This window comes from Carcharodon carcharias, chromosome 2 (genome assembly GCF_017639515.1).
Source record: "Carcharodon carcharias isolate sCarCar2 chromosome 2, sCarCar2.pri, whole genome shotgun sequence".
Lineage (NCBI taxonomy): Eukaryota > Metazoa > Chordata > Chondrichthyes > Lamniformes > Lamnidae > Carcharodon > Carcharodon carcharias.
Window position 1 is genome coordinate 135025461 of NC_054468.1, and position 141003 is coordinate 135166463.

Here is a 141003-nt window from a genome sequence, read left to right on the forward strand (position 1 = left end):
AGGGTGTTTGCTGCTGCTGCTGCTCCTGCACTCGAGGGTGTTTGCTGCTGCTGCTGCTCCTGCACTCGAGGGTGTTTGCTGCTGCTGCTGCTCCTGCACTCGAGGGTGTTTGCTGCTGCTGCTGCTCCTGCACTCGAGGGTGTTTGCTGCTGCTGCTGCTCCTGCACTCGAGGGTGTTTGCTGCTGCTGCTGCTCCTGCACTCGAGGGTGTTTGCTGCTGCTGCTGCTCCTGCACTCGAGGGTGTTTGCTGCTGCTGCTGCTCCTGCACTCGAGGGTGTTTGCTGCTGCTGCTGCTCCTGCACTCGAGGGTGTTTGCTGCTGCTGCTGCTCCTGCACTCGAGGGTGTTTGCTGCTGCTGCTGCTCCTGCACTCGAGGGTGTTTGCTGCTGCTCCTGCACTCGAGGGTGTTTGCTGCTGCTGCTGCTCCTGCACTCGAGGGTGTTTGCTGCTGCTGCTGCTCCTGCACTCGAGGGTGTTTGCTGCTGCTGCTGCTCCTGCACTCGAGGGTGTTTGCTGCTGCTGCTGCTCCTGCACTCGAGGGTGTTTGCTGCTGCTGCTGCTCCTGCACTCGAGGGTGTTTGCTGCTGCTGCTGCTCCTGCACTCGAGGGTGTTTGCTGCTGCTGCTGCTCCTGCACTCGAGGGTGTTTGCTGCTGCTGCTGCTCCTGCACTCGAGGGTGTTTGCTGCTGCTGCTGCTCCTGCACTCGAGGGTGTTTGCTGCTGCTGCTGCTCCTGCACTCGAGGGTGTTTGCTGCTGCTGCTGCTCCTGCACTCGAGGGTGTTTGCTGCTGCTGCTGCTCCTGCACTCGAGGGTGTTTGCTGCTGCTGCTGCTCCTGCACTCGAGGGTGTTTGCTGCTGCTGCTGCTCCTGCACTCGAGGGTGTTTGCTGCTGCTGCTGCTCCTGCACTCGAGGGTGTTTGCTGCTGCTGCTGCTCCTGCACTCGAGGGTGTTTGCTGCTGCTGCTGCTCCTGCACTCGAGGGTGTTTGCTGCTGCTGCTGCTCCTGCACTCGAGGGTGTTTGCTGCTGCTGCTGCTGGACCTGCCCCTGTGGAGCAAAAGGAGAGAGAGGGAGAGAAGAAGAACAGCTTCTGTTGCTGCTTCAGGACAGGAAGGCCAGGACTGTGTCTCAAAACAACATCCTAGGTGGGTGTCCAACGTTATTGCTTTTGTAAGGTGGGGGCAATAATGGACTGTGTTTTGTAGGGGGAGGAAAGAAGACTGCAGGAAGGTTTGGGGAAGGAAGAGAGGGGGGTGTGTGGTTAAAACCACCTTTCTGCTACCCCCACCCCCACCCAGCCCTTTCCCAGTAAGGCCAGCAGTGGCTGGTGAAGACATCGCCTCCCCCTGCAAGAAGATCATCAGGCCCCCACCCAACGTCCACCTTTCATTGGAGACACCCACCTGGACTCTTCCCTTTTCCCTCCTGTGCCTCCCTGTCCTTCACTCCTCTCCCTCCTCTCCTCTCCTGTACAAAAGGGGGAGGTTATTACTACCTCTCTCCCTAGGGAGGAACATTGTATATTTAAAAAAATATATATATATTAAAAAATATATATAATTTAAAAAAGAAAATGGCCAATCCTTCCCAGGGTGGGCGTGGCTCTGGCCCTAAGGCCAGTTCAACATCTCCTGTGGCCGGGCCCTCGAGGGCTAATGTGGAGGCGGCTTTGTCACCGGTGGCAGGGCCTACAAAAAAGACCTATGCGGGTTTGGTTGCTTCTGCAGCTCCTGCTGCTCCCGCTGCACTGTCGCCATTCCGTCTCCTCACCAGGGCCCTCGGGGTAAAATGCTACGCTCACCCTGAGATGACTATTGAGGCCTGCGTAAAGGCTATGGCTGGGGTTGTCGGCCCCTCGGCTATTGTCGCGGCCTCAAAGATGTATGGGAGGGCCATCTTTTTCTTGAGGTCCGAGCGGGCGGTGCAACTCGCCCTGCAGAAGGGGCTCACTGTGGGTGGGACTTTTCTGGCGGTGGATCCCCTTGAGGCCACCGCCCAGAAGATTGTTATTTCAAATGTCCCGCCCTTTATACCATGTGGGCTCCTCCTCCCCCACCTTAATAAGCTGGGGGAGGTCAGGTCAGGGGTTGCGCCAGTCCCGCTCGGCCTCAAAGACTCGGCCCTCCACCACGTGTACTCCTGGCGCCAAGTTTTCGTCCGCTTGGCCCGGGAGGAGTGCCTGGAGGGGGCCTTCTCAGTTAATTTTGAGGGGACCGCCTATCGGGTCTTCTGGACCACGGAGGGCGTGCGGTGCCATGCCTGTAAGGAGTTGGGGCACGTAAGAAAGAACTGCCCTGCCTCCAAGGCCACGAGCCCCACCCAAGCGGCCGCGGCTGGCACCGCCCCTCCTCCCCCCGCCACCACTCCATCTCCCTCCCCGCAAGGGGAAGCGATCCTGGCAGCAGCTGCCATCTCGGCTGCCGGTGAGGCGGGGGGAGAGCCCCGCGCCGTAAGAAGGCGCGGAGGAAGACCCGAAATTTGGAGGCGGCCCGTGAAACGCCCCAAACACCTGGAAAAACCGGCTCGGGGGAAAAAACATCATCCGGCCCTGGCATCGTGTCCGCGTGTGCTCCCGGGTCCGTGGGCGCTAAGGTGCCATGTGCTGGGCCCGGCGTCATCCCTGTGCGTGCTCCCTAGGGCCGGCGGGGAAAAGATGTGGAAACCCGAGCTGGGGAAACAAACATCCAAAACCCAGAGGGTGGAGTGTCCAGGAGGGCTGGACAAGGAGGAGGGGGCCTCGGAAATGGAGGTCTCCCTAGCCCCCAGCCTGACCCGGAAGAGACGTCACGCTTCGGAGGAGGAAGTGGGTGACGCCCAAACTGAAGAAGTTGGGCGTGTCCCTTCCCCTGATGAAGAGGTGGTGGCGTCTCCACCCAGTAAAACCTCGCCCTGCCCTCTGGGGGAACCTGAAGCCCCTACCACTGTTCCCCCTGACCAGTCTGCTGCAGTCTCCTGAACAGGGCCCCTCGGGGGTCACTGAGGGCACCTCCCTTGTGGTGGTGTCCGTCTCCAGGAACCTCGATAGCCCCCGAGGTACCTTCTGGCTTCGTTGGGGGACTGCAGCTTGGAAATTTTAAAAAATATAAATGGGTCATTGGGTGGCGGCGAAAAGGAGGCCTTCCCGCTCCCTCCCAAACCTTGACACCGGGCGTCCTATGTTTAGGTCAGGAGCTTGTCCTGAGCTCCCCGGACGACCCAGTGCCGGGAGGAGAGCGGGCATCAGAACTGCCGCTGCCCTCTGACCCAAAAAGTTCAGAGGAAACTAGAGAGGACCCCTCTGGCCTTGATCCTGGGGGTGGGATCGAGGCACAGATAGAGCCAGCTGGCAGCTCTGAATCAGCCCCCGTACTCAATGCGGGGGAGGGGTCGGAAGCTGGAGGCGATGACCCGGAGGAGGACGGGGTGTCGGTGCTGAGCGCTGGAGATTACGCTGAGTCGCTCTCAAGCGAGGTGGTGGATCCCCTGGTGCCCTCCACTGACTCCCCCCTCATCCCCCCAAGGGAACTCTGGGACTTTTTGTCGGGGCACCGTGCTCGCTGAGACAGGGTTCAGTTGGCCTTGGACCGGTGGCATTCGTTTCCGCTGGTGTTCTGGTCCACTCGCGAGGCTCTCATGTCTCCCGAGTTGGATAGGAACGCGCGGCGGAGGGTCCAAATGTTTCTCGCTGGGCTCCTGAAGGAGAGGAAGGACTAAAAAGTCCTCTTCTTCTTTTAAATTATTTAAGGTGAAGGTTTGATGTACCTTTGACAATGAAGACGACTATAGCCAGCCTCAACATCCGCGGCAGCAGGGGCGCACAACGCAGGTTCCAGAACTTCTCGGTCCTCAGGGACGGGAGGTATGCGTTGTGCTTCCTGCAAGAAATCCATACCGTTCCGGGAGACGAAGCCACGTGGCTCCTGGAGTGGCGAGGGGGGGTCTACATGAGTCACCTAGCCTCCAATTCTGGCGGGGTGGCTATCTTGTTGGTCCCGCATTTTCAGCCAGAGATCTTGGGGGTCAAGGAGCCGGTGCCAGGCCGGTTGCTGCACCTGACTGTGCGTCTGGGGGGGGCGGTGCTTCACTTTGTGAATGTGTACGCTCCCCTGGGCACACAGCAGCAAGCGAGCTTCTTTGAAGAAGTGTCCACTCATCTCGGCTCCATCGACACTGGCGAGTGCATCGTCCTCGGGGGGCATTTCAATTGCACCCTCGGGGTCCGGGACCGTCACGGTACCCCGCACTGCACGCGAGGTGTGAGTAAGTTGCGGGACCTGGTCAGGTCCTTCGACTTAGTGGACGTCTGGCGAAATCTCCATCCTGACTCCAGCATGTTCACCTTTGTGTCACCTGTAGTCGGAGCGTCCAGACTCGACCGCCTTTACGTTTCGAAGGCGTACGTGTCCTGCGTTCCGGCTGCTTCTATACACGGACCACCGTCTGGTGTGGGCGGAGCTCACTTCGTTCTGCGCTCGGACGGGGTCCGCGTACTGGCATTTTAATAACCTGTTGTTGGAAGACCAGAGGTTCCTGGACTCGTTCCGTCACTTCTGGGCCGGCTGGAGAAGGAAGCGGGGAGGCTTCCCCTCCTTGAGGCTATGGTGGGACGTGGGCAAGACTCACGTCCGAGTTTTCTGTCAAGAGTACGCGAAGGGGTAGACAAAGAGACGCAAATCCAGGGTCGAGGAGTTGGAGAAGGAGATGCTCGACCTGGAGGCACGTCTCCGTCAGCCCGACGCGGACCCGGCCCTGCGGTCGGTGTACGTTAAGAAGAAGGGCGCGCTGCGGGACCTGCAACTGGTCGGGTCTCGGGGCGCGTTCGTGAGGTCGCGGATCTGGTTCCTCAAGGAGATGGACCATGGCTCTCCCTTCTTCTACTCGCTGGAAAAAAGGCACGGGGTCCGTAAGCAGCTCTTTACGCTGCTGGCCGACGACGGATCCCTTGTCTCGGATCCGGAGGGCATCAGGGCCATTGCCCGAGATTACTACACTGCCCTGTTCTCTCCGGATCCGTCCAGTGAGGAAGCTTGCAGAGTTTTGTGGGAGGACCTGCCGCAGGTCGGCCCGGAGTGCGCCGGAAAGCTCGACTCCCCTATAAGTCTGGGGGAGCTGACCGGCGCACTCGACGGTCTTTCTAGGGGCAAAACCCCGGGACTAGACGGGCTGACCGTGGAGTTCTTCAGGGCGTTCTGGGACATCTTGGGGAACGACTTCGCGGGGGTCCTGGGGGAGAGCATTGCTACCGGGGAGATGCCCCTTTCGTGGCGCAGGGCCGTGATTGCCCTGCTGCCGAAGAAGGGGGATCTCCGCCTTCTTAAAAACTGGCGCCCGGTCTCTCTCCTCAGCACGGACTACAAAATCTTCGCCCGAGCCATGTCTTCTTGGCTCGGCACCGTGCTGGACCACACGATCCACCCTGACCAGTCTTGCACCGTCCCGGACCGAACCATTTATGATAACATCCATCTGGTCCGGGACATCATCCACCATTCCTAGAGGGCTGGTCTGTCGAGCGCCTTCCTGTCTCTCGATCAGGAGAAGGCGTTCGACAGGGTGGATCACGAATACTTACTCGGAACTCTGCGAGCTTTCGGTTTCGGGACGCATTTTGTCGCCCGGATCCGACGTCTGTACACCGCCGCAGATTGTCTAGTGAAGGTTAACAGGTCCCTGACGGCGCCCCTTCGCTTTGGGAGAGGGGTACGTCAGGGCTGCCCCCTGTCTGGCCAGTTGTATTCTATTTGCGTGGAGCGTTTCCTGCGCCTCTTGCGGAGGAGGTTGTCGGGATTGGTTCTGCGCAGGCCGGGCATCGGGGTGGTCCTTTCAGCTTACGCCGATGACGTGCTCCTTATGTTTAGTGACCCGGCTGACCAGCGGAGGATGCGCGAGTGCCAGGAGGTCTACTCTGCCGCTTCTTCTGCCAGGATCAACTGGGGTAAATGTTCTGGACTCCTGGTCGGTCAGTGGCAGATGGATCCCCTACCCGAGGAGCTCAGGCCTTTCACCTGGAGCAGGACCAGCCTCCTCTACCTGGGGGTCCATCTCTGCCCCACTGAGGAATCCTGGCCGGCAAACTGGCAGGAACTGGAGACGAAAGTCACCGCTCGCCTGCGGCGCTGGACAGGACTGCTCCGAGTGCTATCTTACCGAGGTCGAGTTCTGGTCATAAACCAGCTGATCGCCGCCATGTTGTGGTATCGGCTGGTCACTTTGACCCCACCCCCAGACTTTGGCATAAGAATCCAGAGATTGTTAGTCGACTTCTTCTGGGACAAAAGATTGCACTGGGTCACTGCCGAGGTTCTGAGTCTCCCGCTTAGGGAGGGTGGTCAGGCGCTAGTGTGCCTACGCACACAGGTGGTGACTTTCCGCCTTCAGACCCTGCAGCGATACCTCTACGAGCCTCCTCCTAAATGGTGTGCCCTGATGATGAATTTCTTCCGTCAGGTGCACGGCCTGAATTATGACGTGCAGCTCCTGTTTATAGAACAGCTGGGCCTCGGTGGCTCCTTGCAGGCGTTGCCCGTCTTTTACCAGGACCTGATCAAAGTCTGGAAAGTGGTCGCCTCGCGACGCAGCTCTCCCCCGTCAGGAGTAGCGGCAATCGTCAGAGAGCCGCTGCTCAGGAATCCGCCCCTCCGTCCTTTTCAGTGGTTGGCGGAGAGGAGGGCTGTGGCCGCAGGGGTGACCAGGATCGGGGACTTGCTGGGTGGTGGAGGACTGGGCTGGATGCTCCCACAGGAGTTGGCGCGACGCGCGTCTGTGAGTGTCCAGGTCGCAGCCGATGCCATCCAAGACCTGAGAACGGTCGTGCTCGGACCCAACGTTATTTTGGGTCTTGAGGTGGCCCAGGTGCGCGGTGGTCTTCCGTCTGAACGTTCCCCTGTTCGGACGGAATTCCACATTGGCCCCAAGCCCCGAACCCTCCCTCGGGTGCTGGTGCCCCGCAATATGAGCCGCCTCGGGGACATGCCCTCCGTGCCTTTTGGCACGGCAAAGAGGGGCTTTTTGTACGGACTGCTGCTGCACACCTTCCATTTTCTCGCCCTTGTCCGTCGCCCAGACACGCCCTGGCGTGCCTTGTTGCCGTCTGGCGGCGGAGGCCCCCGATGGGAGGCCCTCTACGGAGGTGTCCTCCCCCTTTCTTTCGGGGACCTGGGTTGGAGGATGTTGCATGCAGCAGTCCTCTATAATAAAAGAATGCATAGGTTCACGGACTCTCAGGACACGTGCCCTTTTTGCGGTCTTGTGGAGTCCGTGGACCATGTATACATAGGGTGTTGTAGGCTGCACTCCCTTTTTAGTTACTCGAAAAACCTTTTATTGATGTTTTGTTTGCACTTCAGCCCCACGCTTCTGATCTATGGGTACCCGGTGCGGAAGGGGGTCGGGAAGGAGGAGGACCTCCTCGTGAACCTGCTCCTGGGCCTGGCCAAGTTGGCCATTAACAGGTCCAGGCAGCGGGCGATCGACGGGGGAGTCCCGCCCGATTGTTTGTCCCTCTTACAAGGCTACGTTCGCGGCCGGATATCCCTGGAGAGGAGCACGCGGTGTCTGCTGGCACTCTCGAGGCCTTCCGTGCTCGGTGGGCACCGCGGGGACTGGGGTGTTTCGTTGACCCCTTTAATCACATTTTGATTTAAAGTTTGTAAGTTTCCTTTAAACTTTGCTCTTGGTTTTACAGCTGACCTGAATTAGGGGCTGTGCCTAATTTATCCCAATTTTGTTGATTTGGTTTTCATTTAAAAGATTATCAAGAGTTCAAATCTCACAATGGTAAACTATGAAACAATGTGACCTCCGGGTCATTGAATGTGGAAACTGCACCTGGAAACAGTCTGGGGACAGCTAGAGTTGCCTGATTGGCTTCTAATCCTACTGGAGTATTAATAACAGGTCTGAGGAGAGAAGGTGTGTAGTGTTGGTGTTGCTGCTCCTCAGTGTTTCAACTGTTTCTGCTGCTACCTTTGGGGTTGCTTCTGCTGTGTGCTGCTGCTGCCCCTGCACTCGAGGGTGTTTGCTGCTGCTGCTGCCCCTGCACTCGAGGGTGTTTGCTGTTGCTGCTGCTGCTGCCCCTGCACTCGAGGGTGTTTGCTGTTGCTGCTGCTGCTGCCCCTGCACTCGAGGGTGTTTGACGTTGCTGCTGCTGCTGCCCCTGCACTCGAGGGTGTTTGCTGCTGCTGCTGCCCCTGCACTCGAGGGTGTTTGCTGCTGCTGCTGCTCCTGCACTCGAGGGTGTTTGCTGCTGCTGCTGCTCCTGCACTCGAGGGTGTTTGCTGCTGCTGCTGCTCCTGCACTCGAGGGTGTTTGCTGCTGCTGCTGCTCCTGCACTCGAGGGTGTTTGCTGCTGCTGCTGCTCCTGCACTCGAGGGTGTTTGCTGCTGCTGCTGCTCCTGCACTCGAGGGTGTTTGCTGCTGCTGCTGCTCCTGCACTCGAGGGTGTTTGCTGCTGCTGCTGCTCCTGCACTCGAGGGTGTTTGCTGCTGCTGCTGCTCCTGCACTCGAGGGTGTTTGCTGCTGCTGCTGCTCCTGCACTCGAGGGTGTTTGCTGCTGCTGCTGCTCCTGCACTCGAGGGTGTTTGCTGCTGCTGCTGCTCCTGCACTCGAGGGTGTTTGCTGCTGCTGCTGCTCCTGCACTCGAGGGTGTTTGCTGCTGCTGCTGCTCCTGCACTCGAGGGTGTTTGCTGCTGCTGCTGCTCCTGCACTCGAGGGTGTTTGCTGCTGCTGCTGCTCCTGCACTCGAGGGTGTTTGCTGCTGCTGCTGCTCCTGCACTCGAGGGTGTTTGCTGCTGCTGCTGCTCCTGCACTCGAGGGTGTTTGCTGCTGCTGCTGCTCCTGCACTCGAGGGTGTTTGCTGCTGCTGCTGCTCCTGCACTCGAGGGTGTTTGCTGCTGCTGCTGCTCCTGCACTCGAGGGTGTTTGCTGCTGCTGCTGCTCCTGCACTCGAGGGTGTTTGCTGCTGCTGCTGCTCCTGCACTCGAGGGTGTTTGCTGCTGCTGCTGCTCCTGCACTCGAGGGTGTTTGCTGCTGCTGCTGCTCCTGCACTCGAGGGTGTTTGCTGCTGCTGCTGCTCCTGCACTCGAGGGTGTTTGCTGCTGCTGCTGCTGGACCTGCCCCTGTGGAGCAAAAGGAGAGAGAGGGAGAGAAGAAGAACAGCTTCTGTTGCTGCTTCAGGACAGGAAGGCCAGGACTGTGTCTCAAAACAACATCCTAGGTGGGTGTCCAACGTTATTGCTTTTGTAAGGTGGGGGCAATAATGGACTGTGTTTTGTAGGGGGAGGAAAGAAGACTGCAGGAAGGTTTGGGGAAGGAAGAGAGGGGGGTGTGTGGTTAAAACCACCTTTCTGCTACCCCCACCCCCACCCAGCCCTTTCCCAGTAAGGCCAGCAGTGGCTGGTGAAGACATCGCCTCCCCCTGCAAGAAGATCATCAGGCCCCCACCCAACGTCCACCTTTCATTGGAGACACCCACCTGGACTCTTCCCTTTTCCCTCCTGTGCCTCCCTGTCCTTCACTCCTCTCCCTCCTCTCCTCTCCTGTACAAAAGGGGGAGGTTATTACTACCTCTCTCCCTAGGGAGGAACATTGTATATTTAAAAAAATATATATATATTAAAAAATATATATAATTTAAAAAAGAAAATGGCCAATCCTTCCCAGGGTGGGCGTGGCTCTGGCCCTAAGGCCAGTTCAACATCTCCTGTGGCCGGGCCCTCGAGGGCTAATGTGGAGGCGGCTTTGTCACCGGTGGCAGGGCCTACAAAAAAGACCTATGCGGGTTTGGTTGCTTCTGCAGCTCCTGCTGCTCCCGCTGCACTGTCGCCATTCCGTCTCCTCACCAGGGCCCTCGGGGTAAAATGCTACGCTCACCCTGAGATGACTATTGAGGCCTGCGTAAAGGCTATGGCTGGGGTTGTCGGCCCCTCGGCTATTGTCGCGGCCTCAAAGATGTATGGGAGGGCCATCTTTTTCTTGAGGTCCGAGCGGGCGGTGCAACTCGCCCTGCAGAAGGGGCTCACTGTGGGTGGGACTTTTCTGGCGGTGGATCCCCTTGAGGCCACCGCCCAGAAGATTGTTATTTCAAATGTCCCACCCTTTATACCATGTGGGCTCCTCCTCCCCCACCTTAATAAGCTGGGGGAGGTCAGGTCAGGGGTTGCGCCAGTCCCGCTCGGCCTCAAAGACTCGGCCCTCCACCACGTGTACTCCTGGCGCCAAGTTTTCGTCCGCTTGGCCCGGGAGGAGTGCCTGGAGGGGGCCTTCTCAGTTAATTTTGAGGGGACCGCCTATCGGGTCTTCTGGACCACGGAGGGCGTGCGGTGCCATGCCTGTAAGGAGTTGGGGCACGTAAGAAAGAACTGCCCTGCCTCCAAGGCCACGAGCCCCACCCAAGCGGCCGCGGCTGGCACCGCCCCTCCTCACCCCGCCACCACTCCATCTCCCTCCCCGCAAGGGGAAGCGATCCTGGCAGCAGCTGCCATCTCGGCTGCCGGTGAGGCGGGGGGAGAGCCCCGCGCCGTAAGAAGGCGCGGAGGAAGACCCGAAATTTGGAGGCGGCCCGTGAAACGCCCCAAACACCTGGAAAAACCGGCTCGGGGGAAAAAACATCATCCGGCCCTGGCATCGTGTCCGCGTGTGCTCCCGGGTCCGTGGGCGCTAAGGTGCCATGTGCTGGGCCCGGCGTCATCCCTGTGCGTGCTCCCTAGGGCCGGCGGGGAAAAGATGTGGAAACCCGAGCTGGGGAAACAAACATCCAAAACCCAGAGGGTGGAGTGTCCAGGAGGGCTGGACAAGGAGGAGGGGGCCTCGGAAATGGAGGTCTCCCTAGCCCCCAGCCTGACCCGGAAGAGACGTCACGCTTCGGAGGAGGAAGTGGGTGACGCCCAAACTGAAGAAGTTGGGCGTGTCCCTTCCCCTGATGAAGAGGTGGTGGCGTCTCCACCCAGTAAAACCTCGCCCTGCCCTCTGGGGGAACCTGAAGCCCCTACCACTGTTCCCCCTACCAGTCTGCTGCAGTCTCCTGAACAGGGCCCCTCGGGGGTCACTGAGGGCACCTCCCTTGTGGTGGTGTCCGTCTCCAGGGCACTTAACACCCCCGAGGTACCTTCTGGCTCGTTGGGGGACTGCAGCTTGGAAATATTAAAAAATATAAATGGGTCATTGGGTGGCGGCGAAAAGGAGGGCCTTCCCGCTCCCTCCCAAACCTTGACACCGGGCGTCCTATGTTTAGGTCAGGAGCTTGTCCTGAGCTCCCCGGACGACCCAGTGCCGGGAGGAGAGCGGGCATCAGAACTGCCGCTGCCCTCTGGCCCAAAAAGTTTAGTGGAGACCAGAGAGGACTCCTCTGGCCTTGATCCTGGGGGTGGGATCGAGGCACAGATAGAGCCAGCTGGCGGCTCCAAATCAGCCCCCGTACTCAATGCGGGGGAGGGGTCGGAAGCTGGAGGCGATGACCCGGAGGAGGACGGGGTGTCGGTGGTGAGTGTTGGGGATTACGCTGAGTCGCTCTCAAGCGAGGCGGTGGATCCCCTGGTGCCCTCTCCTGACTCCCCCCACATCCCCCCAAGGGAACTCCGGGACTTTTTGTCGGGGCACCGCGGTCGCCGAGACAGCGTTCAGTTGGCCTTGGACCGGTGGCATTCGTTTCCGCTGGTGTTCTGGTCCACTCGCGAGGCTCTCAAGTCTCCCGAGTTGGATAGGAACGCGCGGCGGAGGGTCCAAACGTTTCTCGCTGGGCTCCTGAAGGAGAGGAAGGACTAAAAAGTCCTCTTCTTCTTTTAAATTATTTAAGGTGAAGGTTTGATGTACCTTTGACAATGAAGACGACTATAGCCAGCCTCAACATCCGCGGCAGCAGGGGCGCACAACGCAGGTTCCAGAACTTCTCGGTCCTCAGGGACGGGAGGTATGCGTTGTGCTTCCTGCAAGAAATCCATACCGTTCCGGGAGACGAAGCCACGTGGCTCCTGGAGTGGCGAGGGGGGGTCTACATGAGTCACCTAGCCTCCAATTCTGGCGGGGTGGCTATCTTGTTGGTCCCGCATTTTCAGCCAGAGATCTTGGGGGTCAAGGAGCCGGTGCCAGGCCGGTTGCTGCACCTGACTGTGCGTCTGGGGGGGGCGGTGCTTCACTTTGTGAATGTGTACGCTCCCCTGGGCACACAGCAGCAAGCGAGCTTCTTTGAAGAAGTGTCCACTCATCTCGGCTCCATCGACGCTGGCGAGTGCATCGTCCTCGGGGGGCATTTCAATTGCACCCTCGGGGTCCGGGACCGTCACGGTACCCCGCACTGCACGCGAGGTGTGAGTAAGTTGCGGGACCTGGTCAGGTCCTTCGACTTAGTGGACGTCTGGCGAAATCTCCATCCTGACTCCAGCATGTTCACCTTTGTGTCACCTGTAGTCGGAGCGTCCAGACTCGACCGCCTTTACGTTTCGAAGGCGTACGTGTCCTGCGTTCCGGCTGCTTCTATACAGCAGGTTCCGTGCACGGACCACCGTCTGGTGTGGGCGGAGCTCACTTCGTTCTGCGCTCGGACGGGGTCCGCGTACTGGCATTTTAATAACCTGTTGTTGGAAGACCAGAGGTTCCTGGACTCGTTCCGTCACTTCTGGGCCGGCTGGAGAAGGAAGCGGGGAGGCTTCCCCTCCTTGAGGCTATGGTGGGACGTGGGCAAGACTCACGTCCGAGTTTTCTGTCAAGAGTACGCGAAGGGGTAGACAAAGAGACGCAAATCCAGGGTCGAGGAGTTGGAGAAGGAGATGCTCGACCTGGAGGCACGTCTCCGTCAGCCCGACGCGGACCCGGCCCTGCGGTCGGTGTACGTTAAGAAGAAGGGCGCGCTGCGGGACCTGCAACTGGTCGGGTCTCGGGGCGCGTTCGTGAGGTCGCGGATCTGGTTCCTCAAGGAGATGGACCATGGCTCTCCCTTCTTCTACTCGCTGGAAAAAAGGCACGGGGTCCGTAAGCAGCTCTTTACGCTGCTGGCCGACGACGGATCCCTTGTCTCGGATCCGGAGGGCATCAGGGCCATTGCCCGAGATTACTACACTGCCCTGTTCTCTCCGGATCCGTCCAGTGAGGAAGCTTGCAGAGTTTTGTGGGAGGACCTGCCGCAGGTCGGCCCGGAGTGCGCCGGAAAGCTCGACTCCCCTATAAGTCTGGGGGAGCTGACCGGCGCACTCGACGGTCTTTCTAGGGGCAAAACCCCGGGACTAGACGGGCTGACCGTGGAGTTCTTCAGGGCGTTCTGGGACATCTTGGGGAACGACTTCGCGGGGGTCCTGGGGGAGAGCATTGCTACCGGGGAGATGCCCCTTTCGTGGCGCAGGGCCGTGATTGCCCTGCTGCCGAAGAAGGGGGATCTCCGCCTTCTTAAAAACTGGCGCCCGGTCTCTCTCCTCAGCACGGACTACAAAATCTTCGCCCGAGCCATGTCTTCTTGGCTCGGCACCGTGCTGGACCACACGATCCACCCTGACCAGTCTTGCACCGTCCCGGACCGAACCATTTATGATAACATCCATCTGGTCCGGGACATCATCCACCATTCCTAGAGGGCTGGTCTGTCGAGCGCCTTCCTGTCTCTCGATCAGGAGAAGGCGTTCGACAGGGTGGATCACGAATACTTACTCGGAACTCTGCGAGCTTTCGGTTTCGGGACGCATTTTGTCGCCCGGATCCGACGTCTGTACACCGCCGCAGATTGTCTAGTGAAGGTTAACAGGTCCCTGACGGCGCCCCTTCGCTTTGGGCACAGAAGGAAGAAAGCATCAAGAGTGAAAAGACCTAGCGCATGACAGCTCTGGATTGGAAACGTGCATAGATTCATGTTGTCTTTCTTGAAAGGCTGCTGTAATAATGCTGTGCATTGCATTGTGCTGGGAAAACTAACTGATAATCAAAAAAGTACTCAGCAGAAAAATAGCTGAATGGCATCTGTTTTTGCACATTGGACAAGACAAAACCTAACTGAGAGGTCAGGCATTCAAAAATTGCTTTCAAAACTCTCAATCCATTCTCTCCACGGAAATCTTTAGTAAAAGGCGAAAGATTTGTACGAACTGAAGAGAATTGGAGCTTATGAAGCATCAGGTACAATATCCTTGGTGAGAAGCGAGAGCCCTATCCTAAAGCCATAATAATAAACAAACAATTCTGCGAAAGACTCAGAATATGAAAAGACACCAATTTCAAGGGATGAAAATCATGGAAATCTTTCTTTACAATGCCAGAATATTGACTGCAACAAGCATCGCTCATGCCAACTGCAATTCTTGCACGATATGCAAATTCATTTTCAACATTGCACTTTGGGGTAATTGATTTTTTGTGCACTCTTGTCAAGACTCAATATGTTAAAACAGCGACACATTTATAGAGCGCGTTTGATCATTGCCACAAATCTGAAAACACTTTCCAGCCAAAGAAATGTGTTTCAAATGTGTTCACTGCTCTAATGTTGCCAACGTGCAGGTAACTTGCAAACGCCAGACAGCAATGCGGTAATGAGGAGATAGTGTGTGTCTTTTTTGATGCTGACCGAGATCTAAATATTGCCCATGACAGCCGGGAGGAGCCCCCTGTTATTCATTGGAATAGCGCCAGGGGACCTCTTACCATTCCAAGAGGAGGGAGATGTGGCTTCGGATTCACGTAAAAGGCACGTCATAGCACTTCTGAGATCGCAGCACACCCTCAGTAATTCACTTGTGTGTCAACTGCATTTTTGCACTACAACCTTGCGATTTGTCTTGAAATTACAGTACTGCAAGTGAGAGACATGAGTGCTACAGCACAAGTTTGTGCTTTTGCACAAAAACTGCATTTGAAAGCTAAAACGCAGGCATGCGTAGTCACATGTGGAACTCCAAAACATTTGGGGCAAAATGTGACCTGGATCTCTGAGTGAGGCTTGGCATTGGTCCAATTTATTCAGTCATAATGAAAAAGTTCTGAAGAAGCAGCTTCACTGACAGATATAACACCCTCACTTAGCTCGAACAAAGTTTCAACTTCCAAGTTGCTTGTCCCGAGTCAGGTTTCTGGAGAGTGGACTGAAGGTATACAGTTCAAAAGAAACCGTGCTGGTTATTCTGTTCAGATATGAGCTGCATATTCTTCCCGAGTAGCGTGAGCAACGTTTTGTCTTGAATCCACTTCATGACAACATTTTACCTGGTGATTATCACAGCGCTGTTTGTTGTGCGCACATTATTTGCCGCATTTCCTACATCACAAGTGACTAGACGTCACAAACACGTGATTAGCTGTGACGACATTTGGGATGTCCAGAGGCCTTGAGAAGTGATAAATAACGCAGGTCACTCTTTATCTTGACGTGTCTGATACGAAGCTAACTATGAATTGATTGGATATTTTGTACATTGCAAACAAAAGCCTTTCAATGAATGACTTTCGCTTGGGAGCCTTCAGAGATAATGTGCCTGGGTGCCACGAAGCCTGTCATTCAAGAAGAGAGCACTCATAGATGTTGAAGTAAAGCCAAACAGATCGGTAAAATCTGGCATTGGATTACGCTCAGTTTAGCGCAGCTTTGCAGACCACTTCTGATGGAGGTCTGATGAAGACTCATACGGACTGGAAACGATAACTCTGACTTCCTCTCCACAGATGCTGTCAGACCTGCTGAGTTTTCCAGCTATTTTTGTTTTTGCTTCAGATTCCCAGTATGTGCAGTATTTTGCTTTTATCTTTGCAGAACATTTATTGGTTTCCCTTAAACATGGAGTTAGGAAAGTTATGAATGAACGTTGAAAAGGTACGTCTTAAACTTCTGTTATTTCCTTGCTTGTTCAGTAGTATGCAATACATTTGTTTGTTGTTACAAACTAAAGCAAGGAGTCGTACTATACTGGTGCTTTGAAGACGAGAAGGGGCCTGTGGAGGCAATTGATCAATCCGGTAGCTGACGCAATCTCTGGGTGTTGTTTTCAATATGAGGAGCTTGCTTGCAGAATTATCAAGGCACGCGGAGACACAGTTGAGAACAGTCAGCGAGGGCTCAGCTATGAGGGGAATGCGAAACACAGAAGGAAGAAAGCATCAAGAGTGAAAAGACCTAGCGTCATGACAGCATCTGGATTGGGAAAGTGCATAGATTCATGGTGTCTTTCTTGGAAAGGCTGCTGTAATAATGCTGTGCATTGCAATGTGCTGGAAAACTACTGATAATCAGAAAAAGTACTCAAGTAAAAACAATAGCTTGAATAGCATCTGTTTTTGCATAGTGGACAAGAAAACCTAACTGAGGTGAGAGATTCAAAAAATGCTTCAAAACTCTCAATCCATTCTCTCCATGGAAAACTATAGCAAAAAGCAAAAGATTTATACAAATTGAAGAGAATCTGGAAATTATAAAGCAGCAGGTACAATATCCTTGGTGAGAAGCGAGAGCCCTCTCCTAAAGCCATGGTGACAAACTAACAGTTCTCCTAAAGACTCAGAATATGAAAAGACACCAATTTCAAGGAACTAAAATCATGGAAATCTTTCTTTACAATGCCAGAATATTGACTGCAATAAGCATCGCTCATGCCAGCTGTAAATCTTGCACGATATGCAAATTCATGTTCAACATTGCACTTTGGTGTAATTGATTTTTTGTCCACTCTCGTCAAGGCTCAATATGTTAAAACAGCGACACATTTATAGAGCGTGTTTGATCATTGCCACTAATCTGAAAGCACTTTCCAGGCAAAGAAATGCGTTTCAAATGTGTTCACTGCTCTAATGTCGCCAACGTGCAGGTAACTTGCAAACGCCAGACAGCAATTCGGTAACGAGGAGATAGTGTGTGTCTTTTTTGATGCTGACCGAGAGCTAAATATTGCCCACGACAGCAGGGAGGAGCCCCCTGTTATTCATTGGAATAGCGCCAGGGGACCTCTTACCATCCCAGAAGAAGTGAGATGTGGCTTCGGATTCACGTAAAATGCACGTCATAGCACTTCTGAGAGCGCAGCACACCCTCAGTAATTCACTTGTGTGTCAACTGCATTTTTGCACTCCAACCTTGCGATTTGGCTTGAAATTACAATACTGCAAGTGAGAGGCATGAGTGCTACAGCACAAGCTTGTGCTTTTGCACAAAAGCTGCATTTAAAAGCTAAAACGCAGGCATGCATAGTCACATGTGGAACTCCGGGAGATTTGGGGCAAGATGTGACCTGGATCTCTGAGTGAGACTTGGCATTGGTCCAATTTATTCAGTCATAATGAAAAAGTTCTGAAGAAGCAGCTTCACTGACAGATATAACACCCTCACTTAGCTCGAACAAAGTTTCAACTTCCAAGTTGCTTGTCTCAAGTCAGGTTTCTGGAGAGTGGACTGTAGGTATACAGTTCAAAAGAAACCGTGCTGGTTATTCTGTTCAGATATGAGCAGCATGTTCTCCCCCAGTAGCGTGAGCAACGTTTTGTCTAGAATCCACTTCATGATAACATTTTACCTGGTGATTATCCCACATTGCTGTTTGTTGTGTGCACATTATTTGCCGCATTTCTTACATCACAAGTGACTAGACGTCACAAACACGTGATTAGCTGTGACGACATTTGGGACATCCAGGGGCCTTGAGAAGTGATAAATAATGCAAGTCTCTCTTTATCTTGACGTGTCTGATAAGAAGCTAACTATGAATTGATTGGATACTTTGTACATTGCAAACAAAAGCCTTTCAATGAATGACTTTCGCTTGGGAGCCTTCAAAGATAATGCGCCTGGGTGCCACGAAGCATGTCATTCAAGAAGAGAGCACTCATAGATGTTGAAGTAAAGCCAAACAGATCGGTAAAATCTGGCAGTGGATTACGCTCAGTTTAGCGCAGCTTTGCAGACCACTTCTGACGGAGGTCTGATGAAGACTCATACGGACTGGAAACGATAACTCTGACTTCCTCTCCACAGATGCTGTCAGACCTGCTGAGTTTTCCAGCTATTTTTGTTTTTGCTTCAGATTCCCAGTATGTGCAGTATTTTGCTTTTATCTTTGCAGAACATTTACTGGTTTCCCTTAAACATGGAGTTAGGAAAGTTATGAATGAACGTTGAAAAGGTACGTCTTAAACTTCTGTTATTTCCTTGCTTGTTCAGTAGTATGCAATACATTTGTTTGTTGTTACAAACTAAAGCAAGGAGTCGTACTATACTGGTGCTTTGAAGACGAGAAGGGGCCTGTGGAGGCAATTGATCAATCCGGTAGCTGACGCAATCTCTGGGTGTTGTTTTCAATGTGAGGAGCTTGCTTGCAGAATTATCAAGGCACGCGGAGACACAGTTGAGAACAGTCAGCGAGGGCTCAGCTATGAGGGGAATGCGAAACACAGAAGGAAGAAAGCATCAAGAGTGAAAAGACCTAGCGTCATGACAGCATCTGGATTGGGAAAGTGCATAGATTCATGGTGTCTTTCTTGGAAAGGCTGCTGTAATAATGCTGTGCATTGCAATGTGCTGGAAAACTACTGATAATCAGAAAAAGTACTCAGGCAGAAAAAATAGCTTGAATGGCATCTGTTTTTGCACATTGGACAAGAAAACCTGACTGAGGTCAGGCATTCAAAAATTGCTTCAAAACTCTCAATCCATTCTCTCCACGGAAATCTTTAGTAAAAGGCGAAAGATTTGTACGAACTGAAGAGAATTGGGAGCTTATAAAGCAGCAGGTACAATATCCTTGGTGAGAAGCGAGAGCCCTCTCCTAAGGCCATGGTGACAAACTAACAGTTCTCCTAAAGACTCAGAATATGAAAAGACACCAATTTCAAGGAACTAAAATCATGGAAATCTTTCTTTACAATGCCAGAATATTGACTGCAACAAGCATCGCTCATGCCAGCTGCAAATCTTGCACGAAATGCAAATTCATGTTCAACATTGCACTTTGGGGTAATTGATTTTTTGTGCACTCTCGTCAAGGCTCAATATGTTAAAACAGCGACACATTTATAGAGCGCGTTTGATCATTGCCACGAATCTGAAAGCACTTTCCATTCAAAGAAATGCGTTTCAAATGTGTTCACTGCTCTAATGTCGCCAACGTGCAGGTAACTTGCAAACGCCAGACAGCAATTCGGTAACGAGGAGATAGTGTGTGTCTTTTTTGGTGCTGACCGAGATCTAAATATTGCCCACGACAGCAGGGAGGAGCCCCCTGTTATTCATTGGAATAGCGCCAGGGGACCTCTTACCATCCCAGGAGAAGTGAGATGTGGCTTCGGATTCACGTAAAATGCACGTCATAGCACTTCTGAGAGCGCAGCACACCCTCAGTAATTCACTTGTGTGTCAACTGCATTTTTGCACTCCAACCTTGCGATTTGGCTTGAAATTACAATACTGCAAGTGAGAGGCATGAGTGCTACAGCACAAGCTTGTGCTTTTGCACAAAAGCTGCATTTAAAAGCTAAAACGCAGGCATGCGTAGTCACATGTGGAACTCCGGAACATTTGGGGCAAGATGTGACCTGGATCTCTGAGTGAGACTTGGCATTGGTCCAATTTATTCAGTCATAATGAAAAAGTTCTGAAGAAGCAGCTTCACTGACAGATATAACACCCTCACTTAGCTCGAACAAAGTTTCAACTTCCAAGTTGCTTGTCTCAAGTCAGGTTTCTGGAGAGTGGACTGTAGGTATACAGTTCAAAAGAAACCGTGCTGGTTATTCTGTTCAGATATGAGCAGCATGTTCTCCCCCAGTAGCGTGAGCAACGTTTTGTCTAGAATCCACTTCATGACAACATTTTACCTGGTGATTATCCCACATTGCTGTTTGTTGTGTGCACATTATTTGCCGCATTTCCTACATCACAAGTGACTAGACGTCACAAACACGTGATTAGCTGTGACGACATTTGGGACATCCAGAGGCCTTGAGAAGTGATAAATAATGCAAGTCTCTCTTTATCTTGACGTGTCTGATAAGAAGCTAACTATGAATTGATTGGATACTTTGTACATTGCAAACAAAAGCCTTTCAATGAATGACTTTCGCTTGGGAGCCTTCAAAGATAATGCGCCTGGGTGCCACGAAGCATGTCATTCAAGAAGAGAGCACTCATAGATGGTGAAGTAAAGCCAAACAGATCGGTAAAATCTGGCAGTGGATTACGCTCAGTTTAGCGCAGCTTTGCAGACCACTTCTGACGGAGGTCTGATGAAGACTCATACGGACTGGAAACGATAACTCTGACTTCCTCTCCACAGATGCTGTCAGACCTGCTGAGTTTTCCAGCTATTTTTGTTTTTGCTTCAGATTCCCAGTATGTGCAGTATTTTGCTTTTATCTTTGCAGAACATTTACTGGTTTCCCTTAAACATGGAGTTAGGAAAGTTATGAATGAACGTTGAAAAGGTACGTCTTAAACTTCTGTTATTTCCTTGCTTGTTCAGTAGTATGCAATACATTTGTTTGTTGTTACAAACTAAAGCAAGGAGTCGTACTATACTGGTGCTTTGAAGACGAGAAGGGGCCTGTGGAGGCAATTGATCAATCCGGTAGCTGACGCAATCTCTGGGTGTTGTTTTCAATGTGAGGAGCTTGCTTGCAGAATTATCAAGGCATGCGGAGACACAGTTGAGAACAGTCAGCGAGGGCTCAGCTATGAGGGGAATGCGAAACACAGAAGGAAGAAAGCATCAAGAGTGAAAAGACCTAGCGTCATGACAGCATCTGGATTGGGAAAGTGCATAGATTCATGGTGTCTTTCTTGGAAAGGCTGCTGTAATAATGCTGTGCATTGCAATGTGCTGGAAAACTACTGATAATCAGAAAAAGTACTCAGGCAGAAGAAATAGCTTGAATGGCATCTGTTTTTGCACATTGGACAAGAAAACCTGACTGAGGTCAGGCATTCAAAAATTGCTTCAAAACTCTCAATCCATTCTCTCCACGGAAATCTTTAGTAAAAGGCGAAAGATTTGTACGAACTGAAGAGAATTGGGAGCTTATGAAGCAGCAGGTACAATATCCTTGGTGAGAAGCGAGAGCCCTCTCCTAAAGCCATGGTGACAAACTAACAGTTCTCCTAAAGACTCAGAATATGAAAAGACACCAATTTCAAGGAACTAAAATCATGGAAATCTTTCTTTACAATGCCAGAATATTGACTGCAACAAGCATTGCTCATGCCAGCTGCAAATCTTGCACGAAATGCAAATTCACGTTCAACATTGCACTTTGGGGTAATTGATTTTTTGTGCACTCTCGTCAAGGCTCAATATGTTAAAACAGCGACACATTTATAGAGCGCGTTTGATCATTGCCACGAATCTGAAAGCACTTTCCATTCAAAGAAATGCGTTTCAAATGTGTTCACTGCTCTAATGTCGCCAACGTGCAGGTAACTTGCAAACGCCAGACAGCAATTCGGTAACGAGGAGATAGTGTGTGTCTTTTTTGATGCTGACCGAGATCTAAATATTGCCCACGACAGCAGGGAGGAGCCCCCTGTTATTCATTGGAATAGCGCCAGGGGACCTCTTACAATCCCAGGAGAAGTGAGATGTGGCTTCGGATTCACGTAAAATGCACTTCTGAGAGCGCAGCACACCCTCAGTAACTCACTTGTGTGTCAACTGCATTTTTGCACTCCAACCTTGCGATTTGGCTTGAAATTACAATACTGCAAGTGAGAGGCATGAGTGCTACAGCACAAGCTTGTGCTTTTGCACAAAAGCTGCATTTAAAAGCTAAAACGCAGGCATGCGTAGTCACATGTGGAACTCCGAAACATTTGGGGCAAGATGTGACCTGGATCTCTGAGTGAGACTTGGCATTGGTCCAATTTATTCAGTCATAATGAAAAAGTTCTGAAGAAGCAGCTTCACTGACAGATATAACACCCTCACTTAGCTCGAACAAAGTTTCAACTTCCAAGTTGCTTGTCTCAAGTCAGGTTTCTGGAGAGTGGACTGTAGGTATACAGTTCAAAAGAAACCGTGCTGGTTATTCTGTTCAGATATGAGCAGCATGTTCTCCCCCAGTAGCGTGAGCAACGTTTTGTCTAGAATCCACTTCATGACAACATTTTACCTGGTGATTATCCCACATTGCTGTTTGTTGTGTGCACATTATTTGCCGCATTTCCTACATCACAAGTGACTAGACGTCACAAGCACGTGATTAGCTGTGACGACATTTGGGACATCCAGAGGCCTTGAGAAGTGATAAATAATGCAAGTCTCTCTTTATCTTGACGTGTCTGATAAGAAGCTAACTATGAATTGATTGGATACTTTGTACATTGCAAACAAAAGCCTTTCAATGAATGACTTTCGCTTGGGAGCCTTCAAAGATAATGCGCCTGGGTGCCACGAAGCATGTCATTCAAGAAGAGAGCACTCATAGATGTTGAAGTAAAGCCAAACAGATCGGTAAAATCTGGCAGTGGATTACGCTCAGTTTAGCGCAGCTTTGCAGACCACTTCTGACGGAGGTCTGATGAAGACTCATACGGACTGGAAACGATAACTCTGACTTCCTCTCCACAGATGCTGTCAGACCTGCTGAGTTTTCCAGCTATTTTTGTTTTTGCTTCAGATTCCCAGTATGTGCAGTATTTTGCTTTTATCTTTGCAGAACATTTACTGGTTTCCCTTAAACATGGAGTTAGGAAAGTTATGAATGAACGTTGAAAAGGTACGTCTTAAACTTCTGTTATTTCCTTGCTTGTTCAGTAGTATGCAATACATTTGTTTGTTGTTACAAACTAAAGCAAGGAGTCGTACTATACTGGTGCTTTGAAGACGAGAAGGGGCCTGTGGAGGCAATTGATCAATCCGGTAGCTGACGCAATCTCTGGGTGTTGTTTTCAATGTGAGGAGCTTGCTTGCAGAATTATCAAGGCACGCGGAGACACAGTTGAGAACAGTCAGCGAGGGCTCAGCTATGAGGGGAATGCGAAACACAGAAGGAAGAAAGCATCAAGAGTGAAAAGACCTAGCGTCATGACAGCATCTGGATTGGGAAAGTGCATAGATTCATGGTGTCTTTCTTGGAAAGGCTGCTGTAATAATGCTGTGCATTGCAATGTGCTGGAAAACTACTGATAATCAGAAAAAGTACTCAGGCAGAAAAAATAGCTTGAATGGCATCTGTTTTTGCACATTGGACAAGAAAACCTGACTGAGGTCAGGCATTCAAAAATTGCTTCAAAACTCTCAATCCATTCTCTCCACGGAAATCTTTAGTAAAAGGCGAAAGATTTGTACGAACTGAAGAGAATTGGGAGCTTATGAAGCAGCAGGTACAATATCCTTGGTGAGAAGCGAGAGCCCTCTCCTAAAGCCATGGTGACAAACTAACAGTTCTCCTAAAGACTCAGAATATGAAAAGACACCAATTTCAAGGAACTAAAATCATGGAAATCTTTCTTTACAATGCCAGAATATTGACTGCAACAAGCATCGCTCATGCCAGCTGCAAATCTTGCACGAAATGCAAATTCATGTTCAACATTGCACTTTGGGGTAATTGATTTTTTGTGCACTCTCGTCAAGGCTCAATATGTTAAAACAGCGACACATTTATAGAGCGCGTTTGATCATTGCCACGAATCTGAAAGCACTTTCCATTCAAAGAAATGCGTTTCAAATGTGTTCACTGCTCTAATGTCGCCAACGTGCAGGTAACTTGCAAACGCCAGACAGCAATTCGGTAACGAGGAGATAGTGTGTGTCTTTTTTGATGCTGACCGAGATCTAAATATTGCCCACGACAGCAGGGAGGAGCCCCCTGTTATTCATTGGAATAGCGCCAGGGGACCTCTTACCATCCCAGGAGAAGTGAGATGTGGCTTCGGATTCACGTAAAATGCACGTCATAGCACTTCTGAGAGCGCAGCACACCCTCAGTAATTCACTTGTGTGTCAACTGCATTTTTGCACTCCAACCTTGCGATTTGGCTTGAAATTACAATACTGCAAGTGAGAGGCATGAGTGCTACAGCACAAGCTTGTGCTTTTGCACAAAAGCTGCATTTAAAAGCTAAAACGCAGGCATGCGTAGTCACATGTGGAACTCCGAAACATTTGGGGCAAGATGTGACCTGGATCTCTGAGTGAGACTTGGCATTGGTCCAATTTATTCAGTCATAATGAAAAAGTTCTGAAGAAGCAGCTTCACTGACAGATATAACACCCTCACTTAGCTCGAACAAAGTTTCAACTTCCAAGTTGCTTGTCTCAAGTCAGGTTTCTGGAGAGTGGACTGTAGGTATACAGTTCAAAAGAAACCGTGCTGGTTATTCTGTTCAGATATGAGCAGCATGTTCTCCCCCAGTAGCGTGAGCAACGTTTTGTCTAGAATCCACTTCATGACAACATTTTACCTGGTGATTATCCCACATTGCTGTTTGTTGTGTGCACATTATTTGCCGCATTTCCTACATCACAAGTGACTAGACGTCACAAGCACGTGATTAGCTGTGACGACATTTGGGACATCCAGAGGCCTTGAGAAGTGATAAATAATGCAAGTCTCTCTTTATCTTGACGTGTCTGATAAGAAGCTAACTATGAATTGATTGGATACTTTGTACATTGCAAACAAAAGCCTTTCAATGAATGACTTTCGCTTGGGAGCCTTCAAAGATAATGCGCCTGGGTGCCACGAAGCATGTCATTCAAGAAGAGAGCACTCATAGATGTTGAAGTAAAGCCAAACAGATCGGTAAAATCTGGCAGTGGATTACGCTCAGTTTAGCGCAGCTTTGCAGACCACTTCTGACGGAGGTCTGATGAAGACTCATACGGACTGGAAACGATAACTCTGACTTCCTCTCCACAGATGCTGTCAGACCTGCTGAGTTTTCCAGCTATTTTTGTTTTTGCTTCAGATTCCCAGTATGTGCAGTATTTTGCTTTTATCTTTGCAGAACATTTACTGGTTTCCCTTAAACATGGAGTTAGGAAAGTTATGAATGAACGTTGAAAAGGTACGTCTTAAACTTCTGTTATTTCCTTGCTTGTTCAGTAGTATGCAATACATTTGTTTGTTGTTACAAACTAAAGCAAGGAGTCGTACTATACTGGTGCTTTGAAGACGAGAAGGGGCCTGTGGAGGCAATTGATCAATCCGGTAGCTGACGCAATCTCTGGGTGTTGTTTTCAATGTGAGGAGCTTGCTTGCAGAATTATCAAGGCACGCGGAGACACAGTTGAGAACAGTCAGCGAGGGCTCAGCTATGAGGGGAATGCGAAACACAGAAGGAAGAAAGCATCAAGAGTGAAAAGACCTAGCATCATGACAGCATCTGGATTGGGAAAGTGCATAGATTCATGGTGTCTTTCTTGGAAAGGCTGCTGTAATAATGCTGTGCATTGCAATGTGCTGGAAAACTACTGATAATCAGAAAAAGTACTCAGGCAGAAAAAATAGCTTGAATGGCATCTGTTTTTGCACATTGGACAAGAAAACCTGACTGAGGTCAGGCATTCAAAAATTGCTTCAAAACTCTCAATCCATTCTCTCCACGGAAATCTTTAGTAAAAGGCGAAAGATTTGTACGAACTGAAGAGAATTGGGAGCTTATGAAGCAGCAGGTACAATATCCTTGGTGAGAAGCGAGAGCCCTCTCCTGAAGCCATGGTGACAAACTAACAGTTCTCCTAAAGACTCAGAATATGAAAAGACACCAATTTCAAGGAACTAAAATCATGGAAATCTTTCTTTACAATGCCAGAATATTGACTGCAACAAGCATCGCTCATGCCAGCTGCAAATCTTGCACGAAATGCAAATTCACGTTCAACATTGCACTTTGGGGTAATTGATTTTTTGTGCACTCTCGTCAAGGCTCAATATGTTAAAACAGCGACACATTTATAGAGCGCGTTTGATCATTGCCACGAATCTGAAAGCACTTTCCATTCAAAGAAATGCGTTTCAAATGTGTTCACTGCTCTAATGTCGCCAACGTGCAGGTAACTTGCAAACGCCAGACAGCAATTCGGTAACGAGGAGATAGTGTGTGTCTTTTTTGGTGCTGACCGAGATCTAAATATTGCCCACGACAGCAGGGAGGAGCCCCCTGTTATTCATTGGAATAGCGCCAGGGGACCTCTTACCATCCCAGGAGAAGTGAGATGTGGCTTCGGATTCACGTAAAATGCACGTCATAGCACTTCTGAGAGCGCAGCACACCCTCAGTAATTCACTTGTGTGTCAACTGCATTTTTGCACTCCAACCTTGCGATTTGGCTTGAAATTACAATACTGCAAGTGAGAGGCATGAGTGCTACAGCACAAGCTTGTGCTTTTGCACAAAAGCTGCATTTGAAAGCTAAAACGCAGGCATGCGTAGTCACATGTGGAACTCCGGAACATTTGGGGCAAGATGTGACCTGGATCTCTGAGTGAGACTTGGCATTGGTCCAATTTATTCAGTCATAATGAAAAAGTTCTGAAGAAGCAGCTTCACTGACAGATATAACACCCTCACTTAGCTCGAACAAAGTTTCAACTTCCAAGTTGCTTGTCTCAAGTCAGGTTTCTGGAGAGTGGACTGTAGGTATACAGTTCAAAAGAAACCGTGCTGGTTATTCTGTTCAGATATGAGCAGCATGTTCTCCCCCAGTAGCGTGAGCAACGTTTTGTCTAGAATCCACTTCATGACAACATTTTACCTGGTGATTATCCCACATTGCTGTTTGTTGTGTGCACATTATTTGCCGCATTTCCTACATCACAAGTGACTAGACGTCACAAACACGTGATTAGCTGTGACGACATTTGGGACATCCAGAGGCCTTGAGAAGTGATAAATAATGCAAGTCTCTCTTTATCTTGACGTGTCTGATAAGAAGCTAACTATGAATTGATTGGATACTTTGTACATTGCAAACAAAAGCCTTTCAATGAATGACTTTCGCTTGGGAGCCTTCAAAGATAATGCGCCTGGGTGCCACGAAGCATGTCATTCAAGAAGAGAGCACTCATAGATGTTGAAGTAAAGCCAAACAGATCGGTAAAATCTGGCAGTGGATTACGCTCAGTTTAGCGCAGCTTTGCAGACCACTTCTGACGGAGGTCTGATGAAGACTCATACGGACTGGAAACGATAACTCTGACTTCCTCTCCACAGATGCTGTCAGACCTGCTGAGTTTTCCAGCTATTTTTGTTTTTGCTTCAGATTCCCAGTATGTGCAGTATTTTGCTTTTATCTTTGCAGAACATTTACTGGTTTCCCTTAAACATGGAGTTAGGAAAGTTATGAATGAACGTTGAAAAGGTACGTCTTAAACTTCTGTTATTTCCTTGCTTGTTCAGTAGTATGCAATACATTTGTTTGTTGTTACAAACTAAAGCAAGGAGTCGTACTATACTGGTGCTTTGAAGACGAGAAGGGGCCTGTGGAGGCAATTGATCAATCCGGTAGCTGACGCAATCTCTGGGTGTTGTTTTCAATGTGAGGAGCTTGCTTGCAGAATTATCAAGGCACGCGGAGACACAGTTGAGAACAGTCAGCGAGGGCTCAGCTATGAGGGGAATGCGAAACACAGAAGGAAGAAAGCATCAAGAGTGAAAAGACCTAGCGTCATGACAGCATCTGGATTGGGAAAGTGCATAGATTCATGGTGTCTTTCTTGGAAAGGCTGCTGTAATAATGCTGTGCATTGCAATGTGCTGGAAAACTACTGATAATCAGAAAAAGTACTCAGGCAGAAAAAATAGCTTGAATGGCATCTGTTTTTGCACATTGGACAAGAAAACCTGACTGAGGTCAGGCATTCAAAAATTGCTTCAAAACTCTCAATCCATTCTCTCCACGGAAATCTTTAGTAAAAGGCGAAAGATTTGTACGAACTGAAGAGAATTGGGAGCTTATGAAGCAGCAGGTACAATATCCTTGGTGAGAAGCGAGAGCCCTCTCCTAAAGCCATGGTGACAAACTAACAGTTCTCCTAAAGACTCAGAATATGAAAAGACACCAATTTCAAGGAACTAAAATCATGGAAATCTTTCTTTACAATGCCAGAATATTGACTGCAACAAGCATCGCTCATGCCAGCTGCAAATCTTGCACGAAATGCAAATTCATGTTCAACATTGCACTTTGGGGTAATTGATTTTTTGTGCACTCTCGTCAAGGCTCAATATGTTAAAACAGCGACACATTTATAGAGCGCGTTTGATCATTGCCACGAATCTGAAAGCACTTTCCATTCAAAGAAATGCGTTTCAAATGTGTTCACTGCTCTAATGTCGCCAACGTGCAGGTAACTTGCAAACGCCAGACAGCAATTCGGTAACGAGGAGATAGTGTGTGTCTTTTTTGGTGCTGACCGAGATCTAAATATTGCCCACGACAGCAGGGAGGAGCCCCCTGTTATTCATTGGAATAGCGCCAGGGGACCTCTTACCATCCCAGGAGAAGTGAGATGTGGCTTCGGATTCACGTAAAATGCACGTCATAGCACTTCTGAGAGCGCAGCACACCCTCAGTAATTCACTTGTGTGTCAACTGCATTTTTGCACTCCAACCTTGCGATTTGGCTTGAAATTACAATACTGCAAGTGAGAGGCATGAGTGCTACAGCACAAGCTTGTGCTTTTGCACAAAAGCTGCATTTAAAAGCTAAAACGCAGGCATGCGTAGTCACATGTGGAACTCCGGAACATTTGGGGCAAGATGTGACCTGGATCTCTGAGTGAGACTTGGCATTGGTCCAATTTATTCAGTCATAATGAAAAAGTTCTGAAGAAGCAGCTTCACTGACAGATATAACACCCTCACTTAGCTCGAACAAAGTTTCAACTTCCAAGTTGCTTGTCTCAAGTCAGGTTTCTGGAGAGTGGACTGTAGGTATACAGTTCAAAAGAAACCGTGCTGGTTATTCTGTTCAGATATGAGCAGCATGTTCTCCCCCAGTAGCGTGAGCAACGTTTTGTCTAGAATCCACTTCATGACAACATTTTACCTGGTGATTATCCCACATTGCTGTTTGTTGTGTGCACATTATTTGCCGCATTTCCTACATCACAAGTGACTAGACGTCACAAACACGTGATTAGCTGTGACGACATTTGGGACATCCAGAGGCCTTGAGAAGTGATAAATAATGCAAGTCTCTCTTTATCTTGACGTGTCTGATAAGAAGCTAACTATGAATTGATTGGATACTTTGTACATTGCAAACAAAAGCCTTTCAATGAATGACTTTCGCTTGGGAGCCTTCAAAGATAATGCGCCTGGGTGCCACGAAGCATGTCATTCAAGAAGAGAGCACTCATAGATGTTGAAGTAAAGCCAAACAGATCGGTAAAATCTGGCAGTGGATTACGCTCAGTTTAGCGCAGCTTTGCAGACCACTTCTGACGGAGGTCTGATGAAGACTCATACGGACTGGAAACGATAACTCTGACTTCCTCTCCACAGATGCTGTCAGACCTGCTGAGTTTTCCAGCTATTTTTGTTTTTGCTTCAGATTCCCAGTATGTGCAGTATTTTGCTTTTATCTTTGCAGAACATTTACTGGTTTCCCTTAAACATGGAGTTAGGAAAGTTATGAATGAACGTTGAAAAGGTACGTCTTAAACTTCTGTTATTTCCTTGCTTGTTCAGTAGTATGCAATACATTTGTTTGTTGTTACAAACTAAAGCAAGGAGTCGTACTATACTGGTGCTTTGAAGACGAGAAGGGGCCTGTGGAGGCAATTGATCAATCCGGTAGCTGACGCAATCTCTGGGTGTTGTTTTCAATGTGAGGAGCTTGCTTGCAGAATTATCAAGGCACGCGGAGACACAGTTGAGAACAGTCAGCGAGGGCTCAGCTATGAGGGGAATGCGAAACACAGAAGGAAGAAAGCATCAAGAGTGAAAAGACCTAGCGTCATGACAGCATCTGGATTGGGAAAGTGCATAGATTCATGGTGTCTTTCTTGGAAAGGCTGCTGTAATAATGCTGTGCATTGCAATGCACTAGAACACTACTGATAAGCAGAAAAAGTACTCAAGTAAAAAAAATAGCTTGAATAGCATCTGTTTTTGCATAGTGGACAAGAAAACCTAACTGAGGTGAGAGATTCAAAAATTGCTTCAAAACTCTCAATCCATTCTCTCCACGGAAATCTTTAGTAAAAGGCAAAAGATTTGTACGAACTGAAGAGAATTGGGAGCTTATGAAACAGCAGGTACAATATCCTTGGTGAGAAGCGAGAGCCCTCTCCTAAAGCCATGGTGACAAAATAACAGTTCTCCTAAAGACTCAGAATATAAAAAGACACCAATTTCAAGGGACTAAAATCATGGAAATCTTTCTTTACAATGCCAGAATATTGACTGCAACAAGCATCGCTCATGCCAGCTGCAATTCTTGCACGATATGCAAATTCATGTTCAACATTGCACTTTGGGGTAATTGAATTTTTGTGCACTCTCGTCAAGGCTCAATATGTTAAAACAGCGACACATTTATAGAGCGCCGTTTGATCATTGCCACGAATCTGAAAGCACTTTCCAGGCAAAGAAATGCGTTTCAAATGTGTTCACTGCTCTAATGTCGCCAACGTGCAGGTAACTTGCAAACGCCAGACAGCAATTTGGTAACGAGGAGATAGTGTGTGTCTTTTTTGATGCTGACCGAGATCTAAATATTGCCCACGACAGCAGGGAGGAGCCCCCTGTTATTCATTGGAATAGCGCCAGGGGACCTCTTACCATCCAGGAGAAGTGAGATGTAGCTTCGGATTCACGTAAAATGCACGTCATAGCACTTCTGAGAGCGCAGCACACCCTCAGTAATTCACTTGTGTGTCAACTGCATTTTTGCACTCCAACCTTGCGATTTGGCTTGAAATTACAATACTGCAAGTGAGAGGCATGAGTGCTACAGCACAAGCTTGTGCTTTTGCACAAAAGCTGCATTTAAAAGCTAAAACGCAGGCATGCGTAGTCACATGTGGAACTCCGAAACATTTGGGGCAAGATGTGACCTGGATCTCTGAGTGAGACTTGGCATTGGTCCAATTTATTCAGTCATAATGAAAAAGTTCTGAAGAAGCAGCTTCACTGACAGATATAACACCCTCACTTAGCTCGAACAAAGTTTCAACTTCCAAGTTGCTTGTCTCAAGTCAGGTTTCTGGAGAGTGGACTGTAGGTATACAGTTCAAAAGAAACCGTGCTGGTTATTCTGTTCAGATATGAGCAGCATGTTCTCCCCCAGTAGCGTGAGCAACGTTTTGTCTAGAATCCACTTCATGACAACATTTTACCTGGTGATTATCCCACATTGCTGTTTGTTGTGTGCACATTATTTGCCGCATTTCCTACATCACAAGTGACTAGACGTCACAAGCACGTGATTAGCTGTGACGACATTTGGGACATCCAGAGGCCTTGAGAAGTGATAAATAATGCAAGTCTCTCTTTATCTTGACGTGTCTGATAAGAAGCTAACTATGAATTGATTGGATACTTTGTACATTGCAAACAAAAGCCTTTCAATGAATGACTTTCGCTTGGGAGCCTTCAAAGATAATGCGCCTGGGTGCCACGAAGCATGTCATTCAAGAAGAGAGCACTCATAGATGTTGAAGTAAAGCCAAACAGATCGGTAAAATCTGGCAGTGGATTACGCTCAGTTTAGCGCAGCTTTGCAGACCACTGCTGACGGAGGTCTGATGAAGACTCATACGGACTGGAAACGATAACTCTGACTTCCTCTCCACAGATGCTGTCAGACCTGCTGAGTTTTCCAGCTATTTTTGTTTTTGCTTCAGATTCCCAGTATGTGCAGTATTTTGCTTTTATCTTTGCAGAACATTTACTGGTTTCCCTTAAACATGGAGTTAGGAAAGTTATGAATGAACGTTGAAAAGGTACGTCTTAAACTTCTGTTATTTCCTTGCTTGTTCAGTAGTATGCAATACATTTGTTTGTTGTTACAAACTAAAGCAAGGAGTCGTACTATACTGGTGCTTTGAAGACGAGAAGGGGCCTGTGGAGGCAATTGATCAATCCGGTAGCTGACGCAATCTCTGGGTGTTGTTTTCAATGTGAGGAGCTTGCTTGCAGAATTATCAAGGCACGCGGAGACACAGTTGAGAACAGTCAGCGAGGGCTCAGCTATGAGGGGAATGCGAAACACAGAAGGAAGAAAGCATCAAGAGTGAAAAGACCTAGCGTCATGACAGCATCTGGATTGGGAAAGTGCATAGATTCATGGTGTCTTTCTTGGAAAGGCTGCTGTAATAATGCTGTGCATTGCAATGTGCTGGAAAACTACTGATAATCAGAAAAAGTACTCAGGCAGAAAAAATAGCTTGAATGGCATCTGTTTTTGCACATTGGACAAGAAAACCTGACTGAGGTCAGGCATTCAAAAATTGCTTCAAAACTCTCAATCCATTCTCTCCACGAAATCTTTAGTAAAAGGCGAAAGATTTGTACGAACTGAAGAGAATTGGGAGCTTATGAAGCAGCAGGTACAATATCCTTGGTGAGAAGCGAGAGCCCTCTCCTAAAGCCATGGTGACAAACTAACAGTTCTCCTAAAGACTCAGAATATGAAAAGACACCAATTTCAAGGAACTAAAATCATGGAAATCTTTCTTTACAATTCCAGAATATTGACTGCAACAAGCATTGCTCATGCCAGCTGCAATTCTTGCACGATATGCAAATTCATGTTCAACATTGCACTTTGGGGTAATTGAATTTTTGTGCACTCTCGTCAAGGCTCAATATGTTAAAACAGTGACACATTTATAGAGCGCGTTTGATCATTGCCACGAATCTGAAAGCACTTTCCAGGCAAAGAAATGCGTTTCAAATGTGTTCACTGCTCTAATGTCGCCAACGTGCAGGTAACTTGCAAACGCCAGACAGCAATTTGGTAACGAGGAGATAGTGTGTGTCTTTTTTGATGCTGACCGAGATCTAAATATTGCCCACGACAGCAGGGAGGAGCCCCCTGTTATTCATTGGAATAGCGCCAGGGGACCTCTTACCATCCCAGGAGAAGTGAGATGTGGCTTCGGATTCACGTAAAATGCACGTCATAGCACTTCTGAGAGCGCAGCACACCCTCAGTAATTCACTTGTGTGTCAACTGCATTTTTGCACTCCAACCTTGCGATTTGGCTTGAAATTACAATACTGCAAGTGAGAGGCATGAGTGCTACAGCACAAGCTTGTGCTTTTGCACAAAAGCTGCATTTAAAAGCTAAAACGCAGGCATGCGTAGTCACATGTGGAACTCCGGAACATTTGGGGCAAGATGTGACCTGGATCTCTGAGTGAGACTTGGCATTGGTCCAATTTATTCAGTCATAATGAAAAAGTTCTGAAGAAGCAGCTTCACTGACAGATATAACACCCTCACTTAGCTCGAACAAAGTTTCAACTTCCAAGTTGCTTGTCTCAAGTCAGGTTTCTGGAGAGTGGACTGTAGGTATACAGTTCAAAAGAAACCGTGCTGGTTATTCTGTTCAGATATGAGCAGCATGTTCTCCCCAGTAGCGTGAGCAACGTTTTGTCTAGAATCCACTTCATGACAACATTTTACCTGGTGATTATCCCACATTGCTGTTTGTTGTGTGCACATTATTTGCCGCATTTCCTACATCACAAGTGACTAGACGTCACAAGCACGTGATTAGCTGTGACGACATTTGGGACATCCAGAGGCCTTGAGAAGTGATAAATAATGCAAGTCTCTCTTTATCTTGACGTGTCCGATAAGAAGCTAACTATGAATTGATTGGATACTTTGTACATTGCAAACAAAAGCCTTTCAATGAATGACTTTCGCTTGGGAGCCTTCAAAGATAATGCGCCTGGGTGCCACGAAGCATGTCATTCAAGAAGAGAGCACTCATAGATGTTGAAGTAAAGCCAAACAGATCGGTAAAATCTGGCAGTGGATTACGCTCAGTTTAGCGCAGCTTTGCAGACCACTTCTGACGGAGGTCTGATGAAGACTCATACGGACTGGAAACGATAACTCTGACTTCCTCTCCACAGATGCTGTCAGACCTGCTGAGTTTTCCAGCTATTTTTGTTTTTGCTTCAGATTCCCAGTATGTGCAGTATTTTGCTTTTATCTTTGCAGAACATTTACTGGTTTCCCTTAAACATGGAGTTAGGAAAGTTATGAATGAACGTTGAAAAGGTATGTCTTAAACTTCTGTTATTTCCTTGCTTGTTCAGTAGTATGCAATACATTTGTTTGTTGTTACAAACTAAAGCAAGGAGTCGTACTATACTGGTGCTTTGAAGACGAGAAGGGGCCTGTGGATGCAATTGATCAACCCGGTAGCTGACGCAATCTCTGGGTGTTGTTTTCAATATGAGGAGCTTGCTTGCAGAATTATCAAGGCACGCGGAGACACAGTTGAGAACAGTCAGCGAGGGCTCAGCTATGAGGGGAATGCGAAACACAGAAGGAAGTAAGCATCAAGAGTGAAAAGACTTAGCATCATGACAGCATCTGGATTGGGAAAGTGCATAGATTCATGGTGTCTTTCTTGGAAAGGCTGCTGTAATAATGCTGTGCATTGCAATGTGCTGGAAAACTAATGATAATCAGAAAAAGTACTCAGGCAGAAAAAATAGCTTGAATTGCATCTGTTTTTGCACATTGGACAAGAAAACTTGACTGAGATCAGGCTTTCAAAAATTGCTTCAAAACTCTCAATCCATTCTCTCCATGGAAATCTTTAGTAAAAGGCGAAAGATTTGTACGAACTGAAGAGAATTGGGAGCTTATGAAGCAGCAGGTACAATATTCTTGGTGAGAAGCGAGAGCCCTCTCCTGAAGCCATGGTGACAAACTAACAGTTCTCCTAAAGACTCAGAATATAAAAAGACACCAATTTCAAGGGACTAAAATCATGGAAATCTTTCTTTACAATTCCAGAATATTGACTGCAACAAGCATTGCTCATGCCAGCTGCAATTCTTGCACGATATGCAAATTCATGTTCAACATTGCACTTTGGGGTAATTGAATTTTTGTGCACTCTCGTCAAGGCTCAATATGTTAAAACAGTGACACATTTATAGAGCGCCGTTTGATCATTGCCACGAATCTGAAAGCACTTTCCATTCAAAGAAATGCGTTTCAAATGTGTTCACTGCTCTAATGTCGCCAACGTGCAGGTAACTTGCAAACGCCAGACAGCAATTTGGTAACGAGGAGATAGTGTGTGTCTTTTTTGATGCTGACCGAGATCTAAATATTGCCCACGACAGCAGGGAGGAGCCCCCCGTTATTCATTGGAATAGCGCCAGGGGACCTCTTACCATCCAGGAGAAGTGAGATGTAGCTTCGGATTCACGTAAAATGCACGTCATAGCACTTCTGAGAGCGCAGCACACCCTCAGTAATTCACTTGTGTGTCAACTGCATTTTTGCACTCCAACCTTGCGATTTGGCTTGAAATTACAATACTGCAAGTGAGAGGCATGAGTGCTACAGCACAAGCTTGTGCTTTTGCACAAAAGCTGCATTTAAAAGCTAAAACGCAGGCATGCATAGTCACATGTGGAACTCCGAAACATTTGGGGCAAGATGTGACCTGGATCTCTGAGTGAGACTTGGCATTGGTCCAATTTATTCAGTCATAATGAAGAAGTTCTGAAGAAGCAGCTTCACTGACAGATATAACACCCTCACTTAGCTCGAACAAAGTTTCAACTTCCAAGTTGCTTGTCTCAAGTCAGGTTTCTGGAGAGTGGACTGTAGGTATACAGTTCAAAAGAAACCGTGCTGGTTATTCTGTTCAGATATGAGCAGCATGTTCTCCCCCAGTAGCGTGAGCAACGTTTTGTCTAGAATCCACTTCATGACAACATTTTACCTGGTGATTATCCCACATTGCTGTTTGTTGTGTGCACATTATTTGCCGCATTTCCTACATCACAAGTGACTAGACGTCACAAACACGTGATTAGCTGTGACGACATTTGGGACATCCAGAGGCCTTGAGAAGTGATAAATAATGCAAGGTCTCTCTTTATCTTGACGTGTCTGATAAGAAGCTAACTATGAATTGATTGGATACTTTGTACATTGCAAACAAAAGCCTTTCAATGAATGACTTTCGCTTGGAGCCTTCAAAGATAATGCGCCTGGGTGCCACGAAGCATGTCATTCAAGAAGAGAGCACTCATAGATGTTGAAGTAAAGCCAAACAGATCGGTAAAATCTGGCAGTGGATTACGCTCAGTTTAGCGCAGCTTTGCAGACCACTTCTGACGGAGGTCTGATGAAGACTCATACGGACTGGAAACGATAACTCTGACTTCCTCTCCACAGATGCTGTCAGACCTGCTGAGTTTTCCAGCTATTTTTGTTTTTGCTTCAGATTCCCAGTATGTGCAGTATTTTGCTTTTATCTTTGCAGAACATTTACTGGTTTCCCTTAAACATGGAGTTAGGAAAGTTATGAATGAACGTTGAAAAGGTACGTCTTAAACTTCTGTTATTTCCTTGCTTGTTCAGTAGTATGCAATACATTTGTTTGTTGTTACAAACTAAAGCAAGGAGTCGTACTATACTGGTGCTTTGAAGACGAGAAGGGGCCTGTGGAGGCAATTGATCAATCCGGTAGCTGACGCAATCTCTGGGTGTTGTTTTCAATGTGAGGAGCTTGCTTGCAGAATTATCAAGGCACGCGGAGACACAGTTGAGAACAGTCAGCGAGGGCTCAGCTATGAGGGGAATGCGAAACACAGAAGGAAGAAAGCATCAAGAGTGAAAAGACCTAGCGTCATGACAGCATCTGGATTGGGAAAGTGCATAGATTCATGGTGTCTTTCTTGGAAAGGCTGCTGTAATAATGCTGTGCATTGCAATGTGCTGGAAAACTACTGATAATCAGAAAAAGTACTCAGGCAGAAAAAATAGCTTGAATGGCATCTGTTTTTGCACATTGGACAAGAAAACCTGACTGAGGTCAGGCATTCAAAAATTGCTTCAAAACTCTCAATCCATTCTCTCCACGGAAATCTTTAGTAAAAGGCGAAAGATTTGTACGAACTGAAGAGAATTGGGAGCTTATGAAGCAGCAGGTACAATATCCTTGGTGAGAAGCGAGAGCCCTCTCCTAAAGCCATGGTGACAAACTAACAGTTCTCCTAAAGACTCAGAATAGAAAAGACACCAATTTCAAGGAACTAAAATCATGGAAATCTTTCTTTACAATGCCAGAATATTGACTGCAACAAGCATCGCTCATGCCAGCTGCAAATCTTGCACGAAATGCAAATTCATGTTCAACATTGCACTTTGGGGTAATTGATATTTTGTGCACTCTCGTCAAGGCTCAATATGTTAAAACAGTGACACATTTATAGAGCGCGTTTGATCATTGCCACGAATCTGAAAGCACTTTCCATTCAACGAAATGCGTTTCAAATGTGTTCACTGCTCTAATGTCGCCAACGTGCAGGTAACTTGCAAACGCCAGACAGCAATTCGGTAACGAGGAGATAGTGTGTGTCTTTTTTGGTGCTGACCGAGATCTAAATATTGCCCACGACAGCAGGGAGGAGCCCCCTGTTATTCATTGGAATAGCACCAGGGGACCTCTTACCATCCCAGGAGAAGTGAGATGTGGCTTCGGATTCACGTAAAATGCAAGTCATAGCACTTCTGAGAGCGCAGCACACCCTCAATAATTCACTTGTGTGTCAACTGCATTTTTGCACTCCAACCTTGCGATTTGGCTTGAAATTACAATACTGCAAGTGAGAGGCATGAGTGCTACAGCACAAGCTTGTGCTTTTGCACAAAAGCTGCATTTAAAAGCTAAAACGCAGGCATGCATAGTCACATGTGGAACTCCGAAACATTTGGGGCAAGATGTGACCTGGATCTCTGAGTGAGACTTGGCATTGGTCCAATTTATTCAGTCATAATGAAAAAGTTCTGAAGAAGCAGCTTCACTGACAGATATAACACCCTCACTTAGCTCGAACAAAGTTTCAACTTCCAAGTTGCTTGTCTCAAGTCAGGTTTCTGGAGAGTGGACTGTAGGTATACAGTTCAAAAGAAACCGTGCTGTTTATTCTGTTCAGATATGAGCTCCCCCAGTAGCGTGAGCAACGTTTTGTCTAGAATCCACTTCATGACAACATTTTACCTGGTGATTATCCCACATTGCTGTTTGTTGTGTGCACATTATTTGCCGCATTTCCTACATCACAAGTGACTAGACGTCACAAACACATGATTAGCTGTGACGACATTTGGGACATCCAGAGGCCTTGAGAAGTGATAAATAATGCAAGTCTCTCTTTATCTTGACGTGTCTGATAAGAAGCTAACTATGAATTGATTGGATACTTTGTACATTGCAAACAAAAGCCTTTCAATGAATGACTTTCGCTTGGGAGCCTTCAAAGATAATGCGCCTGGGTGCCACGAAGCATGTCATTCAAGAAGAGAGCACTCATAGATGTTGAAGTAAAGCCAAACAGATCGGTAAAATCTGGCAGTGGATTACGCTCAGTTTAGCGCAGCTTTGCAGACCACTTCTGACGGAGGTCTGATGAAGACTCATACGGACTGGAAACGATAACTCTGACTTCCTCTCCACAGATGCTGTCAGACCTGCTGAGTTTTCCAGCTATTTTTGTTTTTGCTTCAGATTCCCAGTATGTGCAGTATTTTGCTTTTATCTTTGCAGAACATTTACTGGTTTCCCTTAAACATGGAGTTAGGAAAGTTATGAATGAACGTTGAAAAGGTACGTCTTAAACTTCTGTTATTTCCTTGCTTGTTCAGTAGTATGCAATACATTTGTTTGTTGTTACAAACTAAAGCAAGGAGTCGTACTATACTGGTGCTTTGAAGACGAGAAGGGGCCTGTGGAGGCAATTGATCAATCCGGTAGCTGACGCAATCTCTGGGTGTTGTTTTCAATGTGAGGAGCTTGCTTGCAGAATTATCAAGGCACGCGGAGACACAGTTGAGAACAGTCAGCGAGGGCTCAGCTATGAGGGGAATGCGAAACACAGAAGGAAGAAAGCATCAAGAGTGAAAAGACCTAGCGTCATGACAGCATCTGGATTGGGAAAGTGCATAGATTCATGGTGTCTTTCTTGGAAAGGCTGCTGTAATAATGCTGTGCATTGCAATGTGCTGGAAAACTACTGATAATCAGAAAAAGTACTCAGGCAGAAAAAATAGCTTGAATGGCATCTGTTTTTGCACATTGGACAAGAAAACCTGACTGAGGTCAGGCATTCAAAAATTGCTTCAAAACTCTCAATCCATTCTCTCCACAGAAATCTTTAGTAAAAGGCGAAAGATTTGTACGAACTGAAGAGAATTGGGAGCTTATGAAGCAGCAGGTACAATATCCTTGGTGAGAAGCGAGAGCCCTCTCCTGAAGCCATGGTGACAAACTAACAGTTCTCCTAAAGACTCAGAATATGAAAAGACACCAATTTCAAGGAACTAAAATCATGGAAATCTTTCTTTACAATGCCAGAATATTGACTGCAACAAGCATCGCTCATGCCAGCTGCAAATCTTGCACGAAATGCAAATTCATGTTCAACATTGCACTTTGGGGTAATTGATTTTTTGTGCACTCTCGTCAAGGCTCAATATGTTAAAACAGCGACACATTTATAGAGCGCGTTTGATCATTGCCATGAATCTGAAAGCACTTTCCAGGCAAAGAAATGCATTTCAAATGTGTTCACTGCTGTAATGTCGCCAACGTGCAGGTAACTTGCAAACGCCAGACAGCAATTTGGTAACGAGGAGATAGTGTGTGTCTTTTTTGATGCTGACCGCGATCTAAATATTGCCCACGACAGCAGGGAGGAGCCCCCTGTTATTCATTGGAATAGCGCCAGGGGACCTCTTACCATTCCAGGAGAAGTGAGATGTAGCTTCGGATTCACGTAAAATGCACGTCATAGCACTTCTGAGAGCGCAGCACACCCTCAGTAATTCACTTGTGTGTCAACTGCATTTTTGCACTCCAACCTTGCGATTTGGCTTGAAATTACAATACTGCAAGTGAGAGGCATGAGTGCTACAGCACAAGCTTGTGCTTTTGCACAAAAGCTGCATTTAAAAGCTAAAACGCAGGCATGCGTAGTCACATGTGGAACTCCGAAACGTTTGGGGCAAGATGTGACCTGGATCTCTGAGTGAGACTTGGCATTGGTCCAATTTATTCAGTCATAATGAAAAAGTTCTGAAGAAGCAGCTTCACTGACAGATATAACACCCTCACTTAGCTCGAACAAAGTTTCAACTTCCAAGTTGCTTGTCTCAAGTCAGGTTTCTGGAGAGTGGACTGTAGGTATACAGTTCAAAAGAAACCGTGCTGGTTATTCTGTTCAGATATGAGCAGCATGTTCTCCCCCAGTAGCGTGAGCAACGTTTTGTCTAGAATCCACTTCATGACAACATTTTACCTGGTGATTATCCCACATTGCTGTTTGTTGTGTGCACATTATTTGCCGCATTTCCTACATCACAAGTGACTAGACGTCACAAGCACGTGATTAGCTGTGACGACATTTGGGACATCCAGAGGCCTTGAGAAGTGATAAATAATGCAAGTCTCTCTTTATCTTGACGTGTCTGATAAGAAGCTAACTATGAATTGATTGGATACTTTGTACATTGCAAACAAAAGCCTTTCAATGAATGACTTTCGCTTGGAAGCCTTCAAAGATAATGCGCCTGGGTGCCACGAAGCATGTCATTCAAGAAGAGAGCACTCATAGATGTTGAAGTAAAGCCAAACAGATCGGTAAAATCTGGCAGTGGATTACGCTCAGTTTATCTCAGCTTTGCAGACCACTGCTGATGGAGGTCTGATGAAGACTCATACGGACTGGAAACGATAACTCTGACTTCCTCTCCACAGATGCTGTCAGACCTGCTGAGTTTTCCAGCTATTTTTGTTTTTGCTTCAGATTCCCAGTATGTGCAGTATTTTGCTTTTATCTTTGCAGAACATTTACTGGTTTCCCTTAAACATGGAGTTAGGAAAGTTATGAATGAACGTTGAAAAGGTACGTCTTAAACTTCTGTTATTTCCTTGCTTGTTCAGTAGTATGCAATACATTTGTTTGTTGTTACAAACTAAAGCAAGGAGTCGTACTATACTGGTGCTTTGAAGACGAGAAGGGGCCTGTGGAGGCAATTGATCAATCCGGTAGCTGACGCAATCTCTGGGTGTTGTTTTCAATGTGAGGAGCTTGCTTGCAGAATTATCAAGGCACGCGGAGACACAGTTGAGAACAGTCAGCGAGGGCTCAGCTATGAGGGGAATGCGAAACACAGAAGGAAGAAAGCATCAAGAGTGAAAAGACCTAGCGTCATGACAGCATCTGGATTGGGAAAGTGCATAGATTCATGGTGTCTTTCTTGGAAAGGCTGCTGTAATAATGCTGTGCATTGCAATGTGCTGGAAAACTACTGATAATCAGAAAAAGTACTCAGGCAGAAAAAATAGCTTGAATGGCATCTGTTTTTGCACATTGGATAAGAAAACCTGACTGAGGTCAGGCATTCAAAAATTGCTTCAAAACTCTCAATCCATTCTCTCCACAGAAATCTTCAGTAAAAGGCGAAAGATTTGTACGAACTGAAGAGAATTGGGAGCTTATGAAGCAGCAGGTACAATATCCTTGGTGAGAAGCGAGAGCCCTCTCCTAAAGCCATGGTGACAAACTAACAGTTCTCCTAAAGACTCAGAATATGAAAAGACACCAATTTCAAGGAACTAAAATCATGGAAATCTTTCTTTACAATGCCAGAATATTGACTGCAACAAGCATCGCTCATGCCAGCTGCAATTCTTGCACGATATGCAAATTCATGTTCAACATTGCACTTTGGGGTAATTGAATTTTTGTGCACTCTCGTCAAGGCTCAATATGTTAAAACAGTGACACATTTATAGAGCGCCGTTTGATCATTGCCACGAATCTGAAAGCACTTTCCAGGCAAAGAAATGCGTTTCAAATGTGTTCACTGCTCTAATGTCGCCAACGTGCAGGTAACTTGCAAACGCCAGACAGCAATTCGGTAACGAGGAGATAGTGTGTGTCTTTTTTGATGCTGACCGAGATCTAAATATTGCCCACGACAGCAGGGAGGAGCCCCCTGTTATTCATTGGAATAGCGCCAGGGGACCTCTTACCATCCCAGGAGAAGTGAGATGTGGCTTCGGATTCACGTAAAATGCACGTCATAGCACTTCTGAGAGCGCAGCACACCCTCAGTAATTCACTTGTGTGTCAACTGCATTTTTGCACTCCAACCTTGCGATTTGGCTTGAAATTACAATACTGCAAGTGAGAGGCATGAGTGCTACAGCACAAGCTTGTGCTTTTGCACAAAAGCTGCATTTAAAAGCTAAAACGCAGGCATGCGTAGTCACATGTGGAACTCCGAAACATTTGGGGCAAGATGTGACCTGGATCTCTGAGTGAGACTTGGCATTGGTCCAATTTATTCAGTCATAATGAAAAAGTTCTGAAGAAGCAGCTTCACTGACAGATATAACACCCTCACTTAGCTCGAACAAAGTTTCAACTTCCAAGTTGCTTGTCTCAAGTCAGGTTTCTGGAGAGTGGACTGTAGGTATACAGTTCAAAAGAAACCGTGCTGTTTATTCTGTTCAGATATGAGCTCCCCCAGTAGCGTGAGCAACGTTTTGTCTAGAATCCACTTCATGACAACATTTTACCTGGTGATTATCCCACATTGCTGTTTGTTGTGTGCACATTATTTGCCGCATTTCCTACATCACAAGTGACTAGACGTCACAAGCACGTGATTAGCTGTGACGACATTTGGGACATCCAGAGGCCTTGAGAAGTGATAAATAATGCAAGTCTCTCTTTATCTTGACGTGTCTGATAAGAAGCTAACTATGAATTGATTGGATACTTTGTACATTGCAAACAAAAGCCTTTCAATGAATGACTTTCGCTTGGGAGCCTTCAAAGATAATGCGCCTGGGTGCCACGAAGCATGTCATTCAAGAAGAGAGCACTCATAGATGTTGAAGTAAAGCCAAACAGATCGGTAAAATCTGGCAGTGGATTACGCTCAGTTTAGCGCAGCTTTGCAGACCACTTCTGACGGAGGTCTGATGAAGACTCGTACGGACTGGAAACGATAACTCTGACTTCCTCTCCACAGATGCTGTCAGACCTGCTGAGTTTTCCAGCTATTTTTGTTTTTGCTTCAGATTCCCAGTATGTGCAGTATTTTGCTTTTATCTTTGCAGAACATTTACTGGTTTCCCTTAAACATGGAGTTAGGAAAGTTATGAATGAACGTTGAAAAGGTACGTCTTAAACTTCTGTTATTTCCTTGCTTGTTCAGTAGTATGCAATACATTTGTTTGTTGTTACAAACTAAAGCAAGGAGTCGTACTATACTGGTGCTTTGAAGACGAGAAGGGGCCTGTGGAGGCAATTGATCAATCCGGTAGCTGACGCAATCTCTGGGTGTTGTTTTCAATGTGAGGAGCTTGCTTGCAGAATTATCAAGGCACGCGGAGACACAGTTGAGAACAGTCAGCGAGGGCTCAGCTATGAGGGGAATGCGAAACACAGAAGGAAGAAAGCATCAAGAGTGAAAAGACCTAGCGTCATGACAGCATCTGGATTGGGAAAGTGCATAGATTCATGGTGTCTTTCTTGGAAAGGCTGCTGTAATAATGCTGTGCATTGCAATGTGCTGGAAAACTACTGATAATCAGAAAAAGTACTCAGGCAGAAAAAATAGCTTGAATGGCATCTGTTTTTGCACATTGGACAAGAAAACCTGACTGAGGTCAGGCATTCAAAAATTGCTTCAAAACCCTCAATCCATTCTCTCCACAGAAATCTTTAGTAAAAGGCGAAAGATTTGTACGAACTGAAGAGAATTGGGAGCTTATGAAGCAGCAGGTACAATATCCTTGGTGAGAAGCGAGAGCCCTCTCCTGAAGCCATGGTGACAAACTAACAGTTCTCCTAAAGACTCAGAATATGAAAAGACACCAATTTCAAGGAACTAAAATCATGGAAATCTTTCTTTACAATTCCAGAATATTGACTGCAACAAGCATCGCTCATGCCAGCTGCAATTCTTGCACGATATGCAAATTCATGTTCAACATTGCACTTTGGGGTAATTGAATTTTTGTGCACTCTCGTCAAGGCTCAATATGTTAAAACAGCGACACATTTATAGAGCGCCGTTTGATCATTGCCATGAATCTGAAAGCACTTTCCAGGCAAAGAAATGCATTTCAAATGTGTTCACTGCTGTAATGTCGCCAACGTGCAGGTAACTTGCAAACGCCAGACAGCAATTTGGTAACGAGGAGATAGTGTGTGTCTTTTTTGATGCTGACCGCGATCTAAATATTGCCCACGACAGCAGGGAGGAGCCCCCTGTTATTCATTGGAATAGCGCCAGGGGACCTCTTACCATTCCAGGAGAAGTGAGATGTAGCTTCGGATTCACGTAAAATGCACGTCATAGCACTTCTGAGAGCGCAGCACACCCTCAGTAATTCACTTGTGTGTCAACTGCATTTTTGCACTCTAACCTTGCGATTTGGCTTGAAATTACAATACTGCAAGTGAGAGGCATGAGTGCTACAGCACAAGCTTGTGCTTTTGCACAAAAGCTGCATTTAAAAGCTAAAACGCAGGCATGCGTAGTCACATGTGGAACTCCGAAACGTTTGGGGCAAGATGTGACCTGGATCTCTGAGTGAGACTTGGCATTGGTCCAATTTATTCAGTCATAATGAAAAAGTTCTGAAGAAGCAGCTTCACTGACAGATATAACACCCTCACTTAGCTCGAACAAAGTTTCAACTTCCAAGTTGCTTGTCTCAAGTCAGGTTTCTGGAGAGTGGACTGTAGGTATACAGTTCAAAAGAAACCGTGCTGGTTATTCTGTTCAGATATGAGCAGCATGTTCTCCCCCAGTAGCGTGAGCAACGTTTTGTCTAGAATCCACTTCATGACAACATTTTACCTGGTGATTATCCCACATTGCTGTTTGTTGTGTGCACATTATTTGCTGCATTTCTACATCACAAGTGACTAGACGTCACAAACACGTGATTAGCTGTGACGACATTTGGGACGTCCAGAGGCCTTGAGAAGTGATAAATAATGCAGGTCACTCTTTATCTTGACGTGTCTGATACGAAGCTAACTATGAATTGATTGGATACTTTGTACATTGCAAACAAAAGCCTTTCAATGAATGACTTTCGCTTGGAAGCCTTCAAAGATAATGCGCCTGGGTGCCACGAAGCATGTCATTCAAGAAGAGAGCACTCATAGATGTTGAAGTAAAGCCAAACAGATCGGTAAAATCTGGCAGTGGATTGCGCTCAGTTTATCTCAGCTTTGCAGACCACTGCTGATGGAGGTCTGATGAAGACTCATACGGACTGGAAACGATAACTCTGACTTCCTCTCCACAGATGCTGTCAGACCTGCTGAGTTTTCCAGCTATTTTTGTTTTTGCTTCAGATTCCCAGTATGTGCAGTATTTTGCTTTTATCTTTGCAGAACATTTACTGGTTTCCCTTAAACATGGAGTTAGGAAAGTTATGAATGAACGTTGAAAAGGTACGTCTTAAACTTCTGTTATTTCCTTGCTTGTTCAGTAGTATGCAATACATTTGTTTGTTGTTACAAACTAAAGCAAGGAGTCGTACTATACTGGTGCTTTGAAGACGAGAAGGGGCCTGTGGAGGCAATTGATCAATCCGGTAGCTGACGCAATCTCTGGGTGTTGTTTTCAATGTGAGGAGCTTGCTTGCAGAATTATCAAGGCACGCGGAGACACAGTTGAGAACAGTCAGCGAGGGCTCAGCTATGAGGGGAATGCGAAACACAGAAGGAAGAAAGCATCAAGAGTGAAAAGACCTAGCGTCATGACAGCATCTGGATTGGGAAAGTGCATAGATTCATGGTGTCTTTCTTGGAAAGGCTGCTGTAATAATGCTGTGCATTGCAATGTGCTGGAAAACTACTGATAATCAGAAAAAGTACTCAGGCAGAAAAAATAGCTTGAATGGCATCTGTTTTTGCACATTGGACAAGAAAACCTGACTGAGGTCAGGCATTCAAAAATTGCTTCAAAACTCTCAATCCATTCTCTCCACGGAAATCTTTAGTAAAAGGCGAAAGATTTGTACGAACTGAAGAGAATTGGGAGCTTATGAAGCAGCAGGTACAATATCCTTGGTGAGAAGCGAGAGCCCTCTCCTAAAGCCATGGTGACAAACTAACAGTTCTCCTAAAGACTCAGAATATGAAAAGACACCAATTTCAAGGAACTAAAATCATGGAAATCTTTCTTTACAATGCCAGAATATTGACTGCAACAAGCATCGCTCATGCCAGCTGCAAATCTTGCACGAAATGCAAATTCATGTTCAACATTGCACTTTGGGGTAATTGATATTTTGTGCACTCTCGTCAAGGCTCAATATGTTAAAACAGTGACACATTTATAGAGCGCGTTTGATCATTGCCACGAATCTGAAAGCACTTTCCATTCAACGAAATGCGTTTCAAATGTGTTCACTGCTCTAATGTCGCCAACGTGCAGGTAACTTGCAAACGCCAGACAGCAATTCGGTAACGAGGAGATAGTGTGTGTCTTTTTTGGTGCTGACCGAGATCTAAATATTGCCCACGACAGCAGGGAGGAGCCCCCTGTTATTCATTGGAATAGCACCAGGGGACCTCTTACCATCCCAGGAGAAGTGAGATGTGGCTTCGGATTCACGTAAAATACACGTCATAGCACTTCTGAGAGCGCAGCACACCCTCAGTAATTCACTTGTGTGTCAACTGCATTTTTGCATTCCAACCTTGCGATTTGGCTTGAAATTTCAATACTGCAAGTGAGAGGCATGAGTGCTACAGCACAAGCTTGTGCTTTTGCACAAAAGCTGCATTTAAAAGCTAAAACGCAGGCATGCGTAGTCACATGTGGAACTCCGGAACATTTGGGGCAAGATGTGACCTGGATCTCTGAGTGAGACTTGGCATTGGTCCAATTTATTCAGTCATAATGAAAAAGTTCTGAAGAAGCAGCTTCACTGACAGATATAACACCCTCACTTAGCTCGAACAAAGTTTCAACTTCCAAGTTGCTTGTCTCAAGTCAGGTTTCTGGAGAGTGGACTGTAGGTATACAGTTCAAAAGAAACCGTGCTGGTTATTCTGTTCAGATATGAGCAGCATGTTCTCCCCCAGTAGCGTGAGCAACGTTTTGTCTAGAATCCACTTCATGACAACATTTTACCTGGTGATTATCCCACATTGCTGTTTGTTGTGTGCACATTATTTGCCGCATTTCCTACATCACAAGTGACTAGACGTCACAAACACGTGATTAGTTGTGACGACATTTGGGACATCCAGAGGCCTTGAGAAGTGATAAATAATGCAAGTCTCTCTTTATCTTGACGTGTCTGATAAGAAGCTAACTATGAATTGATTGGATACTTTGTACATTGCAAACAAAAGCCTTTCAATGAATGACTTTCGCTTGGGAGCCTTCAAAGATAATGCGCCTGGGTGCCACGAAGCATGTCATTCAAGAAGGGAGCACTCATAGATGTTGAAGTAAAGCCAAACAGATCGGTAAAATCTGGCAGTGGATTACGCTCAGTTTAGCGCAGCTTTGCAGACCACTTCTGACGGAGGTCTGATGAAGACTCATACGGACTGGAAACGATAACTCTGACTTCCTCTCCACAGATGCTGTCAGACCTGCTGAGTTTTCCAGCTATTTTTGTTTTTGCTTCAGATTCCCAGTATGTGCAGTATTTTGCTTTTATCTTTGCAGAACATTTACTGGTTTCCCTTAAACATGGAGTTAGGAAAGTTATGAATGAACGTTGAAAAGGTACATCTTAAACTACTGTTATTTCCTTGCTTGTTCAGTAGTATGCAATACATTTGTTTGTTGTTACAAACTAAAGCAAGGAGTCGTACTATACTGGTGCTTTGAAGACGAGAAGGGGCCTGTGGAGGCAATTGATCAATCCGGTAGCTGACGCAATCTCTGGGTGTTGTTTTCAATGTGAGGAGCTTGCTTGCAGAATTATCAAGGCACGCGGAGACACAGTTGAGAACAGTCAGCGAGGGCTCAGCTATGAGGGGAATGCGAAACACAGAAGGAAGAAAGCATCAAGAGTGAAAAGACCTAGCGTCATGACAGCATCTGGATTGGGAAAGTGCATAGATTCATGGTGTCTTTCTTGGAAAGGCTGCTGTAATAATGCTGTGCATTGCAATGTGCTGGAAAACTACTGATAATCAGAAAAAGTACTCAGGCAGAAAAAATAGCTTGAATGGCATCTGTTTTTGCACATTGGACAAGAAAACCTGACTGATATCAGGGTTTCAAAAATTGCTTCAAAACTCGCAATCCATTCTCTCCACGGAAATCCTTAGTAAAAGGCAAAAGATTTGTATGAACTGAAGGGAATTGGGAGCTTATGAAACAGCAGGTACAATATCCTTGGTGAGAAGCGAGAGCCCTCTCCTAAAGCCATGGTGACAAAATAACAGTTCTCCTAAAGACTCAGAATATAAAAAGACACCAATTTCAAGGGACTAAAATCATGGAAATCTTTCTTTACAATTCCAGAATATTGACTGCAACAAGCATCGCTCATGCCAGCTGCAATTCTTGCACGATATGCAAATTCATGTTCAACATTGCACTTTGGGGTAATTGAATTTTTGTGCACTCTCGTCAAGGCTCAATATGTTAAAACAGCGACACATTTATAGAGCGCCGTTTGATCATTGCCATGAATCTGAAAGCACTTTCCAGGCAAAGAAATGCATTTCAAATGTGTTCACTGCTGTAATGTCGCCAACGTGCAGGTAACTTGCAAACGCCAGACAGCAATTTGGTAACGAGGAGATAGTGTGTGTCTTTTTTGATGCTGACCGCGATCTAAATATTGCCCACGACAGCAGGGAGGAGCCCCCTGTTATTCATTGGAATAGCGCCAGGGGACCTCTTACCATTCCAGGAGAAGTGAGATGTAGCTTCGGATTCACGTAAAATGCACGTCATAGCACTTCTGAGAGCGCAGCACACCCTCAGTAATTCACTTGTGTGTCAACTGCATTTTTGCACTCCAACCTTGCGATTTGGCTTGAAATTACAATACTGCAAGTGAGAGGCATGAGTGCTACAGCACAAGCTTGTGCTTTTGCACAAAAGCTGCATTTAAAAGCTAAAACGCAGGCATGCGTAGTCACATGTGGAACTCCGAAACATTTGGGGCAAGATATGACCTGGATCTCTGAGTGAGACTTGGCATTGGTCCAATTTATTCAGTCATAATGAAAAAGTTCTGAAGAAGCAGCTTCACTGACAGATATAACACCCTCACTTAGCTCGAACAAAGTTTCAACTTCCAAGTTGCTTGTCTCAAGTCAGGTTTCTGGAGAGTGGACTGTAGGTATACAGTTCAAAAGAAACCGTGCTGGTTATTCTGTTCAGATATGAGCAGCATGTTCTCCCCCAGTAGCGTGAGCAACGTTTTGTCTAGAATCCACTTCATGACAACATTTTACCTGGTGATTATCCCACATTGCTGTTTGTTGTGTGCACATTATTTGCCGCATTTCCTACATCACAAGTGACTAGACGTCACAAGCACGTGATTAGCTGTGACGACATTTGGGACATCCAGAGGCCTTGAGAAGTGATAAATAATGCAAGTCTCTCTTTATCTTGACGTGTCTGATAAGAAGCTAACTATGAATTGATTGGATACTTTGTACATTGCAAACAAAAGCCTTTCAATGAATGACTTTCGCTTGGAAGCCTTCAAAGATAATGCGCCTGGGTGCCACGAAGCATGTCATTCAAGAAGAGAGCACTCATAGATGTTGAAGTAAAGCCAAACAGATCGGTAAAATCTGGCAGTGGATTGCGCTCAGTTTATCTCAGCTTTGCAGACCACTGCTGATGGAGGTCTGATGAAGACTCATACGGACTGGAAACGATAACTCTGACTTCCTCTCCACAGATGCTGTCAGACCTGCTGAGTTTTCCAGCTATTTTTGTTTTTGCTTCAGATTCCCAGTATGTGCAGTATTTTGCTTTTATCTTTGCAGAACATTTACTGGTTTCCCTTAAACATGGAGTTAGGAAAGTTATGAATGAACGTTGAAAAGGTACGTCTTAAACTTCTGTTATTTCCTTGCTTGTTCAGTAGTATGCAATACATTTGTTTGTTGTTACAAACTAAAGCAAGGAGTCGTACTATACTGGTGCTTTGAAGACGAGAAGGGGCCTGTGGAGGCAATTGATCAATCCGGTAGCTGACGCAATCTCTGGGTGTTGTTTTCAATGTGAGGAGCTTGCTTGCAGAATTATCAAGGCACGCGGAGACACAGTTGAGAACAGTCAGCGAGGGCTCAGCTATGAGGGGAATGCGAAACACAGAAGGAAGAAAGCATCAAGAGTGAAAAGACCTAGCGTCATGACAGCATCTGGATTGGGAAAGTGCATAGATTCATGGTGTCTTTCTTGGAAAGGCTGCTGTAATAATGCTGTGCATTGCAATGTGCTGGAAAACTACTGATAATCAGAAAAAGTACCCAGGCAGAAAAAATAGCTTGAATGGCATCTGTTTTTGCACATTGGACAAGAAAACCTGACTGAGGTCAGGCATTCAAAAATTGCTTCAAAACTCGCAATCCATTCACTCCACGGAAATCTTTAGTAAAAGGCAAAAGATTTGTACGAACTGAAGGGAATTGGGAGCTTATGAAACAGTAGGTACAATATCCTTGGTGAGAAGCGAGAGCCCTCTCCTAAAGCCATGGTGACAAAATAACAGTTCTCCTAAAGACTCAGAATATAAAAAGACACCAATTTCAAGGGACTAAAATCATGGAAATCTTTCTTTACAATTCCAGAATATTGACTGCAACAAGCATCGCTCATGCCAGCTGCAATTCTTGCACGATATGCAAATTCATGTTCAACATTGCACTTTGGGGTAATTGAATTTTTGTGCACTCTCGTCAAGGCTCAATATGTTAAAACAGCGACACATTTATAGAGCGCCGTTTGATCATTGCCATGAATCTGAAAGCACTTTCCAGGCAAAGAAATGCATTTCAAATGTGTTCACTGCTCTAATGTCGCCAACGTGCAGGTAACTTGCAAACGCCAGACAGCAATTTGGTAACGAGGAGATAGTGTGTGTCTTTTTTGATGCTGACCGCGATCTAAATATTGCCCACGACAGCAGGGAGGAGCCCCCTGTTATTCATTGGAATAGCGCCAGGGGACCTCTTACCATTCCAGGAGAAGTGAGATGTAGCTTCGGATTCACGTAAAATGCACGTCATAGCACTTCTGAGAGCGCAGCACACCCTCAGTAATTCACTTGTGTGTCAACTGCATTTTTGCACTCCAACCTTGCGATTTGGCTTGAAATTACAATACTGCAAGTGAGAGGCATGAGTGCTACAGCACAAGCTTGTGCTTTTGCACAAAAGCTGCATTTAAAAGCTAAAACGCAGGCATGCGTAGTCACATGTGGAACTCCGAAACATTTGGGGCAAGATGTGACCTGGATCTCTGAGTGAGACTTGGCATTGGTCCAATTTATTCAGTCATAATGAAAAAGTTCTGAAGAAGCAGCTTCACTGACAGATATAACACCCTCACTTAGCTCGAACAAAGTTTCAACTTCCAAGTTGCTTGTCTCAAGTCAGGTTTCTGGAGAGTGGACTGTAGGTATACAGTTCAAAAGAAACCGTGCTGTTTATTCTGTTCAGATATGAGCTCCCCCAGTAGCGTGAGCAACGTTTTGTCTAGAATCCCCTTCATGACAACATTTTACCTGGTGATTATCCCACATTGCTGTTTGTTGTGTGCACATTATTTGCCGCATTTCCTACATCACAAGTGACTAGACGTCACAAGCACGTGATTAGCTGTGACGACATTTGGGACATCCAGAGGCCTTGAGAAGTGATAAATAATGCAAGTCTCTCTTTATCTTGACGTGTCTGATAAGAAGCTAACTATGAATTGATTGGATACTTTGTACATTGCAAACAAAAGCCTTTCAATGAATGACTTTCGCTTGGGAGCCTTCAAAGATAATGCGCCTGGGTGCCACGAAGCATGTCATTCAAGAAGAGAGCACTCATAGATGTTGAAGTAAAGCCAAACAGATCGGTAAAATCTGGCAGTGGATTACGCTCAGTTTAGCGCAGCTTTGCAGACCACTTCTGACGGAGGTCTGATGAAGACTCATACGGACTGGAAACGATAACTCTGACTTCCTCTCCACAGATGCTGTCAGACCTGCTGAGTTTTCCAGCTATTTTTGTTTTTGCTTCAGATTCCCAGTATGTGCAGTATTTTGCTTTTATCTTTGCAGAACATTTACTGGTTTCCCTTAAACATGGAGTTAGGAAAGTTATGAATGAACGTTGAAAAGGTACGTCTTAAACTTCTGTTATTTCCTTGCTTGTTCAGTAGTATGCAATACATTTGTTTGTTGTTACAAACTAAAGCAAGGAGTCGTACTATACTGGTGCTTTGAAGACGAGAAGGGGCCTGTGGAGGCAATTGATCAATCCGGTAGCTGACGCAATCTCTGGGTGTTGTTTTCAATGTGAGGAGCTTGCTTGCAGAATTATCAAGGCACGCGGAGACACAGTTGAGAACAGTCAGCGAGGGCTCAGCTATGAGGGGAATGTGAAACACAGAAGGAAGAAAGCATCAAGAGTGAAAAGACCTAGCGTCATGACAGCATCTGGATTGGGAAAGTGCATAGATTCATGGTGTCTTTCTTGGAAAGGCTGCTGTAATAATGCTGTGCATTGCAATGTGCTGGAAAACTACTGATAATCAGAAAAAGTACTCAGGCAGAAAAAATAGCTTGAATGGCATCTGTTTTTGCACATTGGACAAGAAAACCTGACTGAGGTCAGGCATTCAAAAATTGCTTCAAAACTCTCAATCCATTCTCTCCACAGAAATCTTTAGTAAAAGGCGAAAGATTTGTACGAACTGAAGAGAATTGGGAGCTTATGAAGCAGCAGGTACAATATCCTTGGTGAGAAGCGAGAGCCCTCTCCTGAAGCCATGGTGACAAACTAACAGTTCTCCTAAAGACTCAGAATATGAAAAGACACCAATTTCAAGGAACTAAAATAATGGAAATCTTTCTTTACAATGCCAGAATATTGACTGCAACAAGCATCGCTCATGCCAGCTGCAAATCTTGCACGAAATGCAAATTCATGTTCAACATTGCACTTTGGGGTAATTGATTTTTTGTGCACTCTCGTCAAGGCTCAATATGTTAAAACAGCGACACATTTATAGAGCGCCGTTTGATCATTGCCATGAATCTGAAAGCACTTTCCAGGCAAAGAAATGCATTTCAAATGTGTTCACTGCTGTAATGTCGCCAACGTGCAGGTAACTTGCAAACGCCAGACAGCAATTTGGTAACGAGGAGATAGTGTGTGTCTTTTTTGATGCTGACCGCAATCTAAATATTGCCCACGACAGCAGGGAGGAGCCCCCTGTTATTCATTGGAATAGCGCCAGGGGACCTCTTACCATTCCAGGAGAAGTGAGATGTAGCTTCGGATTCACGTAAAATGCACGTCATAGCACTTCTGAGAGCGCAGCACACCCTCAGTAATTCACTTGTGTGTCAACTGCATTTTTGCACTCCAACCTTGCGATTTGGCTTGAAATTACAATACTGCAAGTGAGAGGCATGAGTGCTACAGCACAAGCTTGTGCTTTTGCACAAAAGCTGCATTTAAAAGCTAAAACGCAGGCATGCGTAGTCACATGTGGAACTCCGAAACGTTTGGGGCAAGATGTGACCTGGATCTCTGAGTGAGACTTGGCATTGGTCCAATTTATTCAGTCATAATGAAAAAGTTCTGAAGAAGCAGCTTCACTGACAGATATAACACCCTCACTTAGCTCGAACAAAGTTTCAACTTCCAAGTTGCTTGTCTCAAGTCAGGTTTCTGGAGAGTGGACTGTAGGTATACAGTTCAAAAGAAACCGTGCTGGTTATTCTGTTCAGATATGAGCAGCATGTTCTCCCCCAGTAGCGTGAGCAACGTTTTGTCTAGAATCCACTTCATGACAACATTTTACCTGGTGATTATCCCACATTGCTGTTTGTTGTGTGCACATTATTTGCCGCATTTCCTACATCACAAGTGACTAGACGTCACAAGCACGTGATTAGCTGTGACGACATTTGGGACATCCAGAGGCCTTGAGAAGTGATAAATAATGCAAGTCTCTCTTTATCTTGACGTGTCTGATAAGAAGCTAACTATGAATTGATTGGATACTTTGTACATTGCAAACAAAAGCCTTTCAATGAATGACTTTCGCTTGGAAGCCTTCAAAGATAATGCGCCTGGGTGCCACGAAGCATGTCATTCAAGAAGAGAGCACTCATAGATGTTGAAGTAAAGCCAAACAGATCGGTAAAATCTGGCAGTGGATTACGCTCAGTTTATCTCAGCTTTGCAGACCACTGCTGATGGAGGTCTGATGAAGACTCATACGGACTGGAAACGATAACTCTGACTTCCTCTCCACAGATGCTGTCAGACCTGCTGAGTTTTCCAGCTATTTTTGTTTTTGCTTCAGATTCCCAGTATGTGCAGTATTTTGCTTTTATCTTTGCAGAACATTTACTGGTTTCCCTTAAACATGGAGTTAGGAAAGTTATGAATGAACGTTGAAAAGGTACGTCTTAAACTTCTGTTATTTCCTTGCTTGTTCAGTAGTATGCAATACATTTGTTTGTTGTTACAAACTAAAGCAAGGAGTCGTACTATACTGGTGCTTTGAAGACGAGAAGGGGCCTGTGGAGGCAATTGATCAATCCGGTAGCTGACGCAATCTCTGGGTGTTGTTTTCAATGTGAGGAGCTTGCTTGCAGAATTATCAAGGCACGCGGAGACACAGTTGAGAACAGTCAGCGAGGGCTCAGCTATGAGGGGAATGCGAAACACAGAAGGAAGAAAGCATCAAGAGTGAAAAGACCTAGCGTCATGACAGCATCTGGATTGGGAAAGTGCATAGATTCATGGTGTCTTTCTTGGAAAGGCTGCTGTAATAATGCTGTGCATTGCAATGTGCTGGAAAACTACTGATAATCAGAAAAAGTACTCAGGCAGAAAAAATAGCTTGAATGGCATCTGTTTTTGCACATTGGGCAAGAAAACCTGACTGAGATCAGGGTTTCAAAAATTGCTTCAAAACTCTCAATCCATCCTCTCCACGGAAATCTTTAGTAAAAGGCAAAAGATTTGTACGAACTGAAGAGAATTGGGAGCTTATGAAGCAGCAGGTACAATATCCTTGGTGAGAAGCGAGAGCCCTCTCCTGAAGCCATGGTGACAAACTAACAGTTCTCCTAAAGACTCAGAATATGAAAAGACACCAATTTCAAGGAACTAAAATAATGGAAATCTTTCTTTACAATGCCAGAATATTGACTGCAACAAGCATCGCTCATGCCAGCTGCAAATCTTGCACGAAATGCAAATTCATGTTCAACATTGCACTTTGGGGTAATTGATTTTTTGTGCACTCTCGTCAAGGCTCAATATGTTAAAACAGCGACACATTTATAGAGCGCCGTTTGATCATTGCCATGAATCTGAAAGCACTTTCCAGGCAAAGAAATGCATTTCAAATGTGTTCACTGCTGTAATGTCGCCAACGTGCAGGTAACTTGCAAACGCCAGACAGCAATTTGGTAACGAGGAGATAGTGTGTGTCTTTTTTGATGCTGACCGCAATCTAAATATTGCCCACGAGAGCAGGGAGGAGCCCCCTGTTATTCATTGGAATAGCGCCAGGGGACCTCTTACCATTCCAGGAGAAGTGAGATGTAGCTTCGGATTCACGTAAAATGCACGTCATAGCACTTCTGAGAGCGCAGCACACCCTCAGTAATTCACTTGTGTGTCAACTGCATTTTTGCACTCCAACCTTGCGATTTGGCTTGAAATTACAATACTGCAAGTGAGAGGCATGAGTGCTACAGCACAAGCTTGTGCTTTTGCACAAAAGCTGCATTTAAAAGCTAAAACGCAGGCATGCGTAGTCACATGTGGAACTCCGAAACGTTTGGGGCAAGATGTGACCTGGATCTCTGAGTGAGACTTGGCATTGGTCCAATTTATTCAGTCATAATGAAAAAGTTCTGAAGAAGCAGCTTCACTGACAGATATAACACCCTCACTTAGCTCGAACAAAGTTTCAACTTCCAAGTTGCTTGTCTCAAGTCAGGTTTCTGGAGAGTGGACTGTAGGTATACAGTTCAAAAGAAACCGTGCTGGTTATTCTGTTCAGATATGAGCAGCATGTTCTCCCCCAGTAGCGTGAGCAACGTTTTGTCTAGAATCCACTTCATGACAACATTTTACCTGGTGATTATCCCACATTGCTGTTTGTTGTGTGCACATTATTTGCCGCATTTCCTACATCACAAGTGACTAGACGTCACAAGCACATGATTAGCTGTGACGACATTTGGGACATCCAGAGGCCTTGAGAAGTGATAAATAATGCAAGTCTCTCTTTATCTTGACGTGTCTGATAAGAAGCTAACTATGAATTGATTGGATACTTTGTACATTGCAAACAAAAGCCTTTCAATGAATGACTTTCGCTTGGAAGCCTTCAAAGATAATGCGCCTGGGTGCCACGAAGCATGTCATTCAAGAAGAGAGCACTCATAGATGTTGAAGTAAAGCCAAACAGATCGGTAAAATCTGGCAGTGGATTACGCTCAGTTTATCTCAGCTTTGCAGACCACTGCTGATGGAGGTCTGATGAAGACTCATACGGACTGGAAACGATAACTCTGACTTCCTCTCCACAGATGCTGTCAGACCTGCTGAGTTTTCCAGCTATTTTTGTTTTTGCTTCAGATTCCCAGTATGTGCAGTATTTTGCTTTTATCTTTGCAGAACATTTACTGGTTTCCCTTAAACATGGAGTTAGGAAAGTTATGAATGAACGTTGAAAAGGTACGTCTTAAACTTCTGTTATTTCCTTGCTTGTTCAGTAGTATGCAATACATTTGTTTGTTGTTACAAACTAAAGCAAGGAGTCGTACTATACTGGTGCTTTGAAGACGAGAAGGGGCCTGTGGAGGCAATTGATCAATCCGGTAGCTGACGCAATCTCTGGGTGTTGTTTTCAATGTGAGGAGCTTGCTTGCAGAATTATCAAGGCACGCGGAGACACAGTTGAGAACAGTCAGCGAGGGCTCAGCTATGAGGGGAATGCGAAACACAGAAGGAAGAAAGCATCAAGAGTGAAAAGACCTAGCGTCATGACAGCATCTGGATTGGGAAAGTGCATAGATTCATGGTGTCTTTCTTGGAAAGGCTGCTGTAATAATGCTGTGCATTGCAATGTGCTGGAAAACTACTGATAATCAGAAAAAGTACTCAGGCAGAAAAAATAGCTTGAATGGCATCTGTTTTTGCACATTGGGCAAGAAAACCTGACTGAGATCAGGGTTTCAAAAATTGCTTCAAACCTCTCAATCCATCCTCTCCACGGAAATCTTTTGTAAAAGGCAAAAGATTTGTACAAACTGAAGAGAATTAGGAGCTTATGAAGCAGCAGGTACAATATCCTTGGTGAGAAGCGAGAGCCCTCTCCTAAAGCCATGGTGACAAACTAACAGTTCTCCTTAAGACTCAGAATATGAAAAGACACCAATTTCAAGGAACTAAAATCATGGAAATCTTTCTTTACAATGCCAGAATATTGACTGCAACAAGCATCGCTCATGCCAGCTGCAAATCTTGCACGATATGCAAATTCATGTTCAACATTGCACTTTGGGGTAATTGAATTTTTGTGCACTCTCGTCAAGGCTCAATATGTTAAAACAGTGACACATTTATAGAGCGCCGTTTGATCATTGCCACGAATCTGAAAGCACTTTCCAGGCAAAGAAATGCGTTTCAAATGTGTTCACTGCTCTAATGTCGCCAACGTGCAGGTAACTTGCAAACGCCAGACAGCAATTCGGTAACGAGGAGATAGTGTGTGTCTTTTTTGATGCTGACCGAGATCTAAATATTGCCCACGACAGCAGGGAGGAGCCCCCTGTTATTCATTGGAATAGCGCCAGGGGACCTCTTACCATCCCAGGAGAAGTGAGATGTAGCTTCGGATTCACGTAAAATGCACGTCATAGCACTTCTGAGAGCGCAGCACACCCTCAGTAATTCACTTGTGTGTCAACTGCATTTTTGCACTCCAACCTTGCGATTTGGCTTGAAATTACAATACTGCAAGTGAGAGGCATGAGTGCTACAGCACAAGCTTGTGCTTTTGCACAAAAGCTGCATTTAAAAGCTAAAACGCAGGCATGCGTAGTCACATGTGGAACTCCGAAACATTTGGGGCAAGATGTGACCTGGATCTCTGAGTGAGACTTGGCATTGGTCCAATTTATTCAGTCATAATGAAAAAGTTCTGAAGAAGCAGCTTCACTGACAGATATAACACCCTCACTTAGCTCGAACAAAGTTTCAACTTCCAAGTTGCTTGTCTCAAGTCAGGTTTCTGGAGAGTGGACTGTAGGTATACAGTTCAAAAGAAACCGTGCTGTTTATTCTGTTCAGATATGAGCTCCCCCAGTAGCGTGAGCAACGTTTTGTCTAGAATCCACTTCATGACAACATTTTACCTGGTGATTATCCCACATTGCTGTTTGTTGTGTGCACATTATTTGCCGCATTTCCTACATCACAAGTGACTAGACGTCACAAGCACGTGATTAGCTGTGACGACATTTGGGACATCCAGAGGCCTTGAGAAGTGATAAATAATGCAAGTCTCTCTTTATCTTGACGTGTCTGATAAGAAGCTAACTATGAATTGATTGGATACTTTGTACATTGCAAACAAAAGCCTTTCAATGAATGACTTTCGCTTGGGAGCCTTCAAAGATAATGCGCCTGGGTGCCACGAAGCATGTCATTCAAGAAGAGAGCACTCATAGATGTTGAAGTAAAGCCAAACAGATCGGTAAAATCTGGCAGTGGATTACGCTCAGTTTAGCGCAGCTTTGCAGACCACTTCTGACGGAGGTCTGATGAAGACTCATACGGACTGGAAACGATAACTCTGACTTCCTCTCCACAGATGCTGTCAGACCTGCTGAGTTTTCCAGCTATTTTTGTTTTTGCTTCAGATTCCCAGTATGTGCAGTATTTTGCTTTTATCTTTGCAGAACATTTACTGGTTTCCCTTAAACATGGAGTTAGGAAAGTTATGAATGAACGTTGAAAAGGTACGTCTTAAACTTCTGTTATTTCCTTGCTTGTTCAGTAGTATGCAATACATTTGTTTGTTGTTACAAACTAAAGCAAGGAGTCGTACTATACTGGTGCTTTGAAGACGAGAAGGGGCCTGTGGAGGCAATTGATCAATCCGGTAGCTGACGCAATCTCTGGGTGTTGTTTTCAATGTGAGGAGCTTGCTTGCAGAATTATCAAGGCACGCGGAGACACAGTTGAGAACAGTCAGCGAGGGCTCAGCTATGAGGGGAATGCGAAACACAGAAGGAAGAAAGCATCAAGAGTGAAAAGACCTAGCGTCATGACAGCATCTGGATTGGGAAAGTGCATAGATTCATGGTGTCTTTCTTGGAAAGGCTGCTGTAATAATGCTGTGCATTGCAATGTGCTGGAAAACTACTGATAATCAGAAAAAGTACTCAGGCAGAAAAAATAGCTTGAATGGCATCTGTTTTTGCACATTGGACAAGAAAACCTGACTGAGGTCAGGCATTCAAAAATTGCTTCAAAACTCTCAATCCATTCTCTCCACAGAAATCTTTAGTAAAAGGCGAAAGATTTGTACGAACTGAAGAGAATTGGGAGCTTATGAAGCAGCAGGTACAATATCCTTGGTGAGAAGCGAGAGCCCTCTCCTAAAGCCATGGTGACAAACTAACAGTTCTCCTTAAGACTCAGAATATGAAAAGACACCAATTTCAAGGAACTAAAATCATGGAAATCTTTCTTTACAATTCCAGAATATTGACTGCAACAAGCATCGCTCATGCCAGCTGCAATTCTTGCACGATATGCAAATTCATGTTCAACATTGCAGTTTGGGGTAATTGAATTTTTGTGCACTCTCGTCAAGGCTCAATATGTTAAAACAGCGACACATTTATAGAGCGCCGTTTGATCATTGCCATGAATCTGAAAGCACTTTCCAGGCAAAGAAATGCATTTCAAATGTGTTCACTGCTGTAATGTCGCCAACGTGCAGGTAACTTGCAAACGCCAGACAGCAATTTGGTAACGAGGAGATAGTGTGTGTCTTTTTTGATGCTGACCGTGATCTAAATATTGCCCACGACAGCAGGGAGGAGCCCCCTGTTATTCATTGGAATAGCGCCAGGGGACCTCTTACCATTCCAGGAGAAGTGAGATGTAGCTTCGGATTCACGTAAAATGCACGTCATAGCACTTCTGAGAGCGCAGCACACCCTCAGTAATTCACTTGTGTGTCAACTGCATTTTTGCTCTCTAACCTTGCGATTTGGCTTGAAATTACAATACTGCAAGTGAGAGGCATGAGTGCTACAGCACAAGCTTGTGCTTTTGCACAAAAGCTGCATTTAAAAGCTAAAACGCAGGCATGCGTAGTCACATGTGGAACTCCGAAACGTTTGGGGCAAGATGTGACCTGGATCTCTGAGTGAGACTTGGCATTGGTACAATTTATTCAGTCATAATGAAAAAGTTCTGAAGAAGCAGCTTCACTGACAGATATAACACCCTCACTTAGCTCGAACAAAGTTTCAACTTCCAAGTTGCTTGTCTCAAGTCAGGTTTCTGGAGAGTGGACTGTAGGTATACAGTTCAAAAGAAACCGTGCTGGTTATTCTGTTCAGATATGAGCAGCATGTTCTCCCCCAGTAGCGTGAGCAACGTTTTGTCTAGAATCCACTTCATGACAACATTTTACCTGGTGATTATCCCACATTGCTGTTTGTTGTGTGCACATTATTTGCCGCATTTCCTACATCACAAGTGATTAGACGTCACAAGTACGTGATTAGCTGTGACGACATTTGGGACATCCAGAGGCCTTGAGAAGTGATAAATAATGCAAGTCTCTCTTTATCTTGACGTGTCTGATAAGAAGCTAACTATGAATTGATTGGATACTTTGTACATTGCAAACAAAAGCCTTTCAATGAATGACTTTCGCTTGGAAGCCTTCAAAGATAATGCGCCTGGGTGCCACGAAGCATGTCATTCAAGAAGAGAGCACTCATAGATGTTGAAGTAAAGCCAAACAGATCGGTAAAATCTGGCAGTGGATTGCGCTCAGTTTATCTCAGCTTTGCAGACCACTGCTGATGGAGGTCTGATGAAGACTCATACGGACTGGAAACGATAACTCTGACTTCCTCTCCACAGATGCTGTCAGACCTGCTGAGTTTTCCAGCTATTTTTGTTTTTGCTTCAGATTCCCAGTATGTGCAGTATTTTGCTTTTATCTTTGCAGAACATTTACTGGTTTCCCTTAAACATGGAGTTAGGAAAGTTATGAATGAACGTTGAAAAGGTACGTCTTAAACTTCTGTTATTTCCTTGCTTGTTCAGTAGTATGCAATACATTTGTTTGTTGTTACAAACTAAAGCAAGGAGTCGTACTATACTGGTGCTTTGAAGACGAGAAGGGGCCTGTGGAGGCAATTGATCAATCCGGTAGCTGACGCAATCTCTGGGTGTTGTTTTCAATGTGAGGAGCTTGCTTGCAGAATTATCAAGGCACGCGGAGACACAGTTGAGAACAGTCAGCGAGGGCTCAGCTATGAGGGGAATGCGAAACACAGAAGGAAGAAAGCATCAAGAGTGAAAAGACCTAGCGTCATGATAGCATCTGGATTGGGAAAGTGCATAGATTCATGGTGTCTTTCTTGGAAAGGCTGCTGTAATAATGCTGTGCATTGCAATGTGCTGGAAAACTACTGATAATCAGAAAAAGTACTCAGGCAGAAAAAATAGCTTGAATGGCATTTGTTTTTGCACATTGGAAAAGAAAACCTGACTGTGGTCAGGCATTCAAAAATTGCTTCAAAACTCTCAATCCATTCCCTCCACAGAAATCTTCAGTAAAAGGCGAAAGATTTGTACGAACTGAAGAGAATTGGGAGCTTATGAAGCAGCAGGTACAATATCCTTGGTGAGAAGCGAGAGCCCTCTCCTAAAGCCATGGTGACAAACTAACAGTTCTCCTAAAGACTCAGAATATGAAAAGACACCAATTTCAAGGAACTAAAATCATGGAAATCTTTCTTTACAATGCCAGAATATTGACTGCAACAAGCATCGCTCATGCCAGCTGCAATTCTTGCACGATATGCAAATTCATGTTCAACATTGCACTTTGGGGTAATTGAATTTTTGTGCACTCTCGTCAAGGCTCAATATGTTAAAACAGTGACACATTTATAGAGCGCCGTTTGATCATTGCCACGAATCTGAAAGCACTTTCCAGGCAAAGAAATGCGTTTCAAATGTGTTCACTGCTCTAATGTCGCCAACGTGCAGGTAACTTGCAAACGCCAGACAGCAATTTGGTAACGAGGAGATAGTGTGTGTCTTTTTTGATGCTGACCGAGATCTAAATATTGCCCACGACAGCAGGGAGGAGCCCCCTGTTATTCATTGGAATAGCGCCAGGGGACCTCTTACCATCCCAGGAGAAGTGAGATGTAGCTTCGGATTCACGTAAAATGCACGTCATAGCACTTCTGAGAGCGCAGCACACCCTCAGTAATTCACTTGTGTGTCAACTGCATTTTTGCACTCCAACCTTGCGATTTGGCTTGAAATTACAATACTGCAAGTGAGAGGCATGAGTGCTACAGCACAAGCTTGTGCTTTTGCACAAAAGCTGCATTTAAAAGCTAAAACGCAGGCATGCGTAGTCACATGTGGAACTCCGAAACATTTGGGGCAAGATGTGACCTGGATCTCTGAGTGAGACTTGGCATTGGTCCAATTTATTCAGTCATAATGAAAAAGTTCTGAAGAAGCAGCTTCACTGACAGATATAACACCCTCACTTAGCTCGAACAAAGTTTCAACTTCCAAGTTGCTTGTCTCAAGTCAGGTTTCTGGAGAGTGGACTGTAGGTATACAGTTCAAAAGAAACCGTGCTGTTTATTCTGTTCAGATATGAGCTCCCCCAGTAGCGTGAGCAACGTTTTGTCTAGAATCCACTTCATGACAACATTTTACCTGGTGATTATCCCACATTGCTGTTTGTTGTGTGCACATTATTTGCCGCATTTCCTACATCACAAGTGATTAGACGTCACAAGTACGTGATTAGCTGTGACGACATTTGGGACATCCAGAGGCCTTGAGAAGTGATAAATAATGCAAGTCTCTCTTTATCTTGACGTGTCTGATAAGAAGCTAACTATGAATTGATTGGATACTTTGTACATTGCAAACAAAAGCCTTTCAATGAATGACTTTCGCTTGGAAGCCTTCAAAGATAATGCGCCTGGGTGCCACGAAGCATGTCATTCAAGAAGAGAGCACTCATAGATGTTGAAGTAAAGCCAAACAGATCGGTAAAATCTGGCAGTGGATTGCGCTCAGTTTATCTCAGCTTTGCAGACCACTGCTGATGGAGGTCTGATGAAGACTCATACGGACTGGAAACGATAACTCTGACTTCCTCTCCACAGATGCTGTCAGACCTGCTGAGTTTTCCAGCTATTTTTGTTTTTGCTTCAGATTCCCAGTATGTGCAGTATTTTGCTTTTATCTTTGCAGAACATTTACTGGTTTCCCTTAAACATGGAGTTAGGAAAGTTATGAATGAACGTTGAAAAGGTACGTCTTAAACTACTGTTATTTCCTTGCTTGTTCAGTAGTATGCAATACATTTGTTTGTTGTTACAAACTAAAGCAAGGAGTCGTACTATACTGGTGCTTTGAAGACGAGAAGGGGCCTGTGGAGGCAATTGATCAATCCGGTAGCTGACGCAATCTCTGGGTGTTGTTTTCAATGTGAGGAGCTTGCTTGCAGAATTATCAAGGCACGCGGAGACACAGTTGAGAACAGTCAGCGAGGGCTCAGCTATGAGGGGAATGCGAAACACAGAAGGAAGAAAGCATCAAGAGTGAAAAGACCTAGCGTCATGACAGCATCTGGATTGGGAAAGTGCATAGATTCATGGTGTCTTTCTTGGAAAGGCTGCTGTAATAATGCTGTGCATTGCAATGTGCTGGAAAACTACTGATAATCAGAAAAAGTACTCAGGCAGAAAAAATAGCTTGAATGGCATCTGTTTTTGCACATTGGAAAAGAAAACCTGACTGAGGTCAGGCATTCAAAAATTGCTTCAAAACTCACAATCCATTCTCTCCACGGAAATCTTCAGTAAAAGGCGAAAGATTTGTACGAACTGAAGAGAATTGGGAGCTTATGAAGCAGCAGGTACAATATCCTTGGTGAGAAGCGAGAGCCCTCTCCTAAAGCCATGGTGACAAACTAACAGTTCTCCTAAAGACTCAGAATATGAAAAGACACCAATTTCAAGGAACTAAAATCATGGAAATCTTTCTTTACAATGCCAGAATATTGACTGCAACAAGCATCGCTCATGCCAGCTGCAAATCTTGCACGATATGCAAATTCATGTTCAACATTGCACTTTGGGGTAATTGATTTTTTGTGCACTCTCGTCAAGGCTCAATATGTTAAAACAGCGACACATTTATAGAGCGCCGTTTGATCATTGCCACGAATCTGAAAGCACTTTCCAGGCAAAGAAATGCGTTTCAAATGTGTTCACTGCTCTAATGTCGCCAACGTGCAGGTAACTTGCAAACGCCAGACAGCAATTTGGTAACGAGGAGATAGTGTGTGTCTTTTTTGATGCTGACCGAGATCTAAATATTGCCCACGACAGCAGGGAGGAGCCCCCTGTTATTCATTGGAATAGCGCCAGGGGACCTCTTACCATTCCAGGAGAAGTGAGATGTGGCTTCGGATTCACGTAAAATGCACGTCATAGCACTTCTGAGAGCGCAGCACACCCTCAGTAATTCACTTGTGTGTCAACTGCATTTTTGCACTCCAACTTTGCGATTTGGCTTGAAATTGCACTACTGCAAGTGAGAGGCATGAGTGCTACAGCACAAGCTTGTGCTTTTGCACAAAAGCTGCATTTAAAAGCTAAAACGCAGGCATGCGTAGTCACATGTGGAACTCCGAAACATTTGGGGCAAGATGTGACCTGGATCTCTGAGTGAGACTTGGCATTGGTCCAATTTATTCAGTCATAATGAAAAAGTTCTGAAGAAGCAGCTTCACTGACAGATATAACACCCTCACTTAGCTCGAACAAAGTTTCAACTTCCAAGTTGCTTGTCTCAAGTCAGGTTTCTGGAGAGTGGACTGAAGGTATACAGTTCAAAAGAAACCGTGCTGTTTATTCTGTTCAGGTATGAGCTCCCCCAGTAGCGTGAGCAACGTTTTGTCTAGAATCCACTTCATGACAACATTTTACCTGGTGATTATCCCACATTGCTGTTTGTTGTGTGCGCATTATTTGCCGCATTTCCTACATCACAAGTGACTAGACGTCACAAACACGTGATTAGTTGTGACGACATTTGGGACATCCAGAGGCCTTGAGAAGTGATAAATAATGCAAGTCTCTCTTTATCTTGACGTGTCTGATAAGAAGCTAACTATGAATTGATTGGATACTTTGTACATTGCAAACAAAAGCCTTTCAATGAATGACTTTCGCTTGGGAGCCTTCAAAGATAATGCGCCTGGGTGCCACGAAGCATGTCATTCAAGAAGAGAGCAGTCATAGATGTTGAAGTAAAGCCAAACAGATCGGTAAAATCTGGCAGTGGATTACGATCAGTTTAGCGCAGCTTTGCAGACCACTTCTGACGGAGGTCTGATGAAGACTCATACGGACTGGAAACGATAACTCTGACTTCCTCTCCACAGATGCTGTCAGACCTGCTGAGTTTTCCAGCTATTTTTGTTTTTGCTTCAGATTCCCAGTATGTGCAGTATTTTGCTTTTATCTTTGCAGAACATTTACTGGTTTCCCTTAAACATGGAGTTAGGAAAGTTATGAATGAACGTTGAAAAGGTACGTCTTAAACTTCTGTTATTTCCTTGCTTGTTCAGTAGTATGCAATACATTTGTTTGTTGTTACAAACTAAAGCAAGGAGTCGTACTGTACTGGTGCTTTGAAGATGAGAAGGGGCCTGTGGAGGCAATTGATCAATCCGGTAGCTGACGCAATCTCTGGGTGTTGTTTTCAATGTGAGGAGCTTGCTTGCAGAATTATCAAGGCACGCGGAGACACAGTTGAGAACAGTCAGCGAGGGCTCAGCTATGAGGGGAATGCGAAACACAGAAGGAAGAAAGCATCAAGAGTGAAAAGACCTAGCGTCATGACAGCATCTGGATTGGGAAAGTGCATAGATTCATGGTGTCTTTCTTGGAAAGGCTGCTGTAATAATGCTGTGCATTGCAATGTGCTGGAAAACTACTGATAATCAGAAAAAGTATTCAGGCAGAAAAAATAGCTTGAATGGTATCTGTTTTTGCACATTGGACAAGAAAACCTGACTGAGATCAGGGTTTCAAAAATTGTTTCAAAACTCACAATCCATTCTCTCCACGGAAATCTTTAGTAAAAGGCAAAAGATTTGTACAAACTGAAGAGAATTGGGAGCTTATGAAGCAGCAGGTACAATATCCTTGGTGAGAAGCGAGAGCCCTCTCCTAAAGCCATGGTGACAAACTAACAGTTCTCCTAAAGACTCAGAATATGAAAAGACACCAATTTCAAGGAACTAAAATCATGGAAATCTTTCTTTACAATGCCAGAATATTGACTGCAACAAGCATCGCTCATGCCAGCTGCAAATCTTGCACGATATGCAAATTCATGTTCAACATTGCACTTTGGGGTAATTGATTTTTTGTGCACTCTCGTCAAGGCTCAATATGTTAAAACAGCGACACATTTATAGAGCGCCGTTTGATCATTGCCACGAATCTGAAAGCACTTTCCAGGCAAAGAAATGCGTTTCAAATGTGTTCACTGCTCTAATGTCGCCAACGTGCAGGTAACTTGCAAACGCCAGACAGCAATTCGGTAACGAGGAGATAGTGTGTGTCTTTTTTGATGCTGACCGAGATCTAAATATTGCCCACGACAGCAGGGAGGAGCCCCCTGTTATTCATTGGAATAGCGCCAGGGGACCTCTTACCATTCCAGGAGAAGTGAGATGTGGCTTCGGATTCACGTAAAATGCACGTCATAGCACTTCTGAGAGCGCAGCACACCCTCAGTAATTCACTTGTGTGTCAACTGCATTTTTGCACTCCAACATTGCGATTTGTCTTGAAATTACAATACTGCAAGTGAGAGGCATGAGTGCTACAGCACAAGCTTGTGCTTTTGCACAAAAGCTGCATTTAAAAGCTAAAACGCAGGCATGCGTAGTCACATGTGGAACTCCGAAACATTTGGGGCAAGATGTGACCTGGATCTCTGAGTGAGACTTGGCATTGGTCCAATTTATTCAGTCATAATGAAAAAGTTCTGAAGAAGCAGCTTCACTGACAGATATAACACCCTCACTTAGCTCGAACAAAGTTTCAACTTCCAAGTTGCTTGTCTCAAGTCAGGTTTCTGGAGAGTGGACTGAAGGTATACAGTTCAAAAGAAACCGTGCTGGTTATTCTGTTCAGATATGAGCTCCCCCAGTAGCGTGAGCAACGTTTTGTCTAGAATCCACTTCATGACAACATTTTACCTGGTGATTATCCCACATTGCTGTTTGTTGTGTGCGCATTATTTGCCGCATTTCCTACATCACAAGTGACTAGACGTCACAAACACGTGATTAGTTGTGACGACATTTGGGACATCCAGAGGCCTTGAGAAGTGATAAATAATGCAAGTCTCTCTTTATCTTGACGTGTCTGATAAGAAGCTAACTATGAATTGATTGGATACTTTGTACATTGCAAACAAAAGCCTTTCAATGAATGACTTTCGCTTGGGTGCCTTCAAAGATAATGCGCCTGGGTGCCACGAAGCATGTCACTCAAGAAGAGAGCACTCATAGATGTTGAAGTAAAGCCAAACAGATCGGTAAAATCTGGCAGTGGATTACGATCAGTTTAGCGCAGCTTTGCAGACCACTTCTGACGGAGGTCTGATGAAGACTCATACGGACTGGAAACGATAACTCTGACTTCCTCTCCACAGATGCTGTCAGACCTGCAGAGTTTTCCAGCTATTTTTGTTTTTGCTTCAGATTCCCAGTATGTGCAGTATTTTGCTTTTATCTTTGCAGAACATTTACTGGTTTCCCTTAAACATGGAGTTAGGAAAGTTATGAATGAACGTTGAAAAGGTACGTCTTAAACTTCTGTTATTTCCTTGCTTGTTCAGTAGTATGCAATACATTTGTTTGTTGTTACAAACTAAAGCAAGGAGTCGTACTATACTGGTGCTTTGAAGACGAGAAGGGGCCTGTGGAGGCAATTGATCAATCCGGTAGCTGACGCAATCTCTGGGTGTTGTTTTCAATGTGAGGAGCTTGCTTGCAGAATTATCAAGGCACGCGGAGACACAGTTGAGAACAGTCAGCGAGGGCTCAGCTATGAGGGGAATGCGAAACACAGAAGGAAGAAAGCATCAAGAGTGAAAAGACCTAGCGTCATGACAGCATCTGGATTGGGAAAGTGCATAGATTCATGGTGTCTTTCTTGGAAAGGCTGCTGTAATAATGCTGTGCATTGCAATGTGCTGGAAAACTACTGATAATCAGAAAAAGTACTCAGGCAGAAAAAATAGCTTGAATGGCATCTGTTTTTGCACATTGGGCAAGAAAACCTGACTGAGATCAGGGTTTCAAAAATTGCTTCAAAACTCTCAATCCATTCTCTCCACGGAAATCTTTAGTAAAAGGCGAAAGATTTGTACAAACTGAAGAGAATTGGGAGCTTATGAAGCAGCAGGTACAATATCCTTGGTGAGAAGCGAGAGCCCTCTCCTAAAGCCATGGTGACAAACTAACAGTTCTCCTTAAGACTCAGAATATGAAAAGACACCAATTTCAAGGAACTAAAATCATGGAAATCTTTCTTTACAATGCCAGAATATTGACTGCAACAAGCATCGCTCATGCCAGCTGCAAATCTTGCACGATATGCAAATTCATGTTCAACATTGCACTTTGGGGTAATTGATTTTTTGTGCACTCTCGTCAAGGCTCAATATGTTAAAACAGCGACACATTTATAGAGCGCCGTTTGATCATTGCCACGAATCTGAAAGCACTTTCCAGGCAAAGAAATGCGTTTCAAATGTGTTCACTGCTCTAATGTCGCCAACGTGCAGGTAACTTGCAAACGCCAGACAGCAATTCGGTAACGAGGAGATAGTGTGTGTCTTTTTTGATGCTGACCGAGATCTAAATATTGCCCACGACAGCAGGGAGGAGCCCCCTGTTATTCATTGGAATAGCGCCAGGGGTCCTCTTACCATTCCAGGAGAAGTGAGATGTGGCTTCGGATTCACGTAAAATGCACGTCATAGCACTTCTGAGAGCGCAGCACACCCTCAGTAATTCACTTGTGTGTCAACTGCATTTTTGCACTCCAACATTGCGATTTGTCTTGAAATTACAATACTGCAAGTGAGAGGCATGAGTGCTACAGCACAAGCTTGTGCTTTTGCACAAAAGCTGCATTTAAAAGCTAAAACGCAGGCATGCGTAGTCACATGTGGAACTCCGAAACATTTGGGGCAAGATGTGACCTGGATCTCTGAGTGAGACTTGGCATTGGTCCAATTTATTCAGTCATAATGAAAAAGTTCTGAAGAAGCAGCTTCACTGACAGATAGGACACCCTCACTTAGCTCGAGCAAAGTTTCAACTTCCAAGTTGCTTGTCTCAAGTCAGGTTTCTGGAGAGTGGACTGAAGGTATACAGTTCAAAAGAAACCGTGCTGTTTATTCTGTTCAGGTATGAGCTCCCCCAGTAGCGTGAGCAACGTTTTGTCTAGAATCCACTTCATGACAACATTTTACCTGGTGATTATCCCACATTGCTGTTTGTTGTGTGCGCATTATTTGCCGCATTTCCTACATCACAAGTGACTAGACGTCACAAACACGTGATTAGTTGTGACGACATTTGGGACATCCAGAGGCCTTGAGAAGTGATAAATAATGCAAGTCTCTCTTTATCTTGACGTGTCTGATAAGAAGCTAACTATGAATTGATTGGATACTTTGTACATTGCAAACAAAAGCCTTTCAATGAATGACTTTCGCTTGGGAGCCTTCAAAGATAATGCGCCTGGGTGCCACGAAGCATGTCATTCAAGAAGAGAGCACTCATAGATGTTGAAGTAAAGCCAAACAGATCGGTAAAATCTGGCAGTGGATTACGATCAGTTTAGCGCAGCTTTGCAGACCACTTCTGACGGAGGTCTGATGAAGACTCATACGGACTGGAAACGATAACTCTGACTTCCTCTCCACAGATGCTGTCAGACCTGCAGAGTTTTCCAGCTATTTTTGTTTTTGCTTCAGATTCCCAGTATGTGCAGTATTTTGCTTTTATCTTTGCAGAACATTTACTGGTTTCCCTTAAACATGGAGTTAGGAAAGTTATGAATGAACGTTGAAAAGGTACGTCTTAAACTTCTGTTATTTCCTTGCTTGTTCAGTAGTATGCAATACATTTGTTTGTTGTTACAAACTAAAGCAAGGAGTCGTACTACACTGGTGCTTTGAAGACGAGAAGGGGCCTGTGGAGGCAATTGATCAATCCGGTAGCTGACGCAATCTCTGGGTGTTGTTTTCAATGTGAGGAGCTTGCTTGCAGAATTATCAAGGCACGCGGAGACACAGTTGAGAACAGTCAGCGAGGGCTCAGCTATGAGGGGAATGCGAAACACAGAAGGAAGAAAGCATCAAGAGTGAAAAGACCTAGCGTCATGACAGCATCTGGATTGGGAAAGTGCATAGATTCATGGTGTCTTTCTTGGAAAGGCTGCTGTAATAATGCTGTGCATTGCAATGTGCTGGAAAACTACTGATAATCAGAAAAAGTACTCAGGCAGAAAAAATAGCTTGAATGGCATCTGTTTTTGCACATTGGGCAAGAAAACCTGACTGAGATCAGGGTTTCAAAAATTGCTTCAAAACTCTCAATCCATTCTCTCCACGGAAATCTTTAGTAAAAGGCGAAAGATTTGTACAAACTGAAGAGAAATGGGAGCTTATGAAGCAGCAGGTACAATATCCTTGGTGAGAAGCGAGTGCCCTCTCCTAAAGCCATGGTGACAAACTAACAGTTCTCCTTAAGACTCAGAATATGAAAAGACACCAATTTCAAGGAACTAAAATCATGGAAATCTTTCTTTACAATGCCAGAATATTGACTGCAACAAGCATCGCTCATGCCAGCTGCAAATCTTGCACGATATGCAAATTCATGTTCAACATTGCACTTTGGGGTAATTGATTTTTTGTGCACTCTCGTCAAGGCTCAATATGTTAAAACAGCGACACATTTATAGAGCGCCGTTTGATCATTGCCACGAATCTGAAAGCACTTTCCAGGCAAAGAAATGCGTTTCAAATGTGTTCACTGCTCTAATGTCGCCAACGTGCAGGTAACTTGCAAACGCCAGACAGCAATTCGGTAACGAGGAGATAGTATGTGTCTTTTTTGATGCTGACCGAGATCTAAATATTGCCCACGACAGCAGGGAGGAGCCCCCTGTTATTCATTGGAATAGCGCCAGGGGACCTCTTACCATTCCAGGAGAAGTGAGATGTGGCTTCGGATTCACGTAAAATGCACGTCATAGCACTTCTGAGAGCGCAGCACACCCTCAGTAATTCACTTGTGTGTCAACTGCATTTTTGCACTCCAACATTGCGATTTGTCTTGAAATTACAATACTGCAAGTGAGAGGCATGAGTGCTACAGCACAAGCTTGTGCTTTTGCACAAAAGCTGCATTTAAAAGCTAAAACGCAGGCATGCGTAGTCACATGTGGAACTCCGAAACATTTGGGGCAAGATGTGACCTGGATCTCTGAGTGAGACTTGGCATTGGTCCAATTTATTCAGTCATAATGAAAAAGTTCTGAAGAAGCAGCTTCACTGACAGATATAACACCCTCACTTAGCTCGAACAAAGTTTCAACTTCCAAGTTGCTTGTCTCAAGTCAGGTTTCTGGAGAGTGGACTGAAGGTATACAGTTCAAAAGAAACCGTGCTGGTTATTCTGTTCAGATATGAGCTCCCCCAGTAGCATGAGCAACGTTTTGTCTAGAATCCACTTCATGACAACATTTTACCTGGTGATTATCCCACATTGCTGTTTGTTGTGTGCGCATTATTTGCCGCATTTCCTACATCACAAGTGACTAGACGTCACAAACACGTGATTAGTTGTGACGACATTTGGGACATCCAGAGGCCTTGAGAAGTGATAAATAATGCAAGTCTCTCTTTATCTTGACGTGTCTGATAAGAAGCTAACTATGAATTGATTGGATACTTTGTACATTGCAAACAAAAGCCTTTCAATGAATGACTTTCGCTTGGGAGCCTTCAAAGATAATGCGCCTGGGTGCCACGAAGCATGTCACTCAAGAAGAGAGCACTCATAGATGTTGAAGTAAAGCCAAACAGATCGGTAAAATCTGGCAGTGGATTACGATCAGTTTAGCGCAGCTTTGCAGACCACTTCTGACGGAGGTCTGATGAAGACTCATACGGACTGGAAACGATAACTCTGACTTCCTCTCCACAGATGCTGTCAGACCTGCAGAGTTTTCCAGCTATTTTTGTTTTTGCTTCAGATTCCCAGTATGTGCAGTATTTTGCTTTTATCTTTGCAGAACATTTACTGGTTTCCCTTAAACATGGAGTTAGGAAAGTTATGAATGAACGTTGAAAAGGTACGTCTTAAACTTCTGTTATTTCCTTGCTTGTTCAGTAGTATGCAATACATTTGTTTGTTGTTACAAACTAAAGCAAGGAGTCGTACTATACTGGTGCTTTGAAGACGAGAAGGGGCCTGTGGAGGCAATTGATCAATCCGGTAGCTGACGCAATCTCTGGGTGTTGTTTTCAATGTGAGGAGCTTGCTTGCAGAATTATCAAGGCACGCGGAGACACAGTTGAGAACAGTCAGCGAGGGCTCAGCTATGAGGGGAATGCGAAACACAGAAGGAAGAAAGCATCAAGAGTGAAAAGACCTAGCGTCATGACAGCATCTGGATTGGGAAAGTGCATAGATTCATGGTGTCTTTCTTGGAAAGGCTGCTGTAATAATGCTGTGCATTGCAATGTGCTGGAAAACTACTGATAATCAGAAAAAGTACTCAGGCAGAAAAAATAGCTTGAATGGCATCTGTTTTTGCACATTGGGCAAGAAAACCTGACTGAGATCAGGCATTCAAAAATTGCTTCAAAACTCTCAATCCATTCTCTCCACGGAAATCTTTAGTAAAAGGCGAAAGATTTGTACAAACTGAAGAGAATTGGGAGCTTATGAAGCAGCAGGTACAATATCCTTGGTGAGAAGCGAGAGCCCTCTCCTAAAGCCATGGTGACAAACTAACAGTTCTCCTTAAGACTCAGAATATGAAAAGACACCAATTTCAAGGAACTAAAATCATGGAAATCTTTCTTTACAATGCCAGAATATTGACTGCAACAAGCATCGCTCATGCCAGCTGCAAATCTTGCACGATATGCAAATTCATGTTCAACATTGCACTTTGGGGTAATTGATTTTTTGTGCACTCTCGTCAAGGCTCAATATGTTAAAACAGCGACACATTTATAGAGCGCCGTTTGATCATTGCCACGAATCTGAAAGCACTTTCCAGGCAAAGAAATGCGTTTCAAATGTGTTCACTGCTCTAATGTCGCCAACGTGCAGGTAACTTGCAAACGCCAGACAGCAATTCGGTAACGAGGAGATAGTGTGTGTCTTTTTTGATGCTGACCGAGATCTAAATATTGCCCACGACAGCAGGGAGGAGCCCCCTGTTATTCATTGGAATAGCGCCAGGGGACCTCTTACCATTCCAGGAGAAGTGAGATGTGGCTTCGGATTCACGTAAAATGCACGTCATAGCACTTCTGAGAGCGCAGCACACCCTCAGTAATTCACTTGTGTGTCAACTGCATTTTTGCACTCCAACATTGCGATTTGTCTTGAAATTACAATACTGCAAGTGAGAGGCATGAGTGCTACAGCACAAGCTTGTGCTTTTGCACAAAAGCTGCATTTAAAAGCTAAAACGCAGGCATGCGTAGTCACATGTGGAACTCCGAAACATTTGGGGCAAGATGTGACCTGGATCTCTGAGTGAGACTTGGCATTGGTCCAATTTATTCAGTCATAATGAAAAAGTTCTGAAGAAGCAGCTTCACTGACAGATATAACACCCTCACTTAGCTCGAACAAAGTTTCAACTTCCAAGTTGCTTGTCTCAAGTCAGGTTTCTGGAGAGTGGACTGAAGGTATACAGTTCAAAAGAAACCGTGCTGTTTATTCTGTTCAGGTATGAGCTCCCCCAGTAGCGTGAGCAACGTTTTGTCTAGAATCCACTTCATGACAACATTTTACCTGGTGATTATCCCACATTGCTGTTTGTTGTGTGCGCATTATTTGCCGCATTTCCTACATCACAAGTGACTAGACGTCACAAACACGTGATTAGTTGTGACGACATTTGTGACATCCAGAGGCCTTGAGAAGTGATAAATAATGCAAGTCTCTCTTTATCTTGACGTGTCTGATAAGAAGCTAACTATGAATTGATTGGATACTTTGTACATTGCAAACAAAAGCCTTTCAATGAATGACTTTCGCTTGGGAGCCTTCAAAGATAATGCGCCTGGGTGCCACGAAGCATGTCATTCAAGAAGAGAGCACTCATAGATGTTGAAGTAAAGCCAAACAGATCGGTAAAATCTGGCAGTGGATTACGATCAGTTTAGCGCAGCTTTGCAGACCACTTCTGACGGAGGTCTGATGAAGACTCATACGGACTGGAAACGATAACTCTGACTTCCTCTCCACAGATGCTGTCAGACCTGCAGAGTTTTCCAGCTATTTTTGTTTTTGCTTCAGATTCCCAGTATGTGCAGTATTTTGCTTTTATCTTTGCAGAACATTTACTGGTTTCCCTTAAACATGGAGTTAGGAAAGTTATGAATGAACGTTGAAAAGGTACGTCTTAAACTTCTGTTATTTCCTTGCTTGTTCAGTAGTATGCAATACATTTGTTTGTTGTTACAAACTAAAGCAAGGAGTCGTACTATACTGGTGCTTTGAAGACGAGAAGGGGCCTGTGGAGGCAATTGATCAATCCGGTAGCTGACGCAATCTCTGGGTGTTGTTTTCAATGTGAGGAGCTTGCTTGCAGAATTATCAAGGCACGCGGAGACACAGTTGAGAACAGTCAGCGAGGGCTCAGCTATGAGGGGAATGCGAAACACAGAAGGAAGAAAGCATCAAGAGTGAAAAGACCTAGCGTCATAACAGCATCTGGATTGGGAAAGTGCATAGATTCATGGTGTCTTTCTTGGAAAGGCTGCTGTAATAATGCTGTGCATTGCAATGTGCTGGAAAACTACTGATAATCAGAAAAAGTACTCAGGCAGAAAAAATAGCTTGAATGGCATCTGTTTTTGCACATTGGGCAAGAAAACCTGACTGAGATCAGGGTTTCAAAAATTGCTTCAAAACTCTCAATCCATTCTCTCCACAGAAATCTTTAGTAAAAGGCGAAAGATTTGTACAAACTGAAGAGAATTGGGAGCTTATGAAACAGCAGGTACAATATCCTTGGTGAGAAGCGAGTGCCCTCTCCTAAAGCCATGGTGACAAACTAACAGTTCTCCTTAAGACTCAGAATATGAAAAGACACCAATTTCAAGGAACTAAAATCATGGAAATCTTTCTTTACAATGCCAGAATATTGACTGCAACAAGCATCGCTCATGCCAGCTGCAAATCTTGCACGATATGCAAATTCATGTTCAACATTGCACTTTGGGGTAATTGATTTTTTGTGCACTCTCGTCAAGGCTCAATATGTTAAAACAGCGACACATTTATAGAGCGCCGTTTGATCATTGCCACGAATCTGAAAGCACTTTCCAGGCAAAGAAATGCGTTTCAAATGTGTTCACTGCTCTAATGTCGCCAACGTGCAGGTAACTTGCAAACGCCAGACAGCAATTCGGTAACGAGGAGATAGTGTGTGTCTTTTTTGATGCTGACCGAGATCTAAATATTGCCCACGACAGCAGGGAGGAGCCCCCTGTTATTCATTGGAGTAGCGCCAGGGGACCTCTTACCATTCCAGGAGAAGTGAGATGTGGCTTCGGATTCACGTAAAATGCACGTCATAGCACTTCTGAGAGCGCAGCACACCCTCAGTAATTCACTTGTGTGTCAACTGCATTTTTGCACTCCAACATTGCGATTTGTCTTGAAATTACAATACTGCAAGTGAGAGGCATGAGTGCTACAGCACAAGCTTGTGCTTTTGCACAAAAGCTGCATTTAAAAGCTAAAACGCAGGCATGCGTAGTCACATGTGGAACTCCGAAACATTTGGGGCAAGATGTGACCTGGATCTCTGAGTGAGACTTGGCATTGGTCCAATTTATTCAGTCATAATGAAAAAGTTCTGAAGAAGCAGCTTCACTGACAGATATAACACCCTCACTTAGCTCGAACAAAGTTTCAACTTCCAAGTTGCTTGTCTCAAGTCAGGTTTCTGGAGAGTGGACTGAAGGTATACAGTTCAAAAGAAACCGTGCTGTTTATTCTGTTCAGGTATGAGCTCCCCCAGTAGCGTGAGCAACGTTTTGTCTAGAATCCACTTCATGACAACATTTTACCTGGTGATTATCCCACATTGCTGTTTGTTGTGTGCGCATTATTTGCCGCATTTCCTACATCACAAGTGACTAGACGTCACAAACACGTGATTAGTTGTGACGACATTTGGGACATCCAGAGGCCTTGAGAAGTGATAAATAATGCAAGTCTCTCTTTATCTTGACGTGTCTGATAAGAAGCTAACTATGAATTGATTGGATACTTTGTACATTGCAAACAAAAGCCTTTCAATGAATGACTTTCGCTTGGGAGCCTTCAAAGATAATGCGCCTGGGTGCCACGAAGCATGTCATTCAAGAAGAGAGCACTCATAGATGTTGAAGTAAAGCCAAACAGATCGGTAAAATCTGGCAGTGGATTACGATCAGTTTAGCGCAGCTTTGCAGACCACTTCTGACGGAGGTCTGATGAAGACTCATACGGACTGGAAACGATAACTCTGACTTCCTCTCCACAGATGCTGTCAGACCTGCTGAGTTTTCCAGCTATTTTTGTTTTTGCTTCAGATTCCCAGTATGTGCAGTATTTTGCTTTTATCTTTGCAGAACATTTACTGGTTTCCCTTAAACATGGAGTTAGGAAAGTTATGAATGAACGTTGAAAAGGTACGTCTTAAACTTCTGTTATTTCCTTGCTTGTTCAGTAGTATGCAATACATTTGTTTGTTGTTACAAACTAAAGCAAGGAGTCGTACTACACTGGTGCTTTGAAGACGAGAAGGGGCCTGTGGAGGCAATTGATCAATCCGGTAGCTGACGCAATCTCTGGGTGTTGTTTTCAATGTGAGGAGCTTGCTTGCAGAATTATCAAGGCACGCGGAGACACAGTTGAGAACAGTCAGCGAGGGCTCAGCTATGAGGGGAATGCGAAACACAGAAGGAAGAAAGCATCAAGAGTGAAAAGACCTAGCGTCATGACAGCATCTGGATTGGGAAAGTGCATAGATTCATGTTGTCTTTCTTGGAATGGCTGCTGTAATAATGCTGTGCATTGCAATGTGCTGGAAAACTACTGATAATCAGAAAAAGTACTCAGGCAGAAAAAATAGCTTGAATGGCATCTGTTTTTGCACATTGGGCAAGAAAACCTGACTGAGATCAGGGTTTCAAAAATTGCTTCAAAACTCTCAATCCATCCTCTCCATGGAAATCTTTAGTAAAAGGCAAAAGATTTGTACAAACTGAAGAGAATTGGGAGCTTATGAAGCAGCAGGTACAATATCCTTGGTGAGAAGCGAGAGCCCTCTCCTAAAGCCATGGTGACAAACTAACAGTTCTCCTTAAGACTCAGAATATGAAAAGACACCAATTTCAAGGAACTAAAATCATGGAAATCTTTCTTTACAATGCCAGAATATTGACTGCAACAAGCATCGCTCATGCCAGCTGCAAATCTTGCACGATATGCAAATTCATGTTCAACATTGCACTTTGGGGTAATTGATTTTTTGTGCACTCTCGTCAAGGCTCAATATGTTAAAACAGCGACACATTTATAGAGCGCCGTTTGATCATTGCCATGAATCTGAAAGCACTTTCCAGGCAAAGAAATGCGTTTCAAATGTGTTCACTGCTCTAATGTCGCCAACGTGCAGGTAACTTGCAAACGCCAGACAGCAATTCGGTAACGAGGAGATAGTGTGTGTCTTTTTTGATGCTGACCGAGATCTAAATATTGCCCACGACAGCAGGGAGGAGCCCCCTGTTATTCATTGGAATAGCGCCAGGGGTCCTCTTACCATTCCAGGAGAAGTGAGATGTGGCTTCGGATTCACGTAAAATGCACGTCATAGCACTTCTGAGAGCGCAGCACACCCTCAGTAATTCACTTGTGTGTCAACTGCATTTTTGCACTCCAACATTGCGATTTGTCTTGAAATTACAATACTGCAAGTGAGAGGCATGAGTGCTACAGCACAAGCTTGTGCTTTTGCACAAAAGCTGCATTTAAAAGCTAAAACGCAGGCATGCGTAGTCACATGTGGAACTCCGGAACATGTGGGGCAAGATGTGACCTGGATCTCTGAGTGAGACTTGGCATTGGTCCAATTTATTCAGTCATAATGAAAAAGTTCTGAAGAAGCAGCTTCACTGACAGATATAACACCCTCACTTAGCTCGAACAAAGTTTCAACTTCCAAGTTGCTTGTCTCAAGTCAGGTTTCTGGAGAGTGGACTGAAGGTATACAGTTCAAAAGAAACCGTGCTGGTTATTCTGTTCAGATATGAGCTCCCCCAGTAGCGTGAGCAACGTTTTGTCTAGAATCCACTTCATGACAACATTTTACCTGGTGATTATCCCACATTGCTGTTTGTTGTGTGCGCATTATTTGCCGCATTTCCTACATCACAAGTGACTAGACGTCACAAACACGTGATTAGTTGTGACGACATTTGGGACATCCAGAGGCCTTGAGAAGTGATAAATAATGCAAGTCTCTCTTTATCTTGACGTGTCTGATAAGAAGCTAACTATGAATTGATTGGATACTTTGTACATTGCAAACAAAAGCCTTTCAATGAATGACTTTCGCTTGGGAGCCTTCAAAGATAATGCGCCTGGGTGCCACGAAGCATGTCATTCAAGAAGAGAGCACTCATAGATGTTGAAGTAAAGCCAAACAGATCGGTAAAATCTGGCAGTGGATTACGATCAGTTTAGCGCAGCTTTGCAGACCACTTCTGACGGAGGTCTGATGAAGACTCATACGGACTGGAAACGATAACTCTGACTTCCTCTCCACAGATGCTGTCAGACCTGCAGAGTTTTCCAGCTATTTTTGTTTTTGCTTCAGATTCCCAGTATGTGCAGTATTTTGCTTTTATCTTTGCAGAACATTTACTGGTTTCCCTTAAACATGGAGTTAGGAAAGTTATGAATGAACGTTGAAAAGGTACGTCTTAAACTTCTGTTATTTCCTTGCTTGTTCAGTAGTATGCAATACATTTGTTTGTTGTTACAAACTAAAGCAAGGAGTCGTACTATACTGGTGCTTTGAAGACGAGAAGGGGCCTGTGGAGGCAATTGATCAATCCGGTAGCTGACGCAATCTCTGGGTGTTGTTTTCAATGTGAGGAGCTTGCTTGCAGAATTATCAAGGCACGCGGAGACACAGTTGAGAACAGTCAGCGAGGGCTCAGCTATGAGGGGAATGCGAAACACAGAAGGAAGAAAGCATCAAGAGTGAAAAGACCTAGCGTCATGACAGCATCTGGATTGGGAAAGTGCATAGATTCATGGTGTCTTTCTTGGAAAGGCTGCTGCAATAATGCTGTGCATTGCAATGTGCTGGAAAACTACTGATAATCAGAAAAAGTACTCAGGCAGAAAAAATAGCTTGAATGGCATCTGTTTTTGCACATTGGGCAAGAAAACCTGACTGAGATCAGGGTTTCAAAAATTGCTTCAAAACTCTCAATCCATTCTCTCCACGGAAATCTTTAGTAAAAGGCGAAAGATTTGTACAAACTGAAGAGAATTGGGAGCTTATGAAGCAGCAGGTACAATATCCTTGGTGAGAAGCGAGTGCCCTCTCCTAAAGCCATGGTGACAAACTAACAGTTCTCCTTAAGACTCAGAATATGAAAAGACACCAATTTCAAGGAACTAAAATCATGGAAATCTTTCTTTACAATGCCAGAATATTGACTGCAACAAGCATCGCTCATGCCAGCTGCAAATCTTGCACGATATGCAAATTCATGTTCAACATTGCACTTTGGGGTAATTGATTTTTTGTGCACTCTCGTCAAGGCTCAATATGTTAAAACAGCGACACATTTATAGAGCGCCGTTTGATCATTGCCACGAATCTGAAAGCACTTTCCAGGCAAAGAAATGCGTTTCAAATGTGTTCACTGCTCTAATGTCGCCAACGTGCAGGTAACTTGCAAACGCCAGACAGCAATTCGGTAACGAGGAGATAGTATGTGTCTTTTTTGATGCTGACCGAGATCTAAATATTGCCCACGACAGCAGGGAGGAGCCCCCTGTTATTCATTGGAATAGCGCCAGGGGACCTCTTACCATTCCAGGAGAAGTGAGATGTGGCTTCGGATTCACGTAAAATGCACGTCATAGCACTTCTGAGAGAGCAGCACACCCTCAGTAATTCACTTGTGTGTCAACTGCATTTTTGCACTCCAACATTGCGATTTGTCTTGAAATTACAATACTGCAAGTGAGAGGCATGAGTGCTACAGCACAAGCTTGTGCTTTTGCACAAAAGCTGCATTTAAAAGCTAAAACGCAGGCATGCGTAGTCACATGTGGAACTCCGGAACATTTGGGGCAAGATGTGACCTGGATCTCTGAGTGAGACTTGGCATTGGTCCAATTTATTCAGTCATAATGAAAAAGTTCTGAAGAAGCAGCTTCACTGACAGATATAACACCCTCACTTAGCTCGAACAAAGTTTCAACTTCCAAGTTGCTTGTCTCAAGTCAGGTTTCTGGAGAGTGGACTGAAGGTATACAGTTCAAAAGAAACCGTGCTGGTTATTCTGTTCAGATATGAGCTCCCCCAGTAGCATGAGCAACGTTTTGTCTAGAATCCACTTCATGACAACATTTTACCTGGTGATTATCCCACATTGCTGTTTGTTGTGTGCGCATTATTTGCCGCATTTCCTACATCACAAGTGACTAGACGTCACAAACACGTGATTAGTTGTGACGACATTTGGGACATCCAGAGGCCTTGAGAAGTGATAAATAATGCAAGTCTCTCTTTATCTTGACGTGTCTGATAAGAAGCTAACTATGAATTGATTGGATACTTTGTACATTGCAAACAAAAGCCTTTCAATGAATGACTTTCGCTTGGGAGCCTTCAAAGATAATGCGCCTGGGTGCCACGAAGCATGTCACTCAAGAAGAGAGCACTCATAGATGTTGAAGTAAAGCCAAACAGATCGGTAAAATCTGGCAGTGGATTACGACCAGTTTAGCGCAGCTTTGCAGACCACTTCTGACGGAGGTCTGATGAAGACTCATACGGACTGGAAACGATAACTCTGACTTCCTCTCCACAGATGCTGTCAGACCTGCAGAGTTTTCCAGCTATTTTTGTTTTTGCTTCAGATTCCCAGTATGTGCAGTATTTTGCTTTTATCTTTGCAGAACATTTACTGGTTTCCCTTAAACATGGAGTTAGGAAAGTTATGAATGAACGTTGAAAAGGTACGTCTTAAACTTCTGTTATTTCCTTGCTTGTTCAGTAGTATGCAATACATTTGTTTGTTGTTACAAACTAAAGCAAGGAGTCGTACTATACTGGTGCTTTGAAGACGAGAAGGGGCCTGTGGAGGCAATTGATCAATCCGGTAGCTGACGCAATCTCTGGGTGTTGTTTTCAATGTGAGGAGCTTGCTTGCAGAATTATCAAGGCACGCGGAGACACAGTTGAGAACAGTCAGCGAGGGCTCAGCTATGAGGGGAATGCGAAACACAGAAGGAAGAAAGCATCAAGAGTGAAAAGACCTAGCGTCATGACAGCATCTGGATTGGGAAAGTGCATAGATTCATGGTGTCTTTCTTGGAAAGGCTGCTGTAATAATGCTGTGCATTGCAATGTGCTGGAAAACTACTGATAATCAGAAAAAGTACTCAGGCAGAAAAAATAGCTTGAATGGCATCTGTTTTTGCACATTGGGCAAGAAAACCTGACTGAGATCAGGGTTTCAAAAATTGCTTCAAAACTCTCAATCCATTCTCTCCACGGAAATCTTTAGTAAAAGGCGAAAGATTTGTACAAACTGAAGAGAATTGGGAGCTTATGAAGCAGCAGGTACAATATCCTTGGTGAGAAGCGAGTGCCCTCTCCTAAAGCCATGGTGACAAACTAACAGTTCTCCTTAAGACTCAGAATATGAAAAGACACCAATTTCAAGGAACTAAAATCATGGAAATCTTTCTTTACAATGCCAGAATATTGACTGCAACAAGCATCGCTCATGCCAGCTGCAAATCTTGCACGATATGCAAATTCATGTTCAACATTGCACTTTGGGGTAATTGATTTTTTGTGCACTCTCGTCAAGGCTCAATATGTTAAAACAGCGACACATTTATAGAGCGCCGTTTGATCATTGCCACGAATCTGAAAGCACTTTCCAGGCAAAGAAATGCGTTTCAAATGTGTTCACTGCTCTAATGTCGCCAACGTGCAGGTAACTTGCAAACGCCAGACAGCAATTCGGTAACGAGGAGATAGTGTGTGTCTTTTTTGATGCTGACCGAGATCTAAATATTGCCCACGACAGCAGGGAGGAGCCCCCTGTTATTCATTGGAATAGCGCCAGGGGACCTCTTACCATTCCAGGAGAAGTGAGATGTGGCTTCGGATTCACGTAAAATGCACGTCATAGCACTTCTGAGAGCGCAGCACACCCTCAGTAATTCACTTGTGTGTCAACTGCATTTTTGCACTCCAACATTGCGATTTGTCTTGAAATTACAATACTGCAAGTGAGAGGCATGAGTGCTACAGCACAAGCTTGTGCTTTTGCACAAAAGCTGCATTTAAAAGCTAAAACGCAGGCATGCGTAGTCACATGTGGAACTCCGAAACATTTGGGGCAAGATGTGACCTGGATCTCTGAGTGAGACTTGGCATTGGTCCAATTTATTCAGTCATAATGAAAAAGTTCTGAAGAAGCAGCTTCACTGACAGATATAACACCCTCACTTAGCTCGAACAAAGTTTCAACTTCCAAGTTGCTTGTCTCAAGTCAGGTTTCTGGAGAGTGGACTGAAGGTATACAGTTCAAAAGAAACCGTGCTGTTTATTCTGTTCAGGTATGAGCTCCCCCAGTAGCGTGAGCAACGTTTTGTCTAGAATCCACTTCATGACAACATTTTACCTGGTGATTATCCCACATTGCTGTTTGTTGTGTGCGCATTATTTGCCGCATTTCCTACATCACAAGTGACTAGACGTCACAAACACGTGATTAGTTGTGACGACATTTGGGACATCCAGAGGCCTTGAGAAGTGATAAATAATGCAAGTCTCTCTTTATCTTGACGTGTCTGATAAGAAGCTAACTATGAATTGATTGGATACTTTGTACATTGCAAACAAAAGCCTTTCAATGAATGACTTTCGCTTGGGAGCCTTCAAAGATAATGCGCCTGGGTGCCACGAAGCATGTCATTCAAGAAGAGAGCACTCATAGATGTTGAAGTAAAGCCAAACAGATCGGTAAAATCTGGCAGTGGATTACGATCAGTTTAGCGCAGCTTTGCAGACCACTTCTGACGGAGGTCTGATGAAGACTCATACGGACTGGAAACGATAACTCTGACTTCCTCTCCACAGATGCTGTCAGACCTGCTGAGTTTTCCAGCTATTTTTGTTTTTGCTTCAGATTCCCAGTATGTGCAGTATTTTGCTTTTATCTTTGCAGAACATTTACTGGTTTCCCTTAAACATGGAGTTAGGAAAGTTATGAATGAACGTTGAAAAGGTACGTCTTAAACTTCTGTTATTTCCTTGCTTGTTCAGTAGTATGCAATACATTTGTTTGTTGTTACAAACTAAAGCAAGGAGTCGTACTACACTGGTGCTTTGAAGACGAGAAGGGGCCTGTGGAGGCAATTGATCAATCCGGTAGCTGACGCAATCTCTGGGTGTTGTTTTCAATGTGAGGAGCTTGCTTGCAGAATTATCAAGGCACGCGGAGACACAGTTGAGAACAGTCAGCGAGGGCTCAGCTATGAGGGGAATGCGAAACACAGAAGGAAGAAAGCATCAAGAGTGAAAAGACCTAGCGTCATGACAGCATCTGGATTGGGAAAGTGCATAGATTCATGGTGTCTTTCTTGGAAAGGCTGCTGTAATAATGCTGTGCATTGCAATGTGCTGGAAAACTACTGATAATCAGAAAAAGTACTCAGGCAGAAAAAATAGCTTGAATGGCATCTGTTTTTGCACATTGGGCAAGAAAACCTGACTGAGATCAGGGTTTCAAAAATTGCTTCAAAACTCTCAATCCATCCTCTCCATGGAAATCTTTAGTAAAAGGCAAAAGATTTGTACAAACTGAAGAGAATTGGGAGCTTATGAAGCAGCAGGTACAATATCCTTGGTGAGAAGCGAGAGCCCTCTCCTAAAGCCATGGTGACAAACTAACAGTTCTCCTTAAGACTCAGAATATGAAAAGACACCAATTTCAAGGAACTAAAATCATGGAAATCTTTCTTTACAATGCCAGAATATTGACTGCAACAAGCATCGCTCATGCCAGCTGCAAATCTTGCACGATATGCAAATTCATGTTCAACATTGCACTTTGGGGTAATTGATTTTTTGTGCACTCTCGTCAAGGCTCAATATGTTAAAACAGCGACACATTTATAGAGCGCCGTTTGATCATTGCCATGAATCTGAAAGCACTTTCCAGGCAAAGAAATGCGTTTCAAATGTGTTCACTGCTCTAATGTCGCCAACGTGCAGGTAACTTGCAAACGCCAGACAGCAATTCGGTAACGAGGAGATAGTGTGTGTCTTTTTTGATGCTGACCGAGATCTAAATATTGCCCACGACAGCAGGGAGGAGCCCCCTGTTATTCATTGGAATAGCGCCAGGGGTCCTCTTACCATTCCAGGAGAAGTGAGATGTGGCTTCGGATTCACGTAAAATGCACGTCATAGCACTTCTGAGAGCGCAGCACACCCTCAGTAATTCACTTGTGTGTCAACTGCATTTTTGCACTCCAACATTGCGATTTGTCTTGAAATTACAATACTGCAAGTGAGAGGCATGAGTGCTACAGCACAAGCTTGTGCTTTTGCACAAAAGCTGCATTTAAAAGCTAAAACGCAGGCATGCGTAGTCACATGTGGAACTCCGGAACATTTGGGGCAAGATGTGACCTGGATCTCTGAGTGAGACTTGGCATTGGTCCAATTTATTCAGTCATAATGAAAAAGTTCTGAAGAAGCAGCTTCACTGACAGATATAACACCCTCACTTAGCTCGAACAAAGTTTCAACTTCCAAGTTGCTTGTCTCAAGTCAGGTTTCTGGAGAGTGGACTGAAGGTATACAGTTCAAAAGAAACTGTGCTGGTTATTCTGTTCAGATATGAGCTCCCCCAGTAGCGTGAGCAACGTTTTGTCTAGAATCCACTTCATGACAACATTTTACCTGGTGATTATCCCACATTGCTGTTTGTTGTGTGCGCATTATTTGCCGCATTTCCTACATCACAAGTGACTAGACGTCACAAACACGTGATTAGTTGTGACGACATTTGGGACATCCAGAGGCCTTGAGAAGTGATAAATAATGCAAGTCTCTCTTTATCTTGACGTGTCTGATAAGAAGCTAACTATGAATTGATTGGATACTTTGTACATTGCAAACAAAAGCCTTTCAATGAATGACTTTCGCTTGGGAGCCTTCAAAGATAATGCGCCTGGGTGCCACGAAGCATGTCATTCAAGAAGAGAGCACTCATAGATGTTGAAGTAAAGCCAAACAGATCGGTAAAATCTGGCAGTGGATTACGATCAGTTTAGCGCAGCTTTGCAGACCACTTCTGACGGAGGTCTGATGAAGACTCATACGGACTGGAAACGATAACTCTGACTTCCTCTCCACAGATGCTGTCAGACCTGCAGAGTTTTCCAGCTATTTTTGTTTTTGCTTCAGATTCCCAGTATGTGCAGTATTTTGCTTTTATCTTTGCAGAACATTTACTGGTTTCCCTTAAACATGGAGTTAGGAAAGTTATGAATGAACGTTGAAAAGGTACGTCTTAAACTTCTGTTATTTCCTTGCTTGTTCAGTAGTATGCAATACATTTGTTTGTTGTTACAAACTAAAGCAAGGAGTCGTACTATACTGGTGCTTTGAAGACGAGAAGGGGCCTGTGGAGGCAATTGATCAATCCGGTAGCTGACGCAATCTCTGGGTGTTGTTTTCAATGTGAGGAGCTTGCTTGCAGAATTATCAAGGCACGCGGAGACACAGTTGAGAACAGTCAGCGAGGGCTCAGCTATGAGGGGAATGCGAAACACAGAAGGAAGAAAGCATCAAGAGTGAAAAGACCTAGCGTCATGACAGCATCTGGATTGGGAAAGTGCATAGATTCATGGTGTCTTTCTTGGAAAGGCTGCTGTAATAATGCTGTGCATTGCAATGTGCTGGAAAACTACTGATAATCAGAAAAAGTACTCAGGCAGAAAAAATAGCTTGAATGGCATCTGTTTTTGCACATTGGGCAAGAAAACCTGACTGAGATCAGGGTTTCAAAAATTGCTTCAAAACTCTCAATCCATTCTCTCCACGGAAATCTTTAGTAAAAGGCGAAAGATTTGTACAAACTGAAGAGAATTGGGAGCTTATGAAGCAGCAGGTACAATATCCTTGGTGAGAAGCGAGTGCCCTCTCCTAAAGCCATGGTGACAAACTAACAGTTCTCCTTAAGACTCAGAATATGAAAAGACACCAATTTCAAGGAACTAAAATCATGGAAATCTTTCTTTACAATGCCAGAATATTGACTGCAACAAGCATCGCTCATGCCAGCTGCAAATCTTGCACGATATGCAAATTCATGTTCAGCATTGCACTTTGGGGTAATTGATTTTTTGTGCACTCTCGTCAAGGCTCAATATGTTAAAACAGCGACACATTTATAGAGCGCCGTTTGATCATTGCCACGAATCTGAAAGCACTTTCCAGGCAAAGAAATGCGTTTCAAATGTGTTCACTGCTCTAATGTCGCCAACGTGCAGGTAACTTGCAAACGCCAGACAGCAATTCGGTAACGAGGAGATAGTATGTGTCTTTTTTGATGCTGACCGAGATCTAAATATTGCCCACGACAGCAGGGAGGAGCCCCCTGTTATTCATTGGAATAGCGCCAGGGGACCTCTTACCATTCCAGGAGAAGTGAGATGTGGCTTCGGATTCACGTAAAATGCACGTCATAGCACTTCTGAGAGAGCAGCACACCCTCAGTAATTCACTTGTGTGTCAACTGCATTTTTGCACTCCAACATTGCGATTTGTCTTGAAATTACAATACTGCAAGTGAGAGGCATGAGTGCTACAGCACAAGCTTGTGCTTTTGCACAAAAGCTGCATTTAAAAGCTAAAACGCAGGCATGCGTAGTCACATGTGGAACTCCGGAACATTTGGGGCAAGATGTGACCTGGATCTCTGAGTGAGACTTGGCATTGGTCCAATTTATTCAGTCATAATGAAAAAGTTCTGAAGAAGCAGCTTCACTGACAGATATAACACCCTCACTTAGCTCGAACAAAGTTTCAACTTCCAAGTTGCTTGTCTCAAGTCAGGTTTCTGGAGAGTGGACTGAAGGTATACAGTTCAAAAGAAACCGTGCTGGTTATTCTGTTCAGATATGAGCTCCCCCAGTAGCATGAGCAACGTTTTGTCTAGAATCCACTTCATGACAACATTTTACCTGGTGATTATCCCACATTGCTGTTTGTTGTGTGCGCATTATTTGCCGCATTTCCTACATCACAAGTGACTAGACGTCACAAACACGTGATTAGTTGTGACGACATTTGGGACATCCAGAGGCCTTGAGAAGTGATAAATAATGCAAGTCTCTCTTTATCTTGACGTGTCTGATAAGAAGCTAACTATGAATTGATTGGATACTTTGTACATTGCAAACAAAAGCCTTTCAATGAATGACTTTCGCTTGGGAGCCTTCAAAGATAATGCGCCTGGGTGCCACGAAGCATGTCATTCAAGAAGAGAGCACTCATAGATGTTGAAGTAAAGCCAAACAGATCGGTAAAATCTGGCAGTGGATTACGATCAGTTTAGCGCAGCTTTGCAGACCACTTCTGACGGAGGTCTGATGAAGACTCATACGGACTGGAAACGATAACTCTGACTTCCTTTCCACAGATGCTGTCAGACCTGCTGAGTTTTCCAGCTATTTTTGTTTTTGCTTCAGATTCCCAGTATGTGCAGTATTTTGCTTTTATCTTTGCAGAACATTTACTGGTTTCCCTTAAACATGGAGTTAGGAAAGTTATGAATGAACGCTGAAAAGGTACGTCTTAAACTTCTGTTATTTCCTTGCTTGTTCAGTAGTATGCAATACATTTGTTTGTTGTTACAAACTAAAGCAAGGAGTCGTACTACACTGGTGCTTTGAAGACGAGAAGGGGCCTGTGGAGGCAATTGATCAATCCGGTAGCTGACGCAATCTCTGGGTGTTGTTTTCAATGTGAGGAGCTTGCTTGCATAATTATCAAGGCACGCGGAGACACAGTTGAGAACAGTCAGCGAGGGCTCAGCTATGAGGGGAATGCGAAACACAGAAGGAAGAAAGCATCAAAAGTGAAAAGACCTAGCGTCATGACAGCATCTGGATTGGGAAAGTGCGTAGATTCATGGTGTCTTTCTTGGAATGGCTGCTGTAATAATGCTGTGCATTGCAATGTGCTGGAAAACTACTGATAATCAGAAAAAGTACACAGGCAGAAAAAATAGCTTGAATGGCATCTATTTTTGCACATTGGACAAGAAAACCTGACTGAGGTCAGGCATTCGAAAATTGCTTCAAAACTCTCAATCCATTCTCTCCACGGAAATCTTCAGTAAAAGGCAAAAGATTTGTACAAACTGAAGAGAATTGGGAGCTTATGTAGCAGCAGGTACAATATCCTTGGTGAGAAGCGACAGCCCTCTCCTAAAGCCATGGTGACAAACTAACAGTTCTCCTAAAGACTCAGAATATAAAAAGACACCAATTTCAAGCGACTAAAATCATGGAAATCTTTCTTTACAATGCAGAATATTGACTGCAACAAGCATCGCTCATGCCAGCTGCAATTCTTGCACGATATGCAAATTCATGTTCAACATTGCACTTTGGGGTAATTGATTTTTTGTGCACTCTCGTCAAGGCTCAATATGTTAAAACAGCGACACATTTATAGAGCGCCATTTGATCATTGCCACGAATCTGAAAGCACTTTCCAGGCAAAGAAATGCCTTTCAAATGTGTTCACTGCTCTAATGTCGCCAACGTGCAGGTAACTTGCAAACGCCAGACAGCAATTCGGTAACGAGGAGATAGTGTGTGTCTTTTTTGATGCTGACCGAGATCTAAATATTGCCCACGACAGCAGGGAGGAGCCCCCTGTTATTCATTGGAATAGCGCCAGGGGACCTCTTACCATTCCAGGAGAAGTGAGATGTGGCTTCGGATTCACGTAAAATGCACGTCATAGCACTTCTGAGAGCGCAGCACACCCTCAGTAATTCACTTGTGTGTCAACTGCATTTTTGCACTCCAACCTTGCGATTTGGCTTGAAATTACAATACTGGAAGTGAGAGGCATGAGTGCTACAGCACAAGCTTGTGCTTTTGCACAAAAGCTGCATTTAAAAGCTAAAACGCAGGCATGCTTAGTCACATGTGGAACTCCGGAACATTTGGGGCAAGATGTGACCTGGATCTCTGAGTGAGACTTGGCATTGGTCCAATTTATTCAGTCATAATGAAAAAGTTCTGAAGAAGCAGCTTCACTGACAGATATAACACCCTCACTTAGCTCGAACAAAGTTTCAACTTCCAAGTTGCTTGTCTCAAGTCAGGTTTCTGGAGAGTGGACTGAAGGTATACAGTTCAAAAGAAACCGTGCTGTTTATTCTGTTCAGATATGAGCTCCCCCAGTAGCGTGAGCAACGTTTTGTCTAGAATCCACTTCATGACAACATTTTACCTGGTGATTATCCCACATAGCTGTTTGTTGTGTGCACATTGTTTGCCGCATTTCCTACATCACAAGTGACTAGACGTCACAAACACGTGATTAGCTGTGACAACATTTGGGACATCCAGAGGCCTTGAGAAGTGATAAATAATGCAAGTCTCTCTTTATCTTGACGTGTCTGATAAGAAGCTAACTATGAATTGATTGGATACTTTGTACATTGCAAACAAAAGCCTTTCAATGAATGACTTTCACTTGCGAGCCTTCAAAGATAATGCCCCTGGGTGCCACGAAGCATGTCATTGAAGATGAGAGCACTCATAGATGTTGAAGTAAAGCCAAACAGATCGGTAAAATCTGGCAGTGGATTACGCTCAGTTTAGCGCAGCTTTGCAGACCACTTCTGACGGAGGTCTGACGAAGACTCATACGGACTGGAAACAATAACTCTGACTTCCTCTCCACAGATGCTGTCAGACCTGCAGAGTTTTCCAGCTATTTTTGTTTTTGCTTCAGATTCCCAGTATGTGCAGTATTTTGCTTTTATCTTTGCAGAACATTTACTGGTTTCCCTTAAACATGGAGTTAGGAAAGTTATGAATGAACGTTGAAAAGGTACGTCTTAAACTACTGTTATTTCCTTGCTTGTTCAGTATTATGCAATACATTTGTTTGTTGTTACAAACTAAAGCAAGGAGTCGTACTATACTGGTGCTTTGAAGACGAGAAGGGGCCTGTGGAGGCAATTGATCAATCCGGTAGCTGACGCAATCTCTGGGTGTTGTTTTCAATATGAGGTGCTTGCTTGCAGAATTATCAAGGCACGCGGAGACACAGTTGAGAACAGTCAGTGAGGGCTCAGATATGAGGGGAATGCGAAACACAGAAGGAAGAAAGCATCAAGAGTGAAAAGACCTAGCGTCATGACAGCATCTGGATTGGGAAAGTGCATAGATTCATGGTGTCTTTCTTGGAAAGGCTGCTGTAATAATGCTGTGCATTGCATTGCTGGAAAACTACTGATAATCAGAAAAAGTACTCAGGCAGAAAAAATAGCTTGAATGGCATCTGTTTTTGCACATTGGACAAGAAAACCTGACTGAGGTCATGCATTCAAAAATTGCTTCAAAACTCTCAATCCATTCTCTCCACGGAAATCTTTAGTAAAAGGCGAAAGATTTGTACGAACTGAAGAGAATTGGGAGCTTATGAAGCAGCAGGTACAATATCCTTGGTGAGAAGCGAGAGCCCTCTCCTAAAGCCATGGTGACAAACTAACAGTTCTCCTAAAGACTCAGAATATGAAAAGACACCAATTTCAAGGAACTAAAATCATGGAAATCTTTCTTTACAATGCCAGAATATTGACTGCAACAAGCATCGCTCATGCCAGCTGCAAATCTTGCACGAAATGCAAATTCATGTTCAACATTGCACTTTGGGGTAATTGATTTTTTGTGCACTCTCGTCAAGACTCAATATGTTAAAACAGCGACACATTTATAGAGCGCATTTGATCATTGCCACGAATCTGAAAGCAGTTTCCATTCAAAGAAATTCGTTTCAAATGTGTTCACTGCTCTAATATCGCCAACGTGCAGGTAACTTGCAAACACCAGACAGCAATTCGGTAACGAGGAGATAGTGTGTGTCTTTTTTGATGCTGACCGAGAGATAAATATTGCCCACGACAGCAAGGAGGAGCCCCCTGTTATTCATTGGAATAGTGCCAGGGGACCTCTTACCATCCCAGGAGAAGTGAGATGTGGCTTTGGATTCACGTAAAATGCACGTCATATCACTTCTGAGAGCGCAGCACACCCTCAGTAATTCACTTGTGTGTCAACTGCATTTTTGCGCTCCAACTTTGCGATTTGTCTTGAAATTACAATACTGCAAGTGAGAGGCATGAGTGCTACAGCACAAGCTTGTGCTTTTGCACAAAAGCTGCATTTAAAAGCTAAAACGCAGGCATGCGTAGTCACATGTGGAACTCCGAAACATTTGGGGCAAGATGTGACCTGGATCTCTGAGTGAGACTTGGCATTGGTCCAATTTATTCAGTCATAATGAAAAAGTTCTGAAGAAGCAGCTTCACTGACAGATATAACATCCTCACTTAGCTCGAACAAAGTTTCAACTTCCAAGTTGCTTGTCTCAAGTCAGGTTTCTGGAGAGTGGACTGAAGGTATACAGTTCAAAAGAAACCGTGCTGGTTATTCTGTTCAGATATGAGCAGCATGTTCTCCCCCAGTAGCGTGAGCAACGTTTTGTCTAGAATCCACTTCATGACAACATTTTACCTGGTGATTATCCCACATTGCTGTTTGTTGTGTGCGCATTATTTGCCGCATTTCCTACATCACAAGTGACTAGACGTCACAAACACGTGATTAGCTGTGACGACATTTGGGACATCCAGAGGCCTTGAGAAGTGATAAATAATGCAAGTCTCTCTTTATCTTGACGTGTCTGATAAGAAGCTAACTATGAATTGATTGGATACTTTGTACATTGCAAACAAAAGCCTTTCAATCAATAACTTTCGCTTGGGAGCCTTCACAGAGAATGCGCCTGGGTGCCACGAAGCCTGTTATTCAAGATGAGAGCACTCATAGATGTTGAAGTAAAGCCAAACAGATCGGTTAAATCTGGCATTGGATTACGTTCAGTTTAGCGCAGCTTTGCAGACCACTTCTGACGGAGGTCTGATGAAGACTCATACGGACTGGAAACGATAACTCTGACTTCCTCTCCACAGATGCTGTCAGACCTGCTGAGTTTTCCAGCTATTTTTGTTTTTGCTTCAGATTCCCAGTATGTGTAGTATTTTGCTTTTATCTTTGCAGAACATTTACTGGTTTCCCTTAAACATGGAGTTAGGAAAGTATGAATGAACGTTGAAAAGGTACGTCTTAAACTTCTGTTATTTCCTTGCTTGTTCAGTAGTATGCAATACGTTTGTTTGTTGTTACAAACTGAAGCAAGGAGTCGTACTATACTGGTGCTTTGAAGACGAGAAGGGGCCTGTGGAGGCAATTGATCAATCCGGTAGCTGACGCAATCTCTGGGTGTTGTTTTCAATGTGAGGAGCTTGCTTGCAGAATTATCAAGGCACACGGAGACACAGTTGAGAACAGTCAGCGAGGGCTCAGCTATGAGGGGAATGCGAAACACAGAAGGAAGAAAGCATCAAGAGTGAAAAGACCTAGCGTCATGACAGCATCTGGATTGGGAAAGTGCATAGATTCATGGTGTCTTTCTTGGAAAGGCTGCTGTAATAATGCTGTGCATTGCAATGTGCTGGAAAACTACTGATAATCAGAAAAAGTACTCAGGCAGAAAAATTAGCTTGAATGGCATCTGTTTTTGCACATTGGGCAAGAAAACCTGACTGAGATCAGGGTTTCAAAAATTGCTTCAAAACTCTCAATCCATTCTCTCCACAGAAATCTTTAGTAAAAGGTGAAAGATTTGTACGAACTGAAGAGAATTGGGAGCTTATGAAGCAGCAGGTACAATATCCTTGGTGAGAAGCGAGTGCCCCTCTCCTAAAGCCATGGTGACAAACTAACAGTTCTCCTAAAGACTCAGAATATGAAAAGACACCAATTTCAAGGAACTAAAATCATGGAAATCTTTCTTTACAATGCCAGAATATTGACCGCAACAAGCATCGCTCATGCCAGCAGCAAATCTTGCACGATATGCAAATTCATTTTCAACATTGCACTTTGGGATAATTGATTTTTTGTGCACTCTCGTCAAGGCTCAATATGTTTAAACAGCGACACATTTATAGAGCTCGTTTGATCATTGCCACGAATCTGAAAGCACTTTCCAGGCAAAGAAATGCGTTTCAAATGTGTTCACTGCACTAATGTCACCAACGTGCATGTAATTTGCAAACGCCAGAAAGCAATTCAGTAACGAGGAGATAGTGTGTGTCTTTTTTGATGCTGACCGAGAGATAAATATTGCCCACGACAGCAGGGAGGACTTCCCTGTTATTCATTGGAATAGCGCCAGGAAACCTCTTACCATCCAGGAGAAGGGAGATGTGGCTTCGGATTCACGTAAAATGCACGTCATAGCACTTCTGAGAGCGCAGCACACCCTCAGTAATTCACTTGTGTGTCAACTGCATTTTTGCACTCCAACCTTGCGATTTGGCTTGAAATTTCAATACTGCAAGTGAGAGGCATGAGTGCTACAGCACAAGCTTGTGCTTTTGCACAAAAGCTGCATTTAAAAGCTAAAACGCAGGCATGCGTAGTCACATGTGGATCTCCGAAACATTTGGGGCAAAATGTGACCTGGATCTCTGAGTGAGACTTGGCATTGGTCCAATTTATTCAGTCATAATGAAAAAGTTCTGAAGAAGCAGCTTCACTGACAGATAGAAGACCCTCACTTAGCTCAAACAAAGTTTCAACTTCCAAATTGCTTGTCCCGCGTCAGGTTTCTGGAGAGTGGACTGAAGGTATACTGTTCAAAAGAAACCGTGCTGTTTATTCTGTTCAGATATGAGCTCCCCCAGTAGCGTGAGCAACGTTTTGTCTAGAATCCACTTCATGACAACATTTTACCTGGTGATTATCCCACATAGCTGTTTGTTGTGTGCACATTGTTTGCCGCATTTCCTACATCACAAGTGACTAGACGTCACAAACACGTGATTAGCTGTGACAACATTTGGGACATCCAGAGGCCTTGAGAAGTGATAAATAATGCAAGTCTCTCTTTATCTTGACGTGTCTGATAAGAAGCTAACTATGAATTGATTGGATACTTTGTACATTGCAAACAAAAGCCTTTCAATGAATGACTTTCACTTGCGAGCCTTCAAAGATAATGCCCCTGGGTGCCACGAAGCATGTCATTGAAGATGAGAGCACTCATAGATGTTGAAGTAAAGCCAAACAGATCGGTAAAATCTGGCAGTGGATTACGCTCAGTTTAGCGCAGCTTTGCAGACCACTTCTGACGGAGGTCTGACGAAGACTCATACGGACTGGAAACAATAACTCTGACTTCCTCTCCACAGATGCTGTCAGACCTGCAGAGTTTTCCAGCTATTTTTGTTTTTGCTTCAGATTCCCAGTATGTGCAGTATTTTGCTTTTATCTTTGCAGAACATTTACTGGTTTCCCTTAAACATGGAGTTAGGAAAGTTATGAATGAACGTTGAAAAGGTACGTCTTAAACTACTGTTATTTCCTTGCTTGTTCAGTAGTATGCAATACATTTGTTTGTTGTTACAAACTAAAGCAAGGAGTCGTACTATACTGGTGCTTTGAAGACGAGAAGGGGCCTGTGGAGGCAATTGATCAATCCGGTAGCTGACGCAATCTCTGGGTGTTGTTTTCAATATGAGGTGCTTGCTTGCAGAATTATCAAGGCACGCGGAGACACAGTTGAGAACAGTCAGTGAGGGCTCAGATATGAGGGGAATGCGAAACACAGAAGGAAGAAAGCATCAAGAGTGAAAAGACCTAGCGTCATGACAGCATCTGGATTGGGAAAGTGCATAGATTCATGGTGTCTTTCTTGGAAAGGCTGCTGTAATAATGCTGTGCATTGCATTGCTGGAAAACTACTGATAATCAGAAAAAGTACTCAGGCAGAAAAAATAGCTTGAATGGCATCTGTTTTTGCACATTGGACAAGAAAACCTGACTGAGGTCATGCATTCAAAAATTGCTTCAAAACTCTCAATCCATTCTCTCCACGGAAATCTTTAGTAAAAGGCGAAAGATTTGTACGAACTGAAGAGAATTGGGAGCTTATGAAGCAGCAGGTACAATATCCTTGGTGAGAAGCGAGAGCCCTCTCCTAAAGCCATGGTGACAAACTAACAGTTCTCCTAAAGACTCAGAATATGAAAAGACACCAATTTCAAGGAACTAAAATCATGGAAATCTTTCTTTACAATGCCAGAATATTGACTGCAACAAGCATCGCTCATGCCAGCTGCAAATCTTGCACGAAATGCAAATTCATGTTCAACATTGCACTTTGGGGTAATTGATTTTTTGTGCACTCTCGTCAAGACTCAATATGTTAAAACAGCGACACATTTATAGAGCACATTTCATCATTGCCACTAATCTGAAAGCACTTTCCAGGCAAAGAAATGCGTTTCAAATGTGTTCACTGCCCTAATGTCGCCAACGTGCAGGTAACTTGCAAACGCCAGACAGCAATTCGGTAACGAGGAGATAGTGTGTGTCTTTTTTGATGCTGACCGAGAGCTAAATATTGCCCACGACAGCAGGGAGGAGCCCCCTGTTATTCATTGGAATAGCGCCAGGGGTCCTCTTACCATCCAGGAGAAGTGAGATGTGGCTTCGGATTCACGTAAAATGCACGTCATAGCACTTCTGAGAGCGCAGCACACCCTCAGTAATTCACCTGTGTGTCAACTGCATTTTTGCACTCCAACATTGCGATTTGTCTTGAAATTACAATACTGCAAGTGAGAGGCATGAGTGCTACAGCACAAGCTTGTGCTTTTGCACAAAAGCTGCATTTAAATCTAAAACGCAGGCATGCGTAGTCACATGTGGAACTCCGAAACATTTGGGGCAAGATGTGACCTGGATCTCTGACTGAGACTTGGCTTTGGTCCAATTTATTCAGTCATAATGAAAAAGTTCTGAAGAAGCAGCTTCACTGACAGATAGGACACCCTCACTTAGCTCGAGCAAAGTTTCAACTTCCAAGTTGCTTGTCTCAAGTCAGGTTTCTGGAGAGTGGACTGAAGGTATACAGTTCAAAAGAAACCATGCTGGTTATTCTGTTCAGATATGAGCAGCATGTTCTCCCCCAGTAGCGTGAGCAACGTTTTGTCTAGAATCCACTTCATGACAACATTTTACCTGGTGATTGTCCCACATTGCTGTTTGTTATGTGCACATTATTTGCCGCATTTCCTACATCACAAATGACTAGACGTCACAAACACGTGATTAGCTGTGACGACATTTGGGACATCCAGAGGCCTTGAGAAGTGATAAATAATGCAAGTCTCTCTTTATCTTGACGTGTCTGATAAGAAGCTAACTATGAATTGATTGGATACTTTGTACATTGCAAACAAAAGCCTTTCAATCAATAACTTTCGCTTGGGAGCCTTCACAGAGAATGCGCCTGGGTGCCACGAAGCCTGTTATTCAAGATGAGAGCACTCATAGATGTTGAAGTAAAGCCAAACAGATCGGTTAAATCTGGCATTGGATTACGTTCAGTTTAGCGCAGCTTTGCAGACCACTTCTGACGGAGGTCTGATGAAGACTCATACGGACTGGAAACGATAACTCTGACTTCCTCTCCACAGATGCTGTCAGACCTGCTGAGTTTTCCAGCTATTTTTGTTTTTGCTTCAGATTCCCAGTATGTGTAGTATTTTGCTTTTATCTTTGCAGAACATTTACTGGTTTCCCTTAAACATGGAGTTAGGAAAGTATGAATGAACGTTGAAAAGGTACGTCTTAAACTTCTGTTATTTCCTTGCTTGTTCAGTAGTATGCAATACGTTTGTTTGTTGTTACAAACTGAAGCAAGGAGTCGTACTATACTGGTGCTTTGAAGACGAGAAGGGGCCTGTGGAGGCAATTGATCAATCCGGTAGCTGACGCAATCTCTGGGTGTTGTTTTCAATGTGAGGAGCTTGCTTGCAGAATTATCAAGGCACGCGGAGACACAGTTGAGAACAGTCAGCGAGGGCTCAGCTATGAGGGGAATGCGAAACACAGAAGGAAGAAAGCATCAAGAGTGAAAAGACCTAGCGTCATGACAGCATCTGGATTGGGAAAGTGCATAGATTCATGGTGTCTTTCTTGGAAAGGCTGCTGTAATAATGCTGTGCATTGCAATGTGCTGGAAAACTACTGATAATCAGAAAAAGTACTCAGGCAGAAAAATTAGCTTGAATGGCATCTGTTTTTGCACATTGGGCAAGAAAACCTGACTGAGATCAGGGTTTCAAAAATTGCTTCAAAACTCTCAATCCATTCTCTCCACAGAAATCTTTAGTAAAAGGTGAAAGATTTGTACGAACTGAAGAGAATTGGGAGCTTATGAAGCAGCAGGTACAATATCCTTGGTGAGAAGCGACAGCCCTCTCCTAAAGCCATGGTGACAAACTAACAGTTCTCCTAAAGACTCAGAATATGAAAAGACACCAATTTCAAGGAACTAAAATCATGGAAATCTTTCTTTACAATGCCAGAATATTGACCGCAACAAGCATCGCTCATGCCAGCAGCAAATCTTGCACGATATGCAAATTCATTTTCAACATTGCACTTTGGGATAATTGATTTTTTGTGCACTCTCGTCAAGGCTCAATATGTTTAAACAGCGACACATTCATAGAGCTCGTTTGATCATTGCCACGAATCTGAAAGCACTTTCCAGGCAAAGAAATGCGTTTCAAATGTGTTCACTGCACTAATGTCACCAACGTGCATGTAATTTGCAAACGCCAGAAAGCAATTCAGTAACGAGGAGATAGTGTGTGTCTTTTTTGATGCTGACCGAGAGCTAAATATTGCCCACGACAGCAGGGAGGACTTCCCTGTTATTCATTGGAATAGCGCCAGGAACCTCTTACCATCCCAGGAGAAGGGAGATGTGGCTTCGGATTCACGTAAAATGCACGTCATAGCACTTTTGAGAGCGCAGCACACCCTCAGTAATTCACTTGTGTGTCAACTGCATTTTTGCACTCCAACCTTGCGATTTGGCTTGAAATTTCAATACTGCAAGTGAGAGGCATGAGTGCTACAGCACAAGCTTGTGCTTTTGCACAAAAGCTGCATTTAAAAGCTAAAACGCAGGCATGCGTAGTCACATGTGGATCTCCGAAACATTTGGGGCAAAATGTGACCTGGATCTCTGAGTGAGACTTGGCATTGGTCCAATTTATTCAGTCATAATGAAAAAGTTCTGAAGAAGCAGCTTCACTGACAGATAGAAGACCCTCACTTAGCTCAAACAAAGTTTCAACTTCCAAATTGCTTGTCCCGCGTCAGGTTTCTGGAGAGTGGACTGAAGGTATACAGTTCAAAAGAAACCGTGCTGGTTATTCTGTTCAGATATGAGCAGCTTTTTCTTCCCCAGTAACGTGAGCAACTTTTTGTCTTGAATCCACTTCATGACACCATTTTACCTGGTGATTATCCCACATTGCTGTTTGTTGTGTGCACGTTATTTGCTGCATTTCCCACATCACAAGTGACTAGACGTCACAAACACGTGATTAGCTGTGACGACATTTGGGAATTAGAGAGGGCTTGAGAAGTGATAAATAATGCAAGTGTCTCTTTATCTTGACGTGTCTGATAAGAAGCTAACTATGAATTGATTGGATTCTTTGTACATTGCAAACAAAAGCCTTTCAATCAATGACTTTCGCTTGCGAGCCTTCGAAGATAATGCGCCTGGATGCCAACAAGCCTGTCATTCAAGAAGAGAGTGCTCATAGATGTTGAAGTAAAGCCAAACAGAGCAGTAAAATCTGGCAGTGGATTACGCTCAGTTTAGCGCAGCTTTGCAGGCCACTTCTGATGGAGGTCTGATGAAGACTCATACGGACTTGAAACGATAACTCTGACTTCTTCTCCACAGATGCTGTCAGACCTGCTGAGTTTTCCAGCTATTTTTGTTTTTGCTTCAGATTCCCAGTATGTGCAGTATTTTGCTTTTATCTTTGCAGAACATTTACTGGTTTCCCTTTAACATGGAGTTAGGAAAGTTATGAATGAACGTTGAAAAGGTACGTCTTAAACTTCTGTTATTTCCTTGCTTTTTCAGTAGTGTGCAATACATTTGTTTGTTGTTACAAACTAATGCAAGCAGTCGTTCTATACTGGTGCTTTGAATACGAGAAGGTGCCTGTGGAGGCAATTGATCAATCCGGTAGCTGCGCAATCTCTGGGTGTTGTTTTCAATATGAGGAGCTTGTTTGAAGAATTATCAAGGCACGCGGAGACACAGTTGAGAACCGTCAGCGAGGGCTCAGCTATGAGGGGAATGCGAAACACAGAAAGAAGAAAGCATCAAGAGTGAAAAGACCTAGCATCATGACAGCATCAGGATTGGGAAAGTGCATAGATTCATGGTGTCTTTCTTGGAAAGGCTGCTGAAATAATGCTGTGCATTGCAATGCACTGGAACACTACTGATAATCAGAAAAAGTACTCAGGCAGAAAAAATAGCTTGAATGGCATCTGTTTTTGCACATTGGACAAGAAAACTTGACTGAGATCAGGCATTCAAAAATTGCTTCAAAACTCTCAATCCATTCTCTCCACGGAAATCTTTAGTAAAAGGTGTTTTTTTTTTGCAAACATATAGTTTATTCATAAATCTTCAAAAACGTTTCGAACCATTTTAAAATCGCCATTCCAAAAATACAATCCGGTTCAACTCTTACAGCATGAATCACAAGGTGCATCAGTACAAATAATGAATATTACAATCATTGGCAGACATACATTTTAATCTGTACAGACTGAGGGGCGCTTTACAGTTCCCAGCCCCCCAGTGCACTGTGGCAGAAAGGTCTTAGGCAGCGACCCTTCCCCATTTCGCCTTTGCGGCGGCTGCCCCAAGCTTAACTGTGTCCCTCAGCACGTAGTCCTGGACCTTGGAATGTTCCAGTCTGCAACACTCTGTTGGGGACAACTATTTGCGCTGGAAAACCAGCAAGTTTCAGGCAGACCAAAGAGCGTCTTTCACCGAGTTGATGATCCTCCAGCTGCAGTTGATGTTTGTCTCGGTGTGTGTCCCTGGGAACAGCCCATAGAGCACAGAGTCCTCTGTCACAGAACTGCTCGGGATGAACCTCGACAGAAACCACTGCAGCTCTCTCCAGACCTTCTTCGCAAAGACACAATCTACAAGGAGGTGAACAACGGTCTCTTCCCCACCACAGCCACCTCAAGGGCAACGTGCAGAGGAGGTGAGACTCCTGGCGTGTAGGAAGGATCTTACAGGATGTACCTTTCTCACCACCAGCCAAGCTACATCTTGGTGCTTGTTGGTAAGTTCTGGCGATGAGGCATTCTGCCAAATGACTTTATCAGTCTGCTCAGTGAACCATCTCACAGGATCCACCCTCTCCTTTTCCCTCAGGGCCTTTAAGACGTTACGTGCCGACCACTGCCTGATGGACTTGTGGTCAAAGGTGTTTCTCTGCATAAATTTTCCCACGAGGGTCAGGTGGTATGGTTCGGTCCAACTACTTGGAGCGTTCCACGGCAGCGTGGCCAGACCCATTCTTCGTAACACTGGGGACAGGTAGAACCTCAGCATGTAGTGACACTTGATGTTTGCATACTGAGGGTCTACGCACCGCTTGATGCAGCCACACACAAAGGTGGCCATCAGTATGAGGGCGATGTTGGGCACGTTTTTCCCCCCTTTATCTAGAAGCTTGTACATTGTATCCCTGCGGACATGATCCATTTTCGACCTCCAGACAAAGCGGAAGATGGCTCGGGTGATCGCCACCACACAGGAGTGTGGAATGGGCCGGACCTGCGTCACGTACAGCAACAGCGAGAGTGCCTCACAACTGATGACCAGGTTCTTACCCACAATGGAGAGGGAGCGTCGCTCCCACATGCCCAGCTTCCTTTTCACCATAGACTCTCGCTCCTTCCAGTTTCTAACGCGTGCCCTGGTCCCTCCGAACCATATCCCCAGCACCTTCTGGCAGTCTGACCTGACAGTGAAGGGGACAAAGGATTGGTCAGCCCAGTTCCCAAAGAAAATGGCCTCGCTCTTCCCACGATTTACCTTTGCTCCCGAGGTCAGTTCGACCTGGTCACAGATGTGGATAAGTCTGTGCACCGACAGCGGATCCGAGCAGAAGACGGCGACATCGTCCATGTACAGGGAGACTTTGACCTGAGTGCCTCCACTGCCTGAGATCGTCACTCCTCCTATGCCCGGATCCTTCCTGATGGACTCAGCAAAGTTTTCTATGCAACACACGAAAAGAACAGGTGAGAGAGGGCAGCCCTGCCTGACTCCAGATTTAATAGGAAAGCTATCTGATTCCCACCCATTGATCGAGACTGGACTACTGATGTTACTGTAGAGCAGTTGGATCCAATTGCGAATTCCCTCCCCAAACCCCATTTTGGAGAGCACATCCACCATGTAGGTGTGCGATATTCTGTCAAAGGCCTTCTCCTGATCCAGGCTGATGAGGCAGGTATCCACACCCCTGTCCTGTACATAGGCAATCGTATCCCTGAGCAGCGCGAGGCTGTCAGGGATCTTCCTGCCTGGCACAGTGCAGGTCTGGTCAGGGTGAATCACCAATTCCAGAGCGGATTTGACCCGATTGGCGATGACCTTGCACAGAATCTTATAGTCCACATTCAACAGTGAAATGGGTCTCCAATTTCTAATTTCCTCCCTTTCCCCCTTGTGCTTGTAGATGAGGGTGATAATGCCTTTCCTCATGGATTCTGACATACTGCCGTCCAGGAGTATACTCTCGTAAACTTCTAGCAGGTCCGGGCCGATCCAGTCCCACAGAGCCGAATACAACTCAGCCGGCAAGCCGTCGCTTCTGGGAGTTTTACTCTTCTCGAAGGACTCAAAGGCCTCAGTTCGTCAGGAGTTAGCGCTTTGTCCAGACTCTCCCGTGTACTGTCATCTAAGACCTCCGTGATAGAGGACAGGAAGGACTGGGAGGCTGTGCTGTCTGTGGGCTTCATGTCATACAATGCGGCATAAAAGGATTTGCTAATCCTCAAAATGTCGGACTGTGATGACTTTACTGAGCCATCTTCTTCCTTCAGGCTGCTGATCACAGAACTCTCTCTGTGTACCTTTTGGAAGAAGAAACGTGAGCACGTCTCATCCTGCTCCATGGAGCGGACTCTGGAACGGAAGATGATCTTGGAGGCCTCCGAGGCAAAGAGCGAGGCTTGCTGGCTCTTCACCTCTTGGAGTTCCTCCTTGACATCGACCCCCATCGACTGCAGCCTGAGCAGATTCTGCATGTTTTTCTGGAGTCGGGACTTTTCCTTCTGTTCCTTTCTAGCTTTCTGGGTGCCTTTGAGGATGAAAAACCTCTTGATGTTTCCCTTGATCGCTTCCCACCAGTGTGTCAGTGACTCAAAGTGGGGTTTCATGGTTCTCCAACCTTTGTAATCCCTCTTGAGCTCCTCAATGTTCTCTGGGGTCAGCAGTTTCACATTTAGCTTCCATGCCCCCCTGCCAACCCTCTGGTCTTCTTCTAAGTGACAGTCAGCCAGTAGGAGGCAGTGGTCAGAGAAGAACACCGGCTTGACGTCGGTTGATCTGACTGCGAATGCACTGGACACAAACAGGAAATCTATCCTGGAACAGACGGACCCGTCAGGCCGCGACCAGGTGTATCTACGCTCAGCTCCGCCTGCAGGGTTGCTGAAGATGTCATGCAGCTTAGCATCCTTTACTGTTTCCATCAGGGATCTGGACGTAGCGTCCAATCTGCTTTTGGCCCTGCCGGATCGTCCAGCCGCATCGATGATGCAGTTGAAGTCACCGCCCAGAATGACCGACCTGGAGGTTGCCAGCAGCAGTGGGAGCTGCTGAAGGACCACCAGCCGCTCAGCCCCTTGTGACCGGGTGTAGATGTTAATTAACCGGAGTGAAGCATTCTTGTACATTATGTCTGCTACGAGGAGGCGCCCGCCCACCACCTCCTTAACCTGGGAGACGGTGAAGCTGCCTCCCCGCAGCAGAATCCACAGGCCGGAGGAACGAGAGTTGTTTCCTTCCGACCAGATCGATGGCCCATGGGACCACCATCGTGACCATTGCCTGTAGGAGCTGAGGTGCGGTATCGCACACTCCTGCAGAAACAGCAGGTCAGCTTTGACCTTGGCAAGGTAGTCCAAGGTCGCAACACATCGTGTGGTAGATTTAATGCTATGTACATTTATGGATACAATCTTTACACCCATTTTAAAGCATTTAGTTTCTTACCAAACCTGTTGTCTCTGAGAGTTCCAGGCCTTTGGTCTGCTCCTTCATGCCTGTAGTTTGCTCAAATTGCTTCACTTTGTATGGGCTGAGGAAACCGTCCTGAACCTCCCCATTGGCGATATTCTGCTCGGGTGGCATCTGGGGGTCCGTGCAGAGAATGGTGTTTGAAATGTCCTCTGTTGGAGAAGCTTCTCCAATCCTCTCCCCCTCTGGGGCATTGTTGCTTCTGGCTTCCCGGAGCTGGGGTGCGCTGAGCGCCTCACTGCTCCCAGATTCCTGGGGCTGTGGTGCATTGGCCTCTTCGGGTTGTGGGCAAAGTTGGGGTGCTCTGGTCTCCTCATTTTCTCCAATGTGCTGGAGATCCAATGTCTCGCCCTCCAACTCCCTAGCGTTTTGCCGCTTCTTCTGTTGGCAACACCCTGGCCCTTCTTCCGAAGAGCTGCTGCTCCTGTTATCCATGTCGAATAGGAGATGCCTCTTGCATCTTGTCTGGGAAGTGGCTTGGTTTCTTCTTAGCCCCTTCTTCCTTTTGGCTCTCTTCACCAGCTGCCACTCCCATGCTGCTTTCCCACTGCTGCTTCCTCCTCCTCCGTTGATTCGCTCTCTTGAGGAGTGGGAGGTTCAGGGGGCAGTGTTGTTGATTGGCCGTCTGTTGCCCCAATCTTTTCCTCCACCTTATCTTTCTCTGTGTCTTCCTTTGTCCCGTTGTTCTCACTGGGGGCCTTGGCGGTTGCAGTGACACGAGGCATTTCTTCTGCTTCCCCCTCGTTGGCTTTGGCTGCCTGTGCATAAGCATGGCAACGTTTGGGGCAGGTCTTGTAGAGGTGACTTGCCTCGCCACACAGGTTGCAGCACTTAGCCTGTTTGCAGTCCTTTGTCTGATGCCCTTCCTGTTTGCTGTTCTTGCAGAGGACGACGCTGCAGTTGGACACCACATGACCAGACTTGCTGCATGACAAAGTTTGGGTTGCCCAGCATAGACAAGGTAGCCACGGTTTCCCCCGATAGCGAATCTGGAAGGAGGGTGGAAGATGGCTCTCTTACCGTCGGTCTTGGGCGTGACCTTAACCTGGCGTTTACATGTCCAGATCCCCAAATCATCTCTAACAGCAGTGCAGCTCCCAACCTTATCGAAGTACCTGGTAAGGAAGGTGAGCACGTCAGCAACAGGGACGAAGGGGTTGTAAAGATGCACCGTCGCAATCCGTTCTCATTGCAACGGCAGAGCAAAGAGCGGCTCTGCCGTCATGATCTCCATTTCTGGCAGGTCTTTCTTCTCCTCAAAAACCTTCAGGAGTTTGACGCAAGCTGCCACTTGCTTGAAGGTCACATCAAAAAATCCAGCACTGGGGAAGTCCTGTAGGCAGTAGATCTCCGCAGCCTCGAAACCACACAGCTTGAATAGGATCCTCTTGGTGAAGAAGGTCCGATCCATTACTGTTCCTTCCTCGCTGCCCTTCACCATTACTCGGATGGTGTTAGGTACCCCATAGTAAGGAGTTTGACTCGTTATATCCATTGCTTGTTGATCTTTCCCTGTCAGAAACGCAATCAAGGTCTCTCCCCTGCCAGGTAAGAAGAGACTGCCCATAGCTGTTGAAGAAAAGCCAAACAGATCGACAAAATCTGGCGGTGGATTACCCTCAGTTTAGCGCAGCTTTGCAGACCACCTTTGGGCGTTGTTTTCAATATGAGGAGATTGCTCACAGAACTATCAGGGAATGCGGAGACACACTTGGGAACATATGTAGCGAGGGCTCAGCTACAGGAGCAATGTGAATCGCTGGGTGGAATTGTCAGCTCCTGTTCACGGGACACGTAATAACACGCGGGGGAAATATATCAGGACGTTGGAAAATTGCTTGCAGATCGTTGTAAAAGAAGCTTGCCGCCATCCACTCCAAGTGCCATTGCCAGGCTGCGTTTTCTACTGCCGCACATTGAGAGCCTATTTTCAATACTTTAGCATCTGAGTATAAACTCTGCTCACCAGAATCACCAACCCACCCCCCACAGTGCTGGATCATCCAGGCACACACGCCGACATGTTTCACAACCCTACATACGCGATATGCACCTGGTGAGCTGCTCTTCACTGGGACTTCGAGCTTTATTTGCTTACCTTCCATCAGGCAGCACTCATGGTGATCGTCGCCAGGTTTTGCAGGCAGCTCCACCTCACTTTTAGAGGTGGTCATAGGCAAATATCTACCAGCAGACCAGCTGTAAGGTAGGGGTCACTTTTCATTGGCCGCAGGGTTAGGGCTTGCTTGGGGGAGAAGTGGCCTTAGGCAAGGGGAGAGGATGCAAGGTGAGGGCTGTACTTGGGAAGGGGATATCCCAGATTGTGTGTGGCGGCACATGTTGATCTGTGCCCGTGGCTCAAGATGGTGAGGGCTGAGGAGGCAGTCTCCAGAGGAGATGAGGCCAGATGGAGATGTGAGGGTGTGTGAGAGAGAGTGAGTGGTGATGTCCCACTGGCAGTAAGTGAGATGCCAGTGAATGTGCAATGGCCTTGTGAGTATGTGAGTTTAGAGTGATGTGATGGTTGCCTTACCCTGAAGGCATGGATGAGATCATTCTTCCTCTTCCTGCACTGGATGGCCAACCTCTTCTGAGACCACCACTGCCACTACCTCCCAAGTTGGAGTGGTGAGATTTCTGGACCTCCTGCGGCCAGAGCAGGGAGAGAAGTCACCATGGCGGGCCTTCAAAAGGCATTCCTATGAAAAGACACTGAACTCTTCTTGGCTTTCAGTGTGATGTCTTCACTGGAGCAGCTCTGGGCTGCAAGTATTGAGAACAGTGTGCCCAGCTGCAGTATAGATATGGCACCTGGAGTGAGGAAATGGTGAGGTAAAGGTGTGGTGGGTGATTCAGATGCTGCCCGCCAGTGAAATGGCATGTTTCCTGTGGCTGCATAATTAACGAGGCTGGAAGTGGATGATATGGTGTGAAAACCTGCCATTGTGGCGGGTGGGTTAAACATCATTTTTGACGCCCGCTACCACATTCAGTGCCATTCTGTGACGATTCCATCCACTGAAGGAAGAAATCACGAAGAGTGAAAAGACCTACTGACATAACATCATTTACAAACAGAAACTTTGGGCGGGATTTTCCGCACCTGCCCGCCGCTGCCATCTTCCGGTCCCACCGCAAGTTAATGTACTTCTGGCTGGGCGCCACCTCGCTCCCAACTGGTCCCACCAGCGACAGGGCCAGAAAATCCCGGCCTTCATTTATTAATGTTTTATTTCTGAAAGGGTTTGAATGTTATTCTGTGCATTACAGCAGGCTGAAGCGCTCCTGATACATACAATAGCACTCAAGCAATGGAGAAGCAGCTGACTGACATCTGTTTTTTCAAATTGGACAAAAAAACCTGACTGAGGTCAGGCATACAAAAATTGCTCCAAAACTCTCAATCCATTCTCTCCATGAAAATCTTTAGTAAAAGCGAAAGATTTATATAATCTGAAGACAGCTTAGAGCTGAGTAATCATCAAATATGATATCCCTGGCCAGGTGCGAGAGCTGTTTGCTAAAGCTGTGGTGACAGTGCTCATTGAAGATTCACCTTTGACTTGAAGACTGGGAATTTCTGTGCCTGTTGACGTTGGCCATGTTTCGTGGCATGAGCGGACAATATGGCGAGAAGGCCAAAAGTAGGTTTTTGATTGCCTGCTCAGCCCACCGATGGCATGCCACGTTTCCCACCACTACAACAGTATATCATTATAAGGCCAGCCCCCCGAATCATTCCACCACCACCACCACCACCCCATGCCACTCCATGGCATGCTGGGTGGATTCTCATGGACATGGCTCTGCTGTGAAGCAACTCACAGAAGTTGGAATGTCACTGTTGATGCTCACAACGGATGATGATGGAGGGGATGGGAGAAGAAGGTCTAGGATTGACTGGGAGAGGAGAAGGTGTCGGGGGGGTGAGGTTGGGAGGTTGGGGAGAGAGTATGGGAGGAGGAGGAGTGGGGTAATGGAGAGAAGATTGCAATTGGGGAGGTAGCTGTAAGGGGGTTGTTAGGTGTAAGGGAAGGAGTTTGGAGGGGGAAGGAGTGCAAAGAGGGGAAGGAGTCTAGGGGGAGGAAGAAGTATGGAGAGGAGAGGGACTCCGGGGGAGGAAGGAGCGAAGAGAAGGGAGGGAGTCCAGGAGTAGGAAGGAGTGTGGAAAGGGGAGGGAGTCTGGGGGGAGGAAGGAGTGTGGAGAGGGGAGGAAGTAAGGGTGGAGGAAGGAGTCAGGAAGGGAGAAAGAGAAAAGCTGGAGGAAGAAGGGCATCTAAGGGAGTCAAGAAGGGGGATGGACCAAGGAGGAGGGGCATCTGGAGGGGTAGGTGGGAGAACTAATGGGGAGGGGAGCGAAGGGGCGGTGGGGGGTGAAGAAGCTCCTGGGGGGAAGTGGTTCCAGGGGGAAGGGGTCCAGAGAGGTGCAGGGGCTCAAGGAGAGGAAGGGGTCCGGAGGGGGAAAGGGGTTCCAGAGGGAAAAGAGGTCCGGATGTGGGAAGGAGTTCTTGGGGTAAGGGGTCTGGAGGTGGGCAAGAGATCCGGAAGTGGGAAAGGGTTCCAGGGGGAAGGGCTTCCAGGGGGAAAGGGGTCTGGAGTGGAGGAAGGGGTTCCAGTGGAGGAACAGTTCCAGAGGGGCGAAGGTGTCTGGAGGGAGGAAGAGGTTCTGGGGGAGAAGGGATTCCAGGGGGGAAGGGCTCAGGAGAGGGGGGAAGGAGTTCCAGGGGAGGAAGGGGCCTGGAAGGTGTTCCAGAGGGGCTAGGGGTCCAGAGGCACGGATGTCCAGGTGAATGTGCAAGGGAAGGGTATTATGGGTCCATGAGGAGCGAACTGAGGATGGGCGTAGTATGAGGGAATGGTGAGAGTGACCGAGGGCAGAGTGAGGTGGTAGGGTGGGAGGGTGAGAGTTTGTCGAAAGCGGCAAAAGAGATGGCGAGGGTAGTTGGTGGGAGCTTGGAGACAGACATGGACGCCTGGGGGTGGGAAGGAGGAAGTCAGTGAGGTGAATGTGGATGGGGGTGGGATTTTAGGAAGGAAGGGAACGTGCATGTTCACCTGGACACCCCTGAAGGGAAAGGGCTTTGGCTGGTAGGTCACGGAGGGAGGTGAAAGGTGATGCTAGGGGGTGTCACCTGTGATAGGGGAGAGGAAATGGGTGACTGGGGGAGGGAAAAAGACGGAAGAGGGCACGAAAAACTGAATCCAAACCATGCTGTCCAAATCAAAAGTGAAGCAACAGTCTTGGTGGGTGAGATCAGGTGCTACATGGGAGTGCAAACAGTGGGTGGGTGGAGATGCAGGCCAGCTCAGATGGACAACTGAAAGCGAACCCCAACAGGCAGCATTCAAAACGCTCAGGGCATTAAAGTGAGTGTGATACATAAAGGATCCGCATGCATGGGACAGTGCTTGCATGAGGCTCCGAAAGGGTCTGCCACACACACACTTCTCCCTCCAGAATCCTTCGTTGGCTAGCTGTTCCCACTGTGGTGACAGTGGATTACCCGGGGTGTCCAGCTGCCACTTCACTTCCCTTTGGGTGTCCAGGGCCTGACTCCTTGAAGGGGAGGAACACATGGAGGGATGTCAAGGTGCCCCGTTTCCTTCCCGCGCTGCCACTGCAGGAACTCACCCATGGATCCTACGATGGAGTGCAGGTCTGCACACATCTCTGAGTTCTGCTGGACCAAGGTCTCCATGGCATCTGCCTTCCTCCCCAAGGAGACCTCCATACATGCACATGTGGGCACCATTTCATTATAGAGGAGACGGATGCACTCCTTGAACTCATGTGCCACTCTGCTGAGGGCTTCCAACATCTCTGCGTGACATTCCCATGCCTTCTGCTGACTCTCCAGGATGAGTTGGAAGGCCAAATCCAACACTTACAGAGCTATCAGGGCATGTGGAGACACACTTGAGAACATAGGCAGCGAGGGCTCAGCTAACAGAGCAATGCAAAACACAGAAGGAAGAAAGCATCAAGGGCGAAAAGACCTTGTGACGTGACATCATCTACATTGGGAAAGTATATGGATTCTTGTTTTCTTTCTGAAAGACTGCTAAAGTAATGCTGTGCATTGCAGCATGCTGGAACACTGCTGATAGACACAAAGCACACTCAGGCAAAGGGGAAGCACTTGACTGACATCTGTTATTCCATGTTGGACAAGAAACCTGACTAGGTCAGGCAATCAAAAATTGCTTCAATCACCTGACTTCCCTTTGACCCGACCACCTCCCTGACTACACAACTACCCACTGACTATCCCGGCCCAAGCCAACTAACCCAAAGCACCCAATCACCCCACAAATTCTCAACCTGACCTGCCTAACTCCTGACAATGACCCATCTATCCCTCTGACCAGACCCTACCATCCCCTGAATACCCAACTACCCCCAACCACCTGACTACCACTCTGACCAGACCCAATTACCTCCCCAACCACCTGACTACTTCCTGACTGAATTATCTACTCATCAACCTCACCCATTTCCAATCCGCTCACTCACCCACTCAGCCATTCACCCATTTGCTCCTCCATCCACTCACTCATTCATTCACCCATTTAACAAATCACATTCATTCATCAAAAGACTTGGATCTTTAAAAGCTTACATGAATACAGCAGCTACTGTTGTAAAAAGGGTGTGTGTCCTCTCCTTCCCCCAACTCGCCTATGCTCACTGGAATTACCATGGATACGATGGGCAAAATGGCCTCCTTCTGCGACATAACATTCTGTGATTCTGTGAGTGCCTGCACTGCCCTGCACTTCAGCTGGGGTCTGAAGGTCCTGAAAGAAATGGACAGTATCACTGAGTCAGAAAAAATTTTGGGGTAGTGGCAATACAGCCCAGCATTGCCATTAACCTGGATATTTAGGCCAATGTGTTTCCCTTCGGAATAGTGCCATGGGATCTTTTACATTTGCAGGAGTAGGAAGGTATGGCCTGGGTTTCACGTATCTAGAACACAGTGCCTCCAACTGTGCAGCATTACCTCAGTACTTTTATTGGCTTGTTAAAAAAGAGGTTTTCTTTAAAAAAAGTGGAAAGTAATGAATAAAGGACTTTTTAAAGCTCTTTTTTACATATCCTACTGTCATTATAGGTTTCATTGTTTCTATACAGTTTATAGTGAATGAATGGTCATGGAAATGCCATAGCTTGGCACGGGAGCCATTAGAGGCCATGCTGAGGGCGGGGGCGTGAAATTGCTTGAGGGGCATATCTTGACATGAGGGGCCTGGGTGGCCATGGGGGTGGGTGGAGATGCATAACTTGGCATGGGAGCATGTGGTGCCATGGGGGTGGGTGGAGGGGCATGAGGTGGCATAGATGAGGCATGGGGAGTGTGTGTGAGTGAAGGGTGATGGCTGGAGGGCCTTACTTTTCTCGCTATAACTAGGATGAAGTCCCATTGCATGAAGGCGGGCCTTTTAAAAAACCTGCCTCGGCATCTGGCAGCTCCTGTGGCTGCTTCCGAACTCCTTCTTGGTTAGGCTGGCCCAACTGCCATCCACACCTGCTCCCCCTGCAATGAATATTGCACCTCCAGACACACTTTCACCTGAAGTGGGTGCGTGAAGCCGGGCATTTTCCCAACTCCCACTACCTGACCCGACGATGAAAATTCAAGCCTTTAACACACTCTTATGAAGGGTCCCTGCCATGGCTGCCCTGACAGGCAACGTTGTCGGGAAGAAAACGACTTTCCTTACTGGAACCAGGAGGAGGCAGAGAGTTCCACCAGGGTTGACGAGATGAATCTGGATTTGTAGCCCTGGCCTTCCCTCTTTCTAGCTGGATGCCCCCAACACACCACCTCCTGGACTTAGCTTGTTGCCTTGAAACTGCTTGGCTGCCCAATCATTGTTTCCTGCCCCCACCCCCTCTGCTAACACATATGGGTTAGTTGCCACTTTCCACCCAAAGCAAGACAGCAACTGAGCATGACCTATTGAAGAAGGTCCAGCAGATCTCCTCTCATGTGGGATTGTCATCCGATCTTGCTAGCTTCCCTATGGGAGTTAACATTAGCCCTAGATTGTGTGCTTTGAGTCGCATGCAGGTCATATTGCATGTGGGTGACAGGTCCCCATCCCTGAATGTTATCAGTGAACCAGTTAGACTTTTAAGGCAACCCAGCAGCTTTCAGGGTCAAATTTCTGGTCCCAGTCCATAAATTACCAAATATATTGAATTTAATAATCATATCAATGTGGGAATTGAACTCATAATATAAAATAAAAACAAAAATACCTGGAAAAACTCAGCAGGTCTGGCAGCATCTGCAGAGAGGAGCACAGTTAACGTTTCGAGTCCGAATGACCCTTCAACAGAACTGTTCTGAAAATCAAAAGGGGAAATGAAAAACATTTGTTTCTGTGCAGCAAGTTGTTATGGTCTGCAATGTATCACCTGGAAAGATGGTGGAAGCAGATTCAACAGTAATTTTCAAAAGAGAGTCGAGTCTTCCACTTCTTCAGATGCCATGTTTTACAAAGTTGGTGATCATAGCTCCCCAACTTTCATGGTCCTTGACAGCAGCCAACATCTTGGTATTGTTCTCAAATCTTATGCCTGTTCTGCTTCTTAAACTGTCAGTGTATTTCCTCCTTTGTTTCTCTTTTGCTCTGCAACCCTCAATTTTCCCAGTCACTACCAGATGTTCTAGTTTCTCTCTCCTAAGTACATGTCCAAAGAATTGCAGTTGTCTCTTGGTGATCATCTGCAAAATTTCTTCTTGTGTCCCTGCTTTCCTCAAAGCTTCCTTATTAGCTGCACATGTTATCCAACTAATCCTCATCATGGCTGGATTTTTGTTAAGTTGGGTGGCTCCACAGAACTTTAAAAATGGCGGCTAGGACCCAATTCCAGCCAGTTCCCTGCACCCCCAATTTTCATCAGTGCAGAATAAAGGTGCATGCTGGTGCGGGTCACGAGACCTCGCCCTGCATTCCCCACCTGGCCAGCTTCATTGTAAGGATTGGTATCTCCTAACCTTCTTCAATTTTCATGCCGTCAGGCCAGCTTTTCAGGAAATTGTGACTCACGGCCCCTCAGAGATGTCATGAACCATAGTTTGGTGACATAAACTTTCGAAAGGTAAGTTCAAAAGGTCTAAACCTGCCCCCTTGTCAACCTATATTTCCCATCTAGACCCCATGGTGCCTCATACCGTCTGTGCCAATCTATGTCTCTCCACATTCATCCCATGGCTCCTCATGCCCTCCATGCCAACCAATGGCACTTCCATGTCCATTCACCCAGTATACACTCTGTGCAGAACCACTAAACTCAATAGTAACAATATCATGTGTGAAAAAGCTTCTAAAAGCAGTTATGCATTCAAAAAATTGATTTTACTACAACTTTATAAAAGTATCAATTATCTAGATCCTTGAAAGTATCAGTAGCAGAAACTGCAGCCACTTGAAACCTCTTTTTCCTATGTAACTAACCATTGTGCAATTGATGGAATAGAACAGGAAAAAAGGGTATCAATCAAGCAATGATTTCCCTGAGACACAGCTGTGTCAATAGAATAATGGATGTCTGGGCTCTCAGCAAAGCTGCGTTGGGCAGAGCCATCTGTGCTTGCTGTTCCGTGGAGTGAGCGGAAACCAGTTTGCAATCATCCACTCTGTCCACCGATGGCAGACTGCATTTCCCACCATCGGACATCGGGAACCTCGTAATACATCTGCATATCATTATAAACACAGTCTGCCAGAGTTGTCCCCCCGTCCCCGCTAGACTGTTGGCCCATGTCAGTGTGAACTGCAGCATGAGCTTCATTATACCTTTCCTCTGCTGCGGTCAACTATGTCAACCGCAAGGGCTTCTACTTGCTGAATGTGCAGCTGGTGCACAGGAGACCTTCAGCTCCTCCATCTCCTTCTCAGCCAGGTCCCTCCCCATGGCAGCACCAGGTCATAAAGGATGCAGCAGATGACAACAATGCATGACACCCTCTGTGGACTACATTGCAGGGCTCCACCAGACCGGTCCAGGCACCAAAACCTCATCTTCAGCATCTTGATGGTTTGCTCCACCAAGGTGTGGGCTGCAGCATGAGCTTCATTATACCTTTCCTCTGCTGCAGTCAGAGGCCAATGTCTGCACACAGTTTCCAGGTAGTGTCCACAACTCCAAATTCTCTATCAGTTACAGATCCCTGACATCTTCCAGGGTCCACAGAAGCTGCAGTGTTGGCTCCTCTGGGACAAGTGCTACCCGCAGAGGCCATGGCTGATGACACTCGTACATCGGCCTCAGACTGAAGCAGAGGAAAGGTATAATGAGGCTCATGCTGCAGCTCGCACCTTGGTAGAGCAAACCATTGGGATGCTGAAGATGAGGTTTTGGTGCCTGGACCGGTCTGGTGGAGCTTGCAATACAGTCCAAAGAGGGTGTCATGCATTGTTGTGGTCTGCTGGGCCCTTTACAACCTGGCGCGGCAACGGGGAGAGGAGCTGGCTGAGAAGGAGATGGAGGAGCTGGACGTCTCCTCCGTTGAGGAGGATGCCGACGGAGATGAGGGTGAGGAGGTACTTGAAGGCAACAATGATGGGGATGGGGCCCTCGCAATAGCCAGGTATGCCATGCGTGCTCAGGAAGCCCTCACAGTTGCTAGATTTGTGGAGGATGATGACGACATGCAGTCAGGAGATGCCATAGATTCTCACATTTCATCTATGAACTTTTGACTCCAGTCTGCTTATGGCAATGGACATACCCTCTGTGACAATTTTCCTGTCATGGCGACGAAGTGGAGGCTCTAATAGTTGCTAGATTGCAGGAGGATGATGATGACATGCAGTGAGGATACTCCATAGATCTTCACACAGCCTCTGAGAATGTCTGACTCTTGTCTGACTGAGGGCAGCTCATATGTGCTTTGTGATCAGGGTCATATCATAGAGACACAGTCATGAAAATTTAAAAGCATCTGATTCTTTGTCTGCCTTCAGCACCTGAGCCCTTCAGGTGCACAGTGTCGCTGTTCACAGATGCTGAAGAGATGGCCAGCCCCACCTTTAAGGTGCTGAGAGCACAGAGAGAATGACGGTACTCTGTGTCGCCTGACCACAACATTCTGGCAGCAGTGACAAGTTCCATCAAGGTGCAGGCATTAGTAATGTGTCCAGGGAGTGTGAGGCCGGACTATCACTTTGGTCTGAAGACTGCACAAAGCACAGGGAAGTGGCCCTGGACTGAGCCACCCGTCTTTATTTTGTGCAGAAAGGTTTCACATCTGAGTGACTCAACACTGCTCATCAGAACAAGGAGCCGTAGACGGGGAGTCATTCTTGGGGGTTTATTGACAACAGTATGTACAAATGATAAACACCCGTGCTCAGGCTGTGCAACTACATCTTCTTAACCTTCCTAACCCTGCTGCTATATCTTGGTGCTCCCTGGCCATCCACAGTGGAGGCGGAGGCAGCCTGCTGACTGCTACACCCTTGGTGGGCGCCCTCTAGAGGGCCTTGGCCAGCTTTCAGGGTCCTGCTGTGTGTCAGTGGCACCCTCCTCGGCCTATGGAGCTGGAGCTGCTGAGGTCACAGGAAGAGGGGACTCGGATGGGCCAAACACTCCTAGAGTTGCCTCGATGGATGGCCCTGGGGGGTACACCTGCTGATCCTCCTCCCCATGGGCCTCTGACCGACTCCTTCAGGAGAAGGGATAACTGGAGTGAGATCGAGCTGCGCCATATCCCTCTCGCATACACACTGTTGGAGGTCAACTATGGCATCAGCGATGGAGTTGAGCCCGCTCAGCAGTGCAGGAACGACATCCTGGGCCAAGGTCTCCATGGTGGCCGCCATCCTACTGGTGTTGACCTTGGTGCATTGGCATGCCGACGCTATCACCTCAGCCTGAAGGTGGACCGACTCCTCCATCATGCCTTGCGATCCCTTCCTGATTTTCCAGAGCTTGCTTTTGCAGCTCCAGCAACTGTGACATGACTGAGTCCAGAGACTCGTCTTCTGACTTGGACTCAGCAAATCTTTGGCCTCCAACAGTTCTCCAAGTGCCGGGGACATTGGGAGCTGCTGCTGCCTGCTGTGGATCAGACAATGTGATGTGCTCACCAGATTGTGATCCTGAGACTACTGTAAAGTTAGATCCCACAGTGGTGTGTGCCTCTGCGCTGGTAGACGGTGTGGGTGAGCACTGTGATGGGTCTTCAAGGAGGGCGCCTCCAGATTCCTCGTCAGAGGTGTCTTTGGGGCTTTATTGGGGGCCCTGGGTCGTGGACTCTGTTGGTTGTTTCCCAGATGTGGCTGGCAGTGGCCTATGAAACAGGACACATCAGTCACAGCATGGTTGTCTGATGGATGTTGCATTGTTGGATCCTCACTTGGTAGAGCACTGCCAACCTCACCGTCAGCAAAGGACTAGTCCAGATTGTTGCCGGGCAGCTGGATAGCTCTGTTTTCAAAGTCCAAGAGGACCTTGATTTCAGGCATTCCTCCACAAGTCTGCAACCTCTCCCTGTTGTTGTGTGCCAGCTTGTCTTAAATGAATAGAGATGGATGTGGTGTAAGCAGGATGCCTGCCAGGCCAGATGATAAGTATGGATTGAGTGGTCCTGTGGATAGGATGAGGACAATGAAGGTGTGTGTGAGAGAGTGAATGGTGATGTCCCTTGAACCGGCAGTGAGTGAGGACCCGATGGATGTGTGATGGGTTGTGAGTGTGTGAGTTGAGAATGATGAGAAGTGTGACTTATCCTGGTGGAATGGAGGAGATCATTCATCCTCTTGTGGCTCTGGGTGCTGTCCTTTTTTGAAGGGGGTTGGCACTGACCACCACTACCATTGCCTGCCGAGCTGATTAGTGAGATTGCTGCCCATCCTACGGCCAGAGCAGGGGTAGAGGATATCACATTGAGCCTCCACTCTGTCCAAAAATCACTCAGGAATGCATCATTGAACCTGGGGGCTGCAGTCTTTTTGGCCTTCAGAGCCATGTCTTCTTTTTAACGGTCGTGAGCTGGAAGCACTGAGATGTGTACGCACGGCCTGACTTTAAATATGGTACCCGCCGTTCTGAAGAGATGATGTGGCGACATGGCGGGTGAATGAGAACCTGCCCACCATGGAAACGGTGTGTTTCCCAGGAATGCACAATTAATGCAGCGGGTTTGGGATGATATGCCGTGGAAAGCCGCCATTGTGGTCGGCGGGCAAAACATTGTTTTACCCGCCTGCTAGAGCACTTAGTGCAAATCTGGGATGATTCCGCCCATTGATTTTTGTTCATAGAAAAGGTCAATCTCCTGTTCACTTTTGTCTGGAGTTGGTGCATAAGCTTGAATGATCACGAAATCCCCCCTTTATCTTAACAACCACAACTCTTTTTGATTTGGGCAGAACCCTACCATGCATTTTGCTGTGTTTTGGTTGAACATGATTTGCTACTCCATGCTCATGTTCTTCTCCACCTGAGTATATCATTGTATATTCTTCTCACCTTAGTCTCCTGCTCCTGTCCATGTTACTTCACTGAGACCTCGTATGTCTATATTCAGTCTTCCCATCTCTTGTATCACATTGTCAAGTTTTCTTTTCTGTAATAGCATTATCCCATTCCATACAGTGATTTTCAGGTTGTTTTTGTTGCAGTCTATAGATAGTCATTTGTTGTCGTTCGGTTTTTTACCTGCTACACATACCAGGTCCCTATGAAGTGAAACACCTTCTACATTATAGTTGGTATCATTCACGCTAATATCTGGTACCTGTGTTTGTTAACTTTGCCGTGATATTCTTAGGATAATGTAAGGTGAGAGCCCTAATCCTCTTCCCAGGTGATTTACCAAGTCACCTTCTCTCTTCTTAAAGGTATCTCCACTAGATCTTCTGAAAGATCAGTTGTTCATCTTTGAGATCTGTTCACTTGACTGTCTTGCATTCGTTTTTGAGGAGTTCATCTGCCAAGAGCAGTTGTTGACCTGCCTGTAGCCCTGGGTTGAGGAGGCTTAGCAGGTTCTACATCTTTCCAAGGATGAACTGCAAGCTAGGGTGACAGAGGAAGCTCATCTCCTCACAGGTAGCTCAAAGAGTCACCCTTCCCTCAGCATGAGGTGAGGGAGTTAGCGAGGTGGTGGACCAGTCAGCTGCTTGGAACCGGCCCATGCTGAGTTCGAAAGAAGAGTGGAGAAGAGACAAAACAAATAGTGATATCACAGAAAAACCTAAGTTAATTGATTGGTAAGAAACTGCTGTTAGGGATTGTCTTTAAATTTCTGTAAATTAGAAAAGTGCATTATTTTTAAAGAAGTAGCTATACTTGGATTTAAGTGAGAAATGCCAGGAATAATAGATAGTCTGGGCCAGTATAATAAAGTAATATAAATAAACTAAAGTAAAATGTTAAGACAAGGCAGGACAGCTCGGTAGAGTTGAATGTATGCCCTGTAATATGTGGGAAGTCATGGATGCTACTGGTGTCCTAGATGACCACATGTGCAGGAAGTGTCATCAACTACCGAACCTTGAAGGTCCAGGTTTCTGAGCTCAAACGGCAGCTGGAGTGACACAGTGACTGTGGCACATCTTCAAGGCTGAGACCTATGTGGATAGCACGATCAGAGAGGTGGTCAAACCGCAACTTAGGAGCTTGGAGGCAAAAAGGGAATGGGTGACTGCCAGGCAGCCCAAGAGAACTAGGCAGGTAGTGCAGTAGTCTCCTAGGGTCCCGCTCACAAATTGGATTTCCATTTTGGAAGCTGGTAAGGGTGCTGGTTCCTCAGAGGAGTGCATTCAGAGCCAAGTTTGTGGCACCATGAGTGGCTTGGCTATGCAGGAGTGGAGGAGGAAGAAAGGAAGAGCAATGCTGATAAAGAATTTATCAGTTTGGGGAACAGACAGGCGTTTCTGCGGCTGTGGACATGACTCCAGGATGGTATATTGCCCCCTGCTGCCAGGGCCAAGGATGTCACTGAGCAGCTGCAGGACCTTTTCTGGTGGAAGGTGATCAACCAGGGGTTGTGATCCATGTTAGTACCAATGACTTAATTAGGAAGGGGGATGTGGTCCTACGATCAGAATTTAGGGAGATTGAAAATCAGCAAGCAGGACCTCAAATGTAGTAATCTCTGGATTACTCCCGGTGCAAGTGAGTACAGAAATAGGAGGATAAAGCAGATGAATGCATGGCTGGAAAGATGGTGCAGGAGGGAGGGCTTTAGATTCCTGGGACACTGGGACTGGCTCTGGGGAAGATCGGACCTGTACAAACCGGTTGCACCTAGTCAGAGCCGGGACTGAGTTCCTTGTGGAGCGTTTTGCTAGTGCTGTTGGGAGGGCTTTAAACTAACTTGGTAGGGGTGTGGGAACCAGGAAATAGAGGAATACCAGGGTGCACAACATAGCCTTTATTTTGCAAAGAAAGCATACAATGGAAAACATTTTGATTTCAATATGTTCAGAGCAAGTCATGGTTAAAACATTAGTTTTTAATTTAGTGGTTAAGAAGTGGCTAAATTTTCCGACAATTATTCATTAATGTACAATATGACAAGATGTTGAAATATTTCTGAATACCAGTTTGTGATTATATCAAAATCTGTTGTTTAAAATAAAAGTTTGTGACTGCAGGAACATTAAAAAAAAAACCTAATGGGTAGAATTTTCCATTCTGGAGACTAGGTGTGGTGGCAGGCTGGAAACTTTGTGTGTTTTTCACTGGGTGGCAGGGTGGGTGAACACATGCAATATTCCGCTTTTAAGCTCAGTAATTATGCATAAGCGCGGAAGTAGGCAAATTTTGTGGTGGGGTGAACAGGAAGTCATCCACCCTGCCGTTACCTCATAGGGTTGAAGGTCTGGTGCCATATTTAAAGGACAGCAGGATAGATATTCATTCATTGCAAGCCAAGAACTCCCGCATTACTCCTCTGGAGTCTTTGTGGCCACAGGTCATACTGAGAAGCTTGAAAATGTGAGCAACTATATCCTGGGACATACAAGGGGATGCCTCTGGCATTGCCTTTTGCTCATCTCTAGACAAGAGCACAGCTGACGAAACAATTGTGGTTGGGCCAATGCTCGCTGTTGCAGTGGTCCATGTTTGACAGCCTCTTGACCTTACAGTGAACCCCTGCTTCTTGCTGCTCAGGCCCTTGTTCCTCATGGCCATATGCCAACTAGCAAAGGGTCCTCCATATCTTCATCTGGACGAGAGGCATTTCCAAGGCAGGGCTGCCTGCATCATCGATGCCTCAGTGTATGTGTGAATGAATTGAAGTGATAAATTTAGTGAGCATATCCTTTACAGGTTTCCCTTCATCCCAAAGCCAGCAGGCAAGTGCTAAGTGCCTCAGCCAGCCTCTGTCTAGACATCCCCACCCCACCCCTTCCAGGTATAGAACATCCTGGAGGACCAGAGATAGATGCTCCTTCCGTTCATACATGAATGCAGAATGGAGACAGTATTCTCTGACCATGGTGATGGGAGCCATGTGCAGGAAGCCTCACGCGAACACTTTTCCGCTAGTCTCCACCACCCACGGAACTCTAGAGAGATACCATTGCCTTGGCAGCATAGAAGACCATATGATCCCTTGTCAGCCATGACCATGTACCCAGGAGAATGGAGGCTTGGAGTCATGAGTTTGCTTCCCTCTATTAGCCATGTCCCTTGGAGACATCCACCTTCCTCCCTCCCTTCAGTGCAAAAGATAAGGCTGAAGCATTTGCTATAATCTTCAGCCAGAAGTGCTGAGTTGGTGATCTATCTTGGCCTCCTCCGGAGATTCTCAACATCATAGATGCCAGTCTTCAGCCAATTCCATTCACTCCACGTGATATCAAGAAACGGTTGAAGGTACTGGACACTGCAAGGGCTATGGGCCCTGACAATATTCCAGCATTAGTACTGAAAACTTGTGCTCCAGAACTTATCACGCCCCCAGTCAAGCTATTCCAGTACTCTACAACACTGGCATCTACCCAGCTATGTAGAAAATTGCTCAGGTATGTCCTGTATACAAAAAGCAGGACAAATCCAACCCAGCCAATTACCGCCCCATCAGTCTACCCTCGATCATCAGTAAAGTAATGGAAGGGGTCATCAACATTGCTATCAAGCGGCACTTGCTTAACAATAGCCTGCTCACTGATGCCCAGTTTGGGTTTCACCAGGGCCACTCAACTCCTCACCTCATTACAGCTGAACTCCCAAGGTGAGGTGAGAGTGACTGCCCTTAACATCAATGCAGCATTTGACAGAGTGTGATCTCAAAGAGCCCTAGCAAAACTGGAGTCAATGAGAATCAGGGAGAAAACTCTCCGCTGGTAGGAGTCATACCTAGCACAAAGGAAGATGGTTGTGGTTGCTGGAGGTCAGTCGTCTCAGCCTCAGGACCTCACTTCAGGAGTTCCTCGGTGTAGTGCCCTCAGTCCAACCATCTTCAGCTGCTTCATCAAAGATCTTCCTTCCATCATAAGGTCAGAAGTGGGGATGTTCACTGATGATTGCACAATGTTCAGCACCATTTGTGCCTCCTCAGATACTGAAGCAGTCTATGTACAAATGCAGCAAGACCTGGGCAATATCCAGGCTTGGACTGACAAGTGGCAAGCCACATTCACACCACACAAATGTCAGGCAATGACCATCTCCAACAAGAGAGAATCCAACCATCACCTCTTGATGTTCAATGGCATTACTATCAATGAATCCTTCGCTATCAATACCCTGGGGGTTACCATTGACCAGAAACTGAACTGGACTAGCCATATAAATATTGTGGCTACAAGAGCAGGCCAGAGGCTAGGAATAGTGCGACGAGTAACCCACCTCCTGACTCCCCAAATCCTGTCCACCATCTAAAAGGCATAAGTCAGGAGTGTAATGGAGTACTCCCCACTTGCCTGGATAAGTGCAGCTCCCAGAACACTCAAGAAGCTTGACACCATCCAGGACAAAGCAGCCCGCTTGATTGGTATCACATCCACAAACACTCACTTCCTCCACCACCGATGCACAGTAGCAGCAGTGTGTGCCATCTACAAGATGCACTTCAGGAATTCACCAAGGCTCCTTCAACAGCACCTTCCAAACCCACGACTACTGCCATCTAGAAGGACAAGGGGCAGCAGATAGATCGGAACACCACCACCTAGAAGTTCCCCTCCAAGCCACTCACCATCCTGACTTGGAAGTATTTCGCCGTTCCTTCACTGTAGCTGGGTCAAGATCCTGGAACTCCCTTCCTACAGCACTGTGGGTATACCCACACCACGTGGACTGCAGCAGTTCAAGAAGGCAGCTCACCACCAAATTCTCAACTAGGGATGGGCAATAAATGCTGGCCCAACCAGTGAAGCCACATCCTGTGAATGAATAAGAAAAAGAATCCCTGTCTCTGACTACATCTGATGACAAAGGGCACAGAATGAACATCAGCTCCACACCTTGCTGGGATCTCAAGGTTATGAGACCCATGAGCCGGGAACAAGCTTGCTACTGTCTGGGCTTCACCATAGAGTGAAATCACAAGTGAGCATTATTGTCATCCAGTTTTCTCCAGATTATTAGGGTGTCCCATTAGTTGGCCAATGAGGCTGACCTTGAACTCCCCTCACCTGAAAAGACCCTCCTCCCACTTTGAGGCATTGCAGTTTTACATCAAATGGAAAGATGGTGCACGTAACTTTCCAGACATACTACATCACTTTCTACCCTCCCCCGTCACCCACAAATTTCCATCCATCAACATGGACTCACCCAATATCAACTTTCGTCTCCCTTCTGTCACCCTTGAACTTCCCCCCATTACCCTGGACTCTATAAACGTCCACTGCTACATATCATTTTTCCTCTCATAGCTGACACCTGTTACCATCCCCAAGCTCACCCTGACCCTGTTCCCTCTCATTATCCAAGCCACCTGTGTTGTTCCCCTCTCTAACCTACCCGATGATACCTTCACCTGCCAGACTCACAGAACTTGCCACCCTCCTGCATCCCATTCCCAACTCTGACTGTGACTGTTCCCTCCTGTCACCAGTACCTTGATTTCACCCCCAAGACCCCACCATCAACTCCCTGCCCTCTAAGACATGCTTCCACTTCCTCGGACAACCCCCTGCTTTTCTCATGAGCTTGTTTCCCCTGTCCAATTTTGGAGTCACCTGTGATACAAGCACCCAAATTGCGATTTTCTTAAAGGTAGGTGAAAGCAGCATCAATCTACCTTGAAGTTGTTGATGAAGTGATGCTTGACAGGTGCATGCCAGTGATGTATAATCTCAAAATAGATCATTCTAATTATCCACTGATGGGGCACTTAATTTGGAGCGTGAACGTGATTCCGGCGAGTTGGCTTTAGTGTCGGTGTGCATAAGTCATTGAGGGTGGCAGGACATGTTGAGAGAGCAGTTAATAAAGCATACAGTATCCTGGGCTTTATTAATAGGGACGTAAAGTACAAGAGCAAAGAAGTTATTTTGAGTTTGTATAGGAAGCTAATTTGGCCTCAGCTGGAATATTGTGTCCAGTCCCGGGTGCTGCACTTTGGGAAGGATGTGAAAGCTTTGGAGAAAGTCAGAAAATATTCACGAGAATGGTTCCAGGGATGAGGAACTTCAGTTAGGAAGATAGATTGGAGAAGTTAGGACAGTTTTCCTTGGAGAAAAGAAGACTGAGAGGAGATTTGATAGAGATTTTCAAAATCATGAAGGATCTGGATGGAGTGGATATAGATGAACTGTTCCCACTTGTGGAAGGATTGAGAATGAGAGGGCATAGATTTAAAGTAATTAATAAAAGAAGCAAAAATGATGTGAGGTAAAACTTTATCACGCAGTGAGTGGTTAAGGTTGGAATGCACTGCCTGAGAGTGTGGTGGAGGCAGGTTCAATCAAGGCATTCAAAGGGGAATTAGACTGTTATCTGAAAAGGAAGAACGTGCAGGGTTACAGGGAGAAGGTGGGAGAACGCCACTAAGTGAATTGCTCATTTGGAGACCTGGTGCAGACATGATGGGCCGAATGGCTTTCTTCTGCGCTGTAAGAATTCTGTGATTCAATGAACATTCATAAAATGCAAAAAAATGCAAATATAGTTCCTAATGGAGATCAACAGGAAAGTTGAGCCACCCTTAACCTGCCATCGAAGTTGGGAGAACAAAATTCCAAACTGATTTCCCACTGACGGGAAACAGACTTTTGCATTCCTCCAAATTTTGTGATCCTGTCTGCCATGATCCCTGCTACTGTTAGGAGCAGAAAATTGAGGCTAATGTACGTAGTACATTTTCTTACATGAACCAGGAGATGTAGAATATTTGGATTTCCAAAATGCATTTGATAGGGTGCCACATAAAAGGTTACTGCACAAGAAAAGAACTCACGGTGTTGGAGGTGATATATTAGCAAGGATAGAGGGTTGGCTAACTAACAGAAAACAGAGAGTCGGGAAAAATGAGTCATATGCAGGTTGGCAAACTGTAACTAGTTGGGTACCACAGGGGTCAGTGCTGGGCCTCAACTATCTACAGTCTGTGTTAATGACTTTGATGAAAGGACTGAGCACATTGCAGCCAAATTTGCTGACTATACAAAGATAGGTGGGAAAACAAATTGTGAGGAGGGCGCAGAAAGTCTGCATAGGGATTTAGATAGGTTAAATGAGTGGGCAAAAATTTGGCAGATGGAGTTTAATATGAGAAAATGTGAGGCTATCCATTTTTGTTGGAAGGATGGAAAAGCAACGTATTTAAATAGAGGGATTACAGAATACTGAGGTACAGAGTGTTCTGGGTGCCCTGATACATGAAACACAAAAGTTAGTATACAAGCGCAGCAAGTAATTAGGAAGGCAAATAGAATGTTGGCCTTTATTGCAAGGAGGATGGAATATAAAAATAGGGAGGTCTTGCTGCAACTGTAGAGGGCATTGATGAGACCAAACCTGGGATACTGTGTACAAATTTGGTTTATTTATTTAAAGAGGAATATACTTGCATTGAAAGTTCAGAAAAGGTTCATTAGGTTGGTTCTTGAGATAAAGGGGTTGTCTTAAGGGGAAATATTGAGAAGATTGGGCCTATACTCATTGGAGTTTAGAAAAATGCAAGGTAATCTTATTGCAACATGTCAGACTCTGAGGGACTTGACGGGGCAGATGCTGAGCAGATATTTTCCTTATGAGAGAATCTAGAATTAAGGGATATCGTTTCAGAATAAAAGATTGCCCATTTAAGATGGAAATGGGGAAGAATTTCTTCTCTCACAGTGTTGTGAACCTTTGGAATTCTCTTCCTGAGGAAGCTACAGTCATTGAAAGTAGTCATGGCTCAGATACACAGATTTTTGAACTATCAGGAAGTCAAGGGTTATGAGAACAGGCAAGAAAGTGGAGCTGAGACCAAGATCAGATCATCCATAATCTTATTGAATGGAGAAGCAGGCTCGAGGGGCCAAATAATCTACACCTGCTCCTATTTCTTATGTTAATATGTTCTTACACTGAATAGTCACCATGGTAGACTTAACATTGTTGACAATCCAAAATGGGCATGCTGGGTGGATTTGCCAGCATACATTTAGAAAGTTGTTAACGTGCAACAGGCTATGTTTCTCACTGTCGTGAGTCTATAATATATTTGTTAATACTTGATTGGCTTCCAGCAGCTGTCCAAAAGCACCCTTTGTTCAAGTAAGTGAATACTTAATAGATCAAAGTTGAACAGTAGGTTATGGAATAACAAAAAAAATCTGTATCAGGAGATCTCACAGGTCATTAACTTTCAATGATTGGTCTTGGCAATGTCACTACACCCCACCCACCTCAGTAATTCCTTGTTGTTATAAAGATAAGCATCAAGACTCACAGCTGGCTGCTTTTTACACTAGGTTCTTCCCAGCTCAACTTACAAGATGTACTGGATCCCAGCAAAGCTGGCAGGACAGATAGATAAAATGGTTAAGAAGGTGTAGAGAATACTTTATTATCCGAGGCATTGAATATAAGTTCAGGGAGGTAATGTATAAAACATTAGGTAGGCCACAGCTAGAGTTAAAGAGCTAAACATATAGTTTGTCACAGCATTACAGGGAGGATGTCATTGCACTAAAGAGAATACAAAGGAGAATGGAGAATTTTAGCTGTGAAGAAGGATTTCATAGGTTGGGTTTCATTTCTTTGGAACAGAGAAGGCTGAGTGGAGATTTAATTCAGGTGTATAAAATTACGAGGTAGAATGCATAGGAAGAACCTATTTCCTTTAGCAGGGAGGTTAACAGCAAGGAGGCACAGATTTAAAATAATTGGCAGAAGGTTTAGAGGGGAGTTGAGGAGAAATTCTTTTGCCCAGATGATGGGGGGAGTTTCGAATTCACTGTCTAAAAAGGTGGCAGAGACAGTAAGCCTCATTGCATTTAAAAATGCATGGATATGCAATTGAAGTGCTGTAACCTTTAAATTATACCCTATTGACCAAGAGCTGGAAAGTGAGATTAGGCTGGATGGCTCTATTTTGGCTGGCACATATGGCTGGCCTCCTTATGTGTCACATACTTTTTACATTTCAATATTTTCTTAGTATTGAGAGAGGTTTGCACTGCTGTTAATGCTAGCTTTTGAATGAGACATTAAACCAAGATCCCATTTGCTCTTCCAGGCAGATATAAAAGATTCCTTGGCATTATTAGAATAGGCAGGAAGTTCCCCCTGGTGTCTTGACGAATAATTTATGCCTCAGCCAAAATTATTAAAAGCGATTATCTGCTCTGACTCACATTGCAGCTTAAGGGGCTTTGATGTGTGAACATTTGCTGCTGCGTTTTGCATACTGGAACAGTGACTACACTGTTTTCTTTCTTAGCTTGGTGACCTAGACAATTGGAACAATGTGCCTGTATTAATTCTGGTGGGTGGGGAGGAACATCATAAAATCCTTCTCTATTCATTTCATTCAGGGTCCTGGGATCTTAATGCTCAAATATCTAAATTTCTACATGGTGCCAAGAAGCTGAATATTTTCAGACCACTGCTGCTCCCCAACCATGAAGGGGGACTCAGTTTTCCAATCTACAGACACTACAGTTGGACAGCATAATTCTGGACAATAATAGCCATGAATCTAGACTGTTCCCACAACACTTGGTTGGGTATGGAGACCAAGCTCTCACAGCCAATCCCACAATGTACTCTGTTCTTCATATACACCGCCTCCAATGTAGATAATAAAATCCATATCTATTTGGAAAGGATGGATATACCTAGGTGGTGAGCAAATGAGATAACTAATATGAATAAGAGTGGAGAGAAAAAAAGGCCCTGAAGGAACTTGAATCAATAGAAGTCAATGAAATACTATCACTGTAGCAACAACTCTGTAGCTTAGAAGAATGAGAGGTGATCTCAACAACAGCAACTTATTTTTATATGATGCCTTTAACATAATAAAATGTCCCAAAGCAATTCACAGGAGTATTCTAAATAAAATATGACATTGAGATACATAAGGTGATATTAGGTCAGTTGACCAAAAGAGGTAGGTTTTAAGGAACATCTTAAGGGAGAAAAGTGAGGTAGAGAGGGGGAGAGGTGTTAGGAGGGAATTCCAGAGCTTATGACCTTGATAGCTGAAGGCACAGTCACCAACGACAGAGCAATTAAAATTGGGAATGCTGTGGAGGTCAGAATTAAATGAGTGCAAGTATCTTGGAGGGTTGTGAGGCTGGAGAAACTTAGAGATAGGGAAGGCAGGGGCCAGGGAGGGATTTGAAAACAAGGAAGACAATTTAAAAATCAAAACATTGCTTGGCCAAGAGCCAGTATAGGTCAGCGAGCACAGGACAGGGTGAAAGTTAAGACACAGGCAGCTGAGTTTTGGATGACATCAAGTTTATGGAGTGCAGAATGTAGGAGACGAGTCAGTAATGCATTGGAATATCAAGTCTAGAGGTGACAAAGGCATGAATGAGGGTTTCAGAAGCCGTTGAGTTGAGACAGTAGCAAAGTCAGGTGATGACAAGGGGGTGGAAATAGGTGGCCTTATTGATGACACGAATGTGTGGTCAGAAGCTCATCTCAGGGTCAAATATGATACCAATGTCGTGAACAGATTGGTTTAGTCTCAGACTGTTGCCAAGGAGAAGGATGGAGTTGGTAGCTAGAGAATACAATTTGGAATAGGAACCAAAATAATGGTTTTTCCCTTTGTGCTCATCTGCTCATCTCTATGATTATGGCCTGCACCATGGGATTGGCATGGACATGCTGCTGACTGGTTGGAAACTCAACAGGGCACCCAGTTGCCTCCATGGCTAACAGCTTACAGTTCACCTATAGTTCTTAAAAGCAACCTGTCCCTCTTAAAGGGAAGGTGTAATTAGGTGCAGCAGTTAGTGGAACACTTTGAGGTAAGGAATAACACTGCCCTGTTTCCACCGTCTTCTGAGGCAGAGAGTTCCAAAGTCACACAGCCCTCTGAGAGAAAAAAAATTCTCCTCAACCCTGTCCTATAAGGGTAACTCTTAATTTTAAAACAGTGGCCCCTAGTTCTGGACTCACTCACAAGAGGCAACATCCTTTCCACGTCCACCTTGTCAATACCATTCAGGATCTTATGCACTTCAATCAAATCACCCCTCATTCTTCTAAGCTCCAGTGGAAACAAGCCCAGCCTGTCCAACCTATCCTCATAAGACAACCTGCTAATTCCAGGTATCAATCTGGTAAACCTCCTCTGAACCACCTCCAATGTATTTACATATTTTCTTAAATAAGGAGACCAAAACGGCACACAGTATTCGAGATGTGGTCTCTCAATGCCCTATATAACTGAAACATAACATCCTTACTTTTATGAAAGCAAAATACTGTGGATGCTGGAAATCTGAAACAAAAACAAAAATAGCTGGAAAAACTCAGCAGGTCTGACAGCATCTGCGGAGAGGAAGACATTTAATGTTTCGAGTCCGTATGACTCTTGATCAGAACTAAGCAAATATAAAATACAGTGAAATATAAGCTGGTTGAGGGGGGTGAGACAGGTAGAGCTGGATAGGGGGCCAGTGGAGGCAAAGAAGAGATTGCCAAAGATGTCATAGATAAAAGGACAAAGGGGTGTTGACGGTGCTGATATTATCTAAGGAATGTGCTAATGGTGACATTAAGGGTAGAAAGCAGGACAAGCAAGTGACAGATAGCCCTATTGGGGGTGGGGTGGGGCGAAGGGATCAAAATGGGCTAAAAGGTGGAGATGAAAAGATGGATCGAAATAAATTTAAAAATAGGTGGGAAAAGAAAAATATATTTAAAAAATTATAAATTATTGGAAAAAAGATTTTATGTTCACTTCCTGAAGTGTTTTGTCACTTCTTAACAATTAAGAATGCACACAGCTATCTGCTTCAGAACTCCAAGGACAGAATTTTCTGCCTGTTGGGACCAACCCAATCTCCGGCGGGCGGGGAGCTGATCCCTGCCGAAGAAGCAGGCCCCGCCGCCATTTTACATCGGCGGGCCAACTAAGGCTCCGGCGGGAAGCACTATGCGCTCCCTGTGTGGGCGGGGGTGTTCCCCAAAAGCAAGAGTGTGCTCTTTTCCGCATGCGCAAGAAAGAGTGCACATCTTCCTGATGCAAAGTGCTGCCTCAGGGAGATCGCTGACACTTCTAAAAATAGAAAAAAAAATCCTTAACATGTCCCCCTCGTGTGACAATGTCACATGATATGGGACATGTTCATAAATTACTGTAAAACTTTATTAAACTTTTTAGAACCATGCATGAGGTTTCATGTTTTCTCTATTTGCCACCAGGGCTCCTGGCCTGCCTGCCAACCTTAAGGTTGGATGGGCAGGTCCTTAAATTGTTTAAATGATCCTGTCAATGGCCTCAATTGGCCATTGACAGGTCGGCGGTCGCACAGCTGATTTCGCTGTGACCCTGCTTTCCTGAAAATTTAAATGGGGCAGGATGACATTCCCCCGGATGTTATCCCATGTCATTTTACATGTTGGTGAGAGGGCCCCGCCCCTGCTCACTAACAGCAAAATTCTGACCCAATTTTCTGCATGAAAAACATAAGGTTCCTTTATTCCTTATTCTCCACCAGAGGGCAATACATCCAGGACTTAGCACACCCTACTGGCAGGTTTTATATAACAATACTTCTTATAAAATTTCCTTTTACAAAGTAGCATAAACATTAAATACAAACATCACAATTCCCCTTGTAATAAAGATGGCAATCCATTAGTTTTCTTGATTACATGCTGTACCTGCAAACTAACTTTTTGTGACTCATGCACTAGAACACCTAGATCCCTCTGCACCTCAGAATTATGCAGATGCTCTCCATTTAAGTAACACTCTGCTTTTTTTATTCTCCCTGGCAAAGTGAACAGCTTCACATTTTCCCTCATTATACTCCATCTGCCAAATTTTTCCCCATTCACGCAACCTATCTATATCCATCTGCAAACACCTTGTGTCTTCTTCACAACATACTTTCCTACCTAGCTTTGTGTCACCTGCAAATTTAGCTACCATGCCTTGGCTCCCCTTATCTAAGTCATTGATGTAAGTTGTAAAAAGTTGTGGCCCCAGCACAGACCCCAGCGGGGCTCCACTCACCACATCCTGCCAATCAGACAAAGACCCAATTATAGAATTACCATGAAAAACTCAGCAGGTCTGGCAGCATCGGCGGAGAAGAAAAGAGTTAATGTTTCGAATCTTCATGACCCTTCAACAGAACTAGGTGAATCCAAGGAAGGGGTGAAATATAAGCTGGTTTAAGGTGTGTGTGTGTGCGTGTGGGGCGGGGGGGGGAAGTGGGGTGGGGGGGCGTGGGGGGGGTGGGTTGGGTGGTGGGAGATAAGTGGAGGGGGGGTGGTGTGGTTGTAGGGACAAGCAAGCAGTGATAGAAGCAGATCATCAAAAGATGTCACAGACAACAGAACAAAAGAACACATAGGGATTGAAGTTGGTGATATATATCTATACAAATGTGCTAATTAAGAATTGATGGTAAGGCACTCAAGGTATAGCTCTAGTGGGGGTGGGGGGAGCATAAAAGATTTAAAAATATTTAAAAATAATGGAAATGGGTGGGAAAAGAAAAATCTATATAATTTATTGGAAAAAACAAAAGGAAGGGGGAAGAAACAGAAAGGGAGTGGGATGCAGGAGGGAGTTCAAGACCTAAAGTTGTTGAATTCAATATTCAGTCCGCAAGGCTGTAAAGTGCCTAGTCGGAAGATGAGGTGTTGTTCCTCCAGTTTGCGTTGGGCTTCACTGGAACAATGCAGCAAGCCAAGGACAGACATGTGGGCAAGAGAGCAGGGTGGAGTGTTAAAATGGCAAGCGACAGGGAGGTTTGGGTCATTCTTGCGGACAGACCGCAGGTGTTCTGCAAAGCGGTCGCTCAGTTTACGTTTGGTCTCTCCAATGTAGAGGAGACCTCATTGGGAGCAACGAATGCAGTAGACTAAGTTGGGGGAAATGTAAGTGAAATGCTGCTTCACTTGAAAGGAGTGTTTGGGCCCTTGGACAGTGAGGTGAGAGGAAGTGAAGGGGCAGGTGTTACATCTTTTGCGTGGGCATGGGGTGGTGCCATAGGTGGGGGTTGAGGAGTAGGGGGTGATGGAGGAGTGGACCAGGGTGTCCCGGAGGGAATGATTCCTACGGAATGCCGACAGGGGGGTGGGTGAAGGGAAGATGTGTTTGGTGGTGGAATCATGCTGGAGTTGGCGGAAATGGCGGAGGATGATCCTTTGAATGTGGAGGCTGGTGGGGTGATAAGTGAGGACAAGGGGGACCCTATCATGTTTCTGGGAGGGAGGAGGAGGCGTGAGGGCGGATGCACGGGAGATGGGCCGGACACGGTTGAGGGCCCTGTCAACGACCGTGGGTGGAAAACCTCGGTTAAGGAAGAAGGAGGACATGTCAGTCCTTAACCGAGGTTTTCCACCTACGATCATTGACAGGGCCCTCAACCGTGTCTGGCCCATCTCCCGTGCATCCGCCCTCACGCCTTCTCCTCCCTTCCAGAAACATGATAGGGTCCCCCTTGTCCTCAATTATCACCCCACCAGCCTCCGCATTCAAAGGATCATCCTCCTCCATTTCTGCCAACTCCAGCATGATGCCACCACCAAACACATCTTCCCTTCACCCCCCCATCGGCATTCCGTAGGGATCGCTCTCTCTGGGACACCCTGGTTCACTCCTCCATCACCCCCACCTATGGCACCACCCCATGCCCACGCAAAAGATGTAACACCTGCCCCTTCACTTCCTCTCTCCTCACCGTCCAAAGGCCCAAACACTCCTTTCAAGTGAAGCAGCATTTCACTTGCATTTCCCCCAACTTAGTCTACTGCATTCGTTGCTCCCAATGTGGTCTCCTCTACATTGGAGAGACCAAACGTAAACTGGGCGACCGCTTTGCAGAACACCTGCGGTTTGTCCGCAAGAATGACCCAAACCTCCCTGTCGCTTGCCATTTTAACACTCCACCCTGCTCTCTTGCCCACATGTCTGTCCTTGGCTTGCTGCATTGTTCCAGTGAAGCCCAACGCAAACTGGAGGAACAACACCTCATCTTCCGACTAGGCACTTTACAGCCTTGCGGACTGAATATTGAATTCAACAACTTTAGGTCATGAGCTCCCTCCCCCATCCCCACCCCCTTTCTGTTTCCCCCTTTCTTTTTTTTCCAATAAATTATATAGATTTTTCTTTTCCCACCTATTTCCATTATTTTTAAATATTTTTAAACCTTTTATGCTCTCCCCACCCCCACTAGAGCTATAACTTGAGTGCCCTACCATCCATTCTTAATTAGCACATTCGTTTAGATAATATCTCCAACTTTAACACCTATGTGTTCTTTTGTTCTATTGTTGTTGACATCTTTTGATGATCTGCTTCTGTCACTGCTTGTTTGTCCCTACAACCACACCACCCCCCCCCCACTTCTCTCTCTCTCTCTCTCTCTCCGCCCCCCCCCACACACACCTTAAACCAGCTTATATTTCAACTCTTTCTTGGACTCGAACTGAAGTTCTGTCGAAGGGTCATGAGGACTCGAAACATCAACTCTTTTCTTCTCCGCCGAGGCTGCCAGACCTGCTGAGTTTTTCCAGGTAATTCTGTTTTTGCTTAGGCTTGTAATGGATATTGGTGAACAGTCTATTACCAGAGATTGAGACAGAGAGTCAAGGAAGGGAAGGGAAGTGTTAGAGATGGACCACATGAAAATGATGGAGGGGTGGAGATTGGAAGCAAAATTAATAAATTTTTCCAAGTCCCGACGAGAGCATGAAGCAGCACCGAAGTAATCATCGATGTACCGGAGAAAAAGTTGTGGAAGGGGGCCGGAGTAGGACTGGAACAAGGAATGTTCCACATACCCCATAAAGAGATAGGCATAGCTGGGGCCCATGTGGGTACCCATAGCCACACCTTTTATTTGGAGGAAGTGAGAAGAGTTGAAGGAGAAATTGTTCAGTGTGAGAACAAGTTCAGCCAGACGGAGGAGAGTAGTGGTGGATGGGGATTGTTCGGGCCTCTGTTCGAGGAAGAAGCTAAGGGCCCTCAGACCATCCTATTGGGTGATGGAGGTGTAGAGGGATTGGACGTCCATGGTGAAGAGGAAGCGGTTGGGGCCAGGGAACTGGAAATTGTTGATGTGATGTAAGGTGTCAGAGGAATCACGGATGTAGGTGGGAAGGGACTGGACAAGGGGAGAGAGAAGGGAGTCAAGATAATGAGAAATGAGTTCTGTGGGGCAGGAGGAAGCTGATATGATCGGTCTACTGGGACAGTTCTGTTTGTGGATTTTGGGTAGGAGGTAGAAGCGGGCCGTCCGAGGTTGGGCGACTATCAGGTTGGAAGCTGTGGGAGGAAGATCCCCAGAGGAGCTGACGTCACTGACAGTCCTGGAAACAATGGCTTGATTTTCAATGGTGGGGTCATGGTCCAGGGAGAGGTAGGAGGAAGTGTCTGCGAGTTGACGCTCAGCCTATGCGAGGTAGAGGTCAGTGCGCCAGACAACAACAGCACCACCCTTGTCAGCAGGTTAGATGACAACGTCAGGGTTGGACCTGAGAGAATGGAGTGCAGTAAGTTCAGAGAGAGAGAAATTAGACTGGGTGAGAGGAGCAGAGAAATTGTGACGACTAATGTCGCGTCGACAGTTCTCAGTGAAAAGATCAAGAGAAGGTAAGAATCCAGAGGGAGGGGTCCAGGTGGAGGGAGAATATTGGAGGTGGGTGAAAGGATCTGTTGAACGGGGAGAGGACTCCTGCCCAAAGAAGTGAACCCGGAGACGAAGACGGCGGAAGAAGAGTTCAGCATTGTGCCGAGCCCAAAATTCATTGGGGTGAGGGCGTAGGGGTATCACATTCTGAGATCCACACTCAGTGCCATGCGCCGCCATATGAACACACTTGACCTCTCCCTCCAGCAGCACCGCCGAACCCTTTTTCAAAGCTGCAGGTGCCCCCAGTTTCATTTTATTCTTTGTCTCATCCGACACCTCAACAAGAAACTTTTTCTCTTTCTCTCAAGTGCTAAGGAACGCAAGCTCCAACAACTCATCGGCACCAACATCCATCGAGGACCCTCCACCCCTGCCTGTCCCTCCGTCGCCACCCCATCTTCCAATCCCAGCCCCAGCCATGTATTCTCTATACACCCTGACCTTCCCCTCTCCGATGCTGAACGTTCAGTGCTCAGCAAAGGACTTAGTTTCATACCCTTACGCCCTCACCTCAATGAATTTCGGGCTCGGCACGATGCTGAACTCTTCTTCTGCCGTCTTTGTCTCCGGGCTCACTTCTTTGGGCAGGAGTCCTCTCCCCGTTCAACTGATCCTTTCACCCACCTCCAATATTCTCCCTCCACCTGGACCCCTCCCTCTGGATTCTTACCTTCTCTTGATCTTTTCATTGAGAACTGTTGGCACGACATTAGTCGTCACAATTTCTCTGCTCCTCTCACCCATTCTAATCTCTCTCTCTCTGAACTTACTGCACTCCATTCTCTCAGGTCCAACCCTGACATTTTCATCAAACCCGCTGACAAGGGTGGTGCTGTTGTTGTCTGGCGCACTGACCTCTACCTCGCAGAGGCTGAGCGTCAACTCGCAGACACTTCCTCCTACCTCTCCCTGAACCATGACCCCACCACTGAACATCAAGCCATTGTTTCCAGGACTGTCAGTGACGTCATCTCCTCTGGGGATCTTCCTCCCACATCTTCCAACCTGATAGTCGCCCAACCTCGGACGGCCCGCTTCTACCTCCTACCCAAAATCCACTAACAGAACTGTCCCAGTAGACCGATCGTGTCAGCTTGCTCCTGCCCCACAGAACTCATTTCTCATTATCTTGACTCCCTTCTCTCTCCCCTTGTCCAGTCCCTTCCCACCTACATCCGTGATTCCTCTGACACCTTACATCACATCAACAATTTCCAGTTCCCTGGCCCCAACCGCTTCCTCTTCACCATGGACATCCAATCCCTCTACACCTCCATCCCCCAGCAGGATGGTCTGAGGGCCCTTAGCTTCTTCCTCGAACAGAGGCCCGAACAATCCCCATCCACCACTACTCTCCTCCGTCTGGCTGAACTTGTTCTCACACTGAACAATTTCTCCTTCAACTCTTCTCACTTCCTCCAAATAAAAGGTGTGGCTATGGGTACCCACATGGGCCCCAGCTATGCCTATCTCTTTATGGGGTATGTGGAACATTCCTTGTTCCAGTCCTACTCCGGCCCCCTTCCACAACTCTTTCTCCAGTACACCGATGATTACTTCGGTGCTGCTTCATGCTCTCATCGGGACTTGGAAAAATTTATTAATTTTGCTTCCAATCTCCACCCCTCCATCATTTTCACGTGGTCCATCTCTGACACTTCCCTTCCCTTCCTTGACCTCTCTGTCTCAATCTCTGGTAATAGACTGTCCACCAATATCCATTACAAGCCTACCGACTCCCACAGCTACCTCGACTACAGCTCCTCACACCCCGCTTCCTGTAAGGACTCCATCCCATTCTCTCAGTTCCTTCGCCTCCGTCGCATCTGTTCCGATGATGCTACCTTCAAAAACAGTTCCTCTGACATGTCCTCCTTCTTCCTTAACCGAGGTTTTCCACCCACGGTCGTTGACAGGGCCCTCAACCGTGTCCGGCCCATCTCCCGCGCATCCGCCCTCACGCCTTCTCCTCCCTCCCAGAAACATGATAGGGTCCCCCTTGTCCTCACTTATCACCCCACCAGCCTCCGCATTCAAAAGATCATCCTCCGCCATTTCCGCCAACTCCAGCGTGATGCCACCACCAAACACATCTTCCCTTCACCCAACCCCCCTCTCGGCATTCCATAGGGATCATTCCCTCCGGGACACCCTGGTCCACTCCTCCATCACCCCCTACTCCTCAACCCCCACCTATGGCACCACCCCATGCCCACGCAAAAGATGTAACACCTGCCCCTTCACTTCCTCTCTCCTCACTGTCCAAAGGCCCAAACACTCCTTTCAAGTGAAGCAGCATTTCACTTACATTTCCCCCAACTTAGTCTACTGCATTCGTTGCTCCCAATGAGGTCTCCTCTACATTGGAGAGACCAAACGTAAACTGGGCGACCGCTTTGCAGAACACCTGCGGTTTGTCCGCAAGAATGACCCAAACCTCCCTGTCGCTTGCCATTTTAACACTCCACCCTGCTCCCTTGCCCACATGTCTGTCCTTGGCATGCTGCATTGTTCCAGTGAAGCCCAACGCAAACTGGAGGAACAACACCTCATCTTCCGACTAGGCACTTTACAGCCTTGCGGACTGAATATTGAATTCAACAACTTTAGGTCTTGACCTCCCTCCTCCCTCCTCCATCCCACCCTTTTCTGTTTTTTTCCAATAAATTATGTAGATTTTTCTTTTCCCACCTATTTCCATTATTTTTAAATATTTTTAAATCTTTTATGCTCCCCCCATCCCCACTAGAGCTATACCTTGAGTGCCCTACCATCAATTCTTAATTAGCACATTCGTTTAGACATATATCACCAACTTCAACCCCTATGTGTTCTTTTGTTCTGTTGTCTGTGACATCTTTTGATGATCTGCTTCTATCACTGCTTGCTTGTCCCTACAACCACACCACCCCCCCTCCACTTCTCTCCCACCACCCAACCCAACCCCACCCGCCCCCCCCACCCAACCCCCCCCCCCCACCACCCCCCCCTCCCGCACACACACACACACACCTTAAGCCAGCTTATATTCCACCCCTTCCTTGGATTCACCTAGTTCTGTTGAAGGGTCATGAGGACTCGAAACGTCAACTCTTTTCTTCTCCGCCGATGCTGCCAGACCTGCTGAGTTTTTCCAGGTAATTCTGTTTTTGTTTTGCATTGCCAGCATTTGCAGTTTTTTGTTTTTATTTTTATTATTAAAGATCCAATTATGCTTACTCTGTTTCCTGCCAGCCAGCCAATCTTCTTTCCATGCTAATATGTTATCCCTTACACCATGAGCTTTTATTTTCCAGAATAACCTTTGATATTGCACCTTATCATATGCCTTCTGGAAACCCAAGTACAGTAGTCTACAGGCTCCCCTTCATCCACAGCACATGTTACTCCTTCAAAGAACTCCAATAAATTGGTTAAACATGGATTTCCTTCCACAAAACCATGCTGGCACTTCCAGATTACCTTGAATTTTTCTAAGTGCCCAGCTATAACCTCTTTAAATTATCAATTCTAACACCTTCTCAGACAGACAGCAAGCTAACTGGCCTATAGTTTCTTGTTTTCTGCCTGCCTCCCTTCTTGAATAGGGGGGTTAATTTGCTACTTTCCAGCCTGATGGAACCTTTCCAGAATCTAGGGAATTTTGGAAAATTAACACCAACACACCTCATTAGCCACCTCTTTTAAGGCCCTAGGATGAAACCATCAGGACTAGGAGACCTGTCAGCCTGCAGCTGCATCAGTTTGTTCAGTACCACTTCCCTTGTGATTGAAATTTTACCAAGTTCCTCTCTCCCTTGCACTTGATTTACAGCTATTACTGGAACATTTTAGTATCCTTTTTAGTGAAGACAGAAGCAAAATATTTGTTCACTTCATCCACCATTTCTTTTATATCTACTATTAACTCCCCACTCTCACTCTCTACAGGACCAACACTCTCTTTACTTAAACAAAAACAAAAAGTGCTGGAAAAACTCAGCAGGTCTGACAGCATCTGTGGAGAGAAAGACAGAGTTAACATTTCAAGTCCGTATGACTCTTCTTCAGAACTGAAGAGAAGTAAAAATATGCTGAATTATATACTGTTTAAGAGAGGAGGGACAGGTGAAGCTGGACAGAAGGCCAGTGATAGGTGGAAGCAAAAGAGAGATTGCAAAAGATGTCATAAACAAAAGGTCGACGGGGTGTTGATAGTGGTGATACTGGCTAAAGGAGGTGATAATGTTGATGTTAAGAGTAGAAAACAGGACGAGCAAGTGACAGATGGCCCTAGTGGGGGTAGGGTGGGGGGAGGGAATGGGGTGGGAAAAAAGATCGAAGTAGGCTAAAAGGCGGGGTAAAAGGTGGGGATAAAGCAATGAATAAAAATGCCCTGCGCACCAAGATCTGCATCATTAATAAATATCAGGAAAAGCAAGGGTCCCAACACTGCCCCCTGGGGAACTCCACTACAAATCCTCCTCCTGCCCGAAAAACATTCATTAACCACCACCTTCTGTTTCCTGTCATTCAGCCAATATATCCATTTTGCTACTGCCCCTTTTATTCCATGAGCTATAACTTAGCTCACAAGTCTGTTGTGTGACACTGTATCAAACACCTTTTGGAAGTCCATGTACACCACATCAACTGCATTGCCCTTATCAACCTTCTCTGGTACCTCTTCAAAAAACTCCAGCAAGTTAGTTAAACGTGATTTTCCATGCTTGCTTCCTTTAATTAACATGCATTTATCCATGTGACTATTAATTTTGTTCTGAATTATTGTTTCTAGAAGTTTCCCCGCCACTGAACAAGGATGTAATGTTTGCAATCTCCAGTCTTCTGGCACCACCCTCAAGTCGAGGGAAAAATCATGGCCAGTGCCTCCACAATATCCACTCTCACTTTCTTCAGTATCCTTGTATGCATCTCATCAGGTCCCAGTGCTTTATCTACTTTAAGTACAGATAACCTATCCAATTCCTCCTCCTTATCAATTTTAAACCCTGCTAGTGTCTGAATTACCTCCTCTTTCACCATGGCCTGGGTAGCATGTTCTTCTTTGGTAAAGACAGATGCAAAGTATTCATTTAATGCTGCAGGCCTTCTGCCTCCATGTGTAAATCCCCCTTTTTGACCCTAATCGGCCCCACTACTTTTACCACCCTTTTACTATTTATATACTTATAGAAGACTTTGAGATTCCCCTTTATGTTGGCTGCCAGTTCTTAACCCATTGAAGTTTGCTTTCCCCCAGTTAATTTATTTTACTCTAGACTGCTCTTTTCCCTTTTACATTGTCAGCCTAAACCTTATGATACAGTGATCACTGTCCCCTAAATGTTCTCCTACTGACACTTGATCCACACAGCTTACCTCATTTCCAAGAATCAAGTCTAGCAGTGCCTCCTTTCTTGTTGCACTGGAAACATACTGAAGAAAATTTTTCTCAACTCACTCAAAGAACTCTTGCCCCTCTTTGCCCTTTACACTACTACTATCCCAGTCTATATATGGATAACTAAAGTCCTCCATTATAACTGTTCTATAATTTTTGCGCCTCTCTGTAATTTCCTTGCAAGTTTGTTCCTATATATCCTTCCCATTGGTTCCTGGCTTATAGACTACACCGGGCAATGTAATTTCACAAATTTTGTTCATTAGCTCTAACCAAATCTCAATTTGTACTTAATCTTCTTGAGGCAGCTCCATGCCTCAGGGAGATTTCTGAGCCCTTTTGCGCACATGGTGTGAAAGAGCGCAGGCTCCGACTCTCCCTCTTCCCCCCCACCCACACAGTTAGCGCTGAGCACTACCAGCCGTGCGGCACACATGTAAAATGGCAGTGTGGAGCTGAACACGGGTGGCGATCGGCTCTGCAGCCTCCTGTGCCTGCTCCCAACTGGCCCGCCCGACAGGGAAAAAATTCTCTCCTTGATATGCAGGCATATTTGATACCCAGTCCTGCCCTTCTTTGAGC

At 45.7% G+C, this 141003-nt stretch overlaps 39 non-coding genes across 39 annotated transcripts; all 39 read right to left on the reverse strand.

Moving 5' to 3' along the window:
- Window positions 1-13944: 13944 nt before the first annotated feature.
- On the reverse strand, window positions 13945-14062 carry LOC121275475. The gene has a single exon (XR_005942451.1). It is a non-coding gene; the product is annotated as a U5 spliceosomal RNA (small nuclear RNA).
- A 2178-nt stretch (window positions 14063-16240) lies between these two features.
- On the reverse strand, window positions 16241-16356 carry LOC121275497. The gene has a single exon (XR_005942470.1). It is a non-coding gene; the product is annotated as a U5 spliceosomal RNA (small nuclear RNA).
- Window positions 16357-18536: 2180 nt separating this feature from the next.
- LOC121275449 lies at window positions 18537-18652 on the reverse strand. Its single transcript, XR_005942426.1, has one exon. It is a non-coding gene; the product is annotated as a U5 spliceosomal RNA (small nuclear RNA).
- A 2180-nt stretch (window positions 18653-20832) lies between these two features.
- Window positions 20833-20948, reverse strand: LOC121275450. The gene has a single exon (XR_005942427.1). It is a non-coding gene; the product is annotated as a U5 spliceosomal RNA (small nuclear RNA).
- Window positions 20949-23118: 2170 nt separating this feature from the next.
- LOC121275451 lies at window positions 23119-23234 on the reverse strand. Its single transcript, XR_005942428.1, has one exon. It is a non-coding gene; the product is annotated as a U5 spliceosomal RNA (small nuclear RNA).
- Window positions 23235-25414: 2180 nt separating this feature from the next.
- Window positions 25415-25530, reverse strand: LOC121275452. The gene has a single exon (XR_005942429.1). It is a non-coding gene; the product is annotated as a U5 spliceosomal RNA (small nuclear RNA).
- Window positions 25531-27710: 2180 nt separating this feature from the next.
- Window positions 27711-27826, reverse strand: LOC121275453. The gene has a single exon (XR_005942430.1). It is a non-coding gene; the product is annotated as a U5 spliceosomal RNA (small nuclear RNA).
- Window positions 27827-30006: 2180 nt separating this feature from the next.
- On the reverse strand, window positions 30007-30122 carry LOC121275473. The gene has a single exon (XR_005942449.1). It is a non-coding gene; the product is annotated as a U5 spliceosomal RNA (small nuclear RNA).
- A 2180-nt stretch (window positions 30123-32302) lies between these two features.
- LOC121275486 lies at window positions 32303-32417 on the reverse strand. Its single transcript, XR_005942461.1, has one exon. It is a non-coding gene; the product is annotated as a U5 spliceosomal RNA (small nuclear RNA).
- Window positions 32418-34596: 2179 nt separating this feature from the next.
- On the reverse strand, window positions 34597-34712 carry LOC121275483. Its single transcript, XR_005942458.1, has one exon. It is a non-coding gene; the product is annotated as a U5 spliceosomal RNA (small nuclear RNA).
- A 2180-nt stretch (window positions 34713-36892) lies between these two features.
- LOC121275455 lies at window positions 36893-37008 on the reverse strand. The gene has a single exon (XR_005942432.1). It is a non-coding gene; the product is annotated as a U5 spliceosomal RNA (small nuclear RNA).
- A 2170-nt stretch (window positions 37009-39178) lies between these two features.
- Window positions 39179-39294, reverse strand: LOC121275469. Its single transcript, XR_005942445.1, has one exon. It is a non-coding gene; the product is annotated as a U5 spliceosomal RNA (small nuclear RNA).
- A 2180-nt stretch (window positions 39295-41474) lies between these two features.
- On the reverse strand, window positions 41475-41590 carry LOC121275487. The gene has a single exon (XR_005942462.1). It is a non-coding gene; the product is annotated as a U5 spliceosomal RNA (small nuclear RNA).
- A 2172-nt stretch (window positions 41591-43762) lies between these two features.
- Window positions 43763-43878, reverse strand: LOC121275476. The gene has a single exon (XR_005942452.1). It is a non-coding gene; the product is annotated as a U5 spliceosomal RNA (small nuclear RNA).
- A 2180-nt stretch (window positions 43879-46058) lies between these two features.
- Window positions 46059-46174, reverse strand: LOC121275456. The gene has a single exon (XR_005942433.1). It is a non-coding gene; the product is annotated as a U5 spliceosomal RNA (small nuclear RNA).
- Window positions 46175-48354: 2180 nt separating this feature from the next.
- On the reverse strand, window positions 48355-48470 carry LOC121275491. Its single transcript, XR_005942466.1, has one exon. It is a non-coding gene; the product is annotated as a U5 spliceosomal RNA (small nuclear RNA).
- A 2181-nt stretch (window positions 48471-50651) lies between these two features.
- LOC121275472 lies at window positions 50652-50767 on the reverse strand. Its single transcript, XR_005942448.1, has one exon. It is a non-coding gene; the product is annotated as a U5 spliceosomal RNA (small nuclear RNA).
- Window positions 50768-52939: 2172 nt separating this feature from the next.
- LOC121275470 lies at window positions 52940-53055 on the reverse strand. Its single transcript, XR_005942446.1, has one exon. It is a non-coding gene; the product is annotated as a U5 spliceosomal RNA (small nuclear RNA).
- Window positions 53056-55236: 2181 nt separating this feature from the next.
- LOC121275457 lies at window positions 55237-55352 on the reverse strand. The gene has a single exon (XR_005942434.1). It is a non-coding gene; the product is annotated as a U5 spliceosomal RNA (small nuclear RNA).
- Window positions 55353-57533: 2181 nt separating this feature from the next.
- On the reverse strand, window positions 57534-57649 carry LOC121275480. Its single transcript, XR_005942455.1, has one exon. It is a non-coding gene; the product is annotated as a U5 spliceosomal RNA (small nuclear RNA).
- A 2172-nt stretch (window positions 57650-59821) lies between these two features.
- Window positions 59822-59937, reverse strand: LOC121275471. Its single transcript, XR_005942447.1, has one exon. It is a non-coding gene; the product is annotated as a U5 spliceosomal RNA (small nuclear RNA).
- Window positions 59938-62118: 2181 nt separating this feature from the next.
- LOC121275490 lies at window positions 62119-62234 on the reverse strand. The gene has a single exon (XR_005942465.1). It is a non-coding gene; the product is annotated as a U5 spliceosomal RNA (small nuclear RNA).
- A 2172-nt stretch (window positions 62235-64406) lies between these two features.
- LOC121275474 lies at window positions 64407-64522 on the reverse strand. The gene has a single exon (XR_005942450.1). It is a non-coding gene; the product is annotated as a U5 spliceosomal RNA (small nuclear RNA).
- A 2172-nt stretch (window positions 64523-66694) lies between these two features.
- Window positions 66695-66810, reverse strand: LOC121275459. Its single transcript, XR_005942436.1, has one exon. It is a non-coding gene; the product is annotated as a U5 spliceosomal RNA (small nuclear RNA).
- Window positions 66811-68982: 2172 nt separating this feature from the next.
- LOC121275460 lies at window positions 68983-69098 on the reverse strand. The gene has a single exon (XR_005942437.1). It is a non-coding gene; the product is annotated as a U5 spliceosomal RNA (small nuclear RNA).
- Window positions 69099-71270: 2172 nt separating this feature from the next.
- Window positions 71271-71386, reverse strand: LOC121275465. The gene has a single exon (XR_005942441.1). It is a non-coding gene; the product is annotated as a U5 spliceosomal RNA (small nuclear RNA).
- A 2172-nt stretch (window positions 71387-73558) lies between these two features.
- Window positions 73559-73674, reverse strand: LOC121275458. The gene has a single exon (XR_005942435.1). It is a non-coding gene; the product is annotated as a U5 spliceosomal RNA (small nuclear RNA).
- A 2172-nt stretch (window positions 73675-75846) lies between these two features.
- On the reverse strand, window positions 75847-75962 carry LOC121275478. The gene has a single exon (XR_005942454.1). It is a non-coding gene; the product is annotated as a U5 spliceosomal RNA (small nuclear RNA).
- A 2172-nt stretch (window positions 75963-78134) lies between these two features.
- Window positions 78135-78250, reverse strand: LOC121275481. The gene has a single exon (XR_005942456.1). It is a non-coding gene; the product is annotated as a U5 spliceosomal RNA (small nuclear RNA).
- A 2172-nt stretch (window positions 78251-80422) lies between these two features.
- On the reverse strand, window positions 80423-80538 carry LOC121275461. Its single transcript, XR_005942438.1, has one exon. It is a non-coding gene; the product is annotated as a U5 spliceosomal RNA (small nuclear RNA).
- Window positions 80539-82710: 2172 nt separating this feature from the next.
- LOC121275462 lies at window positions 82711-82826 on the reverse strand. Its single transcript, XR_005942439.1, has one exon. It is a non-coding gene; the product is annotated as a U5 spliceosomal RNA (small nuclear RNA).
- Window positions 82827-84998: 2172 nt separating this feature from the next.
- LOC121275482 lies at window positions 84999-85114 on the reverse strand. Its single transcript, XR_005942457.1, has one exon. It is a non-coding gene; the product is annotated as a U5 spliceosomal RNA (small nuclear RNA).
- A 2172-nt stretch (window positions 85115-87286) lies between these two features.
- Window positions 87287-87402, reverse strand: LOC121275464. The gene has a single exon (XR_005942440.1). It is a non-coding gene; the product is annotated as a U5 spliceosomal RNA (small nuclear RNA).
- A 2172-nt stretch (window positions 87403-89574) lies between these two features.
- LOC121275488 lies at window positions 89575-89690 on the reverse strand. The gene has a single exon (XR_005942463.1). It is a non-coding gene; the product is annotated as a U5 spliceosomal RNA (small nuclear RNA).
- A 2169-nt stretch (window positions 89691-91859) lies between these two features.
- Window positions 91860-91975, reverse strand: LOC121275467. The gene has a single exon (XR_005942443.1). It is a non-coding gene; the product is annotated as a U5 spliceosomal RNA (small nuclear RNA).
- Window positions 91976-94154: 2179 nt separating this feature from the next.
- Window positions 94155-94270, reverse strand: LOC121275484. Its single transcript, XR_005942459.1, has one exon. It is a non-coding gene; the product is annotated as a U5 spliceosomal RNA (small nuclear RNA).
- A 2169-nt stretch (window positions 94271-96439) lies between these two features.
- On the reverse strand, window positions 96440-96555 carry LOC121275468. Its single transcript, XR_005942444.1, has one exon. It is a non-coding gene; the product is annotated as a U5 spliceosomal RNA (small nuclear RNA).
- A 2177-nt stretch (window positions 96556-98732) lies between these two features.
- LOC121275485 lies at window positions 98733-98848 on the reverse strand. The gene has a single exon (XR_005942460.1). It is a non-coding gene; the product is annotated as a U5 spliceosomal RNA (small nuclear RNA).
- Window positions 98849-108147: 9299 nt separating this feature from the next.
- Window positions 108148-108262, reverse strand: LOC121275496. The gene has a single exon (XR_005942469.1). It is a non-coding gene; the product is annotated as a U5 spliceosomal RNA (small nuclear RNA).
- Between the last annotated feature and the right edge of the window lie 32741 nt (window positions 108263-141003).